Source organism: Ammodytes marinus, assembly GCF_949987685.1.
Source record: "Ammodytes marinus genome assembly, chromosome: 4".
In the NCBI taxonomy this organism is placed as follows: Eukaryota; Metazoa; Chordata; class Actinopteri; order Uranoscopiformes; family Ammodytidae; genus Ammodytes; species Ammodytes marinus.
The window spans coordinates 23,077,891-23,205,662 of NC_137233.1; the positions used below are offsets into that span (position 1 = coordinate 23,077,891).

At 41.1% G+C, this 127,772-nt stretch overlaps 13 protein-coding genes across 23 annotated transcripts; 3 read left to right on the forward strand and 10 right to left on the reverse strand.

Moving 5' to 3' along the window:
* Positions 1-468: 468 nt before the first annotated feature.
* Positions 469-20,386, reverse strand: mbd1b (methyl-CpG binding domain protein 1b). 9 transcript variants are annotated; one of them, XM_080026727.1, is made up of 17 exons: positions 20,254-20,386; positions 19,015-19,567; positions 17,951-18,091; positions 17,553-17,691; positions 12,104-12,411; positions 11,876-11,958; positions 11,741-11,781; positions 8,597-8,737; positions 8,419-8,490; positions 8,106-8,126; positions 7,898-7,990; positions 4,840-4,998; positions 4,570-4,731; positions 4,368-4,451; positions 4,204-4,287; positions 3,605-3,745; positions 469-3,125 (listed from the first exon to the last, which is right to left on the reverse strand). In XM_080026727.1, exons 2-17 carry the CDS (start codon positions 19,359-19,361, stop codon positions 2,658-2,660), a joined length of 2,484 nt encoding a protein of 827 aa, XP_079882853.1. In that variant the 5' UTR covers positions 19,362-19,567; positions 20,254-20,386; the 3' UTR covers positions 469-2,657. The 9 variants fall into 9 exon arrangements, with proteins under 9 accessions (XP_079882853.1, XP_079882855.1, XP_079882854.1 ...); XM_080026729.1 differs by having other exon boundaries at positions 4,204-4,284; positions 4,392-4,451; positions 4,570-4,752; XM_080026728.1 differs by having other exon boundaries at positions 4,392-4,451; positions 4,570-4,752.
* A 1,364-nt stretch (positions 20,387-21,750) lies between these two features.
* Positions 21,751-28,046, reverse strand: cxxc1b (CXXC finger protein 1b). Its single transcript, XM_080026851.1, has 14 exons — positions 27,915-28,046; positions 26,878-26,993; positions 26,679-26,779; positions 26,414-26,556; positions 25,855-26,010; positions 25,450-25,590; positions 25,215-25,322; positions 24,914-25,092; positions 24,288-24,495; positions 23,780-23,890; positions 23,610-23,659; positions 23,430-23,526; positions 22,206-22,358; positions 21,751-22,094 (listed from the first exon to the last, which is right to left on the reverse strand). The coding sequence occupies exons 1-14, from the start codon at positions 27,915-27,917 to the stop codon at positions 21,948-21,950; spliced, it is 1,713 nt and encodes a 570-aa protein (XP_079882977.1). The 5' UTR covers positions 27,918-28,046; the 3' UTR covers positions 21,751-21,947.
* Positions 28,047-31,553: 3,507 nt separating this feature from the next.
* Positions 31,554-46,918, reverse strand: tfe3b (transcription factor binding to IGHM enhancer 3b). Its single transcript, XM_080026265.1, has 9 exons — positions 46,784-46,918; positions 38,775-39,002; positions 38,459-38,689; positions 37,840-37,935; positions 36,988-37,099; positions 36,823-36,879; positions 36,153-36,228; positions 35,838-35,985; positions 31,554-35,053 (listed from the first exon to the last, which is right to left on the reverse strand). Exons 2-9 carry the CDS (start codon positions 38,964-38,966, stop codon positions 34,550-34,552), a joined length of 1,416 nt encoding a protein of 471 aa, XP_079882391.1. The 5' UTR covers positions 38,967-39,002; positions 46,784-46,918; the 3' UTR covers positions 31,554-34,549.
* A 1,436-nt stretch (positions 46,919-48,354) lies between these two features.
* gnl3l (G protein nucleolar 3 like) lies at positions 48,355-56,596 on the reverse strand. Of its 2 annotated transcripts, XM_080026264.1 has the most exons (15): positions 56,534-56,596; positions 56,402-56,445; positions 52,236-52,337; positions 52,029-52,145; positions 51,831-51,914; positions 51,396-51,531; positions 51,166-51,269; positions 50,916-51,060; positions 50,744-50,831; positions 50,476-50,653; positions 50,246-50,388; positions 50,017-50,153; positions 49,532-49,698; positions 48,862-49,036; positions 48,355-48,452 (listed from the first exon to the last, which is right to left on the reverse strand). In XM_080026264.1, the coding sequence occupies exons 1-15, from the start codon at positions 56,544-56,546 to the stop codon at positions 48,385-48,387; spliced, it is 1,701 nt and encodes a 566-aa protein (XP_079882390.1). In that variant the 5' UTR covers positions 56,547-56,596; the 3' UTR covers positions 48,355-48,384. The 2 variants fall into 2 exon arrangements, with proteins under 2 accessions (XP_079882390.1, XP_079882389.1); XM_080026263.1 differs by having other exon boundaries at positions 50,246-50,653.
* Positions 56,597-58,670: 2,074 nt separating this feature from the next.
* On the reverse strand, positions 58,671-61,208 carry LOC307249960 (blue-sensitive opsin-like; the record flags this gene model as incomplete). Its single annotated transcript, XM_080026869.1, has 5 exons — positions 58,671-58,772; positions 59,175-59,414; positions 59,638-59,803; positions 59,989-60,157; positions 60,830-61,208. 5 exons carry the CDS (start codon positions 61,206-61,208, stop codon positions 58,671-58,673), a joined length of 1,056 nt encoding a protein of 351 aa, XP_079882995.1.
* A 4,510-nt stretch (positions 61,209-65,718) lies between these two features.
* LOC307249041 (blue-sensitive opsin-like) lies at positions 65,719-67,666 on the reverse strand (the record flags this gene model as incomplete). The annotated part of the gene is made up of 5 exons (XM_080025641.1): positions 65,719-65,820; positions 66,363-66,602; positions 66,726-66,891; positions 66,983-67,151; positions 67,288-67,666. The coding sequence occupies 5 exons, from the start codon at positions 67,664-67,666 to the stop codon at positions 65,719-65,721; spliced, it is 1,056 nt and encodes a 351-aa protein (XP_079881767.1).
* Positions 67,667-77,558: 9,892 nt separating this feature from the next.
* On the forward strand, positions 77,559-93,413 carry hcfc1a (host cell factor C1a). 2 transcript variants are annotated; one of them, XM_080026343.1, is made up of 28 exons: positions 77,559-77,697; positions 78,848-79,048; positions 79,508-79,656; positions 80,320-80,480; positions 80,608-80,816; positions 80,982-81,066; positions 81,182-81,288; positions 81,396-81,575; positions 81,686-81,925; positions 82,019-82,173; positions 82,275-82,457; positions 82,549-82,770; positions 82,985-83,089; positions 83,195-83,411; positions 83,873-84,009; positions 84,116-84,263; positions 84,377-84,600; positions 86,316-87,270; positions 88,243-88,388; positions 88,547-88,675; positions 88,795-89,002; positions 89,385-89,660; positions 89,740-89,846; positions 89,936-90,070; positions 90,161-90,346; positions 91,404-91,701; positions 91,802-91,865; positions 91,954-93,413. In XM_080026343.1, the coding sequence occupies exons 2-28, from the start codon at positions 78,853-78,855 to the stop codon at positions 91,991-91,993; spliced, it is 5,262 nt and encodes a 1,753-aa protein (XP_079882469.1). In that variant the 5' UTR covers positions 77,559-77,697; positions 78,848-78,852; the 3' UTR covers positions 91,994-93,413. The 2 variants fall into 2 exon arrangements, with proteins under 2 accessions (XP_079882469.1, XP_079882470.1); XM_080026344.1 differs by having other exon boundaries at positions 82,019-82,167.
* A 621-nt stretch (positions 93,414-94,034) lies between these two features.
* On the reverse strand, positions 94,035-96,469 carry LOC307249559 (ras-related protein rab7). Its single transcript, XM_080026345.1, has 5 exons — positions 96,368-96,469; positions 95,624-95,750; positions 95,290-95,508; positions 94,482-94,607; positions 94,035-94,369 (listed from the first exon to the last, which is right to left on the reverse strand). Exons 1-5 carry the CDS (start codon positions 96,421-96,423, stop codon positions 94,283-94,285), a joined length of 615 nt encoding a protein of 204 aa, XP_079882471.1. The 5' UTR covers positions 96,424-96,469; the 3' UTR covers positions 94,035-94,282.
* A 7,771-nt stretch (positions 96,470-104,240) lies between these two features.
* gata1a (GATA binding protein 1a) lies at positions 104,241-108,217 on the forward strand. The gene is made up of 6 exons (XM_080027064.1): positions 104,241-104,359; positions 105,924-106,153; positions 106,390-106,902; positions 107,355-107,500; positions 107,647-107,772; positions 107,883-108,217. Exons 2-6 carry the CDS (start codon positions 105,940-105,942, stop codon positions 108,168-108,170), a joined length of 1,287 nt encoding a protein of 428 aa, XP_079883190.1. The 5' UTR covers positions 104,241-104,359; positions 105,924-105,939; the 3' UTR covers positions 108,171-108,217.
* Positions 108,218-111,888: 3,671 nt separating this feature from the next.
* Positions 111,889-114,634, reverse strand: LOC307250106 (bcl-2-like protein 1). Its single transcript, XM_080027065.1, has 3 exons — positions 114,496-114,634; positions 113,198-113,878; positions 111,889-112,517 (listed from the first exon to the last, which is right to left on the reverse strand). Exons 2-3 carry the CDS (start codon positions 113,735-113,737, stop codon positions 112,377-112,379), a joined length of 681 nt encoding a protein of 226 aa, XP_079883191.1. The 5' UTR covers positions 113,738-113,878; positions 114,496-114,634; the 3' UTR covers positions 111,889-112,376.
* A 627-nt stretch (positions 114,635-115,261) lies between these two features.
* Positions 115,262-119,373, reverse strand: adnpa (activity-dependent neuroprotector homeobox a). The gene is made up of 4 exons (XM_080026698.1): positions 119,039-119,373; positions 118,363-118,470; positions 118,079-118,171; positions 115,262-117,982 (listed from the first exon to the last, which is right to left on the reverse strand). Exons 2-4 carry the CDS (start codon positions 118,468-118,470, stop codon positions 115,640-115,642), a joined length of 2,544 nt encoding a protein of 847 aa, XP_079882824.1. The 5' UTR covers positions 119,039-119,373; the 3' UTR covers positions 115,262-115,639.
* A 420-nt stretch (positions 119,374-119,793) lies between these two features.
* LOC307249742 (DEP domain-containing mTOR-interacting protein) lies at positions 119,794-122,455 on the reverse strand (the record flags this gene model as incomplete). The annotated part of the gene is made up of 9 exons (XM_080026595.1): positions 122,367-122,455; positions 122,052-122,230; positions 121,814-121,937; positions 121,451-121,629; positions 121,062-121,274; positions 120,824-120,967; positions 120,635-120,705; positions 120,088-120,192; positions 119,794-119,919 (listed from the first exon to the last, which is right to left on the reverse strand). The coding sequence occupies exons 1-9, from the start codon at positions 122,447-122,449 to the stop codon at positions 119,794-119,796; spliced, it is 1,224 nt and encodes a 407-aa protein (XP_079882721.1). The 5' UTR covers positions 122,450-122,455.
* A 2,715-nt stretch (positions 122,456-125,170) lies between these two features.
* mafbb (v-maf avian musculoaponeurotic fibrosarcoma oncogene homolog Bb) lies at positions 125,171-126,922 on the forward strand. The gene has a single exon (XM_080025881.1). The coding sequence runs from the start codon at positions 125,405-125,407 to the stop codon at positions 126,386-126,388; it is 984 nt and encodes a 327-aa protein (XP_079882007.1). The 5' UTR covers positions 125,171-125,404; the 3' UTR covers positions 126,389-126,922.
* The last annotated feature ends 850 nt before the right edge of the window (positions 126,923-127,772 follow it).

Below are 127,772 nucleotides of genomic sequence, written 5' to 3' on the forward strand. Positions count from 1 at the left end.
TAAAGTTATTGGGTTTGTAAGTGACAAATCCAAGATAGTACACGACTAGTACATGTACAAACGAAATAAGCTAGCTGGCTGAAAATGGTGCAATGGTCTGCTATCCATATAGCCTACCATCAATATAATTATTAGTCAGATATCTGGTTTAAACCAAAGTAAATACATCAAAGTTAAAGAAACATGACAACAACTTGTAGTGCCCAATTCCATGTGAACACCGGAGCCTTACCCTTTTGCTTAGAACAATGGATGCCAAATATTCATGCCTACACAACAGTTTACTATAGACCTAAATCATCCAAGAGTTTCAGCCTAGGAAGTCCATCAGCTATACTATATTCTGAAAGGCAAGTCAGCAAGAAAAGTGTATTTGCACACTGAAAGACAGGACATTTGGAAAACTTTTTATTAATTTCAATTTAGTTTTAAATTCAAAATCATTAACAATAGACTTAAATTGATCCCAAACACTTCAAAGTCTGCACAACTACTTGAGGAAACGTTGATAACAAAAATAATTATAACATGACTAGAATGCATAATAAACCTGCACATTGTGAAAGTCATTGAATTACACCATTTGCATCCCAAATGGAGAGGTGGACGGTGGAACATAATGACACAATTTAAACAAAATCCAGCAAAAAGGTAAAAAAAACACCACTCATTACACTATCTAAGAACATAAATAAAAGGATGGAGAGGGCTATTCTGTGAGCTTACAAAGGAAAAATACACACTGTGTTTTCAGGATTGCTACATTTCATGATTTCAGGAGTTAAATCTGCCCATCGAAACCATCTCATCTTTTCTAAAGCATCTGCCACAGCCCACGTGATGAGAAATTTGAAAGATATTCCGATTTGTTTCTGGATTTTGCCTTAAAATAATATCGTCTATAGCAGTGCTTCTCAAATGGTGGGGCGCGCCCCCTTTTTTTGCTAGCAAGCGCGATGTGTGCTTGTGTATGGTCATAATCGCGCAACAGGCCGCGATTTGCAGTGAATAAATGTCCACATGTATCTCCAAGTGTCTCTGTAGGCTATTTAAAAAGAAATCAAGCAAGTAGACTAATAATAACATTAATGAATTTTAGGTTATTGCATCACAGAAGGCATATTGGCCTAATAAAAAAACACCACCTTAACTATGTTTACAGTTTAAACATGTTTTGAATGAAATGCAAACCTCAGTTAATCATTTGCTCTTGTTTCTCTGTTCTGAGATTCACACAGACTGAGCAGTCTTGTTTAAATGTTACAAATTGAGCTAATAAACTGAACTTCGATTTTTTAAGAAGTTGCTGCAGAAGTTATCTCCGCTAATTTTTTTAATCTAATCTGATAATAAGGTGATTGTATGCAGAATGCTCATGCCAGAAACTCATACAGTGTTTTTGTAAAGATAAATATTAGCAGGTTCTCAATAGTATTTCAATTTAGGGGGGGCGCGAAAAAATTTCTGTCCCCTAGGGGGGGCATGACAGAAAATTATTGAGAACCACTGGTCTATAGTGAGTTGTAACGTGAAAGTTCTTCCTTGCTTTTAAATAAATAAATAAAAGTCTACCAAGTGGTATTTAAAAAATACTCAGAGTGGATGTACTTACTGTTTTTTTGACAGTGATAATCTAACTATAAAAGGACTCTTCTATATCATATTGATCGAAATTATTGCAAACATATTATGCAAAGGAAACAACTTGCTTAAGTTAGTATCAACTAAGTCTGACCGTATTAGAGTCAATATTTTTTAAGCAAATTTGCCCACTGCCAAGCAATAAGTGTTGGAGAACTGATATCTCAAACCCAGCTCAATTCCATCGCTTAAACCCTGTCTGACCATAAAACCGTCATTAACTTCCATTACTTTGTATAGAATTATTGTGATGTTTTTTCTTTTGCATCTGTTCTAAAGAAATCAGAGCCTAGTATAAGGAATATAATAGGAGTCTCCTTTTCCTATTAATTTAACTGCACAAACTGGTAGGTAAACACTATCATTTAGAGGGTTAAAAATGAAGTGAGTGCCAATATTTAAAAGAAAGCTACCTCAATCTTTGGAGAAGCAATGGTTGTTCCTGAAAGAAATCAGTGAACATAAGAAAGGTCCAGCAGAAACCAACAAAGTAACTGCAACTGATTAAGAGATTGTAATGTGTAATATAACTTACTATAAAATGGAAGAGGTGGACAAGATGCAAAGATAATTATTATGACTTCGATCCACTGGTTTACTCCATTTTATGGTTAAAAAACCTTTGTTTAAGCAGTCTCCGATGGGGCTTGTGAATAAAGAAGAAGAAAGAAAGAATAAAATACTTAAATAATAACCATTAGAGCGGGGTTATGGATTCCTACAATAACTACATATCAGTTGGTTTATGGATTTCAGCTCTACCCATAATCTGAAGTAATGCTCATGAAGAACAAAAGCCCTACACCAATTCCAATGAGATCTGAGCAGAAACACAATTATTTTGTCACAGCTACTAGAATGCCTTTGGTGATTCCTCAAATATTCAATTCCTACTATTACAGTCCAGAGGTAATGTGTATATATAAAATACAAATAAAAAATTACATCTGCATTATAACAGAAAGTACCATAGAGAACCAATGGTCAGATTATGTCTGTGCCTGACATTTAAGTCCTCACTGCAACGCCCTGCAGTTGGTGCAGACGCTCACATTCTTCTGAACCAAGAAATCGCACGTGGACGCCCGCTCTAGTATGAGTGGGTCTTGGTCGGACAGTGGCTTTTTGGGGGCCAGTCCCGGGCACACCATGTAGCTCTCCAGGCCCAAGAGCAGATTGACCACCTCGTTCTCGGAGGTTAGGCGCGCTGGGTATTTGTCATACAGCGGGTGGGTGGGGAGCAGCGGCTGCTTCTGCACGGTCACCTGGTAGCAGAAGCCCGGGTCTATCAGTACCATGGTGTCGGTCATGCTGGACTGTTTGGAGCACTGGATGAGCTGCAGCTGAGGGCCCTCCACCATTATGGCGTACCACAGAATGGGCAGGATGGAGGAGCGCAAAGAGTGGAGCAGTTTCATCAGCTGGTTCTCCATGTCCACACCCATCCCAGCAGCATGGTCGGACAGACTGAAGATTTGTGTGATCTGGAGAAAGTGGCGGGTAGAAATTAAAAAGAGTTCTTTACCAAAACATTTTCAACACTTTTCCAAGAGATTTTCAACCAAAGTTCCATAACCTTATTTTAGGCCTGTTTCGCAATCAAATGGCTCAATAATGCTCATGTGTTATATTTGTCATTCGAAAGCTATAAATTATTAAACACCCACTTCCCAGATTTAAAACAATACTAATTCAAGGGAACTATTTTGGATAACATTTAGACATGTATTGGGATTTTATGAACATGTTTTTAACCTCTAAAAGTAGTATACATTCAAAACTTCAGTTCATTTCAAACCATTTGAACCACCAGGCCTGTAATTTTTTTGTTGTTGAAATTTCATAACTTATTTAGGAATTTCATGACCGTGGAAACCCTGAATTGATACACAAAATTGGTTTTGCATCATCTGTGGCTGTACTCTAAGACAGCCAATGTGAAAATTCTCAGCCAGAGGCTTACCATGGGCAACTCTTCTTCCTCTTCCATTTCCTCCTCCTCTTCTTCTTCGTAATCATCGTCTTCATACTCGTCTTCATCACCATGCCTGTGAGCGTCTCTACCAGCACGGGATCTCTCTGGGTCCCATCTGCTCGGCTGATCCTGAATTGATGAGGTTTGAACTCATGAACAATGAATTACAGCTACTACACCCCTAATGTCTACATAATGTTAATACATTTGTACAGAGGGAAGTTTTTCACACCTCCACTGAGAACAAACTGGCTTTGTTGTGGTGGTGGGGTCAGCGCTTGAGCTAGCAGTATAAACCTATACTCAACACAATACTATAGACCTTCAATAAATAACCTTCATTGACATTCTAATTTAAGAGAGATGTTAATTAAATTGTATTCCATTATACAGAATCTTAATTTTTTCCACTGTAATATAAATGGGGGGGATTGAATATCGAAGACACCTATCAGTATCAGACAACACAAATCAACATCAGACAATTTAATCAGCTCTTCTCTACAACAGTATACAATGTTGGCCTGATTGGAGAATACAATGTGCATTGTTACTTAAGTAAAAAGAGGCAAGAATGTTAAACTTACTTTTTCAATGTTGTTGTAGTTGCCGAAGTGAGGAACTCTGTCAGTCATTCCATTCTGTTGTTCGAAATCCAAACGATTTAACTGCTGAACAAAAAAAAATCAAGTTGAAACTCTGTTTGGTTAGCAAAGCGGAAAACATGTGGACGACAGGTTCATTTTCAAACCTGCATATCTGCCTGTTGTCTCACATTCAGTTCGTACTCGAAGGACAGTTTGCTACCACTGGGAGGCTCAGAGCTCCAATGTATCTGCAGCAGCAAACACAAACACGGTAAGAGGCCACTGATTCTGCTACTATCTTCAAAGAGAAACCACTTAAAAGTGTTTTTTTTTAATATTTGAACGCCAAAGGAATTGGAAACTCACTGTGTTTAAGCTACTGTCCTCATCTTCATTGTCACTAAAGTCTGCACCGGGTGGTAGTCCTCTCTGTCTCTTGAAATTTGACTTTCGACTGTATGTGTAGTGAGGTTTAGGCCTGCCTAGCAGCCTTGAGCGCGGACCAGTAACATGGCCACCTTGTCCCGACTTGGAAGGCAACAAGTGTCTCTGCCAAACGGAAGCAAAGACACATTTAAAACAAACATAGCGCTACAGCAAGAAACCACTAGTTAATCAAAATGGGTTAAGTTTTACCATAGCCTGCCTCCGACACTGACGCAGTCGACACTTCTGCCTCTTCTTGTTGCTGCCCCCAAACTTGGGTTTGTCTATGCAGAAGTCACATCGGCCACAGTCCTGCTGCAGACAGGCTTTACATTGTCCACAGGCTCGTCGCTTCCGCTTCTTAACCCACTGAGAACAAGAATGAGTAAGAAAACAAATCAAAAGAATTATAGTGCTTTGTTTGTCAACTATACAAGGAGAGGAATGGACATTTTGGGAAAAATGCTGACTGCTTAATCAAACTCCAAACCTTCTAAGATAAATATTCTACAACACAATAACGTAAAGTATAAAATACAAAGATACATTAAGTTTTTATCCATTTACTTAAACACGGTCGATAAGAGATGATTTCAAAGAAATGTCGACAAACAGAAAACACAACTATAAAGAAACTGAGACAACCAAATAACCTTTCCGAGTTACAAAAAAATGTCAGGAGTTAAAAAACACAAAAAATTTGGCAAAAAGTTGAAATATCACCAAAAAAGATGCTTGGCTGAGGTGGAAACCCTGTGCTATGTATAAAGAAAATGTGACTAAGTGATCAGCCACATCCAAAGAGAACAATCAGCGTGTAGAGCTTACAGACAGCAAATAAAGTTATACTACAGACGGGGTGTTGATTTTGTATGGTAACTACATGCAGGGGCGTAGCTATCATTTCAGAAGTGAGGGGGACAGATTGTTCAAGAGCAAGTCGAATTCTATTGAGTGATTTATCATCCTCGCATTCAATTGCGCCTCTCCTTAGTGGCTGACTAACCAAATAACCTCAAACAGCTACATTACGGCACAGACACAAGTAAATGATCAAGATCAAAGGTTTGAGCTGCCAAACTGGTTGAGTTGACACAGAATGACCCTCAGGCATCTACAGGGTAAATAGCCAGATACAGCTGGGATGAAATGTAGCCAAGGGAGGTCCTGATACCACCGTCTGTGAAATCTAAGAGTTAACTGCCAACTTCTGAGACACAATACTCGTAGGATCTGGCTGGTGTGGTTTTAGAGTGGCCACAAAATATCCGTCCTCTAAAGATTTGTCTACTCTGTCTATTGCAATACACAGAATGTGTGCAAAGATATATTAGAATAAAAATAAGAAGAGTAGTTGTGAAATAGCTGTGGAAATTAATCTCAGATTCACTCTTATCCTATAGATATTTCTTTAGCCAGTTATAAACTCTCCTCACCTGTGAAGCCTCTGGCTGATGGTCAGTGCTGCTGCCTGCTCTCTGTCCTGACCCCTGCTGTGAGCTGCTCTCTCCCTGCTCTGTCTATTGCAATAATACAGAACTCAAAAATATTTGCAGAGCAAATGTTTTGTATAGAATTGAGAATAGTAGCTATGGAAATTAATCTCAAAGTCAATCTTATGCTATAGATTTATTTTCTCTGCTAATTATTATCCCTCCTTACCTGTGAAGCCCCTGCATGACTGTCAGTGCCTTCTTCTCCACCTTCTCCTCCCTGCTCTTTCTATTGTAGCAATAAAGTTTTTTTTTTAATGTGCAAAGCAATAGTGAGCACAACCTCTGAGCAGAAATTAATGAATGGGTCTATTCCTAGCATTAAGCAATTTTAGGAAAAGTCAGGAACTTAGAAATGTAAGGGTTGTATTAGAACAGTATTTAAAAAGATTGCGAGAGATCTAGTGTTAACTGAGCTATATTGGCATTTATTAATTTGACAGCATGGACTTTGAACTAAAGGGATTTAAACTGGTTTGTGTCAAAATATAAGGTTTGAAATAAAATACAAGTGAAGTAAATACAATGTGCTCTGCAATTGATAACTTAATGGAATTTGTGACTTTTGAAATTCAAATGAAAGATAAATGTTAATTATCAGCTGTGTGTACAGAACACCCGATTCAAAAATGGAAGACTTTATAGAATACATGGGAGAAATACTTTCAAAGGCAAATCAAAAGAAGATATTTATCTGTGGGGATACAAACATTGATTTACTTAAAAAAAAAAAATAAAAAAAAAAAAACTCATTCACTGACTGAAGAATTTGTAAATACACTGCATGTTATGGGACTGCAGCCGAGGTCAGACAGACTGACTGTTTTGAATACTTTTGCAGATGTGTTTAGACTACTAGAGAAGAAATGGACAAGGCCATATCACTACGGTATCTGCATTGTCACAGGCAGAGAGGAAAATGGAAAGCATGTCTGTTGTACACTGTCAATGAATAAGGAGACCTAAAATTGTCTGTGTATTGGAATGCATCTTCTTAAAAAAAAAAAAAAAAAAAAAAAAAAACAGTTTTAACTGTATCAGTAGCTGTGTATTTGTGTATCTGAATCTTATGGCAGTGGGGGCGGGACCTGATAAGCCTTTGGCTTCTCCTGCCACCCTTCGGACGATAACACAAAGTAATATGTGTGAATATGCAAAGAGAAAATTGTGTATTGTGTGTAATTGTCCGGAATAATAAATAAATAAATAAATAAATAAATAAATAATGTAGATAACATTATCAAACGGCAAATGCACTTACACGTCCGTTTTGAAGAAAGAGTGCAAGGTTGTTTGCCTCTTGCTGGCTGGTTTACTGAACATTATTACAATAACAGCTTTCCAGCGAACGTCTCAATTGTGTGACGCGATCAGTATGCCACTGTGACGCCGTCTATTCATGGTGCGTTTAAGGACAGCTCGGAAAAACATGTCAAGACATGTAACAAATGAATTGAGCGGTTGTAAAAACTGCGGGGGACAGCGGGCACAGATACGGAAAGTGCAGGGGACAAGTACCTCGCGTCCGCTACGCGCCTGACTATATGGTTCCTATAGTGGTAACTACAGAAGTAAACAGTAACTGACATGAATTCAAGTTGACCACAGCTAGGCTTCTGGATGAAGGAGAAAAAACACCATCTTTCACTAGGCCACTATTCAGGCCTAAAAAGAGTCACTGTAACCAAATGGATTTTTTTGATTATTCTGTATCACTTTAGACAATACTACTCTTCCTGTCTGGAAGACAAAGCCCGGCGTGAAGAAAAACTCACATCATCATCATCGTCAGTTGACATGTCATCGTCGTCATCAACGTCCACATTTACGGAGTAGTTTTCCGTGTCGCTGTTTCTGAGACTCGGGTGCTGTGGGAAGAACAACTTCTATCAGTGAGATCGGGAAACCATCTTAGAAATAATAATATTGAATTTTGAATATATAATATTAGATATTACTGGGTGTTGTGTTCCAAAAAGTTACCTGTGAGTCTGCAACTTCACTCTATGAAAAACAAACAGAAGGCTGTCAGAACTTGCAAGAGATCAATGAGTGATTCAGTGTCAAAAGCCCAAAGCATTAAAAATCCATGTCATACAGTGTGTACACAGAGTGAAGCAAGTCTGACCCTGACAGTAATCCTGTAGAACAATGGATTTGAAAGATGTGTGCTTCTATAAACAGTTGAGTTCACAACCAATTGATTTAAATCTGCTACCAAAAAAATGGTCTCAAAACATAACAGTTTTTTAGCAGTTAATTAACATTCTACAGGATAATATAAAGTTGAGTGTACCTGCAAACTGATGCTGTCATCAAATGCTTCAGGGAAGTCATAAGACTTTGGCTGTGCGAAGCTTCCAGGGCCCTGATGGAACATGGGGGAAGGTGGGGGGGGGGGGAGTAACGAGTTAAAAACCAACATCATAACAAACAATAAGCATGAATACCTGCCGTGTATCCTGGAAACGTACCTTGCGAATAGGACAAATACATTTGCGTTTCCGACATATGCGTCTCCGGGACTCGGGGCTATTCTTTCCGTGCTTGCAGTTTGCACACTGGCCACAATTCAGTGAGTTGTGGCATCCAACACACTGTCCACAAGGAATCCACTACATGTGACAGGAACACAACAAATAGAGGGGTTGTGTATATTAATATCCAATGTTTTGTTGTAATGTTGTTGTTTTCTTTTCTCTAAACATTTGAATACATTTTTTCACCATATTCTGGATAAAACATACAGGAAAGTTGTCTTTTCTTAAGTGAATACAAACAGACCTCATATACACAAAGCATTTACAATGTGGGTATTCTGAATACGTGGTTTAAAACACTGCTTTATTGATTGATTCCAAGCAGACCATACGTTAACGTTTAAGGCTGGTTAAAGAGGCTAGTATGTAGGGCTCTATGATTTCTGCGATAACGAAAACAAGGATGGAATCACGGAATCGGGCAATAAAAACGGAATCTACTGTTAACACGGAATGCAGTGGAATTCGCCATTATTTTACAACACGAGTGAAATTAAAGCAGAACTAGGGAGGAATTCTAATTTGGCAACATCTAAGGGCCAAAATACTGCCGTGAAAAGTAGAGCCTGGCAACAGTACCAGTAATGTAACACACGCCACCAAACCCTGTTCAGAAATCTGTCTATTCAATGTTTACTTAATAATTTATTCATATACCTAACTCTGGAATGTACATAACTTCATTTATTGTTAATAATGTGGACTGTTATTAAATTTGGCATATAATGAAAGCATCTAAAAGCACGTAATCATGTTAAACATTTACTGTTTTGAAGTTATTAATTCCACTTGCTCCCGCAGGTACACAGCAAACGGTGGTCTTATATTCAGATATTTGCTTAAGGGAGTGTTGTTGTATTGTGGAACGGGCGCTGCGGTCCGAAATTCCAGTCTCAACAATGTTTCCTTACACGCAATTTTAACTCTAGCATCTACAGCCCGTTGTTTTCATGTAGTGTAACTTGTGTGTTTATATGTGTTACATTATTCAGCTGTTGCTATGATGTCTATAGGCTGTGGCTAACGCTGATGCTAATGTTAGTAACAAGCTCGCTGTCGGACAATCGACTGTAGGTTGGTGTTGCATCCCACTGTTGGGTGAAGCTAGCCTGGTCCAACCAGACCATCGTACTTCATTTCATTTGTACAGAAGGTCTGGAACTGCTCTATTTGGCAAACGTTCACTCACTTGGAGGCGGGTGTCTGTTGAAGTTTAAAACTATTGGATCTGCCCAGTGCCACTCTGGATCAGCCAACCAATCGCATAATGTTGGTCGTGACGTATGTCATGAGCCGGCTTCTGACGGTGCGTTCCAGTAAAGGGAACTCGGAAATTTCCGACTTCACTACATATTGTGGTCTATGGATCTACCGGTACCTGGCAACGGTAACGTGCGAGAGCCTGACGTTTAGTTATTTGGACGAGAAAGGTTGTCGGCGTCCATACTTTCGCGGGCAGATGCTCTGGAACACAGACAGGTCGGAACTCGGAACTACCAAGTCGGAAAACTCCAAGTTCCGAGTATAAAGGAACGCAGCATTCGACTGAAACCGGAGCGCGACTTTGACGTCATCGTTCTCAGCCACTCGCTCTGTTCACTGATTGGACGTTCCGAAATTTTCATGAGCTAAAGCTGAGAAATTCACCGCAGCCCCAGACTGACTACTGAAGGGAAAATTAAATTTGAGCGGAAGTAGGTAGGCGGGCGGAGCCAGGCTAGGGTGAGGCTCTCTCCCGCATGTAAAAGCCTGTCCAATAATCACTCTAGTCCAGCTTCTTGAAAAGTAAATGTAAAAGAAAATATTTAATGCGTTAGGCCTACTTGAAGCACAAAATTATTGGCTTTATTTTCCGTTATACCCAACAAATCTGTTTTTTTCGTTTTACAGTCATGTAGTTGTTTTTATTTGAAGCACATGATTTTGAATAGCACTAAAAACAGTGCAATGTTGTGATGTATTTTAAATGTAGTCTTATATCAGTGATTCTTGAGAACCGGGACAAAAGGCTGTCTTCCATATGTAACTGCTGTTATGTTTAAAACTAAAAATATTTAAAATTGTAGATGTTATTAGGGATTAAGAATAGAATGTCTGGAGCACAATTATCCACTTAAATGAAATTTTATCATTATTATGTCAAATATATGACACTTGTTATCTTCTCACGACTCAGAGAAGGTTTCAATCTTTTATGCAATAAAACCTATTAAAAATGCACTTTAATTATTAAAAAGAGCTTTTTTCATCAAAAGCAACACTAAATAGTCTCTCATATCAATAAAAACAGTTTTTCTACAACACATTCATGTTTTATAAGGATTCTAAGTGGTGGGACCACTTAACACCGTCAGACATTTCATTATGTAAAATGTAATAAAATCAGGCGAAATAAGGTGCAGCTGTCACTTTGAAGGACCTCTTGTCACATTCTACCTCTGTAGAGTACATTAGAGTCAGACAGGCTCTGATAAGTGTTGTAGTTTTAGAATATTTTACATTCCGAATCTTGAAAGTCCTGTGTCACAACCATGATATGTCAACACCGACTTGGGACAATTTCTGAAGATGTTATTTGAAATTTTTTGATAATTTTATTTTCCTGAAGTAGTTCATACTAGCACCTAACATCAACAGAAAAACCAAATGGCTACTAGATCAATTCCATTTGTTATGTTTAAGAAACGTTAAATATGTCAACACCGTTAGAGAGAAAATCTGACGGAGTTCATATCTGACGGTGGTGATAGGCCAATGACAGTAAAAAAAAAAAAAAGCTTGGAGGTTGTGTCAAAGCTTAGCTCAGTATTTGCCAAAACATAGGTTTTGTATTTTTTCTACATTGCACCCTGTTTTGTCCCACTTCTCAAGAATATCTGATTAAATTGTTAGAATATATTCGTTCGCATTAATTAGACACTCGTTCTGATAATTAGATGAGTGTTAATTGCAAAAAAACAGAAGTCATGAAGATTAAAACGGAAAAAACTGAATTTGTTTAAAAAATAAAATGGATTTCATAGGGCCCTACATAGGTAGCTCACTCACACAGCTTGTTAACAGACAATACAGCCGTACCTTTCTGAAACGAACCATCGGATGCTCTCTTGTCCTTGCAGCTATGGAGAAAAAATATAAACATCATTGGATGAGTAAAACTGTCACTCTCCCCCCCCCCAGTCCTCAGCTGTGTCCTAGTTCTAACTGACATACCCCAACAGGAAGGACAGGAGGGCCTCTTCCTTTGTTTGTCATACCAGGTGCCTATGAAGGAAATACCACATTTCGAACAGACCCTGCAGGAAAACATGACAACATTCAATCCACCTGCATATAGCAACAACCAACCAAAAACAATAACGTTAATTGCTAATTACATCTATATTTTGAGTAATATGGTTTAATGATTTGAATATGAACTGAGGTAATAATGGGACTCACAGAGGGCTGCCCTCTGTCCCATTATCTCCATTAATGGCGGGCAGTGGGATGGGGACCGCTCTGGACGTTGTGGTAATAGGAAGTCTAATTGTATGTTCTGATGGTCCTGGATCCTCACTGCGAGAGCTTTGGTTTGGAGCTTCAAACGTGCTTAGCCAGGACAGGTATGCCTGGTTGGAGGGCTGGGCTTTGGGCTGGGCTTTGGGCCCCAGACTGGGGGTTATCCTGTGGTTGGAGTCTGGAGTGTCTGCCCCATCCCCTCTGTCCACCCAGCTGGACTCAGAGGAAGAACGCTCCTGGACCTTTTTCTAGAGGATGACAAAATAAGCAGAAACAAGCATGAAGACATACCGCACAATCCAAAGTAGTGATGGGAGTCGAGACCCGGTTCCTCTTCAGAACCGGTGACGAGTCAACCAATTCCTTGGAATCGTTAACATGCCTGCTTAACGATTCCGCTTATCGGTTCCGCTCGTTGCAAATGCGACATGACTTGACACTCACGCTGCGTTGTTTTGGTTCAGAACGCAGCAAACATGGCGTTGAGACAGAATCTCTCTAAATGTTGGTTGTTTTTCATTTGAAAAGACGACAATTCGGCCACTTGCAACAATTGTAAAGTTTCCATTTTGTCAAATGACGATCACGAGGACGAACCCAAAACAACACACAGCGGAACACGGCGGTCCGGTGATAAGGAAACAGTAGCCTACACTAAAGTTAAACAAGAAACTTTGTAACTACACACTTAAAATAAAGATCTCTGCCCATACAAAAAAAAGACTTGGATAACTTGAGGATTGACCGATCTGCAAATGTGTCTGATGACGGGCTGTTATATTAATAATAAACAGCGCGCTGCACATGAGAACAGCATACATAAAAGATCTCGTATCCTTCCTGAGAGGGCAAACATGATATTTTTTCTGCAAACAAATGGTTAATTTGCCAAAGTTGATAGTTGGTCTTATCTTTACAGAAGACTTTGTTGTATTTTTTTTATGTCAGTTGAATTTTATTTCAAGTTTAATGCAAATGAGCACAGTTAAAGCCACTACGAGTAACATTGCCTGTTGGCGGCCCCTTTGGACAAAAGCGGTAGTATTTTTAGGACGCCAGCTGTCGTGAAGCTGTTTTCTAGCTTGTGCCGGGCGTGCAAGATTCAAATAATCAGGAAGCAATATAGTGCATGTCCGTGTGTTGAAAGTGTGAGGGCACCGGACTCTTTTCGGCTCCGTGAGAGTGGTTAGTGACACAGCGTCAACTAATGCCAGTCAGTGCTACACACACCTGACTTGCAATGAGTTGATGCAGTGTCACCTCTCACTGAGCTGAAAGATTCCGTGTCCTCACACAAAGCGAATGAACGAGAGACGGCAGTTAGTATGGATCACGATGAGGTAATGTGTTTATGTTGTTGTAAATAATGACTATTTCAGATGAATAGTGGTCATCTGATGATGCTGGTGAGGCAAAGTAAACTTTGTTTTAGTAGGCTACCTCTCATTCATTTAGGAGTAAACACTGCAGTCTAGTTCGCTCCCGTGAAATTGTGTATACGCCTATCACTCTCCCTTTTAGCGTTTCTTCATTGCATTTTCTTTTTTTTCTTTAATTGTTCAGCCCCGTTATCAGTCATTATGACGACAAATAACTGTCTCAAACAAGGCTCCCGCTCCCCTTCCCTCACCTGGAGGGATAGGCTTCTCAAATCGCATTGCTGCGCCACAATGAAATCTGCGACCAATACGGATATGTGACCATAGAGCCTGCACGCGTGAACCGAAAATCGGACAGGATGTGCGACCAGACCAAACGCAGTAATAAAAACTATATAAAAACGTCTTTCTTTGCACTGATGGTCTCGTTTGCTGTTAAAGGTAATTTATGATTATGAGAGGAAACATGAGGCTGTTTAAAAGATATTTAAATGTTACTCGTAGCCGCTTTAATATTCCAAAAGGCACAAGCTCTTCCTTGACTGTTTTCAGTCTGTGTTTTTAGTTTTTAGGGAACAACATAATGGCATTTGGGCTTAAAAAGGCAAACTTTTTTTTTGTCCAGACCAATTAATGTGAAAATTAACAATTTCCTAATCCTAAAGTACTCTTGATAATCTTTGCACACACTAGACACACTTCTGATCAGATATTTAAGCAGGTTAATACAAATAAACTAATTTGTACTTATTTTCTCACTCAATGAGAATCGATAAGAGAATCCAGGCCCGGCCTGGGCATAGGCAGTATAGGCAAATGCTAGGGGCGCATCCATCCGCAGGGGGCGCCACTACAAAAAAAAAAGAAATGGGCTACCAAAACTTTATTTTATTTTATTTTACTAATACTGTTAATACTATAATTTCAAAATATGATTTAAGCTTAAAATATGACAACTACTGAAAAATTGAAGCGCCCCCCCTTTCCTCCGATAGACTCTTCCAGATTTCTGGCGATCAGCCAGGTATCTGAACGGTAACTTCACCGGTCGGAACCGGAAGAAAAGAGCGCACACCATGTCAAAAAGACAAAAGCTTGCTCATACCAAGGGAAGACTGAAAAGGAAAAGAAGAGGAGGAAAAACATGACAAAGACAGAGGTAGGCTTACAGTGACGTTAATGTGATGAATGAATAGTGTGCTGCATTGTTTTAGCCGTAGGAGCAGTGTGTTAACTTGCTAGCTTACTTTTGGAAGATGGGTAACGTTACTCCCAGCTTAAGAGACATTTAGAAAGATTTTTCAGGTAGCCTACATCCCCTGTCATAACTTGCCAATTGCCAAAGTTTGCACTGCTTGTAATGGTTATTTGAAAGCTATTCCTTTTCCACTATAATTAATGGTTGTCAACCTTGGGTTTATTGTGTTAGTTTACATCAGTGTTAAAAGTGCACAGTATAATAACTGTTAATATTGCATACCTGAGGCAAGTCAAGTTTATTTGTGAGGCACTTTTCAACACAAAGTGCTATACATAAAACCATGAAATACCTGATTTAATAAAAAGCAGGAGCAAACTTTTCCGTTTGATTGTACCTTACCTATAGCTTTCCATTAGTTACTGCTTCTCTTCACTCTGGTTGGATGCTAAACTGCATTTCAATTTAATGACAAGAGTTTAATCTTATCTAATTTCCATTTTAAAGCTTTTTACCGTGTATTAATATAAATAATGTAACAACATGTATACTTCTCTTTTCTCTTCAGGTTTTCATTTGAAATACTTTGAGCCACCTGTCCTGCAGACATCTTCTCCACCTTAGCACAGCCCAGTGGTGCAGCATGAGGAATAAAGGCTTCACCAATAGACCCAAAGGCAAGAGTAGTCAGGCTGTAGCAAGGTGAGGTGAGCTTGTTGAGATATGAAGATGAGGTCTTAACATCTAAATGTAGACAGCTCTCTGTTGGAATCAAGTTAAATAGCAGTACAAACCTGTCGTTTAATTTTGTATAATAGCTTTTGTGTGGAATTATATTCAATGCAAAGTTATGATTTATTTAAACTATACTTGTAATAGATTATAATTTTAAATTTTAACGTCTGCATTTTTCTGTGCGAATCGTAATATTGTATTAATTTTTTTATGTTATGTCACTTGTTTTGTAATATGGTTTTTATTTTGTGGGTTATTTTCTATCTAAAATAAAATTAAATGTCAAAGACAAAGCTATCCCGTTCTGTGTGAGTGTATGAACAGTGGTGGACCTGACTGCAATGCAATGGGGGGCGCCAGCTAAAATCTTGCCTAGGGCGCCAAATTGGTCAGGGCCGGCCCTGAGAGAATTGATAAGGAATCAGGGGCCGTATTCACAAAACATTTTATCTTAGCGCTAAGAGTACTCCTAAGGAGCACTAAAAGTTCTTAGTAAGGAGTAATTTCTTAAAACCTATTCACAAAGCTGATAAGACCAACTTTTACTAAGGAATGGGAGGGACTACTAAACTAAGATAAGGGGGCGGGGTTGACCCTGTTGCTATGGATGACGTCATGTTCATACCTTCTATGCCCACAGTGATTGGCTGAAAGGGAATGAGAGCTAAGAGTGAATTTATGATAGAAACACTGTGGGAGATATCCATATCGTGTCGCTGTATTAAAGTTAAGAGTTTTTAATACAATAAATGACAAGTGACACTGATTTAACATGAAACCAAGATACTGCAGGGTTTCCCACACATTCGTTCACTATTAACCTATAGGCTACAATAGCGCCACATAGGTCTATTCATTTTACATTTTACAATGATTTGAATCGGGACAAATATCCTCATTGAACAGCTGCACGCCATGCACTCTCACTGTATTTCTCTCAACGGCGACTATGCAGCAATAGTCAGACAGCGACAAACCAGGAAATTCACAATTTGGAAACAACAGCCGGCGAAATCGTAAAGTGCATGCGGAAGGAAAAAGGCGAGACGCGCACCTATACAGACAGCGGACCTGTGGAACGGAGGAGATGCTGCGAAGCGCCACATAGGCTATAGGCCTATTCTAGTACGAAATTAAACCCAAACGTGACACCAACAGTAACTTTCAGCGCATCGTAAACCCAAAGCAACTGCAGGAAAAGGAACTTAATAAATATATATATGAATTATATGAATATAATACATATAAATGTGTCTATGCTTTCTAAATATAACTTCACTAAGATCATTAAACCCTCACAGTTATTAAAGGTACCTTTTGTTAAGCTCACTATCATTAAATCTCTCCAAAATGCCATCAAATGGTTGTCTGTGAATTACTCTTAGTGACTTAGGAGTCCTCTCGAGGACTCTTAGCTTTTCATAGATTTAGGAGCTAGTTTTAGCGCTAAAATGCTTTGTGAATTACACTTATCTTAAAAAGTTAGGAGTCCTAAAATTAGGAGTGAAACGCCCCTTATTTTTGAGAGTTACTCCTAAATCAGCACGTTAGGACCTACTCTTAGCCTTAAAATGTTTTGTGAATACGGCCCCAGATCAATAAGCAGAATCGGAATCAGAATCGTTAAATTCTTATCAATTCCGATCCCTAATCCAAAGTATAAAATGCTTTTTAAGGGCCTTTTCCACTACATGGCACTGGCTCTACTCTAACTATACTCGCTTTTGGGAACGGGTTATTGTCTGGAGGTGCAATTTCATTACAAGAGAGCATAATAGCACCTAACGTTAACCAACATGCTTATGTGCACCGCCTTATTGTCAGAGAGTTGCTGGTAGACAATCTCATTCGGAGAGCCGGTACCATGAAGTGGAAAAGAGCTTGTATGTGCTATACCAGTATGAAATGCAGAAGTATTGTATTGGTTTGTTTTAAAAACAGCAAACTTTGCCTGAAGGTTACAAATTTGCATGCACGCACTCAGAAACAGACTGCGTCTTAAACACCTGTGTGTCTTATGTACCGGATTTTATGGTCTTAAATGTTTTAAGCTTAAAAAGATAAAATAGCCTGTTACCTTCACTCTTACTCGAACTCTTGGGGGTTGTGGCTCGCCGCCGTGGAACCTTCCTGCCTTGTATTCAAAGGTCGACAAATCAACGCCCACCATCACTGAAATCAGTTCTACTCGGCTCCTTACTCGATCACCCCGTGGACTGCAAAAGAAAAAAACAAATGAGAAGAGCTGGAAGACATCACCAAAACATATAACTGCTTGTCCAGCAATCAAAGTTGTGACTGCTACAAACTAACTGCTTTCTAAGGCTGAAAAGAACCAGTAGAAGGAGAGTCATGAGAAGTAGAAAAGTGGAATCCTTGACCACAGAGTAAATGTATGATTAAGAAGTTTCTGTCCCCTTTATTGAAAACAACCATACGTTGGTATTATGCAAATGTATTCAATATAGTATTTACCTCAGGTAATAGACATCCTTCTGTCCGATGCTGCTACCCGACTGCCGAACAACTTCTTTGCGTTTCCAACCGTCTCCAAGTATTGGCCATTCTTCCCATCCTTCATCGGGATGGGTTCGCTTACGGGGGGGACGCTTAAGCCTGAATTTAAAAAGAGGAGATCAGAATGACACATTAAAAATCTTTATATCTCATGGGATACAGAAAATGCACATGAAACAATCAAAGAAAATGTTAGCAGGCTAAGCTCATTTTAATTTTTAATTATTTATTTATTGACTAGTGCAGTGCCCATTCAGGATGTGCCGGTGCCACCGTTTGGATGTTGATACGTGTCTATTAACGCTGTCACACTCGCCACTGTGCTCCTGTGGGTCCTAGGAACACACTCACTAAGTGTGAAGACGATCAGACTGAGAGAACGTAGGACAGATAGACATACAGGTGCTTCTAAAAATGTTTTTAATATCAAGGTAAAAAGTCCATCCTTTCATTTATTCTAGATTCATTACAGTGAAAAATGTAGGACCCTTTTGTTTTAATTTTGATGATTGCGGCTTTCAGCTCATGAAATAAAAAATTCCAATATCTTAAAATATTTGAATATTACATAAAATCAATAAAAGGTTTAATACAGAAATGTCAACCTCCTGAAAAGTATGTGTATGTCTAGATTAATTTCACTTTATGTGTAATGCATTCAGAATATGGAAGTTTCACTTTTCTTAAAAGAAAAAAAAAAAACTTTTCATTGACATACACTTTTTTTATACATGCACCTGCATATATAGTTCTTCATTTATAGTTTTTTGTTCTGTAATATTGTTGTTGAAAGAGTTAATGAGGTGAGTGTGACTGTCAGGCATGCACATGGCCAACAATTATATATTGTACCCAAAGATAATACTCATTATAGGACTACAGTATGAGATATAAAAGCTCTGCAGACAACCGACATTCTAGAAAGAACAATTTATGTGTAGGCATATTGCACGATTATAACACAGACTAAAAAGACTAAAAAGACTAAGGTAAAAAAGGTAAAACCACATTATTGAACCTACTGATAGATCTTTCTGCCGACCTTCTCGCTGCCTGCTACGCTCTCAGTCTTTTCACTTTCTCCTGCCAGGCTTTCTTCATCTGGATCATTCCTATCAAAGCTATTCGCCTCATCATCATCCTCCAGCGGCTCAAACCAGTCAACAAGAGGCTCTCCACCGGGGGCTTTGTCCTCTTCCTTTGCCTGTGTTGTTGTGGCTTCCTCATTCATATTTGATGGGACCTGGGCCGGTTCTGCCACGGAGGTGTTTTCTGCTTCGCTGCTACTCCTCTTGGTTGTGCTTTGTACCACATCCTCCACCATAGGCTGTATGCCAGGGTCCCGGCTCTCAACTTGTTCCTCGTTCATCGATGCACCAGTGTAGGCTTCAAACGGGGCCAAAGTGGGTTTTTTTTTTCTGGATCGAGACCAGCAAAATACCCTTACACTTGATCCTGCATCCAGACGTGATGTATTTTTTTACACTGTACGTGGACTTTAGTTTTGGGCAGGCAGGCAGGTGAACAGTTAGGATGGAGGATGGTTGACAGCTGCTCACTTTTTCATGACAGAACCTGAAAAAGAGGCACTTGCTTAGGAACAGACATTAAACACACCATTTGTCAAGTACAGCACAGTAACAGCAGCTAACATAACGTCCGGGTGTGCTACTGAAGGGTAATGTTGGCCTTTACCAACTCGCTAATAACATGTTTTATACGGCACGGCAGTAACTAAAGGAGCAGACATTGCTGTAAAGATGCGCAGATATTGCTGTAAAGATGCACAGCCATTTAAAATTATATACAACGTAACCGTGTAACAGCTAATGACACAGATGTTTGTCCCAATCTAGTAAACGCTAGCTGTCTAGCTTCCGTATAGCAAGAACCAACTAAACGTCTATTCACCGTGGTTATTAGCACTGGAGTGAGCGTAGCCAATGTTAGCCAGCAAATACAACGTTAGCGAAACTCAACTGCTGGTGCTCCGATTCTCCGACACTGGTGCCGATTATTTCTTAATACGTAGATTAGCGACATGCCACATAACAACAGCGCCATGTCAATACAACATACCGTTATATGTAAGGCTAATTGGAGTATTAACAGTGCACCTTAAAAAAGGAAGTAGTAGCCACCGTTAGCTAAAGCGCTCCTACATGGTTCATATACTGCACTGTTTCCTTCACTAGTTAAGAGCCGTGGGTCGATACCCGTTTACAAATACTTGCGTTTGGATGTGCCAACAAAACACACACCTTAAAGGTTATAATCCGCAGATTCCTGGCACTTTAATTGCAATAGCCACCACTTCACTGGGCAAGGTAGAGCTAGCTAGCTTCCCCTGAACCAAGGAAGACACTGAAGATGCAACTCGGTTTAGCTAGCTAGCTCATGGATGTTAGAGCTGACTGACCCCGCCTACAGATAAGACTACACTTCATCACAGTAGCCTGAAGGCCTATCGCTCAAACAACACAAACTTTTCATAAACAAATACTGTTACCCTTGTTGTTCAATTTCAGTCACTTATAATATAGGTTACTTTAAAATACATTTGTTTCGGCTATTGTTTTATAGTAATAATAAGCAGGAACAAAAGGCCAGGCCCTTTTAGCGATTAGCTAGCAATATGTATTGCCATAACACAACCACTTAGTGAGACATTAGATTGTTTTCGTTATTGAGTCGTTGTCATGAGGTTGAAACATTTCTCGTGCACTTTCCCAATCACGGAAACAGGTTTAGAAGTGAATCAACGGAGTGAATTATCTCATCCCGCCTTTATCCTCTTTGATGAAAGGCCTATCTGTCCCATGTTCACCATCTGTCATTTCAATTTTTAAATTTTTAGGCGTTTATTGAAGTCTGGCAAATAAATACATTTTACAACATTGTTTCAAGGTAAACATTTTCAAGTTTACCCCTTTAAAGGGTTACATTAATAATTTCAACAATTACATACATTACAACATAACATCAACAAGTTGTTACAGCCAGGCTGTTTCTATTACTTTTTTACATATTTCAGAGTTCCCTAACTTCCAGAGTTCATTACATTCAATAATTTCATATTTTTTCTAATCTCTTAAAACATAGTCACGTAACAAAGTTATACTTAAGTTAACAACCGATTCGGCTGACATTGTAAAATTCTTATAAACCATCAGGTTTCTACTTCTCCATATTGCTTCTTTGACACAATTGATCACGGCCCACCATCTTTCCCCTTTTTTACAATCATTATTTTTTACATCACCATATAAAATATCTGACTCTGTAGGGACTCGATATAGATCATTTAGCCATGTTCACCATCTGTCATGCCTTTAAGAGTTTGTAAGGCACACATTTACATTTGAATTTAACATTAAGAAAGACACAGCTGTATCTATGAAATAGGACAGACCCCTCTCCCATGGTCAAAAAAAACTACAACACAACATTCAGTCCAGCGCAAGGCATTATGGGAAATGGGCCGTCCTTTGAATGTCTATTATTATTCTCATGTAGCCAAGGTGCGTATACTAAGTGAGCAACGAAGGCCACTTTTTTAGTGGAACGACTTGAAGCTTAATTGGGTGATGACGCTAGTTTCAGCCAGGCTTTTTCAAATAAATCTTTATATTAGCTATTCTGATGGAATACCCCCCAGGTGTAGAAAAACCAACAGAAACATCACACAGAAATACACAGAACCAGGATCAAGTTTAAGATGTTTATTCAGGGCAATAATTCATACCAAAAACAGCAGTTTCAATCAGCAGGCAGGAAAATATATATATATCAATATACATCTTAAAGTTATTTATCATACAAAGATTTTAAAATAGTTAGAAAGTCAGTTTTAATCCAAATGGTAGCTATCTTTCTTTAAGTTTAAATCTGTGACACACAAATCTCATGATATGTACAGGGATCCAATGATCCAAAAACCGACGGACTAAGTCGACTACCTATCCTTGATGTTACGGAGATCGGTCGTCAAGGGGTCATGCTGGATAGTTTGGTGCAACATCAGAGCTAGCAGACCAGCTCTGTTGGTCATAGCAGTCCTGACATTACGCTCCTGTTCAAAGAGCTCGTCCAATTTGTACCACTGTGGGTAAAGAAAAAACAACAGTCAAAAATGTTTTTGGAAAAAGAAAATGTAGGAAGAAGTAGTTCTGCCCTTAAAAAATGTAAGCGACAGTTATGCAGTTTGACTTACAACTCTCACTCGCTCCAAGTCCACCTCTGCTCTCCTAAGCTTTTCCCAGTTGTAATGTTTGTTGCATTTCCTTTTGGAGACCCTGCAGTAATCTCCAGTCAACTCAAAAACATTCTTAACCAGAGGACATCCACAGACCTCTTCGCCTTGGACCTAGTCATAATGAGAGTATACACACAAAGCATATAAATTATATATCTTTATACAAACATACTTTATGTTAAACAGGTGATTGCCAACAGTCATTTTAAGTACTAGACTGAGACTAAGCAGTTCTTAGTGAATCATGGAGTACAATCTGACGATGGTCAGATACGTTCAGGGCCGTCGGACTGCGGACAGGCTTGGGGGGCCCAAGGCAGAGGGGGGCTGCACCCAAAAAAAATAAAATGTATTTTTAATTTTTTTTTACTGGCTCAATATAGGCCCCTGATCTTTGAAGGCCCAGAAAAAATTTATTTATGGAAAAAAAACAGATATCAGGGGCCTTTCATTCGTCAGTACATTTTTGTTATTTTTTAAATAACATTGTTTGGGTCTACGAAGATCAAATGCCTATATTGGGCCATTAAAAAATACAAACGAAGGGAAAAAATTCCCGAAGCTGACTGTATTTTTTAAACATGTACATTTCTTCTTTCTGCTTTTTGGTCATTCTGTGTCTATAAATTATTCCAGAAAATAGTACTAAATAGCTTAAATAGGAAACAGTTGATTTAGCCTTAGTTTTCTCCTCAAAGTGCACCCGATTGATGAATTTTACTTTAACATTTAAAAAAAAAATCTTCCGGGGGAGCATTCCCCCGGACCCCCCTAAAGGTTCAGGGTCCACGACACAGTCTCCCAAATTCCTGTGAGAAACACTGTGTGTGTGCATGGTTATTAAGAGTTGTTAGACCAGGGGTTGTGTTCAAGTACGCATAATGATTTGGTCATTAATCAATAGAAACATTGTGTTGTTATCTGGCTTGGAGAGGGACCAGTCACTCATACGTTTTGGACTATAGACAAACATAGCTTTTACATGTTTGTATTGTAAGACCCCTATACAGAAAGACTTTCTGTATAGGGGCCCAGAATTTGGTGCAACGCCCCTGCCTCCGCATATCGTATAAATAATCATGGTGGGCTGCCATGGCCAAAAATGCCAGGGCTGATTTTTTGTCCCAGTCCAGCCCTGGAGTACATAATGGACATTTACACGTGTCTGGGTTTTCCACTGACCTTAGGATCTCTGGAATGTTCCGGACACAAAACCTGAAGTCTCTTGCAATACGTTTTGCTTTGGGGATTGTACACATCGCAGAAGAGCCTAGTCGCTCTGGAAAGGAAAAAAAATTGTTTGTAAAGCAAATTCAAAAGGGAAACTTGCTATTAAAATTTGAGAGCATTTCTTTTTCTTACCCTTCTATTCTTGTAGGGTACATGGAACCAAAGGATGTCTGACTCTCATACTGTTGAAATCATTGGGAAAATAAATGTTGCACAAGTAGCTCATAAGATAATTGTTTGTGTTTTAATATCTGAAGTCTAGAAGCATAAACACTGAACAGCTAGTTTAAAAAAATAATCACCTTTGCATAACATCTCTCCATATGTCTCAGCGCCACTTTTGGATTGATGGGATGGCTACAAGACACGCAGAAAATCTGCAGGTCTGTGTCCTCGCTATCACCGTCGTTCACCTACAAAACAGAACCAAAGTATTTGATCAAAAAGTGTAACTTCTGGGGGGCGCTCGTGGTGTAGTGGTTAGAGCGCCTGCCCATAGAGGCTCAGTCCTCACAGCAGACCACGGGTTTGAATCCAGCCCGTAGTCGTTCTCTGCATGTCATTTCTTTCTCTGCCCCATTTCATCTCTGTCTCTCAAAATCTGTCTAATAAAAGTATAAAAAGACCCAAAAAATTATCTTTAATAAAAATAAAAATTTAAAAAACGTTACTTCTTTTCATCTTCAGCGGCTTACCAAAAAACAAAGAATGCTTGAGTTGCCCCTTTGACAACACCAACAGTAAGCTATCATGAAAAGCAGCAGCAACATAGCAATCTGTGTGTAAGAGAATTAACTGATGTCAGCTCACCTCCTCGTCCTGCTGAACCGCCTGCTGCTTGGCCTTGGCGATGATGCCTTCCAGTTCATGGAAGCGTCGCTCCATCTCCGTGAGGCGCAGCCGGGCGTTCTGCTGCTCCCGGCGGATGCGTTCCAGGTGCTTCTTACCGTGCTCCTCTGCAATGCAAGGACTTTGCTGCCACTGCTGGATTCGCTGAGGCAGGATCTCATAGATTCGGCTGTGGATTAAAAATGAACAGATAAATGCATCTTAATGTTGAAAAAACTACATGTTTATTTAGTTTAGAGGAAAAGAGACCCTGAAACACTTATTGAAAAGCTAATATTTACTAGCTAGTAAGCATTTACTAGCATTAATTCTTCGAGCACCAGGTGATGCAATAGTACCATCATTCGAATAAAAACGGGATACTTTAAACCATTCACTCCCTGTACTAAACACAAGTGTTAAGCAAAGTTCAAATTATTTTTGGAGAAAGTTTTTAAAAAGCTCCAATGAGCAAGCAAATAAATTAAACTTGTATTTACAAAAAACCTTAGAAGTTAGTTATTTCTTTGTACTAAGCAGATGCCCAGAATCTATCCTACTAGAAGAGCACAAATGCATGAAAAGGTGAAAGTAGTAAGAAGTCTTACTTGGTGGCTAGTTTCATTCCACAGTCCTCTGAGCAGTATTTGGAGTTGCTTCTTGCTGCCTCCACACAGCTGGGCCCCAGACACTGACGCTGCCCTCCGCTGTCCCGCAGATCGCCCTTCTCACTGTGTCTGGTCCGGTCTTTGTGTTTCTGCTTCTGCTTGTGGCGTCGTGACTCCTTCTGGATAATTCAAAATGAAAAGGGGCAGTAGACCGATGTTGTAATTATTTGTGTTATTAACACCATTTACCATGTCAACACACGTTCAAATAATGGTGATCATTTCTATATAAAAGTCTTACTTTCTTGTCAAATTTCTTCTCTCGTCTTTTTACGTGCTTGACTTTCACAGCTTTCTTACGCATGACAGGGCTGAAGGGCGGCTCATCCTCGTCATCACTACCCCATGTCTGAGTGAGTGGGAAGGGCAGAAACATGACTCAACATTTAACTACCACGATCAAATGTTTGAGACTTCTGATTGGAGTGCAGTTAAACAAGCATCTCTTTACAGTCAAAAACAATATGTTCTACTACCATGCTGTTGTCAATTCCTGACGACTTGTACTGCCGGTAGAGATCGGCCTCACTGTCGTAGTCATCGGAGTAACGTCTCCGTCTGTGGTTCTCTCTCCTTTCTCGCAAAGATTGTTCCTCTTCCTTCACACGCAGCATTTTCTTTAAAAAAAAACATACGTCAGAAATTGGAGAGCCAATCACTTCAAGGGTTAAAAAAAACAGATTCATCTATTAAGTTGCTCATTTAAAAGTCATGTACAGTGTTGGTACCGTGCAAGATACTTCATGAATGATACTTTATTATTACAGAGTAACATTGTTGTAAAGGAGCTTCCTTGTAACCGGGCAGAAATGTTAAATATTGTTAAAGACTTTTGGTGGCATAACCTTGTCTCATACCAAACTAGAGATGAAGCGACCTACCCTGGCTCGGACCTCACATTGCCTAAATCTGCACTTCTGTCTGATTTTGTTGGGGCCTCCAAACTTCTTCATGTCCTTGCAGAAGTCACACACGGCACAGTCCTCGGTCCTCAAGCAGGGCTCACATTCCCCGCACATTCGAACTGAACGCTTGACCTGATGACAATTGGACAATAGACAATTATGAAGGCTATTGCATCATAAGATATTCACCTACATGTTGGTGGGTGGTGCAGTATTGCAAAGCAGGGAACCCTTTAAATAACATAGTTATGATAATTAAACTTATACAAAATGACCAAGAAAGACAAAAGACCAAATATGAATAGTTTTGCTTCAATGAGGTGCTCTCAATCATTTCATGCGTTGAAAAATTGGCAGACACAGATAGCTGACCAACGTGGAAACTAAAAGTGACATTATTGCACTTACTGGAACTTGTCATTTTTATGTGACCGTTTACAAGTAGCTTCTGCATCTCTTCTATGAACAACACCTGATTTGTCCTTTCGAATGTAAATCTGGTGTACTTGTAGTAAACTTGATTGCTGCGACTTACTTTAGAGCTATGTCGCCTATCGTTCTTGTAGTCCGGAGTACTGGGGGTGCTGCTGTAACCAGCTCTCTCAGATCTGTCATGGTCGTCTTCCTTATCTCGGTTTTTCTTTGATCTGTACTTGATTTCCAGTGAAGAGTTTTTATCTGGGGATGGAAAGAATGTAGCAACAGTATATTGTTTATTTTGTTTATGAGCGACACATTTAATATAAAGCCATAGCATGTTGTGATAAAAGAAGATTTGTTTGTCTTTGTTTTGTCTTCACCTCTGCATCTCATGCAGTACCATTCTCGGATGGCCTTGGCCTTCTTCTCTGTGATGTTAATGCAGTGGCCGTGGAACCACTCATTACAGTTATCACAACCACTGCAAGGAAGGGAGAGGCAAATACTGTATGAGCACTGTCGCAATCCAACTTCAGTTAAGGAGTGATTGAAATAGCAGCATTGGTGGTGTGAACTCACATCATGAAGCAGTTGATGTCTGGTTTCCGGCAGATACAGTAGAGAGGTGCGTTCTCCCCCTCCATACTGCTGGTCTCTGGCCCTGGCATGTGGTCAAAGTCGGACATTTCGCTGTCCTGGAAAGTAAAGTAATATGCATCAGAAGCCACAGTGACACTTGTGAAATTACACTTAACACCAATTATAACTGATTGATCAGCTGCGGCCTGCGGGGCATTTTCTAATGTAGCTTTTGTGCTTAGCATCTCCGATATAACACACAGTATTGTTGCTCATTGGTGGTGGCTGCATTGCATTTCCCAGACCATACAAGTTCTTACAATCAGAACTCCATTATCAAGTAAACATAAATCAAACTATTATTCCTGTTGCCATCACAACATATGATGCTCTGAACCGCCCAGCTCCTTCATTTGCCTACTTTGAGAATGTAAACATGCCAACAATTATTAAGGTGGCGTCTACCTCTAGTCTTGAAACTATGCTGAAGTGTGATTTTGTAACTCAACGTCAGCTACCGCCATAACTTTCATCACTACATCCCATTTTGCAGTTTCAGCGCGTTATTTATTGTTCTGTATCATCATCATTCATTCGTTATGTCTGAAAAGCAGGCCTACTATAGCCTACTGTTCAAAATAAAATGAGATGGACAGTTAACCACCAACAGTAAAAGGCAAACTCCAAGTAATATTACTAGCTGCTTTGCCTTTGTTTACACACAAACCTAATGTATGTCGTAAGTTAGCTAGCATAGTCATTTAGCATCGGCTAAACACACATTACATGTTTACCTTACTCAGGTTGTGCCATTTAAACGCACAGTTGTCCAAACTAATTCTACTTGATTGCGATATTAATGTGCTTTGCCAGGGTTATTTTTAAACGCTATAACGTACACTTAAGTGGCAAGGTATGCTGGATCGCACTCTGTCGGATGTTGTAGTTACGATCGGTTCGTTTGCCACATTGAGTTATCTTCGACAAATCGTTAATTCCACCGGAATGAAAGTAGGCTACTTTCTAGTAATACTCACCATAATGTGTGCTCTCTACAGTCTTTCGTCGCTCTGCAAATTTAGTAAAAGGGCAACCAATACAACGCTAGACACTGAACGCAATGAGCTAGTTCAATAGCTAGCGTTTCGGTATCATTCAAGGGCTAGGCTACATGATAGTTGGCTACATAAATTGACACGACATCGTTCACAATCGGCCGAACTCGGTCGTATTCGTAAAATGTTCTTCTTCGCTTGGGGCAAACTAACACGTAATAGTGCAATGTCGCCCTCTGTTGGATTTGTTACAAATAGCGTTTCTTGCAGGAAGAAAATATAGTAGCCTACCAGACACACTATTAAATTGTAGGGGTGTGGGGGGTTGAATTTTTATGTAGTCCGACTCCTATTCATTTTGCGTGATGCTTTGACATGCAAATAAAGCTAAACTACAAATAGGCCTAGTGCTGGGGGAAAGGAAAGCTAGGACAGTTTGTCTTCACCCTGCACAACCTGCAAGAATAAACCATAAACTCAGCACATCCACACCAGGCCTCACTTTATCACTGTATTGTATTAATATTTCACTCTATTACATCCATTTTAATGTCTTATTATTTATTCATTGTTTGCATTTACCTTAACAATTTTGTATTTTATCTATAGGCCTTTATGTAGGCTATTTGTAATATATTTGTATTATGTGTAAACTTGTGTATAGTTGGGAGTATATAGAATTATTGTATTGAATGCTTTGGCAACACTGTTTTGGTATGGCCATCATGCGGATAAAGCTAATTTTGATTGAAGAGAGAGAGAGAGAGAGAGAGAGAGAGAGAGAGAGAGAGAGAGAGAGAGAGAGAAAGAGAGAGAGAGAGAGAGTTTGTGTTGGGGCAGTTACACCTCCATAGTTGACAGGTCACTGATGGATGAATCTTGGATAATTTCTGCATGCTGGATCACCTACTTTAAAAATCTGTCATGAAAAGTAAGTACATAATTCTTACAACATTATCATATAGAGACGGATAAGGCGAGAGTTTGTTCAAATACATTTGATTTGACCTTATTTAGATATTGTAGTATCTATAAATGAGTACTGAAGAAATGGTAAATTATAACAGTAGTTTAAATACAGTTTTGATAAAATATTTCAGATAGCGGAACAACATTTAGTTTTCTCTGAATTTCATCTGCAACTGAGACAAAAAACTGTCAACAAGTGACATACGGTAATTGCAACTGGAAGACATGAATTATTAATGAATTGCAAAATCAACATTCTTATATAGCTGTTAGGATATCCGCATGCCACCTTTCATCTACATCATAAATATTTCCTAAATGGTGATAAATAATAGATGAACTTCTCTGCCATTTCCACAAATCGTTAACAGCTGCAAAGCCTCAGATACAGAGCTGACTCTGGGTCTGTGGTATCTACAGGTATCTACAAAAAATCAGGAATGACGAAAAAAGGTAAAAATAAATGGTTGTGTGTATGTGTGTGTTTGTGTGAAATCGAAGCTTACAGATAACCTTATGGTGAATATAATTAAAGTTGGGAAAATTACATTTGTTAATGATCACATTAACAGGTCTTTTTGTACTTACACTGTTTTAGTTGTTTGACCCCCTAATATTCCTGGTTGGTTGTCTTTACTTTTTTTCAGGAATCAGGTGACATCATATTGAAGTGGGCACTATGATGGATGCAGATATGATTGAAAAGAAGGATGATGGAAGTGACAACAAATCAAAGTTCCAGGACTCTCTTATCACTGCTTCATATTCGCCCGTCATAACTGACAACTCTAACGCAGGTCACACAGGAATGTATCCCAGAGAACTTGCTTTTAATTGAAGCCGCTTAGAAAAGTTGAACCTCCTTCATTTTGTCTTACAGGCTCTTTAACTGAAGCCACTAGCTTTTCCGAGGAGCAGCTCTCCACTTGTGACAAGGCATCATCTTCAACTGAAATCCCTTTGAATGTATTCCAAAATAAAACAAAAGGTATATCTGACTTACCATATGATATGGTAAGTCAGATATGTATCAATAGTGATTTCCCATAAAAGCAGTTTTCATGCAGATTTTTTCTTCTTCTTTGTCCGGTGCAGAAGCATCGCACAATACGCCAAAAGGTGGAGTGACTAGAGCAGTATCTGTCTGTTTGTTTGTGGAGAAAGAACAGCCAATGTCCTCTATGGAGACCTGCACAGTCTATGAAGTGAGCCAGTCAATCACAACCATCAGCAGGAGTCAAGAACGCCTCAAAACCACTTCTATGGTCCACACTCAGCCAGGTGGTGACGGTAAGAACAAAAAACTACTGTGTATTCCTTCATGATTTCCTCTTTCTTAAAGCCAAAATCCTTCTAACTATGTAATTTTGGGAATTAGACCCCTATAGTAAGTATCTGAAAAGGGTTGGGCATTTTTAAAGATATCGTAATTCAAGTAAGAAGAGACTGACTATGCTCTGGTTCCTATGACACATTAAGCATTTTGAACCAATCACAGCAGTTCTCTGCTTGAACATTCAATTCAAATGATATGAATGAGTGACTCTTGCCATGGAGACCGTTTGATACATGAGCCTTGGAGCCATGTCCACACAGTCCTGTCAGACAGTATAGACAGCCATTTCGACTAAGCTTTATAATATTTTTGAACATTTAATTTTAATCAGATTTTTGCAAAAGTTTATTGAGACACCCAACTTTTATATCATATATTGATTTTTCCTATTTTAGACTAAGTTACCAGAGGCTTTAAAAAATAAAAAGGTATCCTTGAATTATAAGCTGTCTCCTCTAACCTTGCCTCTTTCTCTGCTCTCTACCTTTTCTTCCACCAAGACCTTTGTGCTGCGATTCTCATGGCCTGCCTCTTCTGTCATCCGCTGGACTGTTTACTTGCCACCATGAGAGGCTGTAGCAGGTGCATTTGGTCACTGTGTTCAGCCCTGTGTGGCTGCGAGCCTGCCACCACCCTGCAACCCCCACTCCTGGACTTCACTCACCACTGTGGCATGTGCAGCAGTTGTGTGGATGTCCGCTGCTTCCTCTGCGAATCTCACATCTGTGACCTCTGCCTTCAGACCACAGAGTGCCTGGACCTGGCAATGGAAATGTCTCAAATGCTTTACCACTAAACATTGAATAACCAGGGGGCGCCCTTAGCTCAGTTGGTAGGGCGTCCCCCCATGGGCCTCGGCCAGCAGCGGACCCGGGTTCGATTCCAGCCCGCGGTCGTTCTCTGCATGTCACTCCCCTCTCTGCCCCATTTCAACTCTGTCTCTACACTATCAATAAAGCATAAAAATGCCCCAAAAAATATCTATAAAAAAAAAAACATTGAGAGATTGAGATTGGAGCATTGGGATTCATTTTCATTTGTTAAAATCTTCCAAAAAGCCAACTTGTAGGGGATAAGACAGAAAAAGCTATCAGTTTAGGGTTAACAGTCATTGTTAGCACTCAAAGTATATGTCAGGGTTAATATTGTGTATTATGAGGGGGAAATTATGACCATTCCAATCTTACGAGGCGAGGGAAAACTTAGAGCTGCTTTTAGCACAAACAACAAAGTACATACATTCTGAATGAACAGGAGAAAATCACCTTAAAATCACAGAAACCATTAAACCACCTGGAAGTACAAATGTTTCTGACTGCCTTTAGTAATGTTTTTTTTATGTCAGCAAAGCTATTTCATAAATTATTTAAGTTTATCAATGACTTGCAGGTCGTGTTGGAGAAAAAAAATACAGTGTGTCAGTGTTGAAAACAAAAAAACAAAACTACAATTATGTAGGTACTTTTTCCAAAACACACATTCATGAACTGTACATAAGGTCACGTTAAGCATTAGACAGGTTAAATGCCGTCCTAAAGTTAGTAGCTATTTTATAGATGAGTTATTACATTGCAGGATTCACACAACAGTTACACATTATTATTACAGAGGTGAGGCTAGTGGTTGGTTGAAAAGAAGGTTGAAGCCCCCTGAATTCATAATAAAATAAGCAATAATGTATTATTAGATATATCACTTTAGAACATAAAAAAGCCACAATATTGGTTGAACATGCTAACTAGTAAAAATCAATCAGTGACCACTAAGGTTAACTGAATCAATCAATCACTGACAATACAGGTATTAGTCTTATCTACTTATCAAACTATTATAAAAGGTATCAAAAATATGTGATGAACTACAGTACTATTGTAAATGGAAGAAAACAAATTGTTCTGCATTTCTCATACTGTCTTGCATTTCTATTGACTGAGTGAATATATTAAAAAATAAGACGCTGATTTGTAATCTGTAGCTACTCTCGAAGAAGTCCTGCTTTGGCTAGCTAGCTGCAGCAGCAAGTGATTTCCACTGCTTTTAAAGTTCATTACAAATACATGCAACCTGGGCATTCGCCGTCCACTGTGTGTAATAGTAATAAAAACAGACAAACGCTTTCATAAAATGCATAGACTGCCATATAATTATAAGGTGCAATTAAATTGCTGAAAATAAAATATTCTTATATACAATATGCAGTAAATATTTCACACAATGTGCCAATTCACTTTACAAAGATCCCTTCTGTAGCTGCTGGTGTGACGACCCAACATGGATGAGCATGCGACTGCTTTTAACAAACCCTGATTCCAGTCAGTCAAAACCAAAAAACAAAAGCTAAATATACAGTATCTCACAAAAGTGAGTACACCCCTCACATTTCTTCAAATATTTCATTATATCTCTTCATGGGACAACACTAAAGAAATGACACTTTGATACGATGTAAAGTAGTCAGTATACAGCTTGTATAACAGTGTTCATTTACTGTTCCCTCAAATTAACTTGACACACAGCCATTAATGTCTAAAGTGCTGGCAACAAAAGTGAGTACACCCCTAAGTGAAAATGTCCAAATTGCACCCAAAGTGTTAATATTTTGTGTGGCCACCATTATTTTCCAGCACTGCCTTAACCTCTCTTGGGCATGGAGTTCACCAGAGCTTCACAGGTTGCCACTGGAATCTTCTTCCACTCATTCATGACAACATCACGGAGCTGGTGGATATTAGAGACCTTGCACTCCTCCACCTCCTGTTTGAGGATGCCCAACAGATGCTCAATAGGGTTTAGGTCTGGAGACATGATTGGCCAGTCCATCACCTTTACCCTCAGCTTCTGTAGCAAGGCAGTGGTCATCTTGGAGGTGTGTTTGGGGTCGTTATCATGTTGCAATACTGCCTTGCAGCCCAGTTTACAAAGGTTGAGTGCACTTGCTCAGGGTCATATCCAGAGGTTGGCTTTGGAAAATACACCTTTGAATACTGCCAGCATTGCTGCAGGTCTTGAAGGGGTGGGGGGTCAACCTGTCAGTGCTCAGACCATATGCAGCACTCTGCATCATACTGGTGGTTGTCGTCCCAGATGGAAGCCTCTTCTAAAGATGATGCAAAAGAAAGCCCGCAAACAGTTTGCTGAAGACAAGCAGAATACGGACATGGATTACTGCAACCATGTCCTGTGGTCTGATGAGACCAAGATAAACTTATTTTGTTCAGATGGTGTCAAGTGTATGGGGCGGCAACCAGGTGAGGAGTACAAAGAAAAGTATGTCTTGTCTATAGTCAAGCATGCTGGTTGGAGTGTCATAGTCTGGGGCTAAATGAATGCTGCCAGCACTCGGGAACTACAGTTCACTGAATGCCAACATGTACTGTGCCATACTGAAGCAGAGCATGATCCCCTCCCTTCGTAAACCGGGCCGCAGGGCAGTATTGCAACATGATAACGACCCCAAACACACCTCCAAACGACCACTGCCTTGCTAAAAAAGCTGAGGGTAAAGGTGATGGACTGGCTAAGCATGTCTCCAGACCCCCAAGAGGGTTAAGGCAGTGCTGGAAAAATAGTGGCCACACAAAATATCAACACTTTGGGCCCAATTTGGACATTTTCACTAAGGGGTGTACTCACTTTTGTTACCAGCACTTTAGACAGTAATGGCTGTGTGTCAAGTTATTTTGAGGAGACAGTAAATGTACACTGTTATACAAGCTGTACACTGACTACTTTACATTTGATCAAAGTGTCATTTCTTCAGTGGTGTCAGATATAATGAAATATTTGAAGAAATGTGAGGGGTGTACTCACTTTTGTGAGATACTGTACTGTGTGTTGGCATCTCTTGAGCAGTTGGTTAAGCAAAGGTTGTTGTGGGTTAAAAAAAACCTCACAGCTTTCTTCCCTGTAAAAAATTCAAGCAAACTTTACATCCCTCTTAAATCTCTGAATAAAATCTTAAAAACTATATTAATTTATTATTTCTTAATTCTAAATGCATGCCCCTATTATACAATATTCAATTTAAATAAGATTGCATTAAAAAAAACAGACATAATAATTTTGACACGCTCCAGCCAGGAACAATAATAATTAGTTCTATATGGCAAAATAATTTAAGAACTCATTTTCATCCTGATGCAATGTTCATGGTTAGTTTTGATCTTAATGTTAAGTTATTTTTTGCTTTTTCCGAGCTCAATTCAACAGTCCCATAGTAGTAGACTCGTGTTCTTTAAGGGATTGACTGCATTTCCCGACATTCTTGTCCATATACTGACTAAGTCTTTGAACGCCACACACACAGAGCTCATCACAAGTCCTCGTCCATATCAAGGCTGCTCCTACGACTGCTGCTTTTAGAGGCACCTGGTGACAGGGGAGAAAACAGGGGCTCAGCCAGCCTATCAGGAGACAGGGTGCAGCCGTCGTCCATGAGGATGTCTCCCAGGCCCACGTCGGGGTAGAGCGCCGAGGCCGAGTCGTCGTCTAGCTCGGCAAAGCTGAGGCTGCCCAGGTCCAGGGGGCTGCTGAGGGTGAGTCCTGCCGGGGAGTCAGAGGAGGGCGGGGACAGGAAGGAGGCCGGCAGAGGCTGACCAATGGCTGTGGCGTTCATACCCAGGAGGTTCTGTCCCCCTCCTCCCCCCACACCGTGAGCTAGAGCCTGGGCGCTCTGTGGACCCGCATGATGCTGCTGCTGCTGTTGCTGCTGCTGGAGGAGGGAGGGGTCGCTGCTCAGACCAGACGAGAGGCCGCTGGAGCCCGAGAGGCCGCTGGAGCCCGAGAGGCCGTGGAGCCGCGCCTGCATTTCCAGCTCCTGAAAAAAATAAAAAACACAGTAATGCTTATTATTATTATTATGAATGCTGTTTGTGCATTTTGGCATGTGAAGTTATTTCCATTAAATAGAAGTTCAGCTGAACTTTGCCAACTAAATGACATTTAATCTGGTGGCCTAAAGTAGCAGAACAAAGAATTAATTAAAGTGATGTCACAGCTGTAACATTAGCAGAGCATTTTCATCCTTTTTGACCAGGTTTTCACAGTTTTCTACAGAGCAGCTGATCCAAACAAAGTCTGCCTTTATAGTATAATTATTAATAATGAACAAACTGTTTTCAATGGCTAACAATCTTTTTATCCATCTTTATGGGAACACCACTGCTTTATGGCGCATTTATGTGACCGACTGTCCATAAGTGGTATTGCCCAAATGAGTAAAATTTTGTTTGTGACAATATGAACATGAGCCTATCATTATGTCTAGTAAAAGTGTCATCAACAAATTATCCGCTTCTTTAGGAGTTAAGGATCAAAATATGTACAGTCCGGATGGAGGCAGGCTGGGTTTAGCTATATAATAACATATTACAACAGAATACAGGTTCCCACCATACATTTATTCTATCGTCTCTCTGTAGTCTGCAGAAATGTTTATCACCCATAGTGTGCGTGTGCTGCTGGCAACCACAAGAAACAAGCACTTTAGGGACAAACTTAAGCCTTAATTTAAGTAGCGCAACTAGTCAAGCAATACATAGCCGTGTAATTAAGTATTGGATAAGCTCCCCTCTTAACACAGCTGACCAACAGATACTGACCTGAATACGCAACATTAGAGTGTGGTTGGCATGCTCCAGCTTCTTCTGACGCGTCTCCACATCCTTGGCTCTGTGCTGCTCCTTCTGCAACTTCCTGATGTAGTCTACAGAAGCTTTCAGAATGGTGCCTTTATTCCAACGCGACTCACTGTCATCATTATGTATTGTAGAGGAGGCCAACAAAGGAACAGCAGAAACAAAAAAGAAGACTTTAGTTTTAGGACAAAACAGTTGCTGGGAATTGAAATATCGTAATTTCATATTTATTACGTAATTAATTAAGGGAAAATGAGAAAGAAATCAGACAGCACTTACGGGTCACTGGATTTGGGTATCAGCGTGCCCAGTTCCTTTATACGATCATTGATGTTGAATCTTCGCCTCCTCTCAACTGTAAGTAAGAATGACAAGGTAGAGAGAGGAAATGAAAACTTGTTAGTTTATCTGTTATAATCAGTTGTCACTAAATAAACATGACTTGTTATAATATAAATCAATCAATCAATCATTCAATCAATCAACCAACCTTTATGTAGTTCTCGGAGCTACAATTGAGGGCAAACCCTATTTTTCAATGTAGCCGAGATAACAGTAAATAAAATACATAGTAAGACCACAATTTACTAACAGTGCCTGAAGTGCGAAATACCCATGCCTGGGGTAGAAACAGGGACATGCAAGTCACTGAAGCAACCATAAAATAAAATAAAAAAACAAAGAAATTAGTGAAGAGTTAATTCAACACAAGACAAATAAATTATAAAAGAGCAAAAGAAAATAATGGACATGTAAATCACTAAAAACAGTTACAGCTGGAAACAGGAATACTTAGCAACCATGCCCTGAACTTAAGAAAATGTAATATAAGTGACTGTTGAAGCTTTTCCATGTGGTCTAGTTCTGAAGTAGAATATAGATCAACCCCAATGGGTTGTCCTAGAGTTGAAACAGACAAAAGAAATGGTAGAAATAAAGCTCAACTTACTGAGGTTATGGTTGTCTTTCTTCTGCCTTTCTTTCATGATTGCTTTGACATCTGTATCTGAAACAAAATTCAAATCTATGGCGTTTCAAAAAGTGATACAGAAGCAAACTTAAAAAAAGAAAAGGAAAAAGGCGTAGACGTGTTTATAAAAGTAAGTAACTGTACCGGTGATTTCCCTTTTAACTTTTGGAAGATCAGCAGGGCAGGAGTTGCTGGCAGTAAGAGTAGGTGCTGCCATTCCAGGGCTTTGGTATACATCCAACAGATTTCCTGGGAGCTAAGGAGATAGAACAAACATGTTAACATATTTATAATTTACAGTCACTGATTGCCACAAACCTAAAAGCAAATATGTGAAAAGGGATTTCTTCCCAATTCTTAACCTTAAATTTAAGGGAACCCAGTTCCTCAGGTTTAAACTACGACAGACTGATTTGTGTGGCAGCAAAGAAGTGTTACAATATGTTGCACAGTGCTGCGAAGGTTAAGGCAAGTATAACAACAACTTAAATTTAAATTAACAATTGCTAAGGAACAAACCCTAAATATCTATGTTGATTAACAACACATGCCGCTATAATGAAAATCACAAGATGTCTTTACCTCACATTGCTTCTTTTTCTTTTCCTCCAACAGCATCACCATAATCGTCATTTTTTGTCAAGCAGAAATATTTTTTGGCAAACTCTTTCTATACAGCAAATTAGTTGTTAACCCCGGCAGCTACAACGTCCTTTTTTTACGAGCACAATCCACTTTGTCTCACTTCTCCCTGTCTTTTAGCCTCTGAAAGCTTTGCCCCGCCCAGGCAGCACTTTTGTGACGAATAGTAACTGTGTGCCAAAAGTGTATATTTACTCCTACGGCTTTAGCATTCCACACATAAAAGAGGCCGTCCATTGAGAGGAAAAACACCTCTATATATGAAAAACAACTTGTACATCTAAAGAACCTGCTGTGGATTCTAGAGTATATTTCAAAAAGGGTGTATTCATGGTTAAAGAAATTCATACCGACCGTGCTAGGCAACTGAAGACCTGAGTCAATCAGCGAAATTATGTCATCATTAAAACTGGATTCGAGACTTATTATGTCGTCGATCACATCGTCGATCTAGATGAGGGAGATGAGAGAAAAAACAGTGGTACTAAGTCAGTGAAGCCCTCGGTTCAATTTGTGAAACAAAATGTGTGTATAATGTTTGCTTTGTTATCTCAAAATGTATGTGCTAAGTATACTCTGTAAAGACTGAATGGAAACACTTAACATTTAAGAACAATGTGACAGTTTTCTAAAGAGGCCTGATTTCAGGAAGAGTGCAAAAGAAGGTCTGGCATGGTTAAACTGTATGTGCAGTATTTAACATCTTATTGTGACAACAGGCCAACCAGGCTATAGGATGACAAAAGGCATGCATTATCACAGTGGGAGTTTCTGGCACATCATTGCAGAGCAAACAAAAAGTAATTAAGCTAGAAGTGAGCAGGAGGTTAGACATTTAACTTCCCTAAAATGCGATGTAAGTTTGCAGAAAGGCAGCATTTGACAAGGTTGTGTAACCTGCTGTACCAGCAAAGCAAACCCACACACAAGAAGTGAAACCGACCAGTAAAAAAAAAGAAGGACATTCTCATACTTCCTCCTTGTTTGATCCGATGTTAAGCAGAGCCATAGGACTGTTGGGGGCACTGCTGGCTGTAGCAGCAACAGCAGCCTCTGGGGCTGAACTGGACTGCTGCACGGGGGACACACCCAGGGTCTGAGTGACGGCCATGTTGCCCAGAGTGGTGGAGAGGTACTGCTTGACCTGCTGCCTCTGGGCCTGCTGGATGTGGTACCTGGTGGGATTCTCCAAGTGGGTCTGCACCTAATCATTGTATGAATTGTTAGGGGCTCATTTCTTTTCTGAATAAAAAAGTGATGAACTCAAGATACAAACAGGACGTTCTTACTTTGAGGACCTCCACAGGAACCTGTGCTGGAGGGGGCCGGGCAGCATTAGGGGGCAGTGTGACAGAGATGGCTGGAGTGGAGTCAGTGGCCCGGAGCTGAGAGGCAGAGGCCTGCTGCTGGGCCTCACGCCTCTCCTGCTCCTGGGCCTGTTCTCTCATCAGCTGCTGCCGCAGCAGCACACGGGACGACATAGCTGGAGAGTGATATATCCAGATGTAGTAATGGCCCTGTAAAAAACAACAAGACCAAAGGAGCATTAAAGATCAGTATTTCATCAAGGCAAGGCAAGGCAAGGCAAGTTTATTTATATAGCACAATTCAGACACAAGGCCACTCAAAGTGCTTTACAGGGGCAAGATTAGAATACATAAAACACATTATAAAACATTTAAAATTGCAAGTTAAAAAGGAAACAAAAAAGTCTTCAGACTCGATTTAAAAGAACTGAGAGTTGCAGCAGACCTCAAGTTCTCTGGGAGTTTGTTCCAGATTGTTGGTGCATAAAAACTAAAAGCTGCTTCTTCTCGTTTAGTCCTAACTCTAGGGACTGTAAGTAGACCTGTCCCAGACAACCTAAGGGCTCTGGACGGTTCATAACTTATCAGCATATCAGTAATGTATTTTGGCCCTAAACCATTTAGTGCTTTATAAACCAACATCAGAATTTTGAAATCAATTCTTTGAGTGACTGGAAGCCAATGTAAAGACCTCAGAACTGGGGTAATGTGATCCACCTTTTTGGTCCTAGTGAGGACTCGAGCAGCAGCGTTCTGAATTAGCTGAAGCTGTCTGATTGATTTTTTTGGAAGGCCAGCAAGGACACTGTTACAGTAGTCAAGTCTACTAAAGATAAATGCATGGACAAGTTTTTCTAAATCTTGATGTGACTTTAATTCTTGATATGTTTTTTAGGTGGTAGTAGGCTGATTTATTGATTGATTTTATGTGTTTCTTGAAATTCAAGTCGGAGTCTACAACAACACCAAGATTTCTGGCTTGGGGTGTAGTTTCTAACATAATGGATGTAAGCTGTTCGCTGACTTTTAATTGTTCATCTTTGGCACCAAAGACAATTACTTCAGTTTTATCGTTATTTAATTGAAGGAAATTTTGGCACATCCAATCATTGATTTGTTCAATGCACTTACTCAGTGCCTGTATTGGACTGTAGTCTCCTGGTGATATGGTTATGTAAATTTGTGTGTCGTCTGCATAATTATGGTAGCATAATTTGTTCTTATTCATAATCTGAGCTAGTGGGAGCATGTAGATGTTAAATAGAAGAGGGCCAAGAATGGAACCTTGGGGGACCCCGCATGTAATATTTGTCCGCTCAGATGTGAAATTGCCTATTGACACATAGTAGTCTCTATCCTTTAAGTAGGATTCAAACCAGCTTAGTACAGTTCCCGAAAGTCCAACCCAGTTTGCTAGTCGATCTAGTAATATGCTGTGGTCAACTGTGTCAAAAGCGGCACTGAGATCCAGTAAAACTAAGACAGAACTTTTCAGTATCTAATGTTATTGTGTAATTAATCCTCAAAGTCCTCCATACCAGTGTACTCTAGCATAAACTATCCTAGTGATGAGGAGTTCCATCCAGATGATACTTCCACCATTGGTTTCTACAACAGATTTACAATGAAAATGTTGTGGTTTTCTTTCTTTAAGAATCAATTAAAGGCTTATGGTAGGGTATAATCCGGACAAATCAACAACTTTTTGGAACATGACAGCCTCTATTATTTTAAATGTAACGTTGTCTGACCCTGACCAGTAACAATAACTTGAAAAATGATGAATACCGGTAGATGGAGAAAGATAAATGTGGGGTAAGAAATTCTTTTTGACTTATTAGCAGAAGTAAACATAAAGCTCTTTTCAGGCTGACGATTACTAAAATATATATATTTTTAATTACTTGATCAATTATGGGCAAATTTAGAAGATTGTCTCAAAAAGGCAGACTGTTTTTCTGCTTTACAATACGGTATTGTTTCTTTTCTGACTGAGAAGTACTGTGTACTTCTCGAAATGCTTCCGAGGAAGGGACTTGGTTATAATTCAACTTCTCAACACTGTTGAAAATATGATTCAGTCCCCATCAAAATGCAACTGGAGTCATCTGTCAAAGCCTCCATTTGGATAAAGCTGGGTTTTTTTCCAAACACAGACAGACGTCCAGTAAAGTGTATGTTCAATAGCGTAATTGAAAAGAGTACTTTATCCATCTTTTTTGCAAGCATGTACAGCAGTGTTTCCCCCAGGTTTACAGCTATATTTTCCCCGCCGCTGCTATAAAAATCATTTCATCATCATATCAATTTAGGTAATTATTTTTTATTTTTTTGCTGTGTCATATCCGCACGTTACACACGCTCCCAACTGGTGGACACCACTCGTGCAGTTTACAGCTAGGAATGTCTGCTGAAAGTTCTACAGCTCTGGATTTTAAGCCATGAATTGATGAACTTGCATCAAAGAAAAAACTTTTCTAAAGGGCTTTAAATAGGCCAATCTATGTGGCTAAATAGCATGCTAATATTGATGTTTGAATGTGTCAAGTGTCTAAGGATGAATGCTAACATTATCTTGTTATGTGTTATGTAGCTAACGTTAGCTAGCTACTGATAGCCCATCCCTTTTGTTTCCAGTGGTGGCTTTGCAATTCATTACCAATGTAAACTGTCATAAATAGTTTACAGCGGTGCTGGGGCATGATTCCTAAAAAACATGATATTCCATGATAGCTCTTTCTCAATGAACCTGAATGTTGTCTTCTCCTTCACAGAAAAAAATACATTTCCACTAAATTGATTCTAGAAAAGGCACACACTGTGGATTTTTATCCACCAGAATGCAGGAAATTAAGTGTTAAATTCAAAATGTCTGGGGGGGGGGGGGGGGGGGGGCATACCCCCCACCTATAATTTGTACCCCCAAATGTTGAAACAAAGCCTATCCTATATGCCCTGTACCCAGGTTGTTTTACAATATATTCATAGGTATGTTGTTTTTACTTTTTGGATTAAAAAGAAGGCCTGAGGCATAAGCGAACTAAGCGGTCGCAGGGGGGCCCCCTTTGTGTGTTTGATATTTACATCATATTATGCAAATGTGAGATATCATACAAAAAAAGGAATACAATGTTTTGGTCTAGATAATTAATAGCCTAAAAATGTAATCAGTTCATCTGGGAGGTAATCCGAAATTATCTGATCATGTCACGTTCACATCCATGCACTGTGTGTATTGAGTTTATTTAAAAACAATTGGAAATGGGGCTGCCCTCAGTTGCCCATGCACTGTGTATAGTCTATAGCCTATTTCAGCCTTGTCTGTGGAAAAAAAGATACAGTAGCTGGACAACAGAGTTCTTCTGCTTTGTTCGTCTCACTGCATTTAAATGCATTCATTATATTACAGAGAAATATGTCCCGTAAAAGAAAAAGAGCTCCAAGTCCAACCCAGAGGACCCTCCATAATATTTTATTTTATATTAATATTTTTATGGAAAATCCATGTGTCCTTCTTCAATAGCTTCTAATTCATCAGACCCAGTGTCTCCAAATTATTTGTTCACACAAAATTTCTCAGATTTAGCCTCTTAATTTTCCTCTCAAAGTCACCAGATTCATGCATTTCACTTTAAAAAGGTTAAAAAAATCTCGGAGAGGCTGAATCTTGGCTGTCTAATATTTTCGCACAGCTGCACAGTGGAGGCACTAGCGGAAAACACTGGGTGTGTGAATTATATTTAAAGAGATCCTATTATACTACTTTTCTGGTCTTCATTTCTTGTTAAAAACTGCTATAAAGCAACCTGACATGAATCACATCACAAAAAACTATGTAGATTTTCGGGACACTCTTCCTCTTACCCTAGCGAGCACAGCAGTCTCTCTCTACACACTGCTATGAGCTTCTCCGCCCCTCCCCCCCTGCTGCAAACCCCACTCCGTTGTGATTGGTTACCTTCCTTCCAGCAGCGGGAAATTTTCAGGAAGCTGGGGGCATGCAGCCGGAGCTTGCCTGAGCGGCAGCATTACCATACATGGAAACATGACAGAAACGACCCGAGCGTGACAGAAACAATCCGGAAATTTGAACGAGTTCGGCTCGACCGGCTGCCATAGTGTTTAGTGCTCTGCATAGCCACCCCAGACGGTCAGCAGGGAATACGTCGAAATGCATGTACGTAATTATTTGATACTCTAGTATGGTTAAACATGACTATAAATCATTAAAACAATGTTTATAGGTCATAAAAGTCGAAAAGTATCATAGGTCCTCTTTAACAAAGATCTATAGTTTCAGCAGCGCTAACATTGGAGAGGGGCCCCCTAATCATATTTTGTTTAGGGCCCCCTGAAGGCTTGGGCCGGCTCTGCATGTCGGTAAACTACATGTCTGGCCCTTAGTGTGATTATCATATCGTAGAGTGGCCCTTTGTGAAAATGAGTTGGACACCCTTGGCGTAATTGATATTTCCTATTCAAACGACATCACTGCGGAACATATTCTTATAGTCCAGGTTGTGGCCCAAATTGACTGATGTTCATAGCTTGACTGCTGTGCGTTAAAGGGGTGATGAATGCAATCTTAATAAGAGAATAAATCCAGGCGAACCAAAACATCTCAAAAATAGCTTTGGGGCAAGTGTTAATAGGGATTTAAGTGCATATTCTCCTCTCAAAGTGCCCCAGATTCATGCAGTCAAATTTAAAGGGCACAAAAAAAATTTGGCCGGGGGGGCATGCTCCCAGACCCTAGAGGGTTCGGGGGACCACACCACCGCTGCTGAAAAAATCCTGCAGGAAACACTGTACTGTAACAGAAGTTTAGGGCAAAATAGCCAAAATAATGAGCAAAACAATATATAAAGCCCTCTCCACCTTCATCCGGTGCTGACTATGAGAAAATCATACTTTTTTTGCCAAATAAATGTGTAACATCATGGCCAACATCATTCCACCATGACATTCCGCTGTGAAGTGGGCTCATAAAGACCTATTCAGCCTCTAACCAAGAGCTGTGTCTCTTCACACAAACTGAGTCCAGCTGCAGCCCCGGAGAACACTACCCTGGCGGGACAACACTACCCAGGCGGGACGGAAGTACTGTGGTGGGACGAAAGTGGTGTGACTATTTAGCTTCCATAACATGTCTGCTACGTCACTCACTTGCCCTAACCCTAACCCTAGCTGTGATGCCTGAACCTAAACCTCAAAACAATATAAATAACACAAACTTAGTAGCCTATCGGTCTGCAGTCTTTTTATCGTTTGACGTTGTTTCCAACTTAGCAGTTTATGACGTAGCAAAAAAAAAATAGGCTACTCCTGAGGTAGGCTATTTGTCTAAATAACATTAAAAAACTTACATGTCAAAATATTTTTTTATTATGTTTATTTGTCAAAAGAAATTATTCTGAAGTAACTTCCGTCCAATCACAGTACTTCTGTCCCGCCTGGGTAGTGTTCTCCAGGGATGCAGCTGGATAGTGATGGGATGAAGCCCCGTGAATGTGTCAAATCTTTCCGGCCAAATGCTTCACCAAAAAGCCTGATCAACAAAGCCCCATTTAACAGCTTATTTAGGAATACTGACATCTGCTGGTATGTTACGGTAGTGGCCCTCTTATTTCACGTAGCGAGCAGATAGTATATAAAAGCGACGCGAGGCAGTCGCATGATTTCAGAAAACCATGCAGAAAACGGGGCTTCGGTTGTCTTTAGTCAGGTGGTACTGTGACAAACGATACAGGCCTCGAGACCATGGACATATAAAGAAATGGACACCGGATTGAAACACGGCGCACATTCATTCCTATGAAAGCTGCTCATTGGTGCAGAGAAGCAACATGGAAGCATAATCCGGAAATTCCATGCGGCCCGGAAGCATGACGTAGCATGGACGTAGCTGCATTATGGACCTATCAAGAAAGAGGGCGGCAAGCGTAGCAGACTGGAGGCGGGTGTAGAACAGGCCCCCAGGACGCTGCCTTCTCCGAGCAGCCAGCATGGACAGGTGGCCACGCCTGGTATTACACGCATTAGACTGTCTGGGACGGGTCCGTAAAACAAAATGGAGATCTATGGAGCCCAGCCCCATTCATTCCCAATACAATTTCGTCAAACAAGAATGTATCTCCGCTAAATTTTTCTGGATATCAATCAAAGGCTCATACTTTTCTTTAGACCATGTACTAATAGGATGGAAGTTTTCGCTTTTCAGAACGTCACCGAAAGCGTTTTATAGCAGATTTATTTTCAGTTTTAGCCGTTAGGCGTGTAGCCGCTAAAAGGAGTCGTAGTGAAACAACCGTTGCTTCGGCCGGCCCGGCCTCCGATGGCGGGAGGAATCTTTGTTTATCACTATATTACTTTACGACGACGGGGTGTAATTTAAATATTACAGATAGAGAATCATCGGGGATTAGTAATTTATACTTCCATGGTCGATAAACAATGCAACTGTACTCGTCCCGCTTAGCTTAATGCACGGACATATTATAACGTTACACTGCTGGAGAATGAGTAACGTCACTGCGTGTCATGCTTTAGGGGTGTGTCCATGGACCTATAAAGAAATGGACAGCGGACTGAAAACCGTTGGAACGTGAAGCCATTCATTCCTATGAAAGCTGCTCATTGGCGCAGGGCGACCATTCAGGAAGTGACTTTCTGCTTCATGGGTGCCGACACACCCCTAAAGCATGACACGAAGGGTACGTTTCACTGACGTTACTCATTCTCCAGCAGTGTAACGTTGGACTTTGGGCACCAAAGTCACTTCCTGAATGGTCGCCCTGCGCCAATGAGCAGCTTTCATAGGAATGAATGGCTTCACGTTTCCAACGGTTTTCAGTCCGCTGTCCATTTCTTTATAGGTCCATGGTGGTGTAGAATCATTCTCGTTCTGTAGCATCTAGCCCATGGATCTAGCCTGGCGAAAACAAACTGAAAACCGTTAAAAGCCGTTGGGCTAATAAAACGCTTGAGATGGCGTTTTGAAATGAGAAAACTTCCATTTTAATAGTATATGGTCTAAAGATAAGTATGAGCCTATGATTGATATCCAGAAATGTTTTGCAGGGACACAATCTTGTTCGCCGCTTGTACTGTGTGGACAGGGAAATCTGCCTACGGGCCGCATGAAAATAAGCTCCTCCCCCAACCATGGCCACATGACATGGTGGCTGCTCGGAGAAGGCACAGTCCTGGGGGCCTGCTCGAGACAGGCTTCATCTGGACACGCCCCCTTTGCGCGACACAGGCTTCGGGGCTTTCGTGTCGGATGTAACATCACTACAGATGGATTCTATTGGACGAACTAGCACAGACACCTTCAATACCTAGAATCGTCCTTTAGTCACTTCAGCATCATGTAGATTAAGGTTTAAGGTTTCACCACGCCCGGCCCATTATTATTAGGTAGTAAATTGGTTTTATCCCTGCACAGACACTTCTCAATGAATTGACGACTTTCCTACGCTTCTGACCAATATCGTAATAAATTAAATATGCACAGCTGGCTCTGTGTTGCTTCATCGAAAGGGTCAGTTATGTGAAGAGAAGATGGCAGCGTTGTGTCCACACTGACATCATATCATAAACGGGATGTTTTACCTAATGTCATATTCATTTGGGGGGATGTTTAGGGAGGAACACGGAGCTGTTAGCTATCTTACTTTAGCTGTTTTCGTAATCTCTATTTTAGGCTACTGGTGATGTTGCTAACGGGCCCACATCATTACTATTGAGCGTGGACACAACTAAAGCTTGAAGCATTGCAGATGCTTTTCAGTTAACTACCAACTGGAGGGCTGTTAGGTATTGATTGTCAAAAGCAATGGTGTTTCAACAGTAATTTTACCAAAATACAGTCACGCAAAGTGAAAATAGGAAGTTGATGTTAGCCAGCTAGCTAGTACCAGTTAGTTGCCCAAGAAGCTAATGCTATCCTGGCTTAAAAACTTGTTTTTAGAATAAAGTGAAAAACGTACTGTGGCGATAGATTTGTTTTACGTTATCACAGCCGTAAATCTCCGAAGTCCTTCGTTTTCTGTGCCATATTTCAAGAAGGTGAATACAGGTTCTCTAACAGTCGCTATCAACAGCACAAAATGTTGTTTATGTCGGGCCCACGGGCTGACGTCATCTTGCGCCGAAAGCTGTGACCTGTCAGAATGTGTGACCCTAGAGGGCGCTGTTCTTATTGATTAACCCAGTCTCATAGTGAAATATAGGCTAAAAACGTTGGTCCATTGCGCAAATCGTAGAAGTTTCTCAAAATTGGCACTGAAATGAAATGGTCAGATTGTTTTTTTTTTAAGGTGAATAACCAACGTTACCCATCACAGTGAAATGTGTATAGGCTAAACTTTTTCCACTGTGCAATCATTTTAAATTGGAAGCAAACAACTTAATCATCTCTCAATTGCAGGGCTGTTTTTGTGAGACTATGTTTTCAGGTGTGGGCCAAAATAATTAATAAAACATTTCACTGTGAGACTGGGTTGTTATATACAGTCTATTGAAATCAGTTAAGAAATAAGAACAGCGCCCTCTTGGGTCACATATTCTGACAGGTCACAGCTTTCGGTGCAACACCGGAACTTGTTGACAGTTCCCACCATGGACCTTATAGGCTACCTTAACGGCATCATGGTACCATGCATGGTACAGGTTTACCTGAGGTACAATAAATTAATAATCTGGTATTTGAACCACCACCTGCAGGAAGGTGTAATCTATTAAACAAAATAAAAATAAAATCTGCAATTTGTATGGAAGGCAGAACATTTCCTTTGGTTATTTTCAGAAAATGTAACCAGGATCAAAGGGTCTAAGAAACGTAAGGTTTAAAGCTGCGAACACACCGCACTGGCCGCGCGGCGAGATTACATACAAAGTCAATGTACTAGCGCGTGGCCGCGCGTCCGCCCAAGAATCGGCGTCCAGCGGCCGGCGCTTGGCCGCGCCTCATCGAAGCGCGTGAATCGAAGGCGCTGCCATTTGCGGCGCAGCCAACATATGCAGCGAACGCAGAAGATGAAATTATTTATCTTTTTGCCGTCGCCGCGATAGCCAATCAGCGTTGAGATTGCCCGGAGTGAGGAGTGTGGACATTTGGCTTCCAATACATTCTGCAAATATGTGTATTTTGCATCTGTTTAGCTGTTGGTGCTGTTCATGCTGTTTTAATGATATTTGTGACATGACTGCCGCTGTACACAGTGTACCTACATCTGTATTTTTTGGCACAGCTGGACCATGTTGTTGTTGCACCGTAAGTGTGACGGGTCTGATCTCGGCGTCGGCGTCAGGAATATATGGCCCAATATGATCAAGCGGCGAGCCTCTTGCGTTCACGCGGCCAACCGCCGCCTTCGATGTGGCGACCAGCGGCCGCGGTCAATATGGCCCAATATGACCAAGCGGTGAGCCTCCTGCGTTCACGCGGCCAACCGCCGCAGGGGGCCAGTGCGGTGTGTTCCCAGCTTAAAGGAGGATTTTAACACCATTACATCGATCACAAGTAGATACAAAACAAAAATACAAAAGACAAAAAATGTATACTTATTATCTTTTATTCATCTTTTAATCAGCTATCTGAAAATGAGAAATCCATAGCAGCTGTCAAGGTGTCTGAGAGTTTGGTGGCAATTTTGTCTACAGAGGGAAAAGAAAGAAAGAAAAATATCATATTTATTTGCATGATCAAATATAATCAGTGTCACTGTCAGGTATAGAGAATACTAACAGCGTGGTGATTAAATGTTTATTCGAATATTTTGACCATCAGTAAAATGGATTAGACAAAATAAACACAAAATACTTGTTGTATGAGGACACATCTTGGGCATCCTTCACCACATTAACACTGAGGTTTATTACCCCCACTATGAACTATACAATAGTCTTCAACACTTTATAAAACTTTCTTTCTAAATCAATCTTTTTAGTTTAAAAAAATATGAGTAAAATAAGTCCTGCAAACCTATTTAGGAAACACTAACATTTGTGTACTTTTATAGATTATAATTAGTAGAATTACACCAAGACCAATATTTACACGCACCAGCTCTTTTCTGTAGCTTTTTCCTATTCTTGCTGGCAGCCAGGAGTGCCTGGCCCTGCTGGAGAGGATCTACATTCAAGATATCCTTTAGACCTGGAGCCTTGGAGGCAGCATCGTTTGCAGTCAAATCAGTCTTTGCCTTCTGAGATTTTATCTCCACTGTCATTGGTCCAAACTATTTAAAGCAGAACAGAAAGTAAAGTTAAACCAACCACATGATACGGGTTTGAAATACATAACACACTGAATCAAGTATCTACTTTAGTTGTAAGCACTGCACTGTTAAGGCTGTTACATACTCCGCGAGAAGAAAGAACAAAGTTCTCGGTGACAGAGCTGCGAGAAGTTCTTTCTGGTCTGACATTACATACTTCACGAGAACTCAACTGCCGAACTCCTCACCGTGGCGCATTGTTACCATGGTAATCGACTCAGTAGCGCCAGCTGATTTCACTTCGATTTCCTCATTGACTTCAGACTGACCAATCACACAATAGTTCTCGGACAAGCTGCGAGAAGAAAGTTCGGCCCGGGTGATGTGTCGAGAACAAGCTACGAGAACAGCTAAACAAGAGCTGAGAGAAGAAAATGACGTAATTTCCTTCTCGCAGCTCTGTCACCGAGAACTTTGTTCTTTCTTCTCGCGGAGTATGTAACAGCCTTTACGCACCTCTGTGTCCTGGTCGTCCACCATCGATTCAGTTTCGTCTTTCAATTTTGTCTTCTCCAAAGATCCCCCAGCCATTTCCAAGTAGGAGGGTGGTTCACCCTGGGCACCATGAGTCATTCCAGTGGTTTCCATGCAGAAACCCATTTGGATATCAGCACAGGATGAAACTGAAACACAGTGAAAAGCAAATCCAAATTGGAGAAACCACTGCTTCTTTGGGGTATTACATTTGAGGCAGACAAAAAAAGAATAATATCTAGTTGTGTCGAAACAGTATGATAGATTTAGGTTTATGTTCTGATATTATGATATACTTTCCCTGTGAAGTTACTTTTTACCAAAGAAAAGGAAGCCAGATGAAAACAGTTGACAGTACATTTAAAGAACGCTCCTGAGTAATTAGGACATGGTTTCTAGATACCACAAGAAGTGAATCAGAAAATAAATTGTGACTAGGCTGAAGTGGCCCCCTTTTTTTTTTTTACCTGCAAGAACCTCCTGATTTCCTTTTTCCAGCTCGTCCCAGTCAAACGCTTTACCCATCTCCGTAACAATCTCAGCGCTGACGTGTGTGGGAAGAGTGTGAGTCTCTGGAGGGTGTGTGAAGTAGCTGATCCTTCCCCTGAATAAAGTAAAATGTTGAAATAACCACATAGACCATATAGCTGAGAACACTGGTTGATTTGATCTTCCACTTCTTATTTGTTAACGCACCCTGTCCAGTCCATTAACACGCTCTTAGCTGCTTTGTCAGTGTCGGGCAGTCCTCCTTTTCTTAGTTTGCCTTGACGTCGAGCGAGCAATGCCAAGAACTCCAGAGCCGTTGTAAAGTCCGGTACACCGTAGTGCTCCATGATCTGTACGATCAAAAGCAAAATGGCTTTAATTGCAGGGAGACACAAACATGAAATATACAAGAAGGTTGGCAGGATAACGAGACGTACCTCCATCTTGTTGCAGCGTCGAAGGATGGCTTCAACCGGCGAAATAGGATCCACAAGCTGTTCGATCTTCACACAGTTACGCAGAATCATCGCTGCGTCAGTGTTTGAAGTTGCCATGACGATGCCAGGGCAATCCAGAAGCTTAATGTGTTTGTCCAAATGCACCTCTTGAAGACACCTTAAAAAATCCATCAAACCCATCAGCAAAGACCAGCAGGAAATCAAGCAGGGTTTTAACAGGAGTTACACAGCCAACTTTTCTACTTACTTGGTGACACCGGGAGTGGCTCCGACACTACATGCTCGCGCCCGTTTCAAACTGTTGATCAAACTACTTTTTCCCACGTTAGGAAAACCTACAAAGCAGGAGCAGCAAAATGATTTCACACGCGAGTTATGAACAGTAAGAACCTAGTGTAATGAGTTGATGCAATGCTTACCCACAACACCTACAGTGATGGCCGTCTTTATATCTAGGTTGCGGCAGTAGTTTCCGAGTAGCTTCATCAAGCAATCTGCACCAATACACGCACTCGTACTCAGAAGCTCTGTGGTGGCTTGTGTTACTGGTACGTTACTGCGCTTCTGTTAGTGGAGCGAGACAGAGGAAAACATGGTTTAGTGTTGACAAGAAATTATGGGAAACTTAACTTATTATTTATTATCAAACATAAATACTTAGGTGCGTACCAAGTTCTTGTTCTGTTGTTGAGTAGATGCTTTGAAAGCTACCGTAGGAAACTCATTACGAAGATATTTAATCCACTTTTCCACGATTTCCTTCGACACCAAATCTGTAAGCAGAGTATAACCATTAAGTCAAGCAACACCAATTCGTACACTTGTAACAGCTTTGATATAGGCAAATAAGAACACTTCTTGAAATATATACTTTTTCTAAAATAATGAAGCCAACTTACCAATTTTATTAAGCACTAAAACTATTTTCTTGTTCATTCCACTCTGAATGACTGCCTGCTCCACCTGAGGACATCTGCAGCCAAGAGGGTCACGTGCATCCAAAACCTCCAAAATCACATCTGCGGCCTCTACTACCTACAGAAAAAAAAAAAACAGCATTCATGTTCAAAAGTCCACTCCATCCCGTGTCATTCGTTTCTATCATAACTTAAGGAACAGCCGGATTTAGAAGGTAGAAAATCAGGACTAACATTTAACACTGCGAGTTAAGATAATTACTTTAAAGATAATTGCCTGTGTAAGAAAATAAATATTTTTAATGAGACAGGTTCAGAGGAAAAAAGTACTCAAATTGCAGACAGAACATACAATGTGTACACCTCGAAAATGTAATATTCGTCAGATATATGGCCCAGTTTGATGGAACAATGTACCTTTTTAAATTCTCTGTAATATGCCTTTCTGGAATTCTCATTTTCAAAATTGGCATGTTTCTCCAAACTCTGCATGTCAGTTTCCTGTGGACACGAGAAGAAAACAACTAAATTACAACAACGGCAATCTACACGGTATTTGCACTGTGACTCCAACTGGAGTCCACATCCGCTGAACAGGGCAAGGCTGACATTTACCCTCTGCTCAAATTCTCTTTGTCGTTGTAGGATGTCACCCTGGAAGCTTAGCAAATTTCTCCTTTTCATCATCTCTCGTTCTCTAGACACTTTCTGCTTTTCATGGAGGTCCTGGAGCTATTTAGGAAACGATAGGAATTGAGAGAAAAGTTTAAAACAGCAGCAATGTTACCTCAAATATGAGTACAGGCAAGACTTTATGTTCACCCTTTGCATCCTGGTTTCTTCCAGTTTTCTGACATGCTGCAAAGTGGACTGCTCTGAATTCTTTGTCCGCCCAAAAGCACCACTCATTTGTCCATCTGAACTCTATGGACAGGATAACAGGAAAAATATGGTTCAAATATTATATTTCCTTAGTTCATTACATCAGAATGTGTTGAAGGCTTTGATTAGACAATGCTAAATGTTAAACTTTCAAAAAATATTTCTCCCTGTGTGTGTGTGTGTGTGTGTGTGTGTGTGTGTGTGTGTGTGTGCTTCCAGAGGCAGCTTCCAGGGTGACTGGGCGGCCCTATTTAGGATCCGCACCGCCCACCCCTCATGGGGAAAGGTCTAGAAAAGGTGACCTAAACATTGTCTGTCTTCATTGCACACGGGTGGGTAGCCGAGCTCACCGTGTCTCCCTTTTTATCGGTCGAAATATTAAAACTAAATCTTCTACCCTAACCCTGGCTACATGGAACGTAAGGACACTACTTGATACCGCCAACCAACCGGAGAGACGCACGGCACTGATTGCCCATGAGCTGAATAAATATAACATTGATATAGCAGCCATCACAGAGTCTCGATTCTCTGGTGAAGGGTCCCTCACAGAGAGTGGAGAAGGCTACACCTTCTTTTGGAAGGGAGTGCCTGAAGACCAACCACGCATACATGGTGTTGCTTTCGCCATACGAACGGCCCTCATCCAGCACATTCCAACCACCCCCATTGGAAAATCTGAGAGACTCATCCAGTGGCGTATCCCTTTGTCAAAAAACCGTCACTTATCAATTATTAACGCATATGCTCCGACCTTACCTACCAACGAGGCCTCTAAAGATCAGTTTTATGCATTACTCCACACCACCCTGCAAGCCATCCCTCGGGAGGACAAGCTAATCCTCCTTGGCGACTTTAATGCCAGGGTTGGAACAGATCACCACATATGGGAAAAGGTGCTGGGCCGCCATGGAACTGGCAAATGTAATGCTAATGGACTTAGGCTCCTCAGCCTTTGCTCTACACATGCGCTCACCATCACCAACACTATATTCCAACTCCGTGACATGCATAAAACCACCTGGATGCATCCACGTTCTAAACAATGGCACCTCATAGACTTTGTAATCACACGACAAAGTGATCTCAAAGACGTCACGATCACTCGCTCAATGCGAGGTGCAGATGGAGGGACAGATCATCGTCTTGTACGAACGAAGCTGAACCTCAAGATAAGGCCGCCTATACGACGATGTGCACCACCTGCTCGTCTGAACATACGCGCTCTCCACGATGAGAAAATCCTCTCTACATTACAAACAGCACTGGAAAACGAACTCACCATAGACACAAACAACCTCCACACTACTGCAGACCTCACTAGAACCTGGGACAATGCATGCAGCAACATCCTAACTATATCTCGACGTGTACTAGGCGTCAATAAAAAGAAGAACAGGGACTGGTTTGACGACCAGGCAACAGACATCCACAAGCTCATTGCTGAAAGAAATAAAGCCTTCGCAGCTGCATTGGACAAACCATCTCACGCCAGGCGTAAGAAGCTCGCTGCAATACGCTCAAAGACACAGAATATGATTAGAGAAATGAAGAACCAATGGTGGACAAAACTGGCTCAAGAAGTTCAAGGCTATGCAGACTCCGGAAACCAAAAGGAATTTTATAATGCCCTTAAAACCGCTTATGGGCCTTACAAAAATGCCTCCCACCCAGTCAGAAGTGCAGATGGGAACACACTGCACACAGAGAAAACAGAGATCCTCACACGCTGGGCAGAATACTACCAAGATCTTCTGAACAAAAACACGCAAACTGACCCTAACCTGCTCAATGAACTCCCTGCTCTACCATTCATTCAGGAGCTGGACGCTCCCCCTTCCCATGCTGAAGTCAAGAAATCCATTGATAGCCTTAAAAACAACAAGGCAACTGGACCTGATGGCTTACCCGCAGAAATACTTAAGTATGGCGGCGATGCCATCATAAATAACATCCACGCCATCATCACAACCATCTGGGCTAGTAAATGCGTTCCACAACAGTGGAAAGACGCTGACATCACAAACATCTACAAAAAGAAGGGTGACGCGGCTGTGTGTGGAAACAGCCGCGGAATTTCACTGCTCTCTGCAGCGGGCAAAGTCCTTACAAGGCTCATGCTGTTCCGGCTCCTTGTACACATTGCCGAGGATGTTTTACCTGAAACACAATGTGGTTTTAGAAAGCAGAGAAGTACCATTGACATGCTCTTTGTAGCCAGGCAGCTGCAAGAAAAGTGTCGAGAACACCACAAACCACTTTATATGGTCTTTGTCGACTTAACAAAGGCCTTTGATACAGTCAACAGGCCACTTCTCTGGAGCATCCTGGAGAAATTTGGCTGCCCTCCGACCTTCCTTGCAGTTCTAACAGCCCTCCATGATGGGGCTATGGCACGCGTTATCAGTGGAGGTGGGAAATCTGACCCCTTCACAGTAGGTTCGGGTGTCAGACAGGGCTGTGTTATTGCCCCCATACTCTTCAACCTCTTCCTAGCCGGTGTTATGAAGACTTCCGCCCATTTGCTCTTGCCGGATGCCGGGATCCCCATCAAATATCGCCTCGATGGTAATTTATTCAACCTCAGACGCCTCCAAGCAAAAACCAAAGTGACAAAAGAAATCATCCGTGATCTGCAGTATGCAGATGATGCTGCCTATGTCAGCTGTTCACCTGAACACCTGCAGCACACCCTAAACACCCTAGCCGACACATACAACCGTGCCGGTCTTACTATCAATACATCCAAAACTGAGGTTTTAATAATGCGGGATCCTCCTCAAGACCCCGTCACATTCCATATAAACAACCAACAACTCAAGACCGTCCCACACTTTCCATATTTAGGCTCCATAGTCACAGACACTGGTGACATTACCAACGAAGTCCACAGAAGAATCAGCCTAGCATCTGCCTCCTTCGGAAGACTGAACAGCAGAGTCTTTCATAACAGGGACCTAACAATAAATACCAAAATGACTGTTTACAAAGCAATATGCTTATCTATACTTCTGTATGGCTGTGAGGCGTGGGTTCCATATAGGAAACATCTCAGTAAACTGGAATCATTCCATACAGGCTGCCTTCAGCGCATACTGGGACTGAAGTGGTGGCACAGGATCCCAAAAACTGAACTTTATGAACGCGCTAACATCGAGCCCCTGGAAGTCTTGCTTTTCCAAAAACAGCTGCGGTGGGCAGGACATGTAATCCGCATGCCTCAGGATAGGCTTCCCCGAAAGGTCCTATACGGAGAGATCCCAGACAGCAGTAGGTCAGCAGGAGGTCAGCGCAAGAGATACAAAGATCACTTGAAAACTGCTCTTAAGTTGTGTGGCATCCAACCACTAGTGCTGGAGACATTGGCCTCTGACCGACATCAATGGAGTGTATCCTGTCACAAAGGCTCTGTAACCTACGCAACTCAATTAAAAAACAAAGCAGCAGCAAAGCGGGTACTACGTCATCAACCACCTGCTACGCAAGGGGAATTCTGCTGTGATGTATGTAACCGAATTTGCGGATCACGAATAGGACTGCACAGCCACAGACGAACCCATCAGAAGTAGCCAAGAGCCACGGACTTTTTGATTCTTCTGATTCTTCATCCTCAAGGGCATAAATGTGACGTCATCGTCGAAATCGACGGACAACTTAAGAAGAGAAGTGTGTGTGTGTGTGTGTGTCTGTGTGTGTGTGTGTGTGTGTGTGTGTGTGTGTGTGTGTGTGTGTGTGATGTGTCTGATCTGTAAAGACTGCGGCTGCTTGGTTTGCTTACAGGGACATGTACAGTAACTGTAAAACAACTGAATTCTAAGTGTATACCCCAATGAGCTGGGACAGTATCTCACCCATCCTTATACTATGCAGTGAGAGCAGCCAGTGCCACGGACTGCTTCATCCAAAACAAAAAAGAAGCTTTACAAAGAACTGGATAATACATCTGCAGCCTTGAGACAAGACTATGGTATTTTATTGAAACGCTGAACTACAGTTAAAAATGAGTTAGAGGAAGTTTTTGCGGATGGTCAAAGCAACAAATGCACCTGGATGTTTTCTCCTGACCAAGAGCTAGCCGCTAATAACATTAGCCTGACAGCGCTTACCTTGGATTTGCCGATGAAGCCGAGACGTTTGCCTCGCTTTTGTTCTGTCAAATGTAAGAAAACGTCAGAATCCATTTAAAATCACCACATTACGAGCAAATACATTAAAGACAAGGCCGATAAAATACGTACTAGCTTTTGACATAACTTCACCCAATCTTCTCCGACTTCACGCTTCACGTGTGTGGCAAAAAGGAAGACATGCGCACACCGTGATGTCACCCACAACATCCGTCAAAATTTCAAAATAAAAGCGAGAAGATTTAGACCTTAGACCCCATGCCGACCAGGGACCTCGACCCCAACTGTTTGCAGGGCTGTTTCACAATGAAATTCCCAATGAAAATAATATCTGGTTCAGGCAATACATTGTACTTATCAATCATTCAATATTTTTTTTCCAATCCACTTTTATAATATCTATAGGCATGTATATTAATATCATCAACATACTGGTTGGTTACAGTACAGAGGTTCTGAACAAAACACAAAAACTTCTGTATAGTTTTTAGAGACTGAGATACATTTTTCTTACTGTACCAGTGAAATGAAAACTTTTCAGACTAAGATCATGCATTAACTCCCTATTTTGTAGATGTTTTACATAACTGTGTTATCGATGCAACACATACTTGTGTGAGTGCTTACACAGAGGTTTATCAGGCCCAGTCATTCTATACAGCTTAGCTAACCCTCCTTTTTTATTCTGTTAAATAATTTAAAAACATATAAGGTTCATATAACTACTTTACACTTGTTGAATTATACATTTTATTTAATAAATTTGACCAAAATTCATAAAGATAAATGCTTGCATTGAATGAAAAGATGTGAATGTGTTCAACACTTCTGGACTCGGCAGTAAAGACTGTGAAGCACATACCTACAACATTGTGGGCGGCAGCTATATTAAACTATACTGGATTTAATCTGAGCCTGTGTGTTACAATCAGACTGATGACCTTGCCTCGAAATAATTAGATATATGCATATACTCTATATCAAGTTAAATGTATGCACTCTACTGTGACACGCTGCAGTACTTGACAGTAGTTTTTCAAGCGTTTCCCTAACTGGTAAGTAACAGCTTTGAACAAGGTTAATTTATTTCGTATACATTTGTAATGGTGCAATCTGTTATTTACATCTGTTAATTTACACCAGCGTCATCTGATATTTTGTATACATTTGTCCAACTGTGCAAGATAGAAGGATAGGGTTGTTTATTATTGTAGCCAAAATGATGGTTAGATAAAGACCTTGTACTGTGGTACAAGTTCCCACTGCATATTAAAAATATTTGCGTCTGTCTCCATAGTACCCAATGGTAGCAATCTTTTCAGATTTCTCAGTGTCAGTATATCGAATGTAATCATTTTGTGTGACTAACTTCTCTAGGTTATTTTACACAAATGTGCTTGTATACCTACAGTTTGTGATTGTTATATTTTTTTGCAAATTCCTTATTAGCTTCTGATGTTCTGAAACCGAAATATACACAGTAAGTTGCAAGGATAGATTCTCTGTTGAACACTAAAACAAATTTAAGGAGTGTAAATTAAGCAAAAATGTTGGTTCGGCTATGCCTCTTTATCCAAGTGGTGTTTAAATTTACGTTCATATATGCCAGTTAGATAATTGCTTTGCTACATTTGTTTTCAGTCAATACATTTGACAGACTTACAGTGTGTTTAGTGCTTAAGTCAGCAGGGAACACACATCAATGCCACTATATACATTTTATTTCCTGCAATACTGGATTACATATGTGGACACTACTTTTTCTCAAGGACATCCTACTAATCCCACAAGCCCAACAATGTTATGAGCTGATCCCAGAGTGTTGCATTGTCAGTAATGATTCACAAATGCAAATAAAGCCGAAGGTCAGCTATTTATTGATTATCTGGAAGACTGCATGTTGTATATACACACATTATAAAATAAATGCTGTACAACTTTCTTAAATTCATTCATTGAGATTTTTAATACAGGTTCATACAAGCAATTACTTGCAAAGGCTCACTAACTACTATGGGTTTGAAGCGACCTGTATAAGAAATTTTCATTTCTTGTAAGAAAAGAAAAAATCAATGAGAGAATACATTAAGAATGTACATTTGTATCAGGTACATCAAGATTTTTTTTTCATTTTTCTTTGCATATAAATTGAAATATAATGCTTATCTATAAGAATAATATACATCCACATGTCATATCATATGTCAATTTCGTGTCATTTACAATGTGTAAGTCATCCCAAAGTCATCTAAGCAGGTCCGACTTTAGAGACTTCTGTGACTGATTTGCTTGAAGACTCATCATCACTGGCTGCACTCATCCCCAGCATTTCCTTTATACATGTGCAGAACTGAAATGGAAAAATGACAAAAACACATTTGTTAATGGGACTTTCCAAGTATAAACTTTGCAGGATATTCTTTTTGAATATAAATGCGATGACAAAATATGACAGTGATTTTTATTGTCTTTTCCGAATTTAATCTTAAAAAAATCAATTTTCATTGCAAAAAAAGAAAGCAGTTTATATTTTTTCAAAGCCCCAACTAGAGGGTACCCATGAGGCATTTACCAGGGACACATTAAAATAAAAGTTGTTCCTTATTGTTTGTCACTTTAAATTCGGCAGTTTAGTTGAGTCGATGCAATTGCTGTAGTTTGGTCTGGCTTTGCGAGACCAATACAATAGTGACCCTCCTGGCGGCAATTAGGCTTTGAATCACAATGAGTGTACTCATCACAATGAACCAACCTGTTTATTTAGAAGGACGTAAATCATAGGATTGTAGACTGTGGAGGCTTTAGACAAGCAGGAAGGTATGGTGGCCAGTCTCAGGTCAAAAGACATGCCCCGGTTGTTGACAACCCACACAGCAAAGGAGGCATAGGGCATCCAGCACACCAGGAAGCCCATCACCATGAGGACCACCATCCTGGTCACCTCCTTCTCTGCCTTCTGGGTGGATTCAGACTCAGCCTGGGCCTTTGCTGCCTGTTGATAAGAGAAATAGATTAAAGTGGCTGGTATGATGGAAACACACACACACACAACAGACACACACGCACGTGCACACACACACACACACACACACACACACACACAAACATATCTATAAACAGATGTCTTTTTTATTTTTATTTTTTATTTTTTACAAAACTACAGTAGATACATTCAACTCAACTCAAACAAAAAACTGTTGATATGTCTGCCTCACCATTTTCATTGTGAAGAGCAGCTGTGAGTAGCAGAAAACAATGGTGGTGAAAGGGACGGCGAAGCAGAAGCCGAAGAGGAACATCACGTAGGACTCGTTGTTGTACTTGTTGTCGGTTGTGTACCAGTCTGGACCACAGCCGCACTGCAGGCCTTCTGGGATGTACCTGGATAGAGAAACGGACAATGAATCATTCCTGTACACGTTTTGAGGTAAAGATGTGTACTTAAAATGAAATAATAAAAGTCAGTTGCAGATTGACTCATCTAAAGAAAATTACCACAAAAAAACAGTTAAAAGATGACTATCTCAACTAATTAAAAATTGTGTTTGGTCTCAGTTTATACTAACCTACTCCAGCCAACCAGAGGAGGAACTGCAGCACATAAAGCAAAGAACCAAGTCAAGCCGCAGCAGGCCAAAGCATGGTCAGGCTTGAAGACGAAGTTGCCCATTGGCTTGCAGATGACGAGCCATCTCTCAAATGCAATCACAGCAAGAGACCACAGGCTTACCATTCCTGGAACAAGACAAAATAGAATTAAAAGACTGTTTACAGTTCCCTCACTAAATATCTTACAGGCATTGTTAGCAATACTTTTGGAGTCGCTGACAGTCCACTATGCCAGACTTTCGCTGCAGTCGCACGTTTGGCATTTTACTTGGTACATCTAGGATTATCTGTAGAGTCTGAATGACTTATTTTGCTTTCATATTTTCATTGAAAACATAAACAAAGTGCACTAGCATGTAAGCATTAATAGCCAGTTGAAACCCTAAAAGAGAATCTGATGCAGATTTCTAATCAGGTTTGGCTTTAAGTCATCTACGGAAACTGAGAACTGCTGTGCTTGCAATTATTTTTCTTCCTGTGATAACAAGTTAATTAGAAAGTGATCTCTAAAAAAAATGTAAAAGATTTTCCTTCCTATCCCTGGCTAATAATTATCTCACTATCTCGAGAAAATGAGTATTATCTAGAGTTAACATCTGAATCAACCCGTTATCACAAAAGGTATTTTTGTACTATGTCCATTATTTCAATATCTCAAGAAAACACATGGTAGTTTCCTCTTATTACTTAAAATATTGTCTGAGCTCTCCACAATCATCTAGTGATGCCTTTTTTCGCATTTTAATAACATAACTTTTTTTCTTAAACTGAATTCATGCCATTGGTCAAACTCCTCACCACCAACAGTTGCTGTAAATCCTTCAATCTTGCACCCCAGTGGACCCAGAATCATGTATCTGAAGGCAAAGCAGTAGAAGCAGGTGAAGGAGCCCACGGCGGACACCATGAGGTTTGCAACGGCCAAGTTCACCAGGATGTAGTTGAGATGAGACCGGAGCTTCTTGTATTGAGCAGTAACTGCTATAGTGAGTGTATTAATGAAGGTACCGGTCACAAAAAGGAAGAACATTAACGCTGACATTGAATAAAAGAGCGCCGGGCTCCCCAAGTGATCCTGGGGAACCAGGAACGGACTGAGGGCCGTTATGTTGTTTGTGTCCAGAGGGATGGGGATCCAGAAGTCCTCTGGGAGCTCAGCAGTACGCATTCCCCTCATTTTTGTCCTTTCCTTTTCAAAAAGATGCTAAAATTGTTCAATTGCACAAAGACTAACAATAGATGACATCCAATTTCAAATAACACTGCTACACCTGATGTTTCTGCTGCCTCCTCCTAAAGGGTTGTCTCGTTGGTGGGCCGTTAAACCTTAATTTATAGGAACTTCCAACTACTCAGGCTCAAGTTAATTGGCTGAAGGAGGGGATTTAAAGCTTTAATTTTCACAGATCTCACTTGCAGATCACACACACACATACCACACATAAGTCTTATTGGATAAGTACACACACGCACTCCCTTTCACCTTCCTTTCCACAGTAAACAGAAGCAGTTTCAAACTTTTCCCAGAAATTTATCAGTTACTGTCATCAGCAAATAAAACAAATTTAAATAATATAGAAACTTTGCAAATATTATAAATACATAGAATTAACCGTTTATGGCCTAGCACAGAACCTTGTGGAACCCAACAAGACACCAGATACGACATTATTTATTTGTACATATCTATCATCAAAGTAACTCCTTGAGCCATGAGTATGATATATCTCTAATGCCATTTATTTCCAGTGTCTTCAAATTATCAACAGTATTCATTGTTTTTATTTTCTATATATACAATATGAACTGTATATGTATATATGTATATGTGTATATATAGGGGAGAACGGGGGAATCTGAGGCATCGGGTAATGTGAGCCACCCCCTGTATCTAGGCAACGGAAAGCATTTGTGGTCATGTGAGATATATGTTTTCAAGCCCCTCATTTCCCCATGGCCCTGAAAGAGAGGACCTCATGGTGCTGTGGTAAGCATGTTTTTTTTCACCAATATAGGTATTTTGCATGTAAAAGTAAATTTTCTTGCTGTCAACTTAATCAACTGTTGTGCCAAAGTAAATGTATTCACATAGAAAAACTTCTATCATACGTGTTGATGAACTACCAACATATAAAAACCATGTGATGATATTAGCTAAAGATTAGCCTGAAATGCTAAGAGAGGTAGTTTTTTCTCAAATTGTGGTGGTGGGGGAAAGTGAGCCACATACTGTGGGGGAAAGTGAGCCACTGTCTCACTTTCCCCCACCATGAGGCATAAGTTTAGTTTAGTCTTAAACATATTTTAATGTAATATTACATGACATATGTTTTATTTTAATGTCATGTAGAAAAGCCATCATGCCAAGGAAATACACCAGGAAGACGACCTGGGGCAACCACACGGAAAGAGCACCTTCTCATCTTTCGCTGTAACCTTCAGTGCTGGAATGTAGAGTAGGCCTAGTTGTAGAGTATGACAGGCTGATGTTATAATCCAGTTGGGTCTTCTCCTGTGTTCTGAGTCCCAGGCTGTTCTCGCTGGTTCTGATTTTCCTATGCTTTGACCCCCAGACACAAGCTGGCTCTAAGGGTCCTGTGTTCTGACCCCCAGACTGTGTTCTAATCTAACTGGTTCTATCTTTCATTTGAATCTTATTAAAACCTTTTGAATAATAATATGTTGTATTTGATTTTGTTCAGAGTTACTTTCAAGTGTTTAGAAAATTTGCTTTGCTTAATTGACCAAACCCCATCATTCTTTTACTAGTCCGACATTAGTTCTGGAATGTGTGGCTAGCTTTCAGGATTCTTACTGTTACAATATGTGTTGTTATGGTATGGTTTCAGAGTGGAAAAAGTAAGTGGATCAGTTTACCCCACAGCTGGGGTAAAGTGAGCCACATGACAACTTTTTTAAAAACACTCATATTTTCACTGCCCTTTGTCTTGAAAAAAATCTGCTAATGCCCATTTCTATGAAACATCCTGAATTAATGGGAAATGTGTAAACTTGAGTGATAAATAATTTTAGCTCGCTTAGAGGGGAGCAAATAAAAAAGTGACTCAGATTACCCCATTCTCCCCTATATATATGTATATATATGAGTCTTTAAACATCCATACAGTGTATTCCTTGTTGTCAATTGCAGTAGACATTGGACTTTGGATTGACCATGGACATTTAAAAAGTTAATTAAGAAAGAAGATGTAGTGGATTTTGAATGGTTAATACCAGAGTTTGCTGAGCAAAGGCCTTTAAATGTTAGAGGTCACTGTGAGAGACGAAAACAACCTTTTAATAGATAAACGTCATCCGTTGCTGGGACCTGTGATATGAAACCATATGCCTATTTTAGGGGTACCAGCATGCCAAGTGTTTGATATAAGACTACGCACAGGTGTGGGCTAGCTAGCCTTTGGGGGACAGCCCCCCATGCTCATGCTACCACCAAGTCCTCTGTATTGTCTGATGGAAGCTCTGAAATAAACTTGGAACATTGAATTGTCCAGCCTCGCCTTTGTCTTTGTCAGCATGGGGAAGATTCGGTTACCACACGACAAAGACTTGTTGATGGCAAAGCTGTTATGTGTGCATTTTTTTTAAGTAAGACAGAATGTGTGCCAGACAGAGAGAGAGAGAGAGCGAGAGAGAGAGATAAACGGAAAAACTACTGCCCTGATGTAACTTGGGGTTAAAAATAATAATAATAATACATCTATAAAGAAAGAAAAAAAAACACCAAATTATTGGGGTTTCATATGGTTAAATATATGTATATATTTGTCCAGTTTTGTGGCTTGTATGATGTCAACCATCATGTTCACTGTCTTTTTGCGGCTATAGGCGCTGCACGCGTGAAACAATAGGTGCCTGAGCCAACAAGCAGTATGAACGGTCTAACCTGTTAACATGGGAACCTTAATAAAACACGCATACCAGCAGGGCCGACTGACTGCAGGTATAAGATTTTTTTTTTTTTCACTATCTCAATATGGCCCCCGATCTTCAAAGGCCCCGAACAATGCCATTACAAAAACAATTTTTTTTTTACTGGTTCATGATAGGTCCCTGACCCTCACAGGGTAGCTTCGGGATAAGGGATTATTTAAAAAAATTCCGAAGTTGGATTTTTGAAAAAATAATCTTTCTGCTTTTTATTAATTTGGTATCTCCAAATGATTCCAGAAAATAATACTAAATAGCTCACATATGCCTCGTTTCCACCGAGTAGAGCGGGTCGGGTCGGAGCGGCTCGGTCTGGTTATTTTGGCTTTTCATTTGCCAAAAGTTGGGTAGGGTACAGAAATAAGCGCGCCTAACCCCTCTAATGCCTCATTTCCACAGAGTAGAGCGGGTCGGGTCGGAGCGGAGCGGCTCAGAGCGGGACAGCTCGCTTTTAAGAATCTCGGTGGTGTTTTTTTTTTTTTTTAACCTTTATTTATACAGGTAAATCCCATTGAGACCGGAGACTCTTTTTTCAAGGGAGACCTGTTCCCATTCCCACGTTACCAGTCACACACATTCATACACCGATAGCAGGCTTACTATCGACATTTCCACCGCCTTCTTTCCTTTACTGGTAGGGCGGGTTTAGGCTGGACTGCGATAGCCGCCGCCAGAATATGGGTCAAACTATCGGGCTGTGGAACAACTGTGGTCAAGCCAGCGGTCTCTCATTTTTGCTTGGTCAAACCAGCCGCTTCTTTATTTATTCCCCCCGTGTTGTGAGCGTATTACGCCGGTAAAGGCACAGAGACGGCTCGGTGCAAGCCGACAGAGACAGTGAGCGAACAGCTACGTGACATCGTAGCAGAGGGACACAGTGTAGCCCACTGATTAATTTAATGACGAGGAAAAACCCCACACAATAAACAGTGCTGCGCTCACATATTCGCCAAAACACAAGACTCTCTTAACTCTTGCCGAGGTGACTACACGCGGCGGAAATTATTCTTTCGACCAGTCAACGGACAGCAGTGTGTAGCTCCACCTTTTCGGCACCCTTTCAGGCGGCTGGTACCCCAATGGAGGAGTACCGAAAATAGGAGCGGCTTAGAGCGGTTAGGCTCGCTTATCTCCGTACCCTACCCAACTTTTCGGCTTGCTGTCTCTGTGCATTTACCAGTGTAATACGCTCACAACACAGGGGGGATAAATACATGAGAGGCCGGTTTGGCCAAGCAAAAACGAGAGACCACTGGCTTCCCACCACAGTTTCCCAAATTCCTGTGAGAAACACTGTATGTGTGTATTGTTTTTAAAAGCCATTAGACCAGGGACTGTGTTAATGTACAAGTAACAATTTGAAATATTGTGGTGCTTTCTGGCTCAGAGAGGGACCACCCACCAATACGTTTTGGACTGTAGACAAATATAGCTTTTACACATTTGTATTGTAAGACAGCCTCTCAGGGGGCCCACCAGGACTTCTTGTATAGGGGCCTAGAATTTGGTTCTACGCCCCACGCCAGGCTCACACAACGCATAATGTGAACAAGGCCTTAGGAAAAGACACTGTCCAAATCCATGAATGTGTTTTTTTTCCATTACCAACAACTGAAAAGACATCATAAACAGGTTTGCATAATTTTTTATTTGTTTTGCTTTGCTGATTATTTATTTATATCATTATTTACAATTCATAGTCATTAGTGGCATATAAGAAACCGGTCTTGATGTTTAGTCTAAGCAGGCCCAACTTTGGAGACTTCGGTCACTGATGATGTTGATGAGGATTCCTCATCACCTCCACCCATCCCCAGCATCTGCATGATGCATGAACGGAACTAAAAGACAAAAAATATGTTTGAAATAGTTCAAATTAACATTGATTCCATAAAACAAACAGTCATTTCAACAACAAAAATTCACTGCAGAGAGGGGGGGAAAGCTTGAATTCACTTTTTTGAGTGGTTGTATCATAAATACATAGTGGCAGATATTGCACACTTTTTTGAATTTCCTGCAGGACTTTTGCTATGGGAATATATCCATCGTGCCTTAAATTGACATCACAGTGTTAATAAAGTGGATGCATGAATGGTTTAACATTTTCTATTTGAAAATAAACATGTTTGCAGCAGCAACGTCTTCTCAAATTAATTTTTAAATTATTATCATATAAAATAAAATGTTGCAGTCGTGCATCTCAGATATAGAGTATGCATTACCCATTGTTAGCCCAATGAGTGGTCCGCAGAAGTTTGTTGGGGTCTCATATCAGATTCTTTTAACAATTGTCCCACAAACATATTTGCAACAAAGTAAAAAAAAGAAAGAAAAGAAAGTGTATCCCTTTTCAAATAAGTCATCACAGAATTGAATAGACCTGTTTGTTGAAGAGAACATAGATGACTGGATTGTAGACTGCTGAGGATTTCGAGAAGCAGGAAGGTATGGTGGCCAATCTCAGGTCAAAAGACATGCCCCGGTTGTTGACAACCCACACAGCAAAGGAGGCATAGGGCATCCAGCAAACCAGGAAGCCCATCACCATGAGGACCACCATCCTGGTCACCTCCCTCTCTGCCTTCTGGGTGGATTCAGACTCAGCCTGGGCTTTAGCTGCCTGTTGAGGCAGAGAATTTAATCAATCTCAATAATGACCATTCATTCTGTTTGCCGATTGCCATTTTTCCGAGTGCTACATACTTTACGTAAAAACAAAAATCAGTTGATATGTCTGCCTCACCATTTTCATTACAAAGAGCAGCTGACCATAGCAGAAGACAATGACGCTGAAAGGAAAAAGGAAGCAGAAGCCGAAGAGGAACATCACGTAGGACTCGTTGTTGTACTTGTTGTCGGTTGTGTACCAGTCTGGACCACAGCCGCACTGCAGGCCTTCTGGGATGTACCTGGATATAACATAAGCAGAGCACTGGGTGTTACATGTCAGTCTTTCAGCTTGATCATTGCAAATCTAAGGGGCATGCAGGTAATACTGACCTACTCCATCCCACTAGGGGAGGAACTGAGGCGAGCAATCCGAAGAACCAAGTGAATGCACAGCAAGCTAAAGCATGGTCAGGCTTGAAAACAAAGTTGCCAATTGGCTTGCAGATGACCAGCCATCTTTCAAAAGCTATCACAGCAAGAGACCATAGGCTTACCATACCTGGAATGACAGAGGCAAAAAAAATTTCGTCAAATCATTATATAAGTTCAATATAATATAGGATAAGTTCAGTAATAGAAAGTCACGCTCAAATGGTGTAAATTCATGTTTGAAAGTATTCAGTTGAAATCCCTACCACCAAGCGTTGCCAGAAAACCTTCAATCTTGCAAGCTAGTGCTCCCAATACGAAATATCTGCACGCAAAGGAAATAAAGGAAGTGGAGGTGCCCACGGCGGACACCAGGAGGTTAGAAACAGCCAAGTTCACCAGGATGTAGTTGAGGTGGGACCGGAGCTTCTTGTATTGCATGGTGGTTATAATAGTAATCGCGTTAATACCAGTGCCCACCACAAATATGAAGAACATGAATAGTGCCAGGGCGTAGAAGACGACTGGGCTCGCCAAGTGGTCCTGAGGAACCAGGAAAGGGCTGAGAGTCGTGATGTTGTTGGTGTCCAAGGCAATGGGGATCCAGAAGTCCTCCGGTAGCTCCATGGCTCGGTTTGGCCTCATTTAGCTCTTCTTATTATGAAAATTGATCACAGTAGCTATTCTCCTGTATTCTCCGCGCTTATGTTGTCCCCTTAATTTTCATATAAAGCATGTGATAAGGAGAGTGTAAAAGCTTCAAGCTTCAGACATGAATGTCGTGAAGACTGCGGTACTAATGTCTCTCATGTCAATGTTTTGCCGAGAACAGACTTTTATAAAGCGCTTCGGGATGCCATTAAGCCACATTAAATGTTAACTGATTGTCTAATTGATTGATTTCATTTGTGTTTTAATTAGAGTAATTCATTTAGTAGCATTGCACGACTGCCAAGGCCGTCACAGCCCACATGCGATGACAAAGTTTTGTACACAGGTATGACATTACAGTTGTTTAAAGGTGTGAGGACTTCTATCAAATGTTCATACAAAAGCATTGAGCAGCAATGGAAAATGCACAATTCACATGCATGTGTTGACGTGTATTTAATTGTTACCTATTTGAGATACAGGTATTTGGAAGAAGTTTATGGTAGGTAAAACAATGATTAAATTACCAACATGAATGCTGAAGGTTACAAACATCCTGCTGTTCAAACGCTCACTGTATTGGACCCAAAAGGAGAATTTCAAGGAACACACATAAGCATGCATGTTTATGAAGAACAGTGTATATAGTGCACCTATGCAGATAAGCATGAAAATTGGTTCTTAACATCAAATCCTTTTGAATGAGGTTAATCCTACTTTTCTAAGGTAGCATGCGACCGATCTTTTCCTGTTAATCTGATTCTAATTGCATTAGGTCTGATCATCTTGTACTTTGGTGCCCTTTGTAATCCACTCTAGTGTTTAACTCAGGCTTTGTGTTACCTTTTGGGCATTTGGTGGTGGATATTACAGAGGATTATAGAGGATGTATTTGAGATAAACAGATAAAAATGTCTTTGTTTAATTGCATATAGACATTAAGTAGACATAGTCATAATAAATAGTTATATTAAATATGGTACTGCTGAGAACCTTGATCTGATTTAATTTTTAATTTTTTTATCTTCTGTATTCGCTATGCAAAAAAGTGTCACCACCCACATTTTTGTTCAAGTCACAACACCGGTCGTTAAAGGGACTCACACCCATGCTGCAATTGAGAATTACAGCACTATCATAACATCCCGCCTCCCTCCAATGCCCCCACACCCTCGTTCCATGCTTGTATCACTGGTTTCACTTCAGAGGTGTCGGCCAGAATACCACTTATGGCCAAAGGCGTCAGACTATAAGCATGAGACTAGGAGAGGAGGAGTAGGGTTTTATCCGCTCTTTATTTTCCTTCTTTCACAGGCACAGTCGCATATAGATCACGGGAAAAGAACAAAGGTTTAAACTCCGCTCGTGAGGAGACGTTACAACAGCTGTTGCGACCCGCGAATCGCATGCAAACTATATTATAACAGCGATCGGGACTGCATGTACATACTCACACACGGGTGATTCACATTTAAACTCAGATAAACACGTTTCCATGTGGAATGATCGCTTACTGCGGCAACGCTCACACATCTGACCGAGGGAGAAGAGAACGGAAACTAAACAGGCTCTCTGTCCGACTGACGTCACGGCCCTAACTGACTGCTATCCACACTGAACAAAACACATTTTAACACACTGTAAGAACTAAGAACACTGTAACTTATGAACGTTGGGGCCTTTTCTACAATGGTCGCTACTCGCTACTGTCTGCCGTGGAATCAAAACAAACCCTCTAGTTGAGAATGCGCAATACAGAAGCAGACCGCAAACAGACAGGTCTGTCGGCCAATCAAATCAGGATAAGTTCAGTAATAGAAAGTCACGCTCAAATGGTGTAAATTCATGTTTGAAAGTATTCAGTTGAAATCCCTACCACCAAGCGTTGCCAGAAAACCTTCAATCTTGCAAGCTAGTGCTCCCAATATGAAATATCTGCACGCAAAGGAAATAAAGGAAGTGGAGGTGCCCACGGCGGACACCAGGAGGTTAGAAACAGCCAAGTTCACCAGGATGTAGTTGAGGTGGGACCGGAGCTTCTTGTATTGCATGGTGGTTATAATAGTAATCGCGTTAATACCAGTGCCCACCACAAATATGAAGAACATGAATAGTGCCAGGGCGTAGAAGACGACTGGGCTCGCCAAGTGGTCCTGAGGAACCAGGAAAGGGCTGAGAGTCGTGATGTTGTTGGTGTCCAAGGCAATGGGGATCCAGAAGTCCTCCGGTAGCTCCATGGCTCGGTTTGGCCTCATTTAGCTCTTCTTATTATGAAAATTGATCACAGTAGCTATTCTCCTGTATTCTCCGTGCTTATGTTGTCCCCTTAACTTTCATATAAAGCATGTGATAAGGAGAGTGTAAAAGCTTCAAGCTTTAGACATGAATGTCGTGAAGCCTGCGGTACTAATGTCTCTCATGTCAATGTTTTGCCGAGAACAGACTTTTATAAAGCGCTTCGGGATGCCATTAAGCCACATTAAATGTCAACTGATTGTCTAATTGATTGATTTCATTTGTGTTTTAATTAGAGTAATTCATTTAGTAGCATTGCACGACTGGCAAACTATATTATAACAGCGATTGGGACTGCATGTACATACTCACACACGGGTGATTCACATTTAAACTCAGATAAACACGTTTCCATGTGGAATGATCGCTTACTGCGGCAACGCTCACACATCTGACCGAGGGAGAAGAGAACGGAAACTAAACAGGCTCTCTGTCCGACTGACGTCACGGCCCTAACTGACTGCTATACACACTGAACAAAACACATTTTAACACACTGTAAGAACTAAGAACACTGTAACTTATGAACGTTGGGGCCTTTTCTACAATGGTCGCTACTCGCTACTGTCTGCCGTGGAATCAAAACAAACCCTCTAGTTGAGAATGCGCAATACAGAAGCAGACCACAAACAGACAGGTCTGTCGGCCAATCAAATCGTTTGGTCCGAACGATTTGATTGGTTGAATTTTATATATATTTTTCATAATATTATGAGATTGAAATCATTGTTTGTTTTTACTCCTGGTGGGTCTGTCTTATATTTTAGAGTGTAATTACCTTATTAATACCATTTTAACCTACTCCAAAAAAAGTGTATAAATGCACCGAAGGTAAGAGTCGCTTTAAACGATAAACAATCCAAACTAGAGAATGTATTATTTTTCTTTACCAACATCAAACAGACACCAGAATTTTCTTTTTCACTTTGCAAGTTATTTATGTTTTTTTTTAGTTTCACCGTTGCATATATTTTTTCATATGCCTTAACAAATGTACCATTATTTTTATAAAAAATTCACAATCATTAGTGTCAGAGTGGTAAACAGTGTTGATATTCAGTTAATATTCAGCATTCCAAACCTTTGGAAATTTTGTCAAATCCTCCACAGGCTGAGGAAGCCCAACATTGACTGTAGGATACTCTGCAACTTCTATGTGCACCATCGATAATATCCTTACTGGCTCAATAACTGCCAGCTATGGTAATATTATTGTGTGGTTTATTAATTATAAATGATAAGTTGACAATAGCAACAACTACCAACTGTTTGTCCGAGGTTTATGGAACAGGTTATGGTCCACAGATTAAACAGGTTCACCAGGATGTAGTTGAGGTGGGACTGCAGCTTCTTGTATTGGATGCTGCATGCCCACAGTAACTATAAAAATAATATGACCATTGCATGGTAGCTGCCAGAGTTCGCTAGACGGTCCGGTGGGATCAAAGGGAGGAGGGAATGCACCGGAAGCTCCAGAAGCTCCTGACTCCACCTTTTATTGGCCTTTTAGGCATATATTGTATACGCATTTATAGAGGAACATTATCTTGCCAGTTGGGACAAGTCATTCCATAATTTCCATAACTGAAAAACACACAGACACAGACACACACAGACACAGACACAGACACACACACACACACACACACACACACACACACACACACACACACACACACACACACACACACACACACACACACACACACACACACACACACACACACACACCACACTCACACACACACAGATGGTTTACAGTAATTGGATTCAAGAAGGAAATTGTCTTCCAATCAGTTAATCCAGTCATCAGGGCTATTAAGCCAGTAATAACCTTGGTCAACCTTGCGGTCTGTAAGATATAGGATGGATGATCTCTGTTGTTTGTTATCGTATCAGGATCAAGTCAGGATTACCCCATTTTGAGAATGGACCTGAGAGAGCAATTCCATTTTTTCCCATCAGCGTCAGACATCGTAGGACACTTTTGGTAAATTTTGGATTTAAGCTCAGTCCTGAGACAAGGAAGTATAGTTTAGCCTCCAACCAGAAGTACACAAAGGATTCCAATGCAAAGTATGAGTATGTACAGAGATATATACAGTGTATATATATACAGTATATACAGTGTGACCATGTGCAGCAGTCAAAGTAGGCAGCGCAGGTACAGTCCAAGTACAAATATACAATACAGGTGGAAGGACAAGTAATGTTGATTGTAGTATATGAATAAGACAATCAGTATATTTCATATGTGCATTATATTAGATACTTTGTATGTATCATTTATTAATACTATTAACGATCTTGCCCATCATTTAGTTTTGTATTATCGTAGTATGGATGCAGATGCATTTAGCAATCAGCAGGAGCCGAAAAAGCACGGATGGGATTATGTAACACAGATGATCTAAAGGTTCCTGGTTCAATCCTGGGTTTGGCAGGGTTAGGGTCAAAATAAAACATTACTGTTAAAGAGTGTTTCATATATTTTATACATTTTTCATTGCTGAGAGTCACAATTGAAAAAAATGGTCATTGGGAATTTATGCACCATCTCAAACATCCTGCGAACATGCAGTAAGAAATTAGGATTAATTGCATTTAGAATATGCGACTAAGAGAACAGAGCACTATGATGGGAGTTTGTGCTTCCAACATACATGCTCTCTGTCATGTAGTTCATGTGTTAAACACCACTGTGTGTATACGTTCACAATGCCAGTAGCACAGCAAATAGCCTTTCACAATGACATCAGTCCCCAGTTTTGCTGCAATGATTTCAGCATGTGGCAGAAACAAACATGTATGAACCTGCATCCACAAGTATACCAGAAACAACTTATTGATGATGTTTAAGTAGTTCACAAGACTTTGGATATGATGCCAGGACTTATGTGTAAACATGATCCAGTTGTTTGGACTTCTGATTTCAAAGCTATGGTCATCTTGCTGTCAGTTGTGACACATCTCATTCAACATTGGACTTAATGGCCACAGCATAAGGGGTTGTGGTATTCAAACAATTTGATAGATGTGATAGCACTATAACACACGAGAAGAGACAAACACATTGATCCACTTTGGGACACTTTTAAAACCCAGCTACAAATCCTCCACCTCCTGCTACGATAATCCTTTATCCATTTCACTTGTGATCCCTTTAGGCTGCCCTTAAGACGTTCTTTAAGACTCTTACCATGTTAAGGCCATTATTGGCAACTGAGAACAGGTTTAAAGGTTGTTTGAGTAAAACCATAGCTGGCAACTCTGCGCAGTATGGAAGGTAGCCTACAAAAGATTGTAAATGCTTGCTTTTGTTGCCCAAACATATTTAAATCACCAATACTTTAAAGAGGTAATGGGAAATGACTGAAAATGAAAAGTCTGACAACAGGTCCAATCAATGACATGTGAAATGTGTATGATTTTAAGTAAAAAAATTATCTGGAGTAGAGTTTGAACTGGGAACAGGACTCGCTTAATTAAAAAGTAAATGTGCACAAATTTTCACTTGCCTTTATGTAGACAGCTTGAACATAGTTTGTGTTTATTGGCATCATTAACATAATGACATGCCTAATAAATATCCAATCTGTTGACTGACTGCATAAAAAATCCCTCTCCTGCAGCCACATAAGAAGGTTCCTTAGGCCTATGTTTCCACCAACCTAGATTTTTTTTCCATAAAATTTTTTTTTTCCTTTTTTAGAAAATGATCTAACAAAACTTTACTTTTGTCCAATTATATCATTAAATGAAACACATGTATATGCTGTCTGGTATTTATTTTTACTGTGACCTTTGCATCTTTAAGTCAACATACAGTAAATTGTGACAAGCTTTGGCATTGTGCTATCATTTCTTGATAATAGAAATAAGACCAACACATTTAAAGGTAATGTACACACACGGTATACCCACACAGGGGATTTTAATTGACAGATTTGACAGAATTGTCCACGGATTTGTTGCACTTATAAGAACAGACAAATGAGGGGGCGCCTTTAGCTCAGTTGGTAAGGCGTCCCCCTCCCGGGCCGGGCCCAGCAGCAGACCTGGGTTCGATTCCCACCCGTGGTCGTTCTCTGCATGTCACTCCCCTCTCTGCCCCATTTCACCTCTGTCTCTCTACACTATCAATAAAGCATAAAAATGCCCAAAAAATAACTTAAAAAAAACGGACAGATGAGACATATCTTATTGGCACATGCAGTCTGGTGAGCTCATGCAAAGCTCACTACGTCTTCAACCTGAGCAGCAGTTTAATCAGACAGGATAAGTGAGAGCTCATGTGTAGGGCCTTTAAGTTCTAATTATAGTTATTTATGACTTGAATGTTGAATTTTTTTTCTTCCCATTTCAGCACACTGAATCAATAATGATATAGTATGTTAAAAATGTTTAGATCGCTAACCCACAGTGGGCATAACTGGAGCTCAATGTGCAAAACTCTAACTACAGTCTGCACTACCAACAGTCACTGGAGCTGAACAGTTCACTTCACCTGCAAAATAGGCTCAGTGCAGCACTATGAACAACCCTCATTGAGATAGCACACACTGTCACGCTCAGAGTATAAACACTATAGCATCAAACCCCAATTCACAAATTACAAACTTTTAATCTTTACAGTTTGAATAATTTGTGTTACTTCACACAAATTATGTAATAGTTTATTTGAGGATTAAAGGCCTACTTCACCGGTTTGAATATGAAGGTGTATTGAATTCTGAGATCCTATGTAGTATAAATGTGAGAAAAAAATTGAAATCGGTTCATCCTAGCCTGAGAAAAGGCAGAAAGAGTGTTTTTTTTAACCCTATATTTCTCTTTCTCGTGACATCACAGAAAGAGAATTATAGGGTTAAAAAAAACTTACTTTGTAAATATTACTGTCATGTCTTTTACTGTGACATCACAGTAATATTTACAAAGTACGTTTTTTTTAACCCTATATTTCTCTTTCTGTGATGTCACGAGAAAGAGAAATATAGGGTTAAAAAAAACACTCTTTCTGCCTTTTCTCAGGCTAGGATGAACCGATTTTTTTTTTTTTTTGCACATTTATACTACATAGGATCTCAGAATTCAATACACCTTCATATTCAAACCGGTGAAGTAGGCCTTTAAGTTCCATTATTTCACATTAAATTGTTTATTTTATAACATACCAGTTTTTGTAGGTAAACAAAAATAAATTTAAATCAGAAGTTTCCTTCAATAGATACATATTTTATTTTATTGATAACATTTCCAAGTGTTCTTCTCCCTCCAACAACCTGGTCCATTTCCGAAAAAAAAAGTATTTTGAGCTTTTCCTATACTGTATAAGTATGTTCACTAAGAAGTCTAAAACAAGACACCTCCTTAGTGTTTCAGTTGAAATTGCCATCCGCAGTGTTTGAAATTCACTAGGCTAAAATCCATTCTGTTTTGAATGTGTGCTTTACATTTGTGACAGCAGTGTCGTGTGTTAGCATTTGAACAAAGTGCTGGAAATCCACAGTGTTGTGCAGGTTGTGGTTAAGTCATGAGATAAGTGTGCGTTTTGAAAATTGTGTTTAAGCAATGAAAAACGAGCTACAGTTTGGTCCACATGAACTGCTGCTGTGCATAGTGTTGTTAGAGTTTTGCACATGTCGCTCTAGTTGTGCCCACTGTGGTTTAGCGATCGAAAAAAACTGTAGGCTAATAGTAGCCTAATAAAAAAAACGCTATTTTCACTAATAATACAGCACGGTCTCGGATGCTTCCACAAAATGTTTTATATCCGTTTAAAATCTAAACTGAAAGCACGAGTCCCCCCCCCCCCCCCCCCCCCCCCCCACACACACACAGCTGACTGTTATCCAAACTCTGTCTTATCTTTCAAATACCTAACAGTAGCCTAATGGTAATGGGGTTGACAATGTTGTCATGGCGTGCAGCATAGCCTCCTTTTATACACAGTGCAGCCATTTTCTATAGGCAACTGATTGTAAGTTTGAGTGCATTGTGCAGTATGGATGGCAGTTTGCAAGGTACCATAATATCAGATTGTATAGGTAACACCTGTACAGCTCGATTCTTCTTTAGGATTCAACACTTAATTAATTAATACATTTTCTGTTTCATTTCACTTAACAAAACACGTGGAATTAGTTTGTGGTTATCTTTACACAATACACTAAGGAATGTTGCCCTACTCTATAGCCAACTTCTACAAAGTAACTTACTGATAATAACCTTTAACAGTGTAAAATTAGCCATCACTGATAGCAGCCAAATGTACTGTCTAATATGTTTCTTTACCTGCTTCCTACGGGCACTGCACTAGTACAAAACAAAAGAAGTCTGTCATCTAATGGACAAATAGTGTATTACAAAAAGGGACTTTTGAGTGAGTCAGAATGTGTATGCAAGTTAATTGTATTAGTTATAATTTGATGGCTCCTATATGACAATATTTGTCACGAACCCATTAGCCTAATTGATGACATTGTTTAATATTAATGGTAAAATTCCCTATTTGTTCTCAAAAGAAAGTCAGAGGTCAGGTTCAGCTCCTCTGAAGCTGACAGGTTGTCAGTGTTTTGCACATCTGAGGCTTTCCGAGGTGTACTGGTATGCACAGACCACAGATATATTTCATCACTGGAATAACAGCAGGGTATACAGAGTAATCTTATTTCAGGTTTTCCTAAGTTATTTTTTAAAAAGCAAAGAAAAAAGCACATGAGCTTGACAGTTTTTCAGTGAAATTCAGTGAGGATGTCACTGCATTTGGTAATCCTATCAGTGGTAAATAGAAAGAAAATCTTGTGTAAGAGACTTTGTGTTCACATTTTGTTTACCTGATATAAGTTAGGCTAAGTCTATAATGTTTACAACTGCTATAACTTCATTTACATTTGTACATGCTGCATAGGCCTATATTTCTTTGTACTTTTTATTATATGTAAAGTACTTTATTTAATTTATATTAAATATTATTGTACATTATATTTTATATAAAAATATATATTTATTTATATAGGCCCAAGACCTATTTATTACACTTTTAGAATGCAGCAGAGAAAAAGATAGACTTTGGGCTTCATGTTTGGAAGGCGGAGGGACAAATGAATTGGGAATAATGTGGACGGTCGGACCTAGAGTAGGTAATGCAGTACTGTTATCAGTGGAGGGCGCACTAATGCTGTGGGCGTGGCAACTTAAATATGTGTTGGAGCTAAATTTGTAAATAAGTACTTATAGCCTTGTTGTGCAAGTAAATGCATTTCAATAAATGGGTTAATGGCGAAATAAAATCGGCATAAGCGACAATATTAAAATAAAGTGGTTCCAGCACCGATGTCGCCATCTTTAGTAAGGGACAATAAGCCCGGCGCTATAACACAACTTGTTGTAATGTGCAGAGACTCCTAACACGTTCACTTTACATATATTTTAAGTGTTATCTTAAGCACTTCAATATTCGGAGCACCATTCTCCTCTTCACCATGCCAAATAACAACAATTGTATGTGCGTTCCTGTGTGAAATGTTGCGCGAGTGGGTCTCTGTCGCCATGTTTGCTTTGGGTGACGCCAGCTCTCTTCCATTTTCCTCCGCCTCTGGTTGTCAAGAAGATGGCAGCTTCCAGGCAGGCATGAGAGGAAATACTTCTTCATAAAACGAATGAATCTGGATTATTTTCGCAAGAGAAGACCACATACCCGTGTTTTTGCAATTACCGCATCGAAATAAGTAAGTAAAACTGTGAAATATTGGCGCCTTTTTCGGTTTGTTATGTTTTGTTGTGGCATACCGTCCGGCCATTTTTCTTGAGGGAGATGCAGGACTAGGCCGAGTGACGAAAAGATGGCTGCTTCCAGGGACGGCATGAAACACAATAACAATCTGTTTGTGCACTTTGATTCCGTTTAGCTGCGTGTTAAGAGTGTTGTTGCAACTGCATTTGTACCAGGTAAAATATGCATGTCAAAATAAAACGATAAAACATTGCATTTAATTGTGAAATCTGGCGAAGCTTTGACAGATGCTAATGCTGTTAGCCTGAGCTAATAAGGCTGAGCAGCTAGCCGCTATCGATAACGGAATCAACTTGAATGCTACGATTACACTATACATTTTAAAATATTTCAGTGAAATGTTCGATTGGAGGAAATGCGCGAGGGTTGAACACATGTGCATCGGTTATATTGCGCCCCTAACATGTTTCTCCGTTAATAACTGCGTTGAAGGGATTGCGGTTCATGCTAAGCTGGTTAGCTACAATATGGCGACTCCCAGGGAAGCATGAAAATAGCCGACTCTTGTTAACTGTTTCATCCATGGATTGTTTATGTGTTAACCCTCTTTGTTAGTCTGCTCAGTTGTCCCTTTAACCGGTTATTGAAATCGTTTTTCATTGTGGTGTATAGTTTTCCCTGTGTAGTGGTAATAGCTTTCGTGAATTTTTCTTTTTCATTCGCTTCCGCCATTTTTCATCCTGGCAGCGGAGTTAGCGGGTTTGTTTGGCTGCAAGATGGCTGCTTCCATGGGCTGATCTCAATGGTTACAAACAACAATCAAGCACACAGCTTAGGTGTTGGAGATATTTCATGCACATATAGGCACACCTGCACACACACATGTATAACGGATTGTGAACCGGGAGCTTCTTTAGAGCTCATACTCTGATGTTGTTCTTATCTGTATGCATTCATCAGCTAACTGCTAACTATTGATACTATCGATCCTATCAGCTGTTCTAATCGCACAAACTGTTTAAGAAATGGACCGCTGTGTTTGGCCTGATGCTGCTGCTGCTTGGTGTCCACAGCTGTTAAAGGGAATATAAATAAATATGTATTCAGCTATCGAGACAAATGTTGCTTTGTTATTTCTCCGACAGAAATCATGTCTGTCCCTGGCTCCGCGGTGTCTGGGACTACGGCGTCGGTTCTGCAGCCGCGGTGGAAACGGGTCCTCGGATGGTCCGGTCCGGTACCCCGGCCCAGGCATGGGCACAGAGCTGTGGCTATAAAGGAGCTTATGGTTGTCTTTGGCGGTGGAAACGAAGGAATTGTTGATGAATTGCATGTATACAACACTGGTAAGCTTACCTTTACATCTACATCTTTATTGAATGTTTTACAGCAAGCGCAATGCATTATTTAATAAATCCGCCAATGTGAAATAACCATCAATGTATTTTTACACTAAGGCGTAGCCTTGAAACAGTTATTTTTATTTCTAAATATTGATTTTTGATGTGTAGAAGTGTAGTATAGGCCTTTGCAGGCCAAGCAGATTCGTATCTTTTCAAATGTGGCCCCCTCTGCTGGAGAAACGATGCTAATGCACGTTAAAAATGGCGGGCTAAAATAAAATGGAAAATGCTGGTTGATTTGAGCATAATCCTCTGCCCCATTTTCCTGCACTTAAACCAATTAGGACATACATATTCGGCATATCCGGTGTGTGTGTGTGTGTGTCCATAAATGCTTACATCTTCAGGTCATAACATAAACTTAATCAAATAACTTGTCCATTGTTGTGTTTTAATTTCTAGCCACAAACCAGTGGTTTATCCCAGCGGTCCGTGGTGATATTCCCCCTGGTTGTGCTGCATATGGTTTTGTCTGTGATGGAACAAGACTTCTTGTGTTTGGTGGAATGGTGGAGTATGGAAAGTACAGCAACGACCTATATGAATTACAGGTAATATGTCTATGAAAAACAACACCCATTTAATAAATGTATTTATTTTGATCTGTTTATATTGTAAGAATATTGATAAACTGCAATAGTTTAAATGTTATAGCTGTTTATATCAGCATAGGGAAATGCAAAATAAAAAATGTGGTGGCCAAGTAGCCCCAACTAAAATAAATCCCATTGTAACTAGTAAAACATTTAACTAATCAGCCGCTGCTTCAAAAGCTGTGTGGAAGTCATGTTTTGAGGAGGAGGGGGGAGTTTAAACAGGTAATGAGGGTAGTGATCAACAGGTATACTGCTCATTGGTTGTGTTTAGTTTACCAAAATGTAATTAACCAACCCTGACAAATGTACTGTGCAAAGATGTGATTATTCTCCTACTTTGAACACAGCGAAGAAAGTGTTATAGGTATACTCTGTTTCTAGTTATGCTATATAAAATAGGTACATCTCAATCTATGAAATGGAATAAATAAAATGTAAAGGTAAACATGAAGCAACATTTGAAATAGGGTTAATGAAATAAACAAATTTATATATTGTTTTAGTCATTTTTTCTTTTAGATTGTCGGAATAGGGAATGAGGTCAACTTGTGACCTGTTTGCTACCCAGTCTGCTGTGACCCTAATCAATCAATAATATGCTGTTTTGACCTGTTACAGGCCAGCAGATGGGAATGGAAAAAGTTAAAAGCAAAAAACCCCAAGAATGGCCCGCCTCCTTGTCCTCGTCTTGGCCACAGTTTTTCCCTGGTTGGCAACAAATGCTACCTGTTTGGTGGACTAGCCAATGACAGCGAGGACCCAAAAAACAACATTCCCAGGTACAGATGTTTTCTTTTTTTTTGTTGTTTTTCTGCAGGGAGCCAGTCGGACCTTTTGACAGCTGAAGATTTGACCTCAACCAGCAACAAAATTGTGACTAACTGACTTGTCTTTTTCATTCTCTAGATACCTGAATGATTTGTACACACTTGAGCTTCGTGCAGGTTCCAGCGTGGTTGGATGGGATATTCCAATCACATATGGAGTTCTGCCTCCGCCCCGTGAGAGCCACACTGCTGTGGTATACACAGAAAAGACCAGCCGGAAATCTCGTCTTATAATCTATGGAGGGATGAGCGGCTGTCGTCTTGGAGATCTGTGGACCCTTGATATTGGTAGGTTTTATAAAAGTGTGGATGGAAAAATAACACCAGTCTTTTTAATGCCTTGACGGTGTCACTCAGTCCCACATTTTCAGAGAAGATCATAAGTCAATGTTTCACAATGAAATGTGCCTTGTGGAGTTTTCTATAAGAACCTCTTGCTGTCATTATCTTTAGAAACCCTGACATGGAACAAACCCTCTGTAAGCGGGACAGCACCCCTCCCCAGAAGTCTTCACTCTGCTACCACCATCACAAACAAGTGAGACAGCTGCTTCACCTAAGCAATAACATATTCAATGTTTTTAATCATGTTAGAAATCCTAGTAGAAAGGACTTGGAAGTAGAATTTGTGATTAATTTCTCTCAATGTGAAGGATGTACGTTTTTGGAGGATGGGTTCCTTTGGTAATGGATGACGTCAAAGTGGCCACACATGAGAAGGAGTGGAAGTGCACAAATACTCTTGCCTGCCTAAATCTCGGTTAGTTTAACTCTGTAGTTATTATTCTGGTTTTCACTTTGATAGTGTTTAAATAATAATGGGCTTCACCTATGTTCATTTCTATAACGTGTCTCATCTCTGTGTAGATTCCATGCTTTGGGAGACGGTGTTAATGGATACTCTTGAAGACAACATCCCCAGGGCCCGGGCTGGCCACTGTGCTGTGGCCATCAATTCCAGACTTTATGTTTGGAGTGGTCGTGACGGTTATCGCAAAGCTTGGAACAACCAAGTCTGTTGTAAAGACCTCTGGTACCTGGAAACAGGTGGGTGTTCTGTAACATGATTAATTTCGTCATTTAAAGTTACTTAACCCGCTCCAATATTAAAATACGGTCATTGTTGGTAAATCCCATTTCTTCCGCCCCCCACACAGAGCGGCCACATGCCCCTGCCAGGGTGCAGCTAGTCCGTGCCAATACCAACTCTCTGGAGGTGAGCTGGGGCGCTGTGTCAACCGCTGACACCTACTTATTGCAGCTTCAGAAATATGACATCCCTGCGACCCCGGCTGCAGCCTCACCAGTCATGAGTACTCCTTCGCAGCCTTTGAACTCTCCGAAGAGCCCTGCACCGGCTGCTGCAGCACACTCTGCCCAGAGCCTACCACAAACAGGTATTACACTACTCAATAATGATCTGTTCCAACTCTTCCATTTCCATTGTTGTCTCTAAACCAAGACTAATCATTGGCTCACTCATTATACAGCTGTTCTGAAAGTTGCGGCTCAACAGTCTGCTACAGGCACATCTATTGTCACAGTCCGTCCTAGCCAGCCTGGGAAATCCCCCGTCACACTGACATCCCTTCCTCCAGGTGTTCGGATGGTCATGCCTGCCCAAACAACCCAGGGATCGGTACGGGTAATTATGCACTGCTTTTCATCTTGTTTAAGATTTAGCATGGTGTATATATCATAGTCAGAAGAGAATGTGTTCAACAACTGTTAACTTATTTTTTTCAGCCTATTGGCAGTAGCCCACAGATGAGTGGCATGGCAGCTTTAGCCGCAGCGGCTGCAGCAACACAGAAGATCCCACCCTCCTCTGCAGGCACCATCCTTAATGTTCCTGCGGGTGCCACCATTCTAAAAACAGTATCTGTTTCTCCTGGCTCAACCACAGTGAAAATGGCTTCTCCACTCATGGTACAGTTTTCACTTAACATTCAAATTTCTAACAATGATGGCAATCTGTCTCTCATGTATCAATTCTTTAAAATGAATATTGTGCTTGTAGGTCAGTAACCCGGCCACCCGGATGCTGAAAACTGCTGCAGCCCAGGTAGGCACAGCAACTGCGTCCTCTCCCACCAACACCAGACCCATCATCACTGTACACAAGTCTGGTGCAGTCACAGTGGCCCAGCAGGCCCAGGTGGTTACAACTGTCGTGGGAGGAGTCACCAAGACCATCACCCTGGTCAAGAGTCCCCTCACCATGGGCAGCGGTGGCACTCTGGTAAGAAAACAGGACTCTGTATCTCTGTAACACTCGGGAGGCTTCTTTGGTGCTTTTACACACATGCTGTTAATCAGCTGTTATTTAAATGTTATGGAATGATGCATAGATCCACATATTTAGTGGCTCCATCTTCCTGCTGAAATCCCTGTACTTCTGTCCCATGTTTTCTGGTTTAAACTAAAGAACTTGAGTCTCTCTCCTATGTCTGCAGATCTCCAACCTTGGCAAGATGATGTCTGTTGTACAAACCAAGCCAGTGCAGACATCGGCTGTCACTGGCCAGGCTTCCACTAACCCTCTCACACAGATCTTACAGGTCAGCTAAAAATCTGGAGGTAGCCTATAACCTCCTAAGACAATGACAAGGCACCAGATGTCTTTATATCCAAATGGTGTGTATAATGTGTGCCCTCTCCTCCAGGGTAAAGGCGCCCTCCCAGCCGGCACCATCCTGAAGCTGGTAACCTCTGCGGATGGCAAGCCCACGACCATCATCACCACTTCCCAGGCAGGAGGTACAGGAAACAAGCCCCACATCCTCAACTTCAGCGGCGTCTCTCCCAACACCACAAAGCAAGGCACCACCATCATTAAGACTATCCCCATGTCAGCCATCATGACCCAGGCTGGAGCTACAGGTATACATTCACTCAAGTTTACTGTGTCACTACTGCTTATCCCACAACAGCCTGCCCATTTATGAGATAACTACTGGAAATTATAGATGTTCATACACTTTTGGAGCACAAACACACTCCCAACCGAACGAACATTTGAAAAAATTTTATTTTTATTTTTAACACTTTTTGAGATAGACAGTGATGGCATGGCACAGCAGAATAAGTAATTGTGTAGTCTTAAGTTTGAATGTTTTTTAATATTATTATTTTTTTTTTTTGTGCAATTGCTTGAATAATAGGTTATTGGCGTGAAGAAAAATAAATGCTGAGAATAAATTGAAGGTCTAAATGGGTAGTTGACACAGTGATAGCGGATGGTGTAGTCACTGTGGCCCAGTAGGTCCAGGTTGTTACTGTGTATTGACTTGACCTAAACCCATACAAATTTATTTCAAGCATACATACTTTTGTCCTTGCAGGGGTGACGAGCAGTGCCGGCATGAAGACACCCATCACATACCTTACCACAAAGGTGATGACCACTGGAACTCCCAGTAAATTCATCACTACAGTTCCCAAACTTGCCACTGCAGCTGGCCAACAGGGACTGACACAGGTAAGCTGACTGTTGTTTGTGCTGTACTCTTTTTAGATATTGTCTTTTTTTTCCTCCTTATTTATGTTACACCTGAGGCTACTAATCCTGAATTGTGTGTCTGTAGGTGGTTTTGAAGGGTGCTCCTGGGCAGCCTGGCACTATTTTGCGCACTGTGCCCATGAGCACAGTGGGTGGTGTTCGACTTGTCACACCAGGGACCGTGTCTTCGGTTAAGCCCACTGTCACCACATTGGTTGTCAAGGGAACTACTGGTAAGAATAACTTATGTTCTTGCTATTTGTTTTAGGGTGCACTATTATATTTATTATCACGTTCTCAAGAACCTTTTTGGTTTTCATCTTTTAATGCCTTCTCATCCTTCCAGGTGTCACCACTCTTGGGACAGTCACTGGTTCAGTCTCCAGCAGCCTGGCAGGAGGCACACAGGTGGACACATCCAATGCCTCTCTGGTGACCCCCATCACCACACTGGGAACCATTGCTACCCTATCCAGTCAGGTCATCAGCCCATCCGCCATCACTGTGTCAACTGCTCAGACCAGCCTGACTGCTGCCTCCACACTGCCCTCCTCTACCGTCACAGTACAGGTAAGACCCAGCAATTTTTTTCACTTGTACTAAGCATTTTGTTTATTATATTAGATCATTTAGACATTACAGTGTTTCCCCCAGCGCTATAAGGCTAAGGCACCGCCAGCCCCCCGCCTTGACTACCGACCGACCGACCAATGCGGTTCTATGGGGATATTTAGCTGAACAGAAAGAAGTTCTCTGCAAAGCTAGAACAGTTTAAAGAGGACCTATTATACTACTTTTCTGGTCTTAATTTCTTGTTTTACACTGCTATAGAGCAACCTGATACGAATCACATCACAAAAAACTATGTAGATTTTCGGGAAGCTCTTTCTCTTATTTTGGCGATCCAGCACGTCCTGTCAACACTTGAGTGTGTGTGCTTCGGCAATCTCCGCTCCCTCCGCCTGTGCATCGGCCATCTCCGCTACCCTCCCCCCCTCCTGCAAACCCCACTCCGTTGTGATTGGTTACCTTCCTTCCGGAACACTTTCAGTGGCGGGAAGCGCGAGCATGGACCTATAAGGGCGCGAGGCAGACGTGAGGCAGACGCGAACAGGGAAGTGACAGCATTACCATACATGGAAACATCCGCGTGGTGACTTCACGAAGTTTTATGCGACGTCACGAATTATGAAAGGGTAGACCGCTTTGAAGACGTGACTTCTCGACTGGCTAGAATAGTGTTTAGTGCTCGGCACAGACACCCCAGACGGTCAGCAGGGAATACGTCGAAATGCATGTAAGTCATTATTTGATAATTTAGTATGGTTAAGCATGACTATGAATCATCATAACAACGTTTATAGGTCATGAAAGTCAAAAAGCATCATAGGTCCTCTTTAAGACTCCACATTACTGTGGCAACACAACCTATCTATCAGCTCTGACAGCACAGAGAAAAGTTTGATGAATGCATGAGAATAATGATGATGGCCCAGGCAAGTTTCAGTAAGTTTACAGAAGTGCCACACTGTTACTGTCTTTGAAATGCATTTAGTCATTTTAAGGGGAAAACACATTGTATTTATTATTTCAACTATTGAGTTATTTTTAAAACAGCATGCTAGTGTACGCCAAGAAGATTTATTTCAAAGATTTTCAATGCTGCTTTATTTTTAGGTTTTAAGTTGGGAAATACATGTTCCAAAGCGACCAATAACCTCTGTATTTAAAAATAAATCAAGCAAGTAGGCTAATAATAACCATTAATGAATTATAGGCTATAATAGTAGTCACAGTAGTCCTATTGTCCACAATAATCGCACAACAGCCCCCCATCCAAAAAGGAACTTTAAAAAGTTGAATTTGCACTTTGATGTGCACACATTTTAAGTGTATGGTCCATTATTTGTATTTAGTATGTCTGCATGGTATTGCACCAAAACAGTTCTTTAATTGTGCTTTGTACTGTCTGCATGTTTGCACACAATTTGTACCTGCACATAGCAAACAAAATTGCACCACTGTAAGGTCAGTGTCTGTTGTATTTTTGTATTCAAATAAGCAGTTGTTTATTTCTTTACTGTGCATTGGCATCTTTGAGCAAAATACTGCCAAAACTTTCGCCGCGTTGTGCCGCGCCTCCCATGACCCTGGGCCCTGAGACATTTTCTGGGGGGAACACTGCATTAAATCACTGCTTGAGATATAAGCTCAGGACGAGAGAGACAATAAAATAATGTTTACTATAAAAGCTGTATGACATTTATTTACTTTGTTCTTTACAGAACCAGCCCACCCAGGTGACTCTAATCACAACCCCCAGTGGTATAGAAGCTCAAACAGTGCAGGATCTACCGGTGTCCATCCTTGCTTCACCAACCTCTGAGCAGCCCAGCTCCTCTGAGCCCGGAGCGGCCAGCGAGGGCTCTGGGACAGTCACCCTGGTCTGCTCTAACCCGCCCTGTGAGACCCATGAGACTGGAACCACCAACACGGCCACCACCTCCTCTGCTACTATGGCAGCCGGTCCGGTGTGCTCTAACCCGCCCTGTGAGACCCATGAAACGGGCACAACCAACACAGCTACGACTGCATCTTCAAACATGTCCACGTCGCGTGTGTGCTCCAACCCACCGTGCGAGACCCATGAAACGGGGACTACTAACACAACTACCACAGCTTCGTCTAACATGGGAGGAGGAGTACAGAAGGTGTGTTCCAACCCGCCCTGTGAGACCCACGTAACGGGCACCACCAACACATCCACCCAGGCGTCGTCTAGCATGAACGCAGGCCAGACCAGCACTTCTCAGAGGGTTTGCTCCAACCCGCCCTGCGAAACGCACGAGACCGGCACCACCAACACATCCACCCAGGCCTCGTCTAACATGAACACAGGTGGAACAAGCACCTCACAGAGCTCCAACCCATCCTGTGAATCAAAAGAGACTGGGACCACCAACAGCCCCCCGTCCACAGCCACCTCGGGAGCAGACCAGAGCAGCACGGCGACGGGCCAGGTCCAGAGGGCGGACTCCAATGCGCCATATGAAACTTACAAGACTGGGACCACCAACACCCCGTCCACAGCCACCTCCAGCATGGGAGGAGACCAGACCAGCACCGCTGCAGGCCAGGTCAAGAGGGTTTGCTCCAACCCGCCCTGTGAAACACACGAGACTGGGACCACCAACACATCCACCACTGCCACTTGCAACATGGAGACAGGCGAAGGAGCAGGTAATCTTCCCTGTCCCTTCCCATGTCCTGTAATATTGAGATACAGTTGTTTTTACACAAAATTCCTGGCTGTTAGAAATTCTGCTGAAACATTTTGTTCGCTTCATGCATGCTAATAAGCTCAGGCCTAGACGGTAAGCTTTTTCTGCGTGCTTTGTGTGTTTTACTTGCCCAATAATAAAACAAACTTGCCCGAACAAGTCCAGCTTTTGTTTAAAATAAATTTAAATAAATTAAAGATTATCAATCACAATTAATTAGCTATACGTACATGAGCCCACTATTTGATGCTTTGGCAATATTGTTTAAATACATTCATGCCAATAAAGCATGTACAATTTAAACTGAGAGGGAAGGAAGAGAGAGAGAGCTTTATTTCATAATTTCCCAATGTGATCAATAAATTGAATTTACACCTGCTTTTGTCGGGAACTCCCTGCAGCAAATGGAGGGAAAAAATCTGTCATGATGGAAACAGCTCAGTCAAACATTTTATTCCTTTTACTATTTTGCTTCATACTAGGGATGCAGAGGACGGGACTAGTCGGTTAAATGTTTAAAAATCCTGTCTCAATATTCGGCATCAGAAAAACTAGTCGATTAGTAGCCTACTTTTTTTTCAGACGTGTTATATGCGCTTCACTGGTTTTACTCACGACGGTGGAGACAAACTCAGTTGAGGCAGTTTATTTTGTATTACAGTTCACATTTTGCTTGCCCAAACACAGAGTTCACCTGCCCTGGGAAAACGGGCAACCGTTAATGTCGAGCCCTGAAGCTTTTAATTATTCTTGTTGTAATTTCAGTGTTTGTCAGAGATTTGTTCTTGCCTCAACAGAAACAACAAAAATAGTTTGGCTTCTAGAATGGCTGTTTACACTAACAGTAGATACTTTTCTTGCATCCAGGATGTGAAATGAGTTTATTGATGGGGAGTCAAACTCAAATTGTGTTTCTGTATCGATCCAACAGCCGAGCAGACTGAGGAGGTAGCGGAAGGCCCCAGCAGCACAGAAGTCGCTTCCACAACTGCAACTACTGGTAGTACTACCACCGCCCAGGGCAGAGCCATCACTACTGTCACACAGTCTACACCAGCCCCCGGACCCTCTGTACCTGTAAGAAATGCATTATAAGCAAATGATCTAACAGCAGAAGTCTGTCATAAGGCTGCATGCCTGAATCTAATGGTGTTATGTGATAGAAATGTATGAACTCCTGAATGTTTTTGTAAGTGTGAACAATCTGTGTGTTTAATCTTTGTTTTTCTTTCCAGTCGATTTCGTCGATCACAGAGGGTACTGCTGCCAACTCCACAGAGGAACCAATGCAAACTGATGAGACAGCATCAGCACAAGCTACACCTGCAGAGGAGGGAGCCACCGCTATGGAGACACAAGCAGAGGTAAATACAGTATAATGTTTCACAAAGTCATTGTTTGTTGGGCATTCAAGTCCAAAATATATATTTTCCATACTATGAAATATACATAATTGTATGTGACATCTGATGTGTGCTTTCAGGGAGAAGCAGCTACTGCAACAGCCTTGAATCTGCCCTCAGAGTTGATGTCTGAGGGTCAGGCAGCTACACTTATGGTGACAGGGCTGTCGGACGAGGAGCTGGCTGTGACTGCAGCTGCTGAGGCAGCTGCTCAGGCAGCAGCTACTGAAGAAGCCCAGGCCCTTGCTATCCAGGCTGTCCTCCAGGCAGCTCAGCAAGCTGTAATGAGTGAGTTCAACTATTGTTCAGATTTGCTTTTACTCTGAACAGTGGTGTCAAATAGCATGGACTGGCTGTAGTTAAGTTGGGAAAATGTATGAAAAGAATTTAAAACGACCAACAACAGAAATGCTCTGTAGTCTAGCTCACCGGATATAGAAAGTTGAGATTGGGCAAATAGCCAGTCATAGGGCTGCTGACAGATTGTCGGTAAACTCCTCTCCTTTCCTATTTAAAGCTGTAGCTTGCCGTTAATTCTCCGCTCAGAACGGAAAGCTGTGCAACACTACTAGCTCTGTAACTGCTGAAACCACCACGATGATTTAAAAGGTTATCCTGATGCTGTCATGGTTGTAGTTTGTATGAATGCTTAACTCTTTTCTATGTACAGATGAGAGCGATTCCACTGGAGAGAGCCAGCAACCCACCACCATCCCCATCATGCTGACCCAAGCAGAACTTGCAGCTCTGGTCGCACAGCAGCAGCAGCTGCAGGAGGCTCAGGCTGCTGCACAGCAGGCCGCTGCTGGCTCAAGCTTGCCCACTGAAGGCCTTGCCCCCGCAGACAGCCTCAACGACCCCTCTGTCGAGAGCAATGGACACAATGAGATGGCTGCAGCGGTCACCAGTGCTGTGGCATCACTGTTGCCACGTACAACTGTTGAGAGTAAGACTTGCTCCTTTTTTAATGGATGATTGTTATCTCTTTGTACCGTAGTTTTAATGTTGTTCCTTTTACCCCACAGCGCTCGCTCCTTCCAGCACATTTGCACCCTCTGTATCGATGGCAAGTCCAGCCAAGCTGCAAGCAGCAGCTGCTCTAGCAGAGGTTGCCAATGGCATTGAGGGAGAGGTGAGTAATTGTATTATAACTGAACATCTGACTGGTTCAGCTGGGTCAGAGAAAAGAAATGTCATCAAGTATTTCTTGTTTTCTCACAGAAACAAGGCCCTCGGCCAACCCCAGTGAAACCTGTTGTAAAGAAAGAGAACCAGTGGTTTGATGTTGGAATCGTTAAAGTGACAAATATGGTTGTCACCAACTTCTATGTGCCAGCAGATGATTCTCATGGAGATGTAAGTGTCTCAGGAGGCTTTTTTCATTCTTATTTGACTGTGTAATGCCATCAATGTGCATCTCTTATGTGTTTTATCTTTGTTTTGTAGGATGATTCTGGCGTAATGCCAGACTACAGCCAGATGAAGAAAATGGAGCTGCAGCCTGGCACAGCTTACAAGTTCCGTGTTGCTGGAATCAATGCGTGTGGCCGTGGTGGTTTCTCAGAGATATCTGCGTTCAAGACTTGCCTACCAGGCTTCCCAGGGGCACCTTGCGCCATCAAAATCAGCAAGGTAAACAACAAGCCGTTTCCCTAATTTCTTTTAATTTAGTTGTGGACTTGACATATGGCGCTTTTCCACCGCACATGTAGATCGACTCGACTCAACTCGACTTGGTAGCAGCACGGGTCGTTTTCCACCGCAAATAGTACCTCCTGAACGTGGGCGGGGTTGTCGTAAGGGGCTGAAAGCCTACTCCGGAGCAAAGTAGCTGTAATGTTTAAGAAATACCCCCCTTGTATCTGTTTGCTAAAAGAAGTAGAAGAATATTGTGACGGGCCATTAAAAGGGATGGTTGTTGTCCCGATGTGTGACTCTGCCACACAGTCAGCTGTAGGGATACGTCACGTACATCCCTATGCACGTAAACACGGGCATGATAAAGTTGACTGTTTAGTGCTTGTTTCAGGATACGTGTTTTCAAATGCAAGCCGTGTCTCAGCCTGAATATTTTATTGAGGTAATCAGTTCAGTCCGAGGCTTGTAATGTAATCGCTCGCTATCATGTCTGTCCCAGCTGGCTACTATTTAGCCTAGCTGCTAGCTGCCCTACATGTCTCCTCTCGTATGTTAAAAGTAACTTCCCCAACAACCAACACTGGGTGAGCTTAGCCGGAAAAAAATTCGGATCTGTGATGCAAATCAAATGAAAGAGAGCCAGAGTAGGCTGCACGCGGCGTAAATACTCAAAAGTCCCGGAGAGTTGGGGAGAATAAACAACAGAATGAAGCCGGTAGTCTCTGGCCAATCAGAAGCGTCGGCAGACGGCCGGCCACTGATTGGCCAGACAATAGTCTCTGGCCAATCAGTGGCCGGCCGTCTGCCGACGTCACCTTTTAGCATCGGCTCAGCTTGCTTGGAACCTAGAGCGCGGCGATACCAAAAAAGCAGCCGCTACCAGGTACCATGAAAATGCGGTGGAAACGCCAAAAAGTCAAGTCGAGTCGAGCTGATACCATGCGGTGGAAAAGCGCCAATACAGGGGTGTGAAACAAGACTATGATACCAGCTATTCTCAAGAGCCATGCTTTCAGACACTGAGTGGTATTTGTTTCCTGTCCCTCCGCAGAGCCCAGACGGTGCCCACCTGACCTGGGAGCCCCCGTCGGTGACATCTGGGAAGATCATTGAGTATTCTGTGTACCTGGCCATCCAGAGCAACCAGACGGCTGAAGCCAAGGCCTCCACCCCGGCACAGCTAGCCTTCATGCGCGTGTACTGTGGGCCAAACCCCTCCTGCTTGGTGCAGTCATCCAGCCTCTCCAACGCCCACATCGACTACACCACCAAGCCAGCCATTATCTTTCGCATCGCCGCTCGCAATGAGAAGGGCTACGGCCCTGCCACCCAAGTCCGATGGCTGCAGGGTGAGCACAGAAATACGCAAACTAATACTTAAATGTTTAGTTAGCAATTCATTAGTCGAGAGAGAGAGATATATTATAAAACCATTGTTCTGCCTATTAGAATCCGGCAAAGATGCCGCCTCTGCGAAACCGGCTCCCAAAAGACCAGGCACCTCACCTGATACGTGAGTAGTGTTCATGTCTCACACCAAGCATCCATCATCATGATTTAAACATGCAATACTTATTGTGGATTTCTGTGTGCTCTTGCAGTAAGGCTACTGGTCCAAAGAAAGCAAGGACGGACCAGTGAGGTCGCCCAGAGACCCCGCCCAGTCTTTTGTCCTTTTTCCACTCACTGTCCTTCTATCAGGATGGACTGAGCTTCTCCCCTCCTCCACCTCTTCATCCTCATCCTAATCTCATCCTACTCCACCTTCAAGTCTCCAGATCAAGACAACAATGGAGGCAGAACAACCGTATGAAGCCGAGATGAAAGTCAATCTGAGAGATGTTTCTGTAGATAAAAACCCTCCTTCATAGTTCTGTTGGTCGTACAATTTTTAGAGCAACACAAACTTAGAAGCACATTATCTTTTTCAGTCACATCCCCCTCCCATCGTTTAAAATCTATTTTTGGCTTGTTTCAGTAGTCGAGCAGTATAGAGAAGCATTTACATCTTTCATAAACTGGGAGAACGCCTGAGCGCAATGTTACCTTTTTTTTTTTGGTCTTTCTTTTTCTATCCCGGGGGGATGTAGAGAAGAGACTACATAAAATGATGTACAGTGTTGAAAAGGGCTGTGGAGGCATTAGTTTAGACGAGAGGGAAAAATCAGTATGGAATCAAAATAAAGCACTTGTCCTTAATGAAGGGGACATCATCTTTTCCTTTCTTTTTTTGCTCAAAACTAATTTTGCTTCAAGAACCAAGTCTATATTCATCGTACTGGACTCCAGTCTCCTGTTAATGTCATCACTGTGCGCTTTTTACCCCAAGATGAGGACTGGTGGCCGACACTTCAAGTGGACAAAAAAAGAATGACAAAGGAAGAGATTTGTAGAGAATGAACGACAAACTTTGCTAGGACTGAGACTTGCAGCGCGCACACACAAAAAAAATCTTGCAAAATCTTCCCAAAAAATTGGCAAGCAATGACGCAGAAGATCTTTTGTGTAGTTTATTTTTGTATTTTTTAAGCTTTTTCCCCCCTCCCCCCTGTGTGTATGTGTATTTTGTGTGCATTTTAAAAAGAAACGTCACTTTTTTAAATTGTTGTTCATCTCCATAGTTTGTGGAAAGTTCGTGGGAAGATGGGTGGCTGTGTTGAGGTTGCCACTATATTTTTTAAAATATTCATTCAGTTGGTTGTATGTTCTTGTTAACAGATGGTAATGAATCAGAGAAAAGACTTTTGTACTTGTTCCAAGTAGAACCGCAGAGGTTATAGGACTGAAGGGAACTATGAAGTGGACCCCAGGGAGAGGAGTTTTTACTTTTGTTTACTGCTTGTGTGGCTTTGTTTGCCAAACATGGAAAAATGAACATTAGTTCTCTTCATACATTTTCCCCTTAATATCCCAATAAGTTGTCCTACACTTTTAATGCTCATGAATGTGGTCTCTCACCTCTTTAATTTTAGAAAATGGCAAATTATATTAGTAGACATATTTTCCCTATCCGATTGATGTATGTGAATCCATTTAATAAATTTTAATTTTTTTCCTTCAACGGCTCTGTATTTCAGATTACAGAAGGTGTGCAAGCTCACTGTGACGTGTAAACGAAACTGTCTTTTGAATAGGGATGTCTTGGGAAGAAAGATTACGTAGCCGGAGTGTACTCACCTGTAAATTAGTTCCTTCATAGATAAAGAATAAAACAAACAAACAAATAAACATCTTGGCCTTTTATATAATTACCTGTAACAAACAGTTTTTACATGTCGGTCATCTCTCGATTGCCTTTTGTGTCTTCACTTATAAAAGAAACAAATATATATATATAAATATATATAGTCTCCCTGATTGTTCTCATTTGCTTCTGTCAAGCTGATTCACTGTAGGAGTCAGAATCACTGCTAGGTTCATTAAAATACAGACTTGTATAGGGAGTTTTCTGCCATGAGTGTATATCTACTTTTGTGAGGGGCGGGTTCAGTTGTGATGGTAACGGGCCGGCAAAGGGTCTGAACCCAGGTTTGCGCTTGCCTCCTTTTCTCCGGCTAGCACCCTTGGTTTGCGTTTTCTGGTTTCTCCCAATTTCTTTGTAGAAATGAACTTTTCTCTTCATATGCATTCATAATTTTTGTGCGTGTCGGTGTGTCTGTTGAACAAAAACTAGACATGCATGCAAAAGCAGTGTATTTTAATAGTGATGCCTTAAGTTAGACCATAAGCTGAAGGTTTCTCAAAAAAAGAAAAAAACATTTAATGAGTTTGTTCCTCTCTCTCCATGTGGTATACAATTGTGTCCTTTCCTTCCACAGTACCTTTGCTGGGTCACTATTTTTGCACCCGCCTCGTTAGATAGGTCATCATCAGCAGTGCCGAGGTCTCTCTGAACTTTCCCTTCCCACACTGGGACGAGTGCTGCCTCCCTCAGCACTCACAGGTGTTGCGAGTTTCTCTCGGCTGTTTGCAGGTTATCTGGAAATGTCCTGTATTTTCCAATGTGTGTTTTTTGTACTGTAGGGAGTAATGTATCTTTTATCATCAAAAAATAAACATGTAAAACATAAGAGAGATGTCGTGTCTTTCTCCTTTTGACTACAAATAAGAAAGAACCTGACTGACTCACCTGTTGCAAGCCGCACTGAGCCGCTCTCAGGAAGGGCTTTTCCACATACAGGTCCTCTTTGGCGCTTCCTTCAAAGTATTCCGCTCCTATTTCCTCACACCACTGTAGGGCCTGCCTGCTAGACACCTAGCACCGGCACAAAATAATGGCTCAAACCACAAACGGTGAAAGTGGAGAACACAGTATGTGGAATAAATTGGAACACAAATTTGGCACAAACAATGTGAGCAATAAGTGTTTGATGAAAAGCAGTGAGCACCAGCAAAGGACAGCTTCCACTCTTGTCAAAGTCACAAAGAAAATGTTTATGATGTTAAACAAAACCAATAATACAAATATCACCCTTGTTTGATGAAAACTGCTTGGTACTTGATTCAATTTGTATAAGAGGGCTGTAATAAAAAAAGTAAATAAGTGTCATTTATAAAGCTACTGTAGGGCCAAACATGCTGTTTATGTTGGTATCAACATCTGTAGGCCTAGATTACTGCTAATGTTGACTTGTTCACATTAATATCAAAGCTCTAAAACCAGCAAGTCTTTTCAGTCTGGATTATAGTCTTTAATTGGAAATCCCTGACATGAAACAGAGCTGCTTTGGTGTGTTAAGTGTTTGGATCATCTGGGTGTTTGCTATTGGTACTTTTAACACCGACAAGAGCCTTTTTGTCTTTAGCCAGACCTAATACAAATGTGTTCTTTAATGACCTGCCTTGTTAAATATAAAAATAATAGGCCACCAGTGGAATCCTAGTATCTGTCTCATCTCTATTATGATACTTTGGTCCAGGATGGCCCCTTCACTGACCTCCCGGTTGCTTAGGTCAGTCTTGTTGCCAAGCACAATGAAGGGGAAGTCAGCGGGGTCTTGAGGCTCGCCATGGATCATAAACTCCCTCCTCCAGCCCTCTAGTGCGGAGAAACTAGCTCTGGATGTGACGTCAAACACCAGCATGCAGCAGTGGGTTCCTCTGTACACAGGAGAGCCCAGAGACTGGAACCTCTCCATACCGGCTGTGTCCCAGATCTGAAGGAGGCGGCACAATGCTCAAGATTCATGTAATAGTGATTTGTAGCCTACTACATGCATGTTTTGTCGTGTCTTTCACTGTGGTGGCACAGGTGGACTGAGAGGGGTTTACCTGCAGGGCAACTGTGTCCCCATCTATGTGGACTGTTTTGGAGAGGAAGTCAGTCCCTACTGTGGCCCGGTACATGTTGGTGAAGCGGAGATTCACATATCTGTTCATGAAGGAGGATTTGCCCACCCTGTGACCAACACACGCACACGCACACACAGAGGCGTTTTTTCGTAACTTCGAAGGACATTAGGCTACTCAGAATGAGACTACATTGATTTCCTGGAGACTTTCCCTAATCATAACAACTACTTGCCTAACCCTAACACTAACCTTACCTTAAAGCAAGTCTTCACCCTAAAAAGTCCCCACATTATAACTGTCAAAAGACAAATGTTCACACAACATTAGTAATACGCCCACAGACACACACACAAACACACACACACACGCCCACACAGACACAGACACAGACACACACACACACACACACACACACACACACACACACACACACACACACACACACACACACACACACACACACACACACACAATTGACTGTTCATCTCACCCTTTAGTGCTAACTTTAAACTTTGTTGGGTAGGCCTAGACTAGCTATAGGCTATGCTATGGATTTACACCTCAGTGTTAGCCTACTACTTGCTGTAGTTTGGTCTGGCTTTGCGAGACTAGCCTACTGTAAATCATAGCTGAAATGAAAGTGAAACGAATGTAGAAAAGTTCAAAAAACGTTTCAGCAGGCTTTATTGAGGATTTTTTAAATATAAAAGTTTGTTACGTTACCCGGAGTTTCCTATGAGAATAATTTTCAGAGTAACGACACCTTTTCCTCCGTTCATTTTCAATTGTGTTCAGGTGTCCCGTTCTTCCAGCGCGAGCTTCAGCTGCTGATGCCTTCAAGTGCTCCATGGAATGTGTAATGTGTCACTCACGAAGCAGTAGGCTGGTGAATCCAACCCTACATACTAAAGTAGGCTATAGAAGAGTTTTAGGGCCACGGGAGAGAAGGAAAACAAAATCAGATAAGGAAGATTTTCTTTTCATTAAGTCGAGAAATTTCAAGAATAAAGACGAATACTCTAAAATGCTATTGGAGTTAGTGGGGCATTTACGTATTTTCAGCATAGGCTACTACAATTGACTTTCATGTATTGGGATTTGGGACATAGGCCTACTAAATCTTTTTCTGGCGTAGGCCTAAATAGTAGGTATGGGTATTGAATCCGTGTACCTTCCGTTCAATCCACATCCGTTTGGAAATCAAAACACGAAAAACGAAAAAAACTGTTTGATTTAATTTTTTAATTATTTGTTTCATTTAAAAAAATAAAAAACGGACTGTTTTATTCAAAATATGCCTGTAAAACATGAATTGATTGCCATTTCTTATTTTTTATTTTCCATGTCGCCCTTTACATACGAAAATGGGAAAGGAGACACAGAAAATGTAAGAAATGTGCATTTTCATTTTTGAAGTTCCAAATAATAATTTATATTAGTCAGCGGTTTAAACTGTGTCCCGCTGCCACAATGCCACGAGCTATGCGCGGCCATCACCGTGATGGCTCTGACCCATAGACTGTTTTCTGACCGTGGCTATCTCCGTCTTTTAAGTAGGCTAAAGCCTCTTGTCGGTAGTGGAAACGCATGGCAGATCTAGTAGGGTAACCCTGCCGAACCGAACTGTGCTGCTCAGAGGAAACGAGGCATGATCTAAACAGCGACAGACATACAGCTGTTGATCCAGATCGAAACGAGACAAACCACCAAATGTTTAATCTTTATTGAGAGGGGAAACGCATTTTGGCTGGCTGCCATCAAGAGCCTTATTTTACAAAAAGCTCAATTCAGATAGCCTATAGCCTAAACGTGGACAAAATATAGCCTAGACAAGTTTCTTCTTTCCTCGACACACACACACACACACACACACACGCACGCACGCACGCACACACACACACACACACACAGACGCGCGCGCCCTTAAACTGGGTGATTGCCCACTTTGACTCGACAAGTGAAGTGAAGACAGGGAAAAAAGAGAGACAGAGACGACGATCGCCTCAGACGCAATTTTCACTCGAGGACCTAACCAATAAAAATGCTTTCATATGCAGCTGTCTGCACTGGGTCTCATGCCTCAGCTGATCACGAGTATCAATAACATTATCAATAATGTAGGATGTGTCCTTCAGTTCCCAGTGCGATGCTGACGTCCGCACGTAATCGGTGATTAATGAATGAAGAGTAAAACAAACATTTATCAGATGATTATGAGACCCAAGGCAATTGCCTACCTTTGCGCAAAGGTTAAGTTCGCCTCTGGGCGCGCGCACACACACACACGCACACGCGTGCGCACGCACTTCTTTCACTAAATTGAAACATGTATTTTTCAAAATCGACATTTAGGCCATTATTCTCATATTTGATATCCTGGTCATGAATTGTGATTAAAAATGGATAAAAACGTGTTTTAGTATAATGTAGATGAGAGGATGATTATCAAAAAAACAGGTCACTTTTCGTTTTTCGTGTTTTGATTTCCAAACGGATATGGATTGAACGGAAGGTACACGGATTGTATTGGAACGCAGGGCAAGTTTTTCTTTCCAGATGTTCAAGTCTTTATTGAACGTGTTTTAAAAAAAATACAAACAAAAATGAAACGAATGAGCAGTAAAAAAAGTAAAGAAATAAACTAAAAACAAACAAATGGGATCCTCAGGATCCTAAGCAACAAATAGGCCTACATAACTCAAATAATATAGTTCATGTTCAAAAGGGATAGGAAGAAGAAGAAAAACTTTTCTGGTCCTACCCCCTCTTATTTTTTATAATTGTTCACAAAAAAATAAATGTTCAGTATGAATCAGTCAGTGTGGGTTAAACAAATCAACTTTTCGACAAGACAATAACAAAATAAAATAATGGAACAGATGAACGAAAACCATCAAATTGAATATAGCAAAACAGAAATTCACTGCTCCAGCTTGTAACAATTCAATGTTTTGTTTCTGAAGAGTTTTTTTAGTTTTGATGTTGTTGTACATTTTTTCAATTGGTCAATTGGTGATTATTTGCTTTAAACATTATTTTAATAGTTTTATAGTCAATCAAATCTAGAAATGTAAGTGTTTTTAGTTCAACAAATAATGGATTTGTTGGTTCTATGTAAGCGGTTTTATGTATAATTCGTATAGCTCTTTTTTGGAGGATGAAGATTGGATGTATATTTTGTTTTGTATGTGTTCCCCCATATCTCCACACAGTATGAAGGAGCAGTACAATGTATACAGGGAGGTTTTATTCAGTATGTCTTTGGTTTTATTCAGTATTGCTATTTGATTTAGACATTTTAGCTTTAATATAATTTATGTGAGGTTTCCAACTTAATATGTTGTCAATTAATACTCCCAGAAACTATTTCAGATACTCTTTCTAGTTCTATGCCATTTATCACGAGTTTCTGTTCTGTGTTGGTTGGTCTATTCCCAAAAATTATAAATTTTGTTTTACTTAGATTCAATGTGAGCTTATTTTCATCAAACCAGATCTTCAGCCTATTCAGTTCCATTTCCATAGTATCCAGAAGCTGTTCCAAGTTGTGTCCACAGCAGAGTAAATTTGTGTCATCAGCAAAAAGAACAGTTTTGACAGTTTTTTAAACTTCACATACAGTATATTAACCATGCCAGTGCAATGCCTCACAACAGTGTCAAATGCTTTTTTTTAAAGTCCAGAAATATCCCCTCTGCATATTCTTTATTTTCTATTGCCTTAGTTACTTTGTCTACAAATTCTATGATTGCATATGAAGTAGTTCTCTTTGCTCTAAAACCATATTGTTGTTCGTACAGTATATTATGTTTGGTGATGAATTCATTAAGTCTTGTGTAGAATATTTTTTCCAGTATTTTGGAGAACTGGGGGAGCAATGAAATGGGTCTGTAGTTTGAGAGTACATGTTTGTCCCCGGTTTTATGTATTGGTATGACTTAAGCTGTTTTCATATTGTTTGGAAATACACCGGTTTGAAGAGACTGATAGCTGTGAGTTAGAGGCCTTGCTATACATTCAATAAAAATGTTAACAGTGACCATATCAATATCATGACAGTCTGTGGACTTTTTGCTCTTACGTTTTTTAACAGTGTCAATAATTTTTTTTTCCTCAGTCCCTCTTAGAAACATTGTTTCATCAACATATATGTCTTTACTTTCTACACCATCACTAATACCAGTCTTTGGGATTTCCCCGGCCAAACCAGGGCCAACCCCAACAAAGAATGTATTAAATTCCCCTACGGCTGAAGCCATATCAGTGATTGGTTTGTTATTTGGAGACATGAAAGAGTTGGCAGGTGATCGCTTGTGTAATTTAATACTAAACCACTGTGAACTTTCCTATCCCATACATTTGTGAATATGTTATCAATAAGGGTAGCACTGTGTGTTGTTATGTAAAAGTAAGTGTAAGCTAGACCTACCTGAGCTCCCACGTTACAGCCTAACTGACCTCTCTCCCAATCCGAAGACACAGCTGATTTCACAATAGTAGGCCTAGTAGCCTATGATTCCGATTTCAAATGTATTTATTTGAAACAAACATTACATGTAAATATTCAAGACATGTAAATATGCAAGATTGTTGCAAGTAGGTCTAGCTAATTCCAATATGGCAGGTTGATATGAGGTCCACACAATAAACGCACCACAACACAATCAATCAAAAAGAAAAAACAATGAGGTAAATATATATTTTTAAACTAAATAAAAACTATATAAAATAAGTCTGTATGTAGCCTACCGTCGTATTTCCTATAAACCAGGGAATATGAAATTAAATTAATTTCGCCATGATGCAAAACACAGATAGATGGATGAATGAAAGCTTTAAATAAAGTTGTGACAGAATATAAGTAGGCTAATTGACTGTGCTGCAGAAATAAAAACGTAAACATAGCTTTAATAAATAATTTAATCTGATACTGATAAATCCATCGATAAACATTAAATCCACTGTAAATTGAACTGGACAATTTCTACATATTTCTTTACCACTAGGGGGAAGTAGAGGCCTCAGGGTATTCACCTTTTCCCAGGATATCCTCTTTTTTTTTGGAGCCTCAGATGGTGTTATCTACTCTTCATTCATTCATCTGTTTTTCAACTGAGTGTGAAGCTATGTTATTTAATGCGTACAAGCTGCTCTATAGCCTATATAAATAATAAATGCACATATAAGTGTTTATTGAGTGTAGTAGCCTACATGATTCTGTCAGATAAATATAGGAATATGGAATAGGGTGATTTTAACAACATTAAAACACTTAAGGGAAATCAAATAAAAAATCTTGATCTTCAGATGTCAGAATGATGCCATAAAGCATAGAAATATTACTATTGATAATCACAGACATGTAGGCCTATAGAAATATAATATATTTTACATAGGCCTAACATTACAAGTAAAAAGTAATGATTTTTGGTGGGTGAAGAGGAAGAAGAGTGAAAGTGAAAAATATAAATAAAACGCTTCAGCTCAGAAATAAAAACACGAAGCTGCTCCCAACATAAATGAATTTCGAGGTGAAAACAGAAAGTATATGACATGTTGCTTTCATGCTTTGCATTATGCGTGTCAGAGGTGCAGTAGAACACTGAGATTACACAAAATCAGCTATATAAAAAGCCATGATATCTCAGTGATGGCACAAGAGAGTGCCAAGCTTGGGCCAATCAACCCCCTTGACCTTATTAGTCATTGCAGAGACACACACTCATACACAAAAACATCACATCAGATGCACCAAGAAGCCACAGCGTCGCATGGTTGTTCTCTGTTGACTCAAAGTTGTAAGTTAGACGAGAAGGGTGTGTGTGCGTGTGTGTGTGTGCGTGTCTATGTGTTTGAGTGTGAGAGAGAGAGAGCGCGCTCTCCAGGGTATGTCCGCTGCAGCCCTGCGTGGCAGAGATAAGACCACCGCCTACACAGAAGTCTGTTTCTTGGGAATTAGAGAGCTGTCCCCAAAGTCCACTGGTGACACACAACACCATCCAACAACCAGCATGCTAGAGCCTGCTCACACAACCTCCCAACTGTCCAACAAGACGTTCCAGTGTCAGCTCCAACTGCTTCTGTCGAGATACTGTCTACAGAGATGGCATGTTGTATGTGTGTGTCTGTGTTTGTCTATGCATGCGATGTGTGTATGCGGGGCTCATGAGTTACATGGCACGACCACGAACATGCTGCAATGTCCTGTAGTTCCGTGTGTGTCTTGTCTGTAATTCCTGGCCTCCTCCTTTCATCTTGATAACCTCTTATCAGAGCAGAGCAGCCTGCTCACTCAGCAGCAGCAGCCACATCCCTGCCCAGCTGTCCACACTGCCACACACAGACCTCATTTCACACGTTCTCTCATAATATCACTCTCCTTCAAACTCACAATTTTTTCTTCAATTTAGATATTACTGTATTAACTTTGATGTGTCGAACTGATGGGAAACAATGTGTGAACTTCAGTAGATAACACAGTAAAATGATCAAAACCAACGACCTTTCCAAATATTTCCACTTATCCTGTTCAAGGTGATGGAAAGCAGGATCCTACCCAGCATGCACTAGTCCGGAGGCAGGCTACTTCCTGCACAGGTTGCCAGTCTGTCAGACACATTCAAACATTCAGGCAATTTAGAGTCTTCAGTTCATATCACCTGCATACTTCAAATCCATGGCCTCCTTACTTATAGGCAACAGTGCCAAGAAAAAGCCCATATTAATAAACCAGCATGATATTACATAGTATTATGGATGATAAGGTTAATTTTCCGCCACCTTTCAACAGTCTTTTAAATCCAATGAAGGTAAAAAAGCCTACATTTTTATTTTATTTTAAAGATTGTCATACCAAAAGCCTCCCAGCTACATCAACCTGAGTTCATTAAGTAATTGTCAGTATAAGATTTTAACTTTCGGTGGACTAACCCCCCTCTTTAGCGTGGCCGATTTAAATTACTCATAAAGGGCTGTAGCCAGGATATTAGAAGTACTGAGGTCATGAATCCTGGTTGAAGCTTTTCCAGATAAGACTGGTTTGCTTGGAAAATGAATTACCAGTAGACTTTCAGTTATAGGTCACACATTTGACACATTTGTCTTAGAAAGCTAGTTAATGTCTTACTTTTATGCATACATGTACATAAAAACGCAAATGTAGAATACCAAACTCAAAAAAAAAAGATTTTATATGAATCTTTAATGTCCATATACAGACTATTAATTTAGACAGAAGCGTCACTGACACTTTTGAAGAAGACTACAGGAACTTGAGCAGTCGAAACATGTCAAGGTACTCAAAGTAAAACTAGTCTGTATATAAGAACATTTCAGTTGATCTGAATCTATATACTAATTAGACAATATACACTAATTTTAAATAAATGAGCCTCCATTTCAAAATTTCAAAGTTGATGATCAGTTATAATTGCACCAGCAGACCAAACCAACAGATTACATACATGTTAAAAGAAATACCAAGGACAAGACCTCAGTTTTCTTATTGGCTGCTTTCAGACACAGCAGCTCTGTGTTATTCCCTTATGGTCAGATTGTCTGTGGGCGTGTTTGGAGCCTGTGACCTTTGCTGACCTTTGCTGTATTGTGCCGTTAGTTTCTGTTAGAGTATGGATGACAATTTCAGGCCAGGCAACTGTAGAAAGAATGATGGGTTTTGGGTAATTGGTGACTCGATTACATTTTTGTTGCCAGTTACCACAACAAATACATTGATTTGCATCTGGGCCTGGCACATGATGAGGATATAATTTTCATTTAACTGCTGCAGGTTCTTGAGTGGCAGGTAAAAGGCCAATAAAAAAGGCCTCAATTCTTCCCAACTGTTTTTCTCCCCTGATTTCCCTGAAAACTGTAAATGAACAAAGAGGAAAGTTGGGGAGCTGCTTTGACTATCAAATGACCGAGACAGTGTCAGGCTTGTGCGCAGCCAGGACGTGTCCAGACCATATCTCTCCACCATGATTGCAGCTCCTTTCCCGATTTGCATTACTGTGTTCCACTCTAAGCTTTGCTGGACCACAAAGAAATTGAGTCTTTGCATTTCATATTTGCTTTGTTCAAATGTCCGTCGACTCTTTTCCATGCAGGCCTGGCCTTATCAGAGGCTGTATGCACATTTCATCAACAGACAAAAAGCACCCATCCTACGTGCCCACTGCCCTGCCAGGAGCCAACTGTACACTGTCCTATATATGACACTGATGTGTCTATCAGTCAAAAGCTATTTCTATCCCTCAACTTTAGACCATGGGTGGATGCTGAAATGCATATGCATTATGTAGAAATGGACAAACATGTTATCAATACTACACTACCAGCCCATGAAGGTAGAGAAGAGGAGATAAGATGAAAAACGGAAACACCTTAGCCATTCCCTCTCTCTACAGAAGGGGAAGCATTTGTAACATCAGCAGTAAAGTTACAAGAGTATTTTACATTTAGAGCATTCATATTTTATATCCGCCCTCAAACCATTTTTTTTCTTACTGTACCAAAGAGGTGTGTCTCTCAAAAAAGTTGTCCCCAACAACCCCTCCCACGGACAGTCTCTTAGCCCTAAACTTCGCTGGTGGTTGGAGAAGTAGTTATTGTAGCCACAACCCATACTAAGGTATAGACACACAAACCTGGCAAAATAACATCTTTGACCTTGAGTCCTACTGTTCACCTCGCTCATCTGTCACATCCACTCAGGTAGGTGACCCCTCTGCTCTTTCTACCCTCGTCTGTCTTTCCTCTTCAGTTTAGACACCAGCGTATGACCCAGCAATATGATACTATATATTCTGTGGTATCAAGCATATTTATTGCATATGGAATATTCCCCTTGTGGGGTTTAATATCACCTAAGACAATTTGTTGCTTGATAAATGCCTGTGTAGATATGAGAGGTGAGGACTTTGCTTTAGATTGACGGAGTTTCCTCCTCAATGAAATGGACAGTTTCTCTTCCATTTAGCTGTTTCATTTAGATTTGATTTTTTAATTTTGTGATTGTGTTATTAATTCATTTAGTCTTCTCCGACATCTTATCATTGGTTTATGTAATTGGCTTGTAATTTTTTGGAGGATAACTCATCATCATGGTTGTCATACTTTCAGGCAACCTTGGTTAAATGGTTGATATCCTATTAAATATCTGTGCATATGTACTGAATTCCTATTTAATAATCTTTCAATTGTTAAACCTCGGGTTACATTTGTTTCCATATGTGAAGCTTTAAATTCAGTTTAAAATGATCCATCCAAATGTGATTATTGCCGCCTGTTTTTATTTCTCAGTACAGTCTCATTTGTTCAGCTCTCCACGACATGCTGTCTCACTCTGCTGTGTTTTTACATTTGTTACGTTCGTAGTCCAACAGATTTCTATTAATCAGATGAGATTAGAGTCCTGTTTTATCGATGGGGCTGGTTATTTTTAGCGTTATAATAATGCTGTCTATCAGATTTTCTCAGACTTTATCAGACACTATCAGCCTTTTCTCTTTCCTCTTCTCTTTCCTCTAAAGATATGGCGGGGAATGGCCGTGTCTGACATTGTAATTGGCATAATATTGCTTTGACGTGCTTTTGACTTTTATTATTTTATTCTGTTTCGTGTATTTCTTTAAAATATCAAGAAAGCAGCAAACATGCATTTCATCTTAAGAAATACCACCACTGAATAATTAAATTAACTAAAACTAATGTAGAAATAAATGTAATGTAATAAAGCAGATGTGGTGACTGTGTGACAGTTTCAGATACTGTAACCTGCCAAGCAGTTTGACAGAGGTGGATGCAAACTAGACCCACTATCTCTAAGAAAATCTGCCTGTAAACACCACACGAGTAGTTTTTTTTAGTCGGTGTTGTGCTGTTTGTCAACCCTGTGGGGCGTCGCGGAAGGCACATATCTTTTGCATTTTTCTAACTGGCACACCTTTTGTAGAAACTTTTGTAGCCACTCTAGTAACCGTTTGGTCACTGACTGCACAACAATTTTAGACCCGACTATTTTTACTTTCAGCCACTGTCAAACTTCCTTTCCTATAAAAGGAAGTTTTGGTGACGCCATGCTGTTGAGAGATCTTATCCCTGATAACTTCAAGTGACAGTGGTTGTTGTAAAAGTGAAGAATGTGGTGGTGATTATGGATCTGCTTCAATCAAAGTTGTAGTAAATCAGAGAGAATAAGACTATACGCAGATGACACAAATCTCAAAAGCACTGCAGATAGTAACACATCTCCCTACTATGGTATTTCGATGTATAGGTCTTCGTCTGTCAGCATGGAGGATTCCTCAGAGCAGTCCCACTGGGTGTCTCCAACCCTGCTCAGCTCAGACCCTCTGGCTGCTTTCTCCTCTGAGCCTGACCTGCTTCCTCCAGGGGAAGACGGGGAGGCCTTCTTCTCCAGCCAGGACACAGACTACTCCAGCCTGCCCTCCTTCTTCTCCAACCCCAGCCACAGCCGAGCTCCGTCTATCTACAGACACAGCTCTGGTCAGTGGTCCCACCTCATTCCAGGTGCCCTTAGGGTCTAAGGGCATAAGGTGTCATTGTGTATGGACTGTGAAGTCCACTGAGGCAAATGGCTATTTGTGATATTGGGCTATATAAATAAAAACTGATTTTTATTGTATTTGACCAGTGTGTGTCACCCATCAAATCTAGCATCCCATCCACCGTTTGAATCATCTGACTTCATGTACCCTGTTTCACTTTATTATTTTGTAAAGTTCGGCAGGTGTTCACCTCGCCGAGCCTCCTCAGCAACCTGCAGCTGTTGGACGGTCCGGGCAGCCACTCCCTGAGCTCGGCCTACAACCTCCCAGCCTCCACCTGGAGCAGCAGCCCCCTCAACAACAAGACCACACTGCACTCACACACACCCACCTCCCTCTACACCCCCACCGTCTCCTCTTCCTTCACCACCTCCAGGGACGGATACTCCTCTCCGGGCAGAGATGGCAGGGAGAGCCCCAGGCTGCAGGAGGCCCTGAAGGCCGAGCGCCTGAGCCCGCTGGGGGGTTCGGGGGGATCCAGCAGCAGTTTTCTCAATCTGACCCCTGCTGCTGGGAGTGTGTACAGCACTCCGTCCCACTCTCACCAACACATGCTGAGCCCCTACAGCTCCTACATGCCAGTACCGCAAGAGTACAACTCTGCAGCCTTCTACTCCAGCCCCGGAGCGTGGATCAGCCCCTCCTACTCGCCTAAGCTCCACAATAAGATGAGGATATCCACTCCAGGTGAGGACACCCTAACATATGTAATTTTTCTCTGGTTTTACTTTGTTAGGTCTATGATTTTTTAATTTATTAAAGATTGGTCAATAATCTAAAAATGGCCAATTATCCTTGGCACAGCACTTGACTAAACAGTCTCACCACAAGCTCCATTAAGTGGCTTGTCCATTAAGATGGTCGAATACACAAACTCATCTTTAAATCAACGTGGATGAGAAGGCCTTGAGAGGTGATGATAGGTGCTCAGAAAATTAGAAAATTGATAGATCATGTGTTATGATTGAAAGATCCACTGGAGCAAGTTAATGGACTCCATTTGGTGAGATAGTTCTGCTACATTTAAAGAATAACTTGCGTAAAACTTCATTTCTAGGAGATATGTTTGCTGCATTTTTGCAATAATAAGAAAATGTTTCATGTACAGTAACAACTTTTGTCCTTTTGACTCTGAACAGAGGCCAGAGAGTGTGTGAACTGTGGGGCCACAGCTACCCCCCTGTGGCGTCGGGATGGTACAGGCCACTACCTGTGTAACGCCTGTGGACTGTACCACAAGATGAACGGCCAGAACAGACCTCTAATAAGACCCAAGAAGAGACTGGTATGACCCACTGAGATACAAACTGACACACCTGTCTGGGTGACTGACCACAGTGACACCATATTTGATTTGTGAAATATAAACTAATTACTAAGTCATTGCTAAAGCAGCTATACAACCATAAGTATTTCATTTCTGTGTTTCAGATTGTCAGCAAGCGGGCAGGCACCCTGTGTGCCAACTGTCACACCAGCACCACAACACTGTGGAGACGCAACGCCAACGGGGAGCCTGTGTGTAACGCCTGTGGGCTGTACTTTAAGCTGCACAACGTGAGTCATTTGGATCAAACTCAGTACTATAAATCTCAAAAACAAACAAAACAAACATGCACAACTTTTCCCTCCAAATTTCTCAGAACCTGATGTCTTTCTTTTCTCAGGTCAACCGGCCGCTCACCATGAAAAAGGACGGCATTCAAACCCGCAACAGAAAAGTGTCAAACAAGAACAAGAAGGGCAAGAAGGCCGCCATGTTTGAGCAGTACTCGGATATGAATCAGCAGTCCTCCCTGGATGGCAATGGGGGGCCCTTTTCCCTGGGCCACGGGACTCTCCTCACCTATAGCCACGGACCACATCTCATCCAGACACCATCAAACCTGCATCCCTCTGCCTCCTTACCATACTCACACCACCTCAACTCTGGCATGGTGCCATCACTGGTGTGAAATGACATAAACCGGGCACCCGAAAAAGAAGCTTTAGGAAACAGCGCACTGGCTTGAAAATTTGTGAATTTGTACATAATGTGTTTCTACACTGGACATCATGTGAATGAAGTTTTTCTGTTCATTTTCACTGTATTTTATATGGGAAGCACCAATTCTGTAGATGATCAAGTGCTTGTTTGACAGGGAATTGTTTGAGCTGTAAATACAAACAAGTCTTCACCCCCCCCCCCCCCCCATGTATTATTCATAATGTGAAATTATACTTTGCTTTTGTGTTACACAGGTCTGTTTTTGGACATGCAAAATTGATATTACCATACGGAAACTCTACAGAGAAAAAATAATAAAATGTGTGACTTATTTGATGAAGGCTTCTGTTTTTGATGTCATTTGAATTCTGGGTTTATCCGTTCAGCTCAGTGACCTGACCACAGCCTCCTGAGTGCTGTCATTGTCCTCCCCCTGCTCAGGTATAATAGGCTCTTTGTACAGTCGGCTCTCCACAGTGCAATTGTAAATGTATGCAAATTCCCCATTCTGCAGAAGTGGACAAACATTCAACTAAAGTGAAACACTTTATGCCTGGGTTTTATATTTAGACCATCGATACAAGTAGATGAGCCACCGGCTTTCAAGTTCAAACAAGGTCATGTTTGTGTTTGTTTGTACTCATCAAAAAGCATTCAGATCACGTTCTTAAGTATTAGTAATACCAACACCATTTCTAGGCAACGACCAAGTCATATACTCCATCACATGTAAAATCATGAAGGTATAACCAGCAAAATATACTTAGAGCACTAATATTCAAAGCATTTATTATCAAGCAGTGTAATATTATAAATTAAATTAGGTTAATTATTCCTAATGTATGTGGCTGGGACACTTTGAGCTAGAACATGATAAACTGTTGGCTAGTTTACTGTGCAGATATGCATCATATGTTTTACTAGCTGATCATATGTGGTGTTGGAAAGATCTTCATCTGAGAAGTAAATGTTTAAAAGGAATATGGTGGAGCAAAAAGTACAGCATTTCTATCATAAAAATGTATTGGAGGATAAAGTAGCCGAAGTAATTACTGAACTGATATTCAGTACTTGAGTAGATCAAATACATTCCACCACTCAAAACAGACTTTTTCAGAACATGTCATACTTTAACAAGCACTTTCTATATAGATGTGAGCAATACTCTAGTTGTTTAGCATTTAATTTTTTAGACATGCTGGTATCCAGGTGAGTGAACCAGAGATAACTTTTTAACGTTTCATTTTGAGCAAACCTGTGATCACATCTTTGTAACTGATTAGATTATATATTTCTATTTTGGGAGAAGTTTCTTGACAGTATTTTGCCACAACAGAAAACAGATAACCTTGAATACAAAGAAACACATTACATCTGTTGTAACTTTCTTTAAAAATTACCAGGCAGGAATTCAGTGTTATGTATGTACAGTGTATTTTTTTTTCTTCATGCTGAGCAATAGGGCTGGGGTTGCTCACTGTGGGACTGGGGAATGACTGATATGTTATCAGTGAGGACACAGACCCCAAAACCATCCACCTGCTGCTGGCACCGCCACTCACACTCCCTGTCAGTTAGTCAGTGAGGGGCACCATGTTCACAGAGAGAGTCATGACAAGCAAATTAATACAGTATCATCGGTGTCATCTGAAGACCCCGCTGTAAGAGTTTACTTATGAATCCAAAAGTCAATGTGTGATTTTTGGGTCAATTGATTCCAGTCAGGTTTCATAATCTGTGGGCGCACGCTTGACTTCAGACAAATCTATAAATGCTCTCACACACACCACTGTTTGTGTTTTAGCAGATTTGTGCACGCTTCAATGCAGACATAAGGGAGAAATACTACTTTCATTTATGAATGTGGTTTCAGCTTGGTGAACATCTGGGCACACCACCCAATCATGACACTGCATTACAAACACACATTCTCACACACGCATACACACCCCTGAGTGTTTAATTGATAAACCAACTCTGATGCAGAAATGTGGATTATAAGCATTTTGGCCAGGTTACTTATCAAACACTTGATTACAATTACACCATTAAAATAGTTGATGTTTTCCTATTAATTACAGCTTAATATTTTATTAGCAGTCAACCATACCTATGCCTATACATCCCCTGACTCCCACAGGGCCTTCGTGAGGGGGGAATTATTACAGATGGCCCTGTGGGAGTAACAGAGTGAAACGGCGGGGTTTCTATTTGAATATATGTTTACCCTGAATCATGCTTCAGCGAAGACATCTTCAAAATCCACATTGTTTACCTCCTTAAGAACAATCAGAATGAGTAAAACAATCAGTCAAAAAATGAAGTTAAAAAAGGGCTTGAGATGTAAAAGATGAAGAGGATTTGGCAAGCACATCCATAATTTATACCCTTTTCCTTAACTGTCTCTATCTGCTGTCTATCTACAGCAGCCGCCAGCCCTGCTCTGGGGAAATGGCAACAAATGCCGGGGATAGATTAGCAACCACAGGCCTGCTCCAGTTGACACAAGGCCATCCGTTATTGGCCTTTTCTCTCCTCTTTCCTTCGCTGTGTATCACTTCTCCCAGTCAGGCTGTTTCATCCTGCAGAAATTTAAAATTGCCCTGGTTGTAGTAGGAACTATTTCAACAGGAAAGCAGGTGAATTCATAATGAGTTGGTTTAATAGACTGTTTAAGATGGATAATAACCATCCTTGGGTCTAATTACTGGTTTGATTTGTGCAAATGTTCAAACAAAAGCAGTCTTGAAGGAGAACACAACATAAAAGTCAACACTACACTCTTTCGTCTACAGCGAGAAGTACATTGGAACTAAATGCAACTGTCACAGGTCGATGTATGGAACACTTCTCTTGGCAGTACATGAGCACCCCCAACAGGTAAGAACGCCACATTGCAGCTCAAACCACACCCTGCCCACCAAACCCCCTGACAACTGTCACAGGATGTAAAACTCTCAACACTGCAGTTTAGAGATAACATGCATTTACGTGTATGTGTGAGGTTAATATGGCCATTTACATTGTTGACGCATAAAATTATGGTTTTGAATTTAGCAGGAATTGAGGGAAGGCTTTACATTTTAGACAATTGCATGTGGAAAACAAAATAAAACCCTTCCCTCTAAACTGATATTCTGTAAATTGAAACGTTGATATAATTGATTAATCAAGTTGAATATATTCTGATGCATTCCATTGTTTATAATATTTATCTTTTATGTAACATGCAACCATTTTGGCCATTTTTAATATAATTCAAATTGATTTGATATATTTTATAAGGCTGTTCTATTTATTTTCAATATTCTATGCTGAAATGAACTGATCCCTGTGCTTAACTAAAGCATCAGTTTGTGGCAATGCATTATATCCCCCAAAGTAAACCCATTATTTTTCTTAATTTTGTTTTTATGACATGCCAATGTGTATCCTCTGTAGCTAAAAAGTGATTATTTGAGCTCATAATGTTCTTTTTCAACCGGAAACCGGATTGCCATTTAGTTTCTCGTAATTTCATGAGTTTGAAACGCTGAATGAATCTGAGATGTTAACAGAGATTCAGAGGCTATAGTGCTTTTATCTACTAAGGATGGGTGTTGCATTTTTTTAAACAGTTTTTTGAGACAGACAACAGAATAAGGACACAAGAAAAACATAAATATATTTATTTTTCAAAGCATGCCTAAAATTCCAGTACAGCCAAAAAAAGGAGCTGAGCATTACACAGTGAAAAGGAAATATAACTTATATTCTCTGTCAACTGTCATTTTGTAAGTAATAAAAATTGGTCCTTGTATAACACACAAAGGAAAAAAAATAAAATAAAAAATGAGCAGTCTCATCAAACCAGCTGAATCTGTTTCACTGTCTCTTAGCTTATCAGGTTCATTTTAATGCACTTCCAGTCTGGAGAGTAACACTCTTTTAAAGAACTGAAAATCTCTGCTGTGTGTTCAAGAAAATAAAAGACACTGGACAAAAGCGGGGTGGGAAGTATAAGAGATCACCAAGCTACATATGATGGATAGTGAATACTCCTACAAACTGCTTCAGCCAAACCACGTTCTGTCAGTGCACAAGCAGTTTTTTTGTAAACATGAACTATTTTCACTAAATTTTGGCGTAGCATTATACAGAGTGTACCGGCCGCTGTGAGCCGGGTGCAGCACCTTCACTGTTTCCTTGCTAGGAGAACACCGGCCACCACTCCCATTAGCAGCGTCACTCCGACTAGCAGCCATCTTCTCCGAGCCTCCCGGGATCTCCGAGCTTCTGCAGCGGCATCACGGCCAAATATCTCAGCAAAGCAGTCCTGGAGTCAAAAACGTTATAAGGAAGGGAGATTTTTTTTTTTTATTAGACAATGTTCAGATTACTTCACAGCCACGTTAAAGGAAAAACAAGTCTACTTTTTTTACAACTGTTTGTGTATCCTATGTGTAAAAATGTTTTCTAAATAATGAAAGTTATCCTATAAAACTACAGTATATCAGATACTCTTTTGGGATGTGTGTGTCATCATCAGTACACATCGTACATTAGTTGCTACTAATTTTCAAATTCATCTTTATGTACGGTACTTTGTGTACATTGTATATAACGCATATTTGAGTACAGTAGGTATATATGAATATACTCTGTGCCTATGTGTACATTATTCTTTATCCCCACACTGACTTGATGTTTTGCTCTGTAAACAAAGATATTGTAATTGCTGAAAAACAAGGGATAAACTCAATATGTTATTCAAATGCGTTGTATGCCGCAGGAGTAGTTTCACATGTCTTTTGATGTCACTGAGTCGCCCTTAACCCTAATCCTTGGAAATCAAGATACACACTCCTCCGAGCCGCCTTTTAAGCCTCTAGGCCTCTTGATACTAATAAAAGGCACATTGACAGTTTTTCTGGGATATTGTGTGACACATCATCACCAGCCACAGTCACAGTAACTCAAATGAAACTGGCTTGTTTCTTTCCCTGCCCGACTCACCCATCCTCCTTGGCTCTGGATCCAGGGACTGATGTGCTCATCCAGGTACATGGTCATCCAGTCTGCGATCCTGGAGACCAGCTCGCTCATATCCTTCTCCACGCAGTCCACACACAGCACACCGCCGAAAGCAAACAGGCCCACCACGCGGCCCCAGTTCACCCCGTCCTTGAACACCTCGTCCATCACACTCTTGAAGCTGTGGTAGGCCGTGTCCGGGGTGATGTCGATCTGCGAGGAGAGGTCACTAAACGCCTGCGTGAAGAGAAGTTCAAACTCATCGGCCGATTCCCGGAGAGCTGCCTTCACCGCCTCTATGTCGGCACGGAGGGGCGAGGTAATCCCTGACTGAGCCCCCCCGTTCCTGCTGTTGTTGAGGAGCAAACCATTGCTGGCAGCCGAGTCGGCCTTGTCTCCCTCAGTCCTTCCACCACCACCACCACCAGCCCCCTCCAGCCTCAGCAGAGAGACCGGGTAGTTCCTCTGAGACAGTCTGTAGCTTAGAAAAAACTCCACCAGCTCTCTGTTACTGTACGACATTATTACCCCACTTAACTGTGAAGCTCCAACACACAGCCGGCCTAATCACACCTCCTGCTTTCTCCTGCCATGGCTCTCCCAGTCCTTCTCAGCTGTCACATCAGAGTTGCTTTGCCTTGTGATGCAGCTGGTGGTAGCATCCTGGTGAGAAAAAAAGTTACATTCCTGTGAGACTTTACAATCATTGATTTCTATTGATTTCTGTACGATAAGAAATTCTGTCAAGAGACCATTGATGTTTGTTTACTAATCCATCATGATGACATCAAGTCTGCATTCACATAATCACTGTGGTTTAACTGCAGATTGATTTAAATTAGCACACAATCACACTGTATTTAAATGTTCCCTAGGAGCAGTCATCTGATGGGTTTCCTATTTTACAGAATAGGGAGTGTAATGGATCACTGGAATTGTTAGAAAGATGCTTTTACAAAATCTAAAGCTGTAACAACATTGGATTACAAACACGAGCTAACATTGGCCAGGTATCAGCCGTGGTGCAAACTCTGCTTATTGGAATTTACTAACATTGAGTAATGGCGATGTTTATCGAGCTAAGTAGATGAGTCTAGATGCCAACCTTTCACCGATGAAAGCTCGGGCTAAAAGTCACGTAGATAACGTTCCTACCAGTTTTAGCTTCCTGTGCTAACTAGCTGTTTATAAACAGCTCCATATGAAACGCGTCTAATACAACTCAAAGACTACGGCCAAGGGACTGATATGAGGTAATCATTAGTGACAGTTAGACTTACCACTGCTAAAATGTTGGTTCCTTGGGAGAGTGCTGATATGCAGTAAGTTACTGAAAGCTATAATTGTAAAAACAGACACAATATGGACATTTTTGCAGCTGCAGACTCAGTGGCCTCAGCAGCGATGCACGCTGGCGGTTGGCCAATTCCGCTACTGTACCAGCCAGAAGTCCCGCCCCCTATGGCCGCTGCACCAATCGACGCTTGAGACACCGGAAATTAAGGGGCCAGTGACATGATAGGAAAACCCTTCCCGTCTGTTCAGGAGAAATTTCACCTGCATTAATGAAAATGAATTGGCCCGAACCTGATTTTATAGTGTAATGTTTCTACTTATACAGCATGGCACCTTAGTCAAAGGTGTGACGTACAAAAGGCTACCACATATCATTTTATTTTTGAAAGGCGCCATTGTTGTACCATTCGTAAATGAAGAAAGCTTATTTTTTGGTTTCTTTCTATTAAAGTTTGAATAAAAAAGGGCTTAATATGACAATGTGGTAGCGGTCGGTGGTATATAAAACGTTTAGTAATGTAGGCCTACAACACCTCGTTGATAACTTGAACATGAAATAATCTTCCTATTGTGCTGCTTTAATTAACTTCAAAAATCAAACTCAATTCAGTTCTGTTTTTCAAGGTTTTCAAAAATGGCTGTTCAGACTCAGTACAAAAGATAATTGGTCTAAGAAAAAGCATTCAATGTTCAATGTTTTTATTAAACAGATTTATTAAAATGTGTACAGAAGCAATTAATGTATCCTACACTTTCTAAATATGACATGAGAATATGATAGTTCTTTGTCACAGCTGAGAAAAACAAACTATTTAATTTGGGAATTTGGCATGTTTTCAAAAATTATGTGACAGTAAAGTGTATGTAACAAAGAGTATGAAGAACCTAACAAATAACAATGGTTAAAGTATATACAATGTTACTTACATGTCATATATTTATGCACTACAATGTAACTTTTCACCCACTCTTTCCAACAATGGTAATGAGGTCTATACCTGGAATTGAAGAGTTTAAGAAACCCATGCCATCAGTCCAAATATTTGTAGTATGTAACCGTCTGGTTAACTGTTTTTTTACCCCCTACACTCCCTCAAAACTGAACCGTCACTAAACCAAGGCACACTGCTAAACAGACACACTAACAGAGTCCACCGACGGCTCTGCTGTCCCATCTTGCAAAGAGCTCTCCGTCTCTCTAGGAGGATCATCTGTGTTCTCATGTTCTTTCTCTTCCGTCAGGTTTACTGGCTCCTGGGGTTTTATGCTCTCGTTTTGATTCATGTCAACATCCGTCTCAACGTTTCCATTCTCGGTAGGTCTATCCTCTGTTTCTGGCTCACTGTCTGAGTCGATGGAAATGGTCTCTGTGCATGCAAGTTTCAAGGTACAGTTTAAAGTCTCACACTGCCTGTTTTCCTTCATGTGTGGGGTCCCAGACTTGAGCCCCCCAGGTCTCCCCCCTGAGGTGCCTTCCAACTTGCTCTCCTCAAAGATTAGGTCGTGCTTCACTTTCTTGACAGCGTGCATGTCAAAGCCGAGCAGCACACTCAACTTCTTGGCCTGACAGAGTCTCTCGCACATCCTTCGCCTGGTTGCAAAATGAGTAGAAATGTCTGACTTCCACAGCCACAGACTGGCAGACAGCTTCTCCTCCTCCTTAGGAGATGGGTACGGTCGCTGGTTGAAGTAGGCTGTCAGGAACTCTTTCCTGGCCTCATAAGTCTTGTGCTCGTAGCTTCTAGGATCCAGAGCTAGGCCGTCTGATTCAGACTGACTTCCAGCAGCTGTGGATGAATCCTTGTTCATTTTCATCCTCTTGGGGTTGGACGTTGCCTGCATTGGTGGCTGCCTCTTGAGAAAGCCAGCCCCAGATGAGTTGAGAGTCAAGGCAGATTTTAGGCCTTGATGATTTACCTGTGTCCTACCAACAGCTCTGCACTGTACAAGATGCAGTGTGATAGTTGAGGCCACCATGTTACTGGTGTAAACTCCCAAGCAATGAATGCACTTGTATGTCATCTTCTTTTCAACGGGATGCATTGTTTGGAGCACTTGGTGTCGCTCCCTCAGATGCAAGGCCAAAGAATCAGAGATGGGACCTTTGAGGATGGTGAAGCACAGCGGACACAGAGTCTTCCCGACCTCACTCTTGTGAGTGGGGAAAGTGATTGGTTCTTTCTTCTTCTCAAACATTCTGGGTTGGGTCACTTTGGCAAGAGGTGGAACACTGTTTGGATCAGGGGCAGGCTGTTCTTGACCATTAATAGATTCCTTCATATTAAAAGTGAGAACCACAAGCTGCACGTTACTGGACTTATCTTGTTTAATTGTGAGATCAAAGGTCAGAGGTGCTGCCCCAGGGGGTCCGACGAAGTCATCAGGATGGGCCTGAGCCACGTGCTCCATGATTTTCTCAACACTGTGGAAAGCAGCGTGGCACTGTGGACACGTGAGCCCATGGATTAGCATGTGGTTAAGCAGGGTATCACTGGGCAGATAGCGGTTGCAAAGCAAACACTTGCTGGTGAAGTTGTGGATTTTCATGATATACTTGGCCAGTGCCCACACTTTCTTTGCCTTGTGCGCATTCTCAAAATGAGCATTGTAGAGGTTCTCGGGAAAAAGCTCATTGCAAACTGTACATATCTTCCACTTCTGTGTCTGAGCAGTGTTTACACCAGGACAATTATTTTCAGCTGCAGTGCTGTTGCCAGGAATGGTGGGTCGCATCTGACTAGCTGCGATGGCAGACTGATTTCTAACAACCACATTGGCCGCTGGCTTTAAATAGCCAATTACTGGTTGTGCCATAGGATCAGCTCTGGGGCCCCTGCTAGTTATCAGAGGGGCCTTCTGAGATGCAACTGGTAAGGCTTGAGACTTGGCAAGGACAATATTAGCGTGTCCAATCATAGTGGTTACTTGAGCGCCAATGCGCTCGTGGTACTCTATAACATGCTGTACTAGAGCCTCATAGCTACGGGTGGTAAACTGGCAGCGTTTACAGAGGATGTTGTTGCCATTGATAGAATTAGCGCCATTCTTAAGAGATGCCTCTGAAACCATCCCAAGATATGGTGAGACAATATGCTTAAAATGCTCCCTGTAGATGTGCCTTCTAACAACATTGTAGAGTGTGTCCCGGAAACTGCACTTTTTGCAGAAGTACATTGCTTTCTCCATAGCACCTCCCTGTCTGGCGCTATCAAAATGCATGTTGTCCTTCGGTAACAGGGTTGGTCCCTGAAAGTTCCCAGGATTCTGCCGTGCTGAACTGGGAATGTGGAATATTTTTACATGCGTCTCCAACGTCCTCTTGTTTGCAGTGAATGTGCAGTATGGACAGTTGAGCAGAATGTTACTGTCAAAGATGTTCCTGTGTACATTGCGGAAGTGATTCTTGTAGCCTGAGTAGTATTTGGAAGAAAAGGGGCACTCTGTGCAGCAGAATGGCTTCGATCGGTATTCCTGAAAAGCAATATGTATAAAAACAATCGCATTTAGCAAATGGTTATGATTTGAGCATAATCATTTGAAAGTATTGGACACAAAAGGAAGATTTACCTGTGTTTTAGAGTACGATGGATCCCAACCGCAGATATCAAGGCAAAAAGAGCCTTTTACAAATTGCTCATTAGGGCAAAACTCTTTGAACTCCTGTGGAAAGAATAAAATCGATTACAGCATATAAATTATAGTCTAGTATTAGATAGCAAACAATCCAGCAGGTTTGACAGCATGCAATACGTTTAACTATAACTCTTACCACTAGGTTCTGAAACACAAATGACCATCCAAGCTCAATAATGAGTCATGTTTCTACTCCAATACAACTGAAATACACTCACCTCCGCTGCCTCCTTGCAGTACTCCAGTCCAATGTCGCCAAGTGTTTTTTTCACTTGTTTCCGAGCTCTCCTGATTCTAGTAAGGTTGTTCACTGGGAGTTGATACATCTATCCAGAAAAAAAGAAACAGCCTGTTAGTTTGAGGCAGGTAAAATTTTAATCGAATGCACTGCGAGGAAGCCCTTAAATGTGATGTGTTGTAAAAAGTTCATCACTGTGGTTCGATTTAATAGTCAGCAACACAAAATACTGAATTCATAAACTGGCGACACGCCCTTCTAACACTGGTTTCCATTCATTAAATCACTGTCAACACGTGAACTTCTCATGGCAGGGTAACGTTATCAATGTCCAGGGATTCAGCCTCTGCAGGGGCCCAGTAACGTTACTCTCAGCGCGCATTGCTTCATTTTAGCGCTAATTTCAGACTCAATCCCATTTGGACCATACACTGTGTAGCGGAGAGCAGGACTGTGACCTCTCTTGCTCCAACACGGCCAGAGATTTCTGGAGCTTGTTTTGTCAGAACATGTTGTTAGCTTTATAGGCTAGCGTTAACTTGCTGTGCTGCACGCTCCCCTCGGTACTTAGCACCAATGCTAACTTCTACACAACCAGTTAGCGTTATATATGTTTTCGTTTTCAATGACGAAATCAATAGATGCTTTTTGCTTACCTTGTGATAAGTCTGTGGACTATCTACACACTGGTTCCCCACTTCATAAAGCGCTAACAAAGGAGTAAGGTCGGGGCGTGTGGACTGATGGTGGTGGTTTCTCTCCTCAGCCGGTGCGGATGCTCGGCTCCACAGCTAGCTCACTAAGCTAGCCAGTTAGCCGTCACATTTGCTGTGCAGCGGTGGCTAACTAGCTTGAGTAGCGAAGGATGGGCCAGGTGGTGAACAACTCATGAAAACAGTACAGTCCAACGAATGCTGACTGCCCGGACCTCCCAGTGTCCTCACAGTATTTGTTGTCCGCTAGCTAACGTTATCTTTTCCGAGTGAGCCAACTGTCAATCCAAAATGGCGACTTCGAAACAGCGGATGTCGTAGTAGGGAGCCGGGCTATGTCTTTCTTTATGGTCTGGATGGATGGCAGAAAGTTACTGTTTATCGTGATCGTATTGATACAAATATCTGTTTACAGTGGGAAAAAGGCTGATTTTTATTGTTCAAGAATCCAGGATTTTGAAAAAGGGACAACTGGCACAAAACTCTAGCTAGTTTAAGCTTACTCTTGCTGCAACAACACACTTTTCATTGATTGATTAATTGATAATGATTTCCCCACAAATGAGCACATGACCTCTGCCAACATTAGTCTTTCATTTAAATAAATATTTAAAAATGCGTTTCATAATATTATATTTCAGTTCCAGTAAATTGGTCTTCATGTTTTCCGGATTGAAAGACATATGTCCCTGCTGATATCATTGCAGTGGTTCCATCACTTCCAGCACAGATGTACGAGTTCCTGTCATCACCAGTCTGGTGACCGTCTTGTAGTCCAGCTTTAGAACACACTGTCCATTCACCTGGCACACAAACTGACGCACCTAATAAGAAAATCATGTGAGTTTCATAGGTTTTGTTGATCTTTTGTTTGTTTATTGTTTTGGTGTTTTATCTCATAGTCACATAGCCTATGTGCTTTTTTGAACATTCCTTTGAGGTTATAATAGCATTTTTTTCTTTCAGTGCCATGCGTGTACCATATATCAAACCTTAACTCCAGCAGCTGCTGCAGGGCTTCCAGGTTCAACCGCCTGCACATAACAGGGAGCCATTCCTCTGACAACAAATCCCCAGCCCACAGCATCTCCTATCACCTGTGACAGCAGGGAGGTGAGTTAATTTCACATTTTGTGGAAATTAAATGGAATCTGAATGGTTATGATTACCTGTTGTAAATTGAACATTGGTGAATAATCTTTCGGATGTGAACTACTGTATAAGGGGAATTACTGGCGTTGTGTTAAGTGGATACCACATGAGAATGGTTCCATGGTGATGTCATAAATTCCATAATCAGGAGCTCACGCCAAGTAAGTTTCCATTTTAAAGAGGTATTTCAATTTAAGTGTTGAGTCAGCGATTCTGGAGGATAGTTGTTGTTAAAAAGCTTCATGTCAAAATCCATGAATATCTCCTCACAGTCCGCTACCTGAAGCGTTCTCCAGAATGGCTCAGTTCACCTTTAAGTTAAATCCCAGAGTTAACATGAACATAATCCTTTTTATTAGCTTTGGGTTTGTCATTACAGTAACTCACCGTCAACACTTTCTTTATAAAGGGTGCACCAGGGGCCAGTAACTCCTCACATGTATAATGTATTCGAAGTACTGTAAAATAAAAGATTTCAACATTCACCATTTAAATTGTTTTGGTGAATGAAACACAAACAAGCATCAATATGACAAAATATAACATTTATTGTGATCAATAGAGGGTTGATCACACACTTGCCTGATTTGGGGTTGCATCTCACCACTGAAGTGGAGGACAGCTGGACAAGAGGTTGAAATCCAGCAGAATGAAGTTGGAGGGAGTTTAAGCTCCCTCGACGCCCACTGGTAACCTGTTTCAGGTCTCTACTCGACCCTACTGTAGATTAAATCAGTAGTCAAATTACTATTCAATTTGCTCACACAACAAAATGCATAAGGCACAGAAAGGACAGGGATTTTTGTATTTGTACCCGAATGGAAAGCACTGTTGCCCTGTTGAGGTTGGTTTTTTCGCAGAACAAATGGACTGTCGGGATGGGTGTCCTCTTGTGTTGACTCGGCAACACCTTCAGCATCGTCCTGTTCACCTTCGTTTAACAGTTCAGATAGGCGGCGGCGGCGGCGGAAATTGATGCAGAACTGATAGAGAAGTCCACTGTCAAGGATGTTGTGCTTCTTTGCAACTAGTGTTGGAAGTGGGGGAGAGAGAGAGGGGGCACAAAACATCAGAATTTGTGTTTTTCTTTTTTTTCTTCAAAACGAGTCAATGTTTGTCTTTGCTTGAGAAAAAAGTCACAGCAGCCATTGTCATAGGGCCCTAGTGCCAAACATCAAAGGGCAAATGAGGACTCCCCCTCACCGTGCTGAATGATGCCATGCTCCTGCAACGCGCGGCACAGCTCCAGCCCCCGACGCCGGCTCTCTGCCTCTCCGTTCTGAAGCAGCCAGTCGATCAACTGGCAGCCCGGGAAGGAACGCTTATATGCAACGCCCTGCTCCTCTCTCAGCTGAAGAATTGAGTTCTTGTCCCCTACCAGACTTGGTAAGACACACACACAAACACACACAGGAATCAACACAGATCGGATGCGTCATTACATGCAAATTACTTTTATTGTACTTTGTGTGTCGGTGTGTGACCATGGCCACTATGGTTGGAAGTATACTCTTTAAGGTCAGCTGTTTCCTGCTCAAACAAGAGAATCCCACTCCCAGCTCTTACTGTTCATACAGTCTTTGTCCTCGCATGAAGATTTTCACCTCTGTATTGAAGGGAAACGTGCCATCGTCCTTGCAGAAACGGTACAGCAGTTTGGCATCCTTGAATACTGGCCTCTTATCACAGACTTAAAGAAAAGCAACATACATTTCATATAGCTACAATTTCAAAAGAAATGCATAAGGATTGTAGTTCTTTGAATATTCCCTTGCTGAAACTTGTGCGGTTGCTTCTTTCTTACCGTGGTGAACGATTTCATTGTCCATGAGGTGCTGCATGAGGCATTGGGCAGTCGCTCGATCCGGAGCCTCCTTATGGCTCACCAGCCAGTCTATAAGCTCCTGTGCCACAAAGCAGTTAGGGTAAGTGCGCAGGTGGTAGCGGCGATCCTTGATCAGTTTTCCATCGTGAAGCCTCAACCTTGAAAATACAACTTATAATCAGCCATAACCATTACAACTCAAATAGCAGCCACAAGTCTATAGTCTAAAACCTTGGATCCCCTTGTAAGCCTGCCCATAAGCAACAGTCACATTCCTAATCTCTCTCCTCATACCTGAGTTGTTCTCCTGCAATCATGACTTCAGCTTTATGTTGCCTGGTCATGGCATTTCTCCTAATACTACTTGTGCGCTCCATGTTTGTTATCTGTGGTCGAGAAAGCAAGTGAAGCTCACTCTTATTTACGGCCCTTTGTGTTTACAAAATAGCTACTGAAACACAATGAGCCCCATTGCCATGTGGGAAAGGTGTTGTGTATACAAAAAGAAAGAGAGACAAAGACATAGACCATTTCTTTCAGAATGCTAAAGACATGTAGCGTCCACAGAAGAAAAAGTTTTGTTTTTTCAGCTTTGTCTTATACGTCCTTAAAGCTGCACCGTGTTACTTTGGGTGTGTAAGTGAAGTGAACATTTTTTAAGGTACTGTATATTCTTAGAACTCAAGAAACACACGTTCCTCACAGGTATATTGGATCCATGGAACACCATTTGAAGTTAGAAGGCTACCTTGAAATTTCCTGGTTCACTGTTGTCTACAGTGGCAGGGCCCATATATTTGTTACTTAAACATATTCTAGTCTTAAGTTTGGTTCCAGGTGCCTCAAAATAATTTTGCTTTGATCCATGAAGATAGCATTATTCAATACTAAGAAATTCATTTGTAAACTAACTGCAGGTTCTGCAAATGTTAACAAACCGCCCTCCCCTGCAAACTGCATAGTGCACCGGTAAGGCAAAGGCTTTCAGTAGTTTTCTTGTTGGCTATTTGAGAGTACACACTCATTATTCTGAGAGAAACAAAATAATGACTGTTGATTTTCACATGATAACCCTTTGTTATTGCCTGCCCAAGTCAGTAAAGGAGGATGTCTTGACATGTTATATGTGTTAACCTGTTAGCATTGGATGGGCTAGGATTAGGTAATTCTTTGAAGGTCATTATATGGTTGTCTAGCAACAGAAAACCGGAAAAACTAGCCTTGTGTTCTATTATACAGTATCTGGATCCTTCGTCCGATTCAGTAAACTTGGCCACGGGATGTTTACGCATCCATGCCTCAAGCCTCTAAAGCAGCATACTTTAATCCTGCCTGCTTTAATGGAATTTGCCGACCTAAACCCAATACGTTCAGCCTCAGCCTTAACCACCCATAGAGTAGCTACATGATGGTGGATTGTGTGTTGGTACACATTAATATCAAATTGATATCCATTGCTGCGTAATGGTCTTGGATACCAATATTTCCGAGAGCTGCTGACGCTGTGATTATTGCTTTACACTGTTTTGTGACAAAATATGCCCTGAATATGGTTTAATATCAGTGTCTGCTGGTTAAGTGCAATTAGGCTGTTAGCAGTAAGCACATGTTACAACTATACTGTGAGCCTGCTCTGTTGACTTAAATCCCACATGTGTCCCTGAGCCATCCTTTGGTCAGTTACACTGTCTCCTCTTTTTCCTTTATTCCCAGCAACTGCAACTGTTGGTTTTGGCTGGAGTCCTCTATCTTGTCAGCGAAGCTCTCACTATCTTTGGAGTATAGGCCTTAGTGTTCCCTGAGAGGGTCAACCCAAGGCAGGAATGGTCCCTTAACAACTTTGATATCCTGTGCAGTTGGGTCACCTCTGGACACTGTAGGGTTGACATTCCTTAATCAGACAGCAGATCCTGGAATATGTCTTTTACTTTTTTTTAATGTGTCAAGAGTCTATGATGAGCTGTTGTTAGGGGTTCCTGATGGCTAGTGGGACACTTTATTGAAACTTTCAGCCACTTCTTTGGCTGCTGGGGCTCAGAGCCAGTCTACTGTAAACATCTAAGGGTTCTCCCGGAGATGATTTAAGCCATTCCATATGTGCACATTCTGTAAGAATAACCCAAATTAAAGTTTTATAGCAAGTAGTATTGTAACAGTCGTAACAGTGATGATAGGGCGAGCCTGGAAATACCCCTATAACAGAACCACTTTAACATACAATCCAGAAAACACAAAACATAGACAGAGCTGTAGGCCTTGCCATATGCTTGTGATTTCTAAAATGCTTTTATCCGACCTGATCAAACAACTGGGCTGCGTTGTTGTTTTTCTCAAGGACTGTCCAAAGGATCAATTTGTTGATTTACATTACATGCTATAAATTATAAGCCTGGCACAAGTAGAATAGATGAAATTGAGACTTGAACAGTGTAGGCTTATGGCCACAAGATGTCAGTATTGGCCTGTGTACTATCTAAGGAGCACAGCAGCAACAACAACAACAATAGTTAACAATGAATTGTCTTGCACCCCCTTCGTTGTTGTTTAAATAAAATTAAGCAGCAATCTGGCAACATTTATTGATTAATTAAAAACATATTCAAATATAAATATAAACCAAATGAAAAAAAATAACATTGTTTTTCAAATATATTTGCTAGATTTGAGGTATGCCTATAGGCTGAAGTGACCTCATATGGTTAGTTAATTTGCTGAATTGTAAGCACTGAATAGACAAGAGTGTATGTGTATGAATTTGACCGGGCCTTAAACGCACTGATACACCCTGTGGTATAAACAGGCCGACATGTCAAATGGGGGACGGGCTTATAATAATAGGCCCAAAAAAAAACAAATAAAAGTAAAATAAAAAACATATTGCAGAAGATAATGTGCTGCGTTGCAGACATTTATAGGTTTTGGTCAAATGATCATCAGGAACAGCTCGTGGGGACAGAGAAGCAGCCTTTATGCAAATCTCCCAGTTCAGCGTGTTTTCATTGGAGAGGAGCGCGGAGGTGTAGTCTGGGAGGCGTGACATCATTCCAATGCAGCTTTATGAAGAAAGTGCGCTCCTCCTAAACAGGCAGAGAGGTGCGTCCAGTGCTCTGGCATCCGCGGACTTTCATTGTGCGGCTATTGAAGCCAAACTGGCTGCGCTTTGCAGAATCATCAGTTCGCATAGAGTTTGAGGTGGGAGGCTTTCGCGCTCGCTGTTTTTTCCCCTTCTGAGCTGAAATCAAAGTTTGGAATTAAAGCTATTTTGTCTAAAGTAAGCGCACTTTCGCTGACTGTGTGAAATAGCTGTGGACATTTGGAGCTTGCCGAATAACATGACCGCTGAGGCGCACTCACATTTGGGACTGCAGAAACCCCCCATGGATTTCGTCAGCGACTTCGACTTGATGAAGTTCGCCGTGAAGAAGGAGACGATGCAGGGGATAGACCGCTCCTTTGTCGGGCCGTGCAGCCAGCTCCAGAGACCAGACTCCGTTTCCTCCACCCCTGGCAGCACACCTGGCAACTCAGTCCCTTCATCGCCAAACCTCAACCCGCACGAGCCGAGAAACAACCCCGGGGGCGACCAGTTCTGGATACCCAACAACGGGGGTTACCCTCAGCAAATGTATCCTCAAGCTTTTGGTCTGACACCCGAGGACGCAATGGAGGCCCTTATCGGCGCCACGGCGCAGCAGGGACACCCGTCTGCGCCCCACGGCCACCACCCGCCACCTTTCCAGGCTGAATACGACGGGTACGGCCACCTGAACGAGGCTGTCCAGCACTACCCGGGACTCTCGGGTCACCCCGACATGCAAGGCATGCCCAGCTCTCACTGCCAAGACCCGTATCTCAAAGATGACTTGGAGAGCTCGGCCCCTCAGTCACCGGAGGGCCTGGAGGACCTCGACGGGCACCACCATCTCCAGCACCACAGCCGCCACGACAGGCGATCCAACGGCGACGAGGACTTCTCAGACGACCAGCTGGTGTCCATGTCCGTCCGGGAGCTCAATCGGCTCCTCAGAGGCCTCGGCAAGGACGAAGTGATGCGTCTGAAGCAGAAGCGCCGGACCCTGAAAAACAGAGGTTACGCACAGTCCTGCCGCTATAAGCGCGTCCAGCAGAAGCACGTTTTGGAGCACGAAAAGACCAGCTTGGTGTCACAGGTCGACGCGCTCAAACATGAACTCAACAGACTGATGCGGGAGAGGGATGCATACAAACAGAAATGCGAGAAACTGTCCGGTGCAAACTGTTACCACGAAACTGGCTCTACCAGTGACAATCCTTCCTCACCTGAGTATTTAATGTGAGTTTGTGAAATTCCTGCAGAACTGATTATTTTCCATAGGGAGGCATTATGATGACAACTCGCCTTTCTCTTTAACAAACAACTCCCTGGATTCACCAAAATTGTAATTAATATTTGACATGAAATCACTCAAATAATTGTAATAGACACAACTAGTTATGATTGGAAAATTACAATGAAGCATGCATGCAGGACATGTGTGAGATGTTTTTATTGTATACAGACGTATCTGTATTTTGTTTGAAAGGACAAACTTGAAATCAGAGAATATTCCCTTTTTTATTACTATATACAACTTTTATCCTTCTGCTTCGGTTAATACTTGTTTTTCATTTTGGTGATTATGCTTTGCGTAGTGTTTGTAGTTGAAATTATATTTTGTGTTCATGCTTCCTTAAAAAAGTAAACATGCTGATTCTGCCGGACAGATGTGTTCTTCCTTTTGCTCTTCTTTTTAAGATAATATATAATTATGCAAATTGTTTTTCATCTACTATGTTTTACATTTATGGATCAATAAACCTATTGTGACTTTTTAAAATTGTGTCTCATCTGCTAATAGAATTACTATCATACAAAAAAAACTGACCGTACAGTGAAACGTTTCCTCGTGTGTACGTTGTTTGTTTTATTACATCAAGGTAATTTGCTATACTTAGGAGAGCTATGCCAACATTTATAATAATCTTATTAACAATACCCACACACAATCTATACATTTCTCATTCCATAAAAGTAGATATCTTACATACCATCCGTGTGCACTATGAACTGATGGTCTTTCAGTCTGGATATAGTGGCCTGCATATAAATGTGGAATTATTCTGTGCAGTGTACAGTAGATGCTAAGACTACTAGATAAACAATATGGTCTCCATTATACTTTTCTACCATAAAATTACACCAAGGCAAATACTATAAAAAAAGTAAAAGGAAGATAAAATCACAGCGACGGTTTCAAGAAGTCATGCGACTTTATAACCGCGCTGTAAGTTTTTTTTGTGACAGGCTCAGCGCTGTATTTGTTGGTTTGGGTGGTGAATGAAAGGACGAGTGGCTTTCTCTGCTCTGCTGACCTTTGCCCTTCATGGAGTGCTGCTTCCTGTGGGACCCCGGCATGTGAGAGCGAAGGGGGACAGACTGGCAGGGGCTGTGGGGCACAGATAAAATGGAGTGGAAATCAGGCTTCCCCTCTGCTCTCTTCCTCAGACAAACAGATCACCTCTGCATTCATTAACAGAGGAAGAGAGAAACAACAACCACGGCGCACTGTGCTCCCAGCTCCCTTTGCCGGCTCCACAGGAATTTTTTTGACTTGATATGTGTGTGTTTTTTTGTCTCTTCCCTCCTCGGCCCTGTTACATTTTGAAACACTCAAGCAAATT

Coding starts and splice junctions, on each gene's coding strand:
- adnpa (XM_080026698.1), bottom strand. CDS start 118,470: ATGTATCAACTCCCAGTGAACAACCTTACTAGAATCAGGAGAGCTCGG. Junction 118,172..118,362: donor ACTGCAAGGAGGCAGCGGAG/GTGAGTGTATTT, acceptor TTCTTTCCACAG/GAGTTCAAAGAGTTTTGCCC. Junction 117,983..118,078: donor CATCGTACTCTAAAACACAG/GTAAATCTTCCT, acceptor ATTGCTTTTCAG/GAATACCGATCGAAGCCATT.
- LOC307250106 (XM_080027065.1), bottom strand. CDS start 113,737: ATGTCGTACAGTAACAGAGAGCTGGTGGAGTTTTTTCTAAGCTACAGA. Junction 112,518..113,197: donor TCCAGAGCCAAGGAGGATGG/GTGAGTCGGGCA, acceptor TTTTGACTCCAG/GACTGCTTTGCTGAGATATT.
- hcfc1a (XM_080026343.1), top strand. CDS start 78,853: ATGTCTGTCCCTGGCTCCGCGGTGTCTGGGACTACGGCGTCGGTTCTG. Junction 79,049..79,507: donor ATTGCATGTATACAACACTG/GTAAGCTTACCT, acceptor TTTAATTTCTAG/CCACAAACCAGTGGTTTATC. Junction 84,010..84,115: donor GCCAACAGGGACTGACACAG/GTAAGCTGACTG, acceptor GTGTGTCTGTAG/GTGGTTTTGAAGGGTGCTCC.
- LOC307249559 (XM_080026345.1), bottom strand. CDS start 96,423: ATGAACGGAGGAAAAGGTGTCGTTACTCTGAAAATTATTCTCATAGGA. Junction 94,608..95,289: donor CTGACCTAAGCAACCGGGAG/GTCAGTGAAGGG, acceptor TGCCGGTGCTAG/GTGTCTAGCAGGCAGGCCCT. Junction 94,370..94,481: donor CTCAGTGCGGCTTGCAACAG/GTGAGTCAGTCA, acceptor TACTCCCTACAG/TACAAAAAACACACATTGGA.
- gnl3l (XM_080026263.1), bottom strand. Junction 51,061..51,165: donor AACAACAGAACAAGAACTTG/GTACGCACCTAA, acceptor CTCCACTAACAG/AAGCGCAGTAACGTACCAGT. Junction 48,453..48,861: donor AAAGCTACAGAAAAGAGCTG/GTGCGTGTAAAT, acceptor TTCCCTCTGTAG/ACAAAATTGCCACCAAACTC.
- tfe3b (XM_080026265.1), bottom strand. CDS start 38,966: ATGTCGTCCCGTGTGCTGCTGCGGCAGCAGCTGATGAGAGAACAGGCC. Junction 38,690..38,774: donor TTCCTGTGGAGGTCCTCAAA/GTAAGAACGTCC, acceptor TACAATGATTAG/GTGCAGACCCACTTGGAGAA. Junction 35,054..35,837: donor CTCTAATGTTGCGTATTCAG/GTCAGTATCTGT, acceptor TATTTTTTTCAG/GAGCTGGAAATGCAGGCGCG.
- mbd1b (XM_080026725.1), bottom strand. CDS start 19,361: ATGAACGAGGAACAAGTTGAGAGCCGGGACCCTGGCATACAGCCTATG. Junction 4,999..7,897: donor CAACTGACGATGATGATGAT/GTGAGTTTTTCT, acceptor TCTTGTTCTCAG/TGGGTTAAGAAGCGGAAGCG. Junction 4,288..4,367: donor GACAACAGGCAGATATGCAG/GTTTGAAAATGA, acceptor TTTTTTGTTCAG/CAGTTAAATCGTTTGGATTT.
- gata1a (XM_080027064.1), top strand. CDS start 105,940: ATGGAGGATTCCTCAGAGCAGTCCCACTGGGTGTCTCCAACCCTGCTC. Junction 106,903..107,354: donor GATGAGGATATCCACTCCAG/GTGAGGACACCC, acceptor GACTCTGAACAG/AGGCCAGAGAGTGTGTGAAC. Junction 107,501..107,646: donor TAAGACCCAAGAAGAGACTG/GTATGACCCACT, acceptor TCTGTGTTTCAG/ATTGTCAGCAAGCGGGCAGG.
- cxxc1b (XM_080026851.1), bottom strand. Junction 25,323..25,449: donor CAGGAATTGACAACAGCATG/GTAGTAGAACAT, acceptor CCACTCACTCAG/ACATGGGGTAGTGATGACGA. Junction 22,095..22,205: donor ACTTGGAGCGAGTGAGAGTT/GTAAGTCAAACT, acceptor CTTTACCCACAG/TGGTACAAATTGGACGAGCT.
- mafbb (XM_080025881.1), top strand. CDS start 125,405: ATGACCGCTGAGGCGCACTCACATTTGGGACTGCAGAAACCCCCCATG.